Below are 121922 nucleotides of genomic sequence, written 5' to 3'. Positions count from 1 at the left end.
TAGCCCTCTCCCCCCCAGCAGCAGTGAGCTCTGGGAGAGGCCCCCCCTCGCCCCTGGCAGCACACTTGGCCCACACCACTGTCACTGCACGTGCCCTCTCAGGTCCAGAAGCCCCCTCACCTCCCCTGCGGTGGGTGCTGGGGGGGGGGGGGCGTTGCCATCACGTGTGCGCTGCCTCCCTCCGCAGGTGGCACCGCTCCCTTTTGTAGCCGGCAGCGGCCAGCGAGAGCGAAGTGGAGCGGCCGGGCAGCCGTCCGATGCCCAGGGCACAGGCAGGGACGCTCTGGGGGAGGCACGCGGGGGCACCAGGCAGGGCCGGGGAGACACCTGGCCCTGAACATTGGTGGAGCCCGGGCACCACGGGCCCATGTAACTCCCTGCGCCTGGCTGGACCTCCCTGCTGCAGGAACATTCATGTTTCTATGGTAACAATGGGACCCTACAGAGACTGATGGCAATTTCCATCCGAGTTTCTCTCCCAGCAGGTCACTAAAATAACAGCATCTCTGCTTCCCGGGCAATGTGGGGGCGACCGTGCTGGGCCAGCGGCTGCGCCCGAGCCCGACAGCAGGGGGCGGTGCAGGACCGGCGTCAGAGTGGGAACTGCAAAGTGAGGGCGAGGGCCAGCCGGGCCTGGGGGAGGGGAACCACGAGCTGCAGGGTGGGGCTGGGAACCTCCCCAGAGCTATGCGGGGAGGGAGGCGCCAGGGCTGGGGGGAGCAGGGGGAGCGGGGGTCAGGACTGGAGGCTCTGACAGAGATGGGAAGGAGCCAGGACCGGCAGCGCAGTTTGGGGGTGGCAGGGCAGGGCGCTGGCAGAGCGGAGGAAGACGGGCAGCACCTTTTGGCCTCTTTGCCTGACTTTAGGAGGAGGCAGCGGTGCCAGTGCTAACCCATGGGGCAGGCACCACCTGTCCCTCTGCTCTGCCAGCATCTGCCTTCATGGAGGTGTCACCTTTTCCAGCCAACACCCCGGGTCCCCTCCCCATAACCACCCGCAGCGCTTCCTCACTGTGGCCCTTCGGCCCCAGCCTTCAGCTCCTCTCTGCCACGGTGCCCTCGGGGGGAGTAGTGCAGGCCAGCAGGGCTGCCCCAGCTGTACAAAGACCTGTGGCCATGACTGATGACCGAAGGGGTATGGAAACGAGACAGGCAGACTGAATTAGGTCTACTGCTCACATCCAGGACCCAGGGTGACTGGTAAACAAAGGAAAATGGATCAGAAATTAATTAAGCAAAATTGGTGTGTCAGAAATTAGGCCTAATTGGTGGACCAAATAATGAGGGGGATGGGCTATTCCACTATCACTTCCTTCTGGGATCCTTAACGCCTCGTGGGGGTGTGAACATGCCAGGCTGGGAGACAGGCGGGCTGAAGAAGCACCGTCCATCCTGGCTGCCAGCCCTACTGGCTCCTGGACCCGGGATCCAGGCTGACATTGTTCGACCTTCACCATCCTGATCCTGAGCGATGTGCTGAGTGGACCAGGCTGGAAAGCAGGGCCCAGCTGTATCCTGAACAGCACCTGGGATGTGAGACCTGACTTCCTGCTTGCCCCCCCTTCCTTCTTCTCTTATCTCTCACTCACCTTCTGCCTGCTGGTTAATCAGCGCCTGGCTGAGGCAGCTCTGACTGTCTCTTTTACAGCACTGCTTGGTGACCAGAGAGGCGGCTAAACACCAGTGTTTTAAACAGCCGCCGCTGGACCACGTCTGCAGGTCTTGGGGGGGTCGGTCTACACAATGTTTTGGAACCGGGGTGGACAGACCTGGGCTCGCCCTAGTGCTCTAGAAACAGCTGTGTAGACAGCCTGGCGAAGTGGCGGCTCAGGCTGCAGCTTGGGCCCCGAAGCCTAGCGGGCCTGAGCCGTAACTTCTGAGCACTATCAGGCCCGAGTCTGCGGCTTCAGGCTGGGAGGCTTACTCCTGCAACTCCAAAACGCTGTGCAGACATGCCCAAGTGTCTGCCAACGCGGGGCTGGGCCTGTCTTTCTCCAGCAGAGACTGCAGCTGAGAGGCAGCACCAGAGACAGAAGCTGCATTTTTTCTCTCTGCTCTTCTTTCCTCTCCTCTTTTCTGTGTGTTTCGTCTTAAAGGAAGCAGGACTGGCCTTTTCGCAGCCACCACAGCATCTCCCAGCATCCCGTCCCTGGGGAGTGCTGCTCCGCTTCCCACTGCTGCCGGGGGGGGGGGGGGGGGAGGGAGATCCCTTCCCCCAAGCCCCCTCCCCAGAGTGACACGGCTGGGGCCGGGGTGAGGGAAGCGGGGTGGGCTGCTCCCAGCCCCCCGCTAATCCCCCGGGCCACTCTGGGCCTGTGGGGCCCCCACAAGTGGCCCCCCACAGCTCCTGTCTCCCAGATCCTGGGGGGAGGAGGCCTGGGGGCCCCAGACAGCCCCCCATGGGGGGGCTGTGTAGGGCACCCAAATGGCTAGGGACGGCCCTGGTTACTGTCCCCCCCGAAGGAGAACCAGTATTACCATCGTTAATACCAGCTAAGACTGCCAGCTGCCGGGAAAGGAAATCAGGGAGAGTGGCAATGTCAAAGCCTTACTTCCAGTTCAACTCCGTCACCAGTGTGTCGGCTGTTCTGTGTCTGATCAATGGTTCTAAAGCTGCCCAGTGCTGGGGTTACCACGGGGCTAAGGGCGCTGTCCTTGGCAAGGCCGGCTCCAGGCACCAGCGAAGGAAGCAGGTGCTTGGGGCAGCCAATACAAAGGGGCGGCACTCCGTCCGCTATTGGGGTGGCGGGTCCCTCAGTCCCTCTCTTCCTCTTTGAGCTGCCACCAAAGTGCCGCCGAAGAGGAAGACGGGGAGTGAAGGACCCGCCGCCGAATTGCCGCGGAAGAATGACGCGGCGTGATCGAGCTGCTACCGAAGTGCTGCCGATCGGCTTTTTTGTTGTTGCTTTGTTTTTTTTGCCGCTTGGGATGGCAGAAAAGCTGGAGCCAGCCCTGGTCCTTGGACCCTCGGCCCAAGTTTAACTGGCTAGTGCCCTACCGGACAGGGTCCACTTAACACCTGGTGTCCTGGCCCATTTCGTCTATTGACATTACCACAAACCCCCTTCAGCGGACAAGGAGCTGAGAGTACTACTGAGCAGTATCGTGTCATGTTGCCTGGTGCCACTCATCTCTGTCATTGCCACCTGTTGTCCCTCACCCTGTGGCTGGTGAGTTCTTTGGGGCTGAGACTGTCTCTGGTTGGGCTGGACAGTACCCAGCAGAGTGGTGCTCTGTTGCTGGACTCAGACTCCAGGAGAGCAAGCAGTCAAGGCAACTGCTTTGCAAAGGCTGTGTGCCCTATGTGGGCGGGGAGCAGCTGAGCGCAGGAGCAGAGCGCAGGCTGTTTGCTCGAACTCTGCAGCATTTTGCAGCAGGTTAGTGATACCGTTAACCCTCCAACAGGGAAGCCCGGCAGAGTTAATTACAGAAAGGGGAAATTGGGGGGGAAACCTGATTTCTTTTCTTTTAGGGCTGTCAAGCGATTAAAAAAATTAATCGTGCGATTAATCACACTGTTAAACAATAATGGAATACCATTTATTTAAATATTTTTGGATGTTTTCTACATTTTCAAATATATTGATTTCAATTACAACACAGAATACGAAGTGTACAGTGCTTAGTTTATATTGATTTTTTATTACAAGTATTTGCTCGGTAAAAAAACAAAAAAATAGTATTTTTCAATTCACCTAATACAAGTACTGTAGAGCAATCTCTTTATCATGAAAGTTGAACTTACAAATGTAGAATTATGTACAGAAAATAACTGCATTCAAAAATAAAAGTGTAAAATTTTAGCGCCTGCAAGTCCACTCAGTCCTACTTCTTGTTCAGCCAAGCGCCCAGACACACAAGTTTGTTTACATTTGCAGGAGATAATGCTGCCCGCTTCTTGTTCACAATGTCACCTGAAAGTGAGAACAGGCGTTTGCATGGCACTGTTAGATATTTAAGTGCCAGATGTGCTAAAGCTTCATATGTCCCTTCATTCTTCAACCACCATTCCAGAGGACATGCGTCCATGCTTCTGGTGGGTTCTGCTTGATAACAATCCAAAGCAGTGCGGACCGACACATGTTCATTTTCATTATTTGAGTCAGATGCCACCAGCAGAAGGTTGATTTTCTTTTTTTGTGGTTCGGGTTCTGTAGTTTCCGCATCGGAGTGTTGCTCTTTTAAGACTTCTGAAAGCATGCTCCACACCTCGTCCCTCTCAGATTTTGGAAGGCACTTCAGATTCTTAAACCTTGGGTCAAGTGCTGTAGCTATTTTTAGTATTTTAGTATCTCCATACTGATTTATACCTGCCTCTGGAGATTTCCATTACTTGCATCTGAAGAAGTGAGGTTCTTACCCACGAAAGCTTATGCTCCCAATACTTCTGTTAGTCTTAAAGGTGCCACAGGACCCTCTGTTGCTTTTTACAGATTCAGACTAACAGGGCTACCCCTCTGATACGTAGCTATTTTTAGAAATCTCACATTGGTACCTTTGCGTTTTGTCAAATCCGCAGTGAAAGTGCTCTTAAAACGAACATGTGCTGGGTCATCATCTGAGACTGCTATAACATGAAATATATGCAGAATGCGGGTAAAACAGCAGGGGACATACAATTCTCCCCAAGGACTTCAGTCACAAATGTAATTAACAAATTATTTTTTGAATGAGCGTCATCAGCATGGAAGAATGTCTTCTGCACTGGTGGCCAAAGCATGAAGAGGCATATTAATGTTTAGCATATCTGGCACGGAAATACCTTGCAATGCCGGCTACAAAAGTGCCATGCAAATGCCCGTTCTCACTTTCTGGTGACATTGTAAACAAGAAGCAGGCAGCATTATCTCTTGTAAATGTAAAAAACTTGTTTGTCTGAGCAATTGGCTGAACAAGAAGTAGGATTGAGTAGACTTTGTTTTGTTTTTGACTGCAGTTATGTAATAAAAAAAATCTACATTTGTAAGTTGCACTTTCACAACAAAGATTGCACTACAGTACTTGTATTCTGTTATAAATGAAATCAAAGTGTATATTTTTGATTGCAAATATTTGCACTGTAAAAATTATAAAAGAAATAGTATTTTTCAATTCACCTCATGCAATATATATATGAAAATGTAGACAAACATCCAAAATATTTAATAAATTTCAATTGGTATTCTATTGTTTAACAGTGCGATTAAAACTGCAATTAATCATGATTAATTTTTTTTAGTTAATTGCATGAGTTAACTGCAATTAATCGACAGCCCTATTTTATTTTAATTGAATACTTTGAATGTTTGATTGTAGCCAAACTGTTTTAGTTAAATTGTCTCAATGAGTGTGATTCACCAACTATTTCGGCACCGGAGAAGGGCAGTGAAGTGAACTCCAGCCCATCCAAAGGTTACACAATGACTAACAGTTCCAATGCAGACAGCACCAGTCGTTCTGAACTCAGCCCCGATTGGCACAGCAGTAGAGCTGTGTCAGGGTAACCACCGTGTCCCATTGGGGCCCATCCACCCCATCCTCCCACCACCCCCCATCCTGCTTGCTGGCTGCTGACCGGCATCCTCCTGCTGCTGCTACAGAGCCCCCAGCCACCGAGAGGCAACGTGTTGCTTCCAAGCCTGGCTCTCGGCTGCCTGCTGCGTGGCCTTCCTTCCACCGCCAGCGTCCAGGCTAGTCCAGCCTGCTGCTCCTGCTCGCAGGCAGCCGCCGGCTCCCTCCTGCGCCTGGTGCCCGCAGGGTTCTACTGCCCTTCCCTAGCCCCTCTCAGGCCGGAGTCGGCACTGGCTAGCTGCTGAGCTGGCTAACCCGGTGCTGGGCCCTGGCCCAATCCTGCCCCTCCCCGCCAACCTCCCCAACCAGGGCCGTGGGAAAGCACCAGCAATCTCAGGCTGTGCTGTGGGAACAGACAGACCTGGGTCGACCAAGCCCAATCTGCTGCCACAAGTACAGGTATAGACAATGTAGCCTGAGTGGGGCATGGTAAAGAGAACAGCACCCAGCCCTGACCCCTCACCACTCCAGTCTCCCCAGCCCCAAACCCATAGCCCAGCATATCAAACCAGCCTTCCTGGTGCCCCGGCATGCGCCCCCCCACCCCCGACCCTCCAGCCCATTGTGTATCTGCCACAATGGGGAAACACTGAGCCAGCCCTGTACACAGGATAATCTGCCAGGCAGGACGTCCAGCCCCCACGGGGGCCAGTGCTAAGATTCAGGGCACAGGAGGCTCCCTGGTGAGCAGTGAAATCTGGTGCGTCAGGGCTCAGTGTTCAAACCCAGGCTGCCTGGCACCTAGGGCACCCCACCCCCCGTACACGGGCTCAGCAGGCCTCACGCACAAGTGCCAGCGTCCTACTCAGGGGACGTGCCCTCATTTCCTTACACACCCAATTAGCCAGGCAGCCCTGGGCTCCAGGGCAGGGCTACGTTTGCATTAGGCCGTGGGGGGGGGGGGGGGCCTGATCCCACTCCCAGGGCAGAGGGAGGCACCAACTTCCCCAACTAAAGGAAAGGGAGCAATTGTGATGATTGCTGCTGTGGTGAACCAGGGGGATCTCAGCCTGTCCCCGGGGCGCCCCTCAGCCATGGCAAACCTGACCTGCGCCCCCTCACTGGGACTCTGCAGCCAGCCCCTGGGGCTCCACTCAGCTAACACCCCGATGCTGTGATACACCCCATACCCTTTCCCCGGGGCGCTGTTCCCCCTGACCCCCCAGCAGCGAGCGGTGCAGTGGCGTCTGCCTGGCCCTTGCTCCCTGTGGCCGCACAGTGCCCGCACTGGCGGTTGGTCAGCTCAGGGCCCAGCATCATACACCTGCGGCCCCAGGCCTGGAGACTCTGGGTGGCATCAAGCCTAACCCTGCCATATGGCTGGTGTGGGGCAAGGCACCCTGGCCAGGGCAGGCTCTGCTCCAGCAATCCCTGGCTGGTGAGCTAGTGCCACATGTAGAGCAACACTTAGGCTGCGCTAACTGAAGTCACGGAAACCAGCAGGTGTGGCCTAGCCAGGGCTAACAAAGCCAGCTGTGCACCGCCTGAGCGCGGCTGGTAGACGCGCAGCTCAGGGACTGGTTTGTCAGCGGCACATTTCTAAGCCGTTCGGGATAGGTTCATAGAGGCTACCGGGCAGGGGGTGCGGTTGGCTCAGGTAGTCCAGGACCAGCGGGGGTGGGGGTGGGTCCAGCCGTGTCCTATTGGCACCGATGCTGGGCTCCCACCTGGCCTAGACATGCGCGCCCTAGCCTGGCACAGCTGCGTACAGGGAGGCGTTTCTAGCGCTGCCTTTGGTAGTGACGCCTCTGGTCCCACCGCCCTGCTCACTGTGTGCAGCCTGGCTGCCTTGCGCCACGAGCCAGCGGTTACTCAGCGACGCGTCGTCAGGCCCGCCAGCCCCGGAGCATCTGCTCTCATTGGCTGGCATCACGTCTTGTGCAATGCAGCCTGGCCGGGCCTGGGGCAGGCCTGGACATTCGTCGCACTGCCCCGCACAGCGCTGGGGCTAGCTACAGCAGGCGAGCACATGACAAGTAATGATGAATTGCTCTTGTCCACACGCACGATAAGCTGTCTCTAGCCCCCTGGTGCTACGGGACCAGGGGGGGCTAAGTCAGGGACCCATGGGCCACAGCGGCATGGCATGCCGGGCCTCGCCCAACTGGTACTTTGGTGGGTCTTTTTCCCTTGGTGCATTGGCTGCATAAGCACATGCCTATGAACTTCAGTGCGACTATCGGCCAAGCAACGCCCCGGAGAAGGCCACAGCCCCTCCCAGCCCTGTCATTGGTGCCATGGTAAATCAGGACAAGACCTGGGCAGCCTAGTGAGCAGTAGGCCAATGCGACCTGGGTGCAGCGGGCAGCCGTTGTCAGGGGCGCCCCGGAGCTCATGGGCCAGTAGCAGGAGCATATTCTTGTGCCAGTGGCTAATTCAGCCAGTGCCCCTCAGCAGGGAGCCACCTGGCAGGCCAAGGTGTTCCCGCGCTAAGCTGGTACCGTGGTGGGGGGTTTGGGGGGGCGGTATGGGGCTAGCCACTGCCTGGGCCTCTGGGCCGCACCATGGCACTGACCCCAGGCTCACGAGGCCTTCGGCATGGCCCTGCCCCCGCTGCCCTAGGGGTGCAAAGCAGCTGCCAGGCTCCTCTGGGACTGCCCCAGCACCGGTGTCTCAAGGCGGGGGGGCTCCCCACCTGTAAAACTCATTGCTTGGCTCAGGGCCCCAGCGCTGGCTCACCAGGCCTGTACGCTCACTGGAGGCGACGCAGGCCCCATGACTGGTTTCCATGGAAACCCTGTTCGAAATTACATTAAAAAGAAATGAAATCAGCAGCTTTGCTGCTTGGCAAGAAAGGAGGGGCGGGGGGGGGCAGTGGAATGAGGCAAAGGGGGATGAGGGGGGCAGGGGTGTGATTTACTATGGGGCTAGAGGGCAGTTCCCCCCCCACACACCTTGGTTCCCCCCCCCCATACATCTATTATCTTCCACCTTCCCCCCCTCCCCCCCCAGCTCTTGCAGGCGCTAACGTAGCAAATCTAATGCTGTATATGCTGGCACAATCCCCCCCCCCCCCCGAGGCCTGGGGGTGGCGAGGAAGAGATGGGGTGACTGGGATAATAAATGGGGGGGCAGTGAGCTGGGCGGGGCTCCTTGCGAGAGATGGGGCACAGACACCAGGGCCCATTTGGGACACGGGAAAGTCCGTGTGGGCCCAGCCTGCAGCAGGGAGATCTCAGGGCGCTGGGACTCTGGTGGCTCATGCCACCCACAGGAGCCTGGGGCTTTGCTGCCCTGCCCCAATCCCAGAGAGGCGCCAGGTCCCCAGCCAGCACCGTGCCTGCAGGTCCCTTTGCCGAGGGGTCCCCAGAGCCGCTGGCCCTGGCTGCTCCGTGAGCAGGGAGCCCCAGCCCAGAGGGGAAAGCCACTGAGCAGCTTCAGCGGGGCCTGGGGCACTGCCAGCAGGGCCCTGCCCGGTTTCCCTCGGGGCAGCTGCGCTGCAGGGCTTTGGGGCTGGGCTGTCAGAGGAAGGATGGGCCAGTGGGCTGGGCACAAGCCTTGAACTGACTCCCCGGGTGCTCTTGGGCCTCTGGGGCTCAGGCCCAGGCTGTAAAGTAGGGGGGCTCCCTGCCCTGAAGGGTGCCGGGGATGGGCTCAGCGGAGTATGGGAGTCGCCTGGGTACTGCCAGTGATGTGCCAGAGACAGACACTGCCGCTGTCGGGCAAAGCCTGGGCTGACGCTGACTACGGGGTGTAGCCAAGGCTAGGGACCCACCCTACTCTGAGCTGCCAGTGGTCGCTTGCCTGATGCCCACTTGCCCAGCACCTGTGATTGCTGGCAGTGTTGGGGGGGCAGATGCCAGGGTCGGGGAACTGGGGGAAGCAGTGGAAATATTGGGGCATGTTGCTGGATGGCTCCATCCCTGCCTGTCATGCCGCTGCACTGTCTAGTAAACGGCTCACCCATGCGGGGGCAGCGAGACGGGACCTGGAGGGGCTGGAGCAGCTGCTGTGGTGCCGGGTGTGGGCTGGGGAGCGCATGAGAAGTAACACACTGGAACCCCTGTCCCAGCCTGCAGCCAGCTGCCCACCCGTGGCTCAGTAGCCTCCAGCCCGCTCCCATGCTTAGCCCCCCCATGCAAAGCGAGCATCTGCTGCCAATGGCGCTGCATGAGGGCTGCTCCCCAAGGCCCCAGTGGCAAACCCAGGCACAGGGCCCATGTCGCTGGCGCTGGTCAATGCCAACGAACGCCCACGCTGGGCTGTGGTTCCCCAGTCCCTGCCCTGGCTTTGGGAATCCTGCCTCGCCCCCCGCTAGGCTCTGGTGGCCTCCTCCCCCCGCAGCTGTCCTTTGAGACTCCTCCCCTGCCCCCCCATACAGCTCACAGGACGCCACACTATTCAAAATAGCATTTGTTTTATTTGGAGGTTGTTACTCTGCGCAGGTGATGGTATAAATACATTCTGCACTCAGCACTACCTATAATTTTTGGTTGTACCCCTCCCCAACCCCAACAACCTGCTGAGGTGAATCAGGGGGTGGAGGTGGCACTCCCTTCCCCAGGCCCTGCTGTGCGGAGCTGGCCCAAGCCCTCCCCCGGGTCCTACCCCCCTCAAAAAAGAAGTCAAACAACACCTATGCCTGAGGGCCTTGCCCAGCAGCCGGAGCCCCGAGTCCACCCTCCCTTCCCCGCTCTCCCCTTCACTGGGCCCTGGAGTTTTTATAGCATGTTGGCGGCGGGAGGGTGGCGGTGGGCTCAGAAGGAAAAAGTTCAGGCCCTGGGGGGGAGGGGGCGGGATCAGGTGGCAAAGCGCTGGCCTGGGAGTCAGGCCCTGACAGGGATTCAGGGGCAGAGCCCGGGCTGGGGGGAGGGAATTAGGTGGCAGAGACCCGGGGGGAGGAGGGTCATATAGCAGAGCCCTGGGGGAGGGGGGGTGGTAGAGCCCGGGGGGAGAGGGGAGAGGGTGGCAGAGCCCTGGAGTGGGGGTAATTAGGTGGCAGAGCCCCTAGGGGGGGAATAGGGTAGCAGAGCCCCCGGGGGAGGGTCGGATAGCAGAGCCCTGGGGGAGGGGGCTCGGGTGGCAGAGCCCTGGGGCGGGGGGGGGGGGGGGTGGGTTGGGAGGGTGGTAGAGCCTGGGGGCGGGGGGGGGGTGGCAGAGGCCGGGGGGGGTTGGGTTGGGTGGGGTGGCAGAGCCTGGGGGCAGGGGTAGGGTGGCGGGGGTGGCAGAGCCCGGGTGTGGGGCGGGGGGGGTGGCAGAGCCTGGGGGGGGGGAGGCGTATGGCCGCAGCTGTGGCTTGGCCCCCGGGGCGAGCGAAGTGTGGCCCTGTCAGCCAGCAGCCATGCGGGGGGAGGCAGGAGCAGACTAGCCATTGGCGCAGCCCCCCCAGTTGCCTCCCCATCCTAGGTCTGAGCTGCTCTGTGGGGCAGCCAGGGGGCTGGCTGGGGACGGGGTTAGCCCCTGGCCTCACACTGGCTGGAGCCCAACTCTTGCACCCCCTCCCCACCCACTTGTGTCTGGACACTGGTGCCTGGAATCAGGCAGCACCAGCTCAGGGTGCCTCTGCCAGGGCCCCTTGGCATGCTGGGGGCAGCCTCGGGCATCGCCATGGCGCACAGCCCGGTGCTCCCGCGCCTGCAGGGAATGGCCAAGCGCAGCTTGTGTCCAACAGCCCAGGCCCAACGCAGCCATGGGCCTCTCCCCTCCCGGGCGAAAGCTGCTCCCCTGGGGCTGCCCCATGCAGAGTCCTCCAGTGCCGAGACTGGAAGAAACTCATCACCCCAACTTTACCCAGCTGTGCTGCATGTTCCTGCCAGCCCCGCCAGTGCCCCTCCATCCTGCCCACAGCCCTGCCAGTGCCTCTCCATCCCGCCCCACAGCCCCGCCAGTGCCTCTCCATCCCGCCCCACAGCCCCGCCAGTGCCCCTCCATCCCGCCCCCAGCCCCGCCAGTGCCCCCTCCATCCCGCCCCCAGCCCCGCCAGTGCCCCTCCATCCTGCCCCACAGCCCTGCCAGTGCCTCTCCATCCCGCCCCTAGCCCCGCCAGTGCCTCTCCATCCCGCCCCCAGCCCTACCAGTGCCCCTCCATCCCGCCCCCAGCCCTGGGCTCCCCCCCAGCCCTGCCAGTGCCTCTCCATCCTGCCCCCAGCCCTGCCAGTGCCCCTCCATCCCGCCCCCAGCCCTACCAGTGCCTCTCCATCCCACCCCCAGCCCCGCCAGTGCCCCTCCATCCTGTGCCCCTCCATCCTGCCCCACAGCCCTGCCAGTGCCTCTCCATCCCGCCCCCAGCCCCGCCAGTGCCCTCCATCCTGCCCCCCAGCCCTGCCAGTGCCCCCTCCATCCTGACCCACAGCCCTGGGCTCTCCCCCAGCCCTGCCAGTGCCTCTCCATCCTGCCCCCAGCCCTGCCAGTGCCCCTCCATCCTGCCCCCCAGCCCTGGGTTCCCCCCAGCCCCGCCAGTGCCCCTCTATCCTGCCCCCCAGCCCTGGGCTCCTGAGTGGTGACTGCTAGAATATTGGGGTCTTTCTGGGAGGTGGAGAAATGTCCCAGCAAGGACTGATCTGAGACGTCAACAAAACATACCCTGAGCCCCACATACTGTGTGACACCCCCCCCCCCCCCGCACCATTCACTGCGCTACCCAGTAGGGTCCCCCTCACCTCTACATGAGCCGAGCCCTCCCCACACCAGGCTGTTTGAGCCAGGGCTTTGCTGTGCAGCTGGGTGCCCCCGTGTCCCCTGCACTGTCCCCCAGCAGCTCAAAAAGGTGCAGAGCGGAGCCAGGGGCACGAGGCAGGAGCAGAGGCAGAACGTGGCAGGGCCTGCAGCAGGGCTGGCGAAGGATGGGAGTAGCAATGGGACTGGCAGAGGGCAGTAAGATATGGCAATGGCAATGGTGAAAAAACATCAAGAATGGCAGAGGAGGGTGTGGGGGTGAGCTGACAGAGGATGGGGGAGCTGGCAGAGGAGAGCAGGGAGGGGGAGCTGCCAGAGAAGGGGGGGCGTAGCCAGCAGAGGAGGGTGGGGAGGGGGGCTGGCAGGGGGACGGGGGAGCTGTCAGAGGAGGGCAGGGAGGGGGAGCCGGCAGAGGAGGGCGGGGAGGAGGAGCTGGCAGAGGAGGGGCGGGGAGGAGGAGCTGGCAGAGGAGGGCAGGGAGGGGGGAGTTGGCAGAGGAGGGGCGGGGAGGGGGGCTGGCAGGGGATGGGGGAGCTGGCAGAGGATGGCAGGGGACAGGAGAGCCAGCAGAGGAGGGCAGGGGGGGAGCTGCCAGAGGGAGGGCGGGGAGGGGGGCTGGCAGGAGACGGGGGAGGCTGGCAGAGGATGGCAGGGGACAGGAGAGCCAGCAGAGGAGGGCGGGGGGGAGCTGCCAGAGGAGGGCCGGGAGGGGGCTGGCAGGAGACGGGGGAGCTGGCAGAGGAGGGCAGGGGACAGGAGAGCCAGCAGAGGAGGGCGGGGGGGGAGCTGCCAGAGGAGGGCCGGGAGGGGGGCTGGCAGGAGACGGGGGAGCTGGCAGAGGAGGGCAGGGGGACAGGAGAGCCAGCAGAGGAGGGGCGGGGGGGGAGCTGCCAGAGGAGGGCCGGGAGGGGCTGGCAGGGGGACGGGGGAGCCAGCGGGATGACTGGGATGGAGGGGGCGTGAGCAGGTTTTAGTAGGGAGGGTGGCGGCGTAGCAGGGTATTAGTGAAGGGGTGGGGTCCTAGGCCATGCGGTGGGACGAGGTGTGCGACAGGTGGCAGTGACTGTTGGCAGAGGAGTGCTCGCAGCGCAGAGCGACGCTCAGACTTGGGCCATAGCACACACGTTATTTGGCTGAAATACACAGACATGAACAACAGGGGAGGGGAAATATCAAAAATAGAAAAGAGGGCTGCGTGTCAGCCCACGGGACGTGCCCTGCGGCCCAGGCTGCTGGTTTGGTGGCATGGCACAGATGGTCTCTCTTGGGAAGGCAGCGGGCGGGGGCCTGGCTGGTGGGAGCAGCGGCACACACTGAGATTCTAACTGGCTTTTTTACTTCATATCAAGAACACCTGGTTTAAAATCTTTACAAAGGACAAAACGCAGCGACTCCGTTAGTGTGTAAAGAACTAAAGATCTGCTTAAAAAAACATCTCTGCAAAGAGACACGACCGACACAAAGAGATTCTCTGCAGCAAGAGGAGCAGAGGTGCTGGGCCCACGCATAGGGTTGGCCTGCCAGACCGGGCACCGACCCCCCCCCGCCCAGCGCCAGACCGGGCACCGAGCCCTCACCTCCTCCAGTGCCAGACCGGGCACCGAGCCCCCCCCTGCCCAGCGCCAGACCGGGCACCAAGCCCTTGTCCCCCCCTAGTGCCAGGCCGGGCACCGAGCCCTGCCTGCCCAGCACCAGACCGGGCACCAAGCCCTTGCCCCCCCCCCCAGTGCCAGACCGGGCACCGAGCCCTCACCTCCTCCAGTGCCAGACCGGGCACCGAGCCCTCACCCCCCCCCCAGTGCCAGATCGGGCACCGAGCCCCGCCTGCCCAGCACCAGACCGGGCACCAAGCCCTTGTCCCCCCCCTAGTGCCAGGCCGGGCACCGAGCCCTGCCTGCCCAGCACCAGACCGGGCACCAAGCCCTTGCCCCCCCCCCCAGTGCCAGACTGGGCACCGAACCCCTCCCACCCAGCGACAACCTGGGCACTGAGCCCCTCCTGCCCAGCGCCAGACCGGGCACCGAGCCCTCACCCCCCCGCAGTGCCAGACCGGGCACCGAGCCCCCTCTGCCCAGCGCCAGACCGAGCACTGAGCCCTTAGCCCCCCAGGTCCAGACCAGGCACCGAGCCCCCCCGCCCAGCGCCAGACTGGGCACCAAGCCCCTCACCCCCCCAGTGCCAGACCGGGCACCGAGTCCCCCCTGCCCAGCGCCAGACTGGGCACCGAGACCCCCTGCCCAGCGCCAGACCAGGCACTGAGCCCCCCCCGCCCAGCGTCAACCCGGGCACTGAGCATTCCCACCCGGCGCCAGACTGGGCACTGAGCCCCTCCTGCCCAGCGCCAGTGGCCCAAGGCAGCTGCTTCACACCACAATTTGACAGAGTGCTGGAGCCTTTTCCATGGCACTTTGAATGGCAAATTTCAATCAACCCAACAGGTCCAATGGAAAGAGAATGCCAAGGACTGCTCCTAGCCAGTCCCCAATGTACTTGGGGGGTAGGAAAGAGGGCTCCAGGAGGCACCACCTCCCCAGTGGCGCAGAGTCCTCTAGTGCCATGTCCAGGCCAGGGGGCAGGCACGCCATCACCTCCTCCCCAGGCAGGTCCTTCTCATTGTCCTGCACGGGGGTTTCCAGCGAGATGCAGTGTGCAGGGCTGGGTGACACTCTCTGCACCTGCTCTGCTGTCCATTCTCCTGCACCGCTCTGGCTGGGCCCTGCTGCCCCGGTGTCAGCCCTCTCAGCACACGGAGAGTCAAAGCACTTTACAAAATAAAATCAGAAGAGCGAGCCAGAGGGGCGAGCAGCCCACCTGTCCCGCACCAGGGGTCCTGCTGGCCCTGGGGCTCGGCTCCACCCTGCCAGGTGGATCCATCTGTGTGTGCTGCCCAATCTGCATCCGTCAGCTCCCGCTGCCCCAGCCAGTGTCCCCTGTGTGCGGGCATGGGTGGGCACAGCCCCTGGAGCTATACCCTGGTGGTGGAGTGTGAGTGCGGGAGCCCCGTACTGTTGAACCCTGCTGCAAAGGTGTTGTAGGGGTGCAGGGTCTGTAGGCCCACCAGGGAGTTGGGGATCATGGTGATGGTATTGGGGGTCATCAGAGGGATGTCGTCTGGGGAGCGGCGCAGGGTCAGCGTGTAGTCGGGCAGGGAGGTGAGCCGCAGGGCGTCGTGTGCCTGCCCTGACTCGCATTCGTGGTGGGCCTGGTTCATCTGCAGGGAGGGGATCTCCTCCTCAGGCGTGTGGCCGATGTCATTGGGGGCACTGCGCTGGGGGCTGGGCTGGCGGTGTGTGTCCTGCCGGCGCTTGTCCTTGCGGTAGTAGAGCGCAGCGAAGGCCAGCACGTTGAGGAACAGCAGGGAGGCCCCCACAGCGATGGTGACGCTCAGCTCGGTGGAGTAGTCCCGGGGGTTCTCGATCAGCAGCGTGCCGGCCTCCTGCTCCGGGCTCCACTTCTCCCTGGGGTTCTCGCTGTTGTAAGCCGGGGAGATGGCCGGGCGCTTGGTAGTCCAGATTTTGCCGTTGGGCCGGCGGGTGATGTGGGAGTTCTGGGTGGCGTCTGGCGGTGGCACTTTGGTGGTGGTCGAGGTATAGTGGAACATGTCGTGCAGGTTGTACAGGTGGGGCACCAGGTGCTTCCAGAAGGCCACCTTGGTGGCTCGGTAGTGGTCCCGTACTCTTGGCTTCAGGCCGATGTGCAGGTACAGCTGGTCGCGAGGGTTGTACTTGGACCACGCCACTTCCTCAAAGCGGTTGGCCTTGGTGTGAATGAACTTGGTGTCCTGGGGGACAGGCTTGTTGGGGTCCCTGGGAAACACAACAGAAACCGTCCATGTGGCACTGGAGAAACACGCAGAGACAGGGTGCTGCACAGAGCTCTGCGGGAGCCACACGCAGACAGGGCCCAGCCCATCGGGAGAGGCTCTACCAGCACCTTAGAGCCCCGCAGAGTGCAGAATGGCCCCTGCTGGAGCTCATCAACCCCGACCCACAGCCCCCGGCTGGCCCAGCTCTGCCAATGCTCCTTGATTCTCACCTTGGGTCTCATGCTTCCCCCATTGTCAGAGCCGGGCACCTGGCTGCAGTGAGGGGCTCCTGCACAGAGACTGTAACGCAGGCTTAAGCTAAACTCACCCCCACCCCCTCTTGTGAAATCTCCATTGGACTCGGCCCACCAGGCTGCTCCAGCCAGCGCTGAGCCGGCCAACAGAGCCAAGCAGGGAAGCAGCTACGCTAACCCAACACAGTGTAGCAACCCCGTCCGAATGGCACCCACGTCTCTGCTTGTGGGATTTCCCAGCATCCTCCCAGTGCCTCAAGAAATTCCGCCCCTCCACAGCCCTGCCTGTGTAGGCGGCTCCGCAGTGATGCCCTGACCCCAGGGCAGGATCCTCCCCTGATTGCCAGACTCCCGACCCCAGAGTGTGCCCCAGAGAGAGGGTGCGCACACGTAGGGAGGGCACGCGCACACACACACACATGTGCGGGGAGGGAGGGCATGTGCGCATGCACACACACACGTGTGGGGAGGGAGGGCGCATGCACACACACACATGCGGGGAGGGAGGGCGCGCGCACACACACACACGTGTTAGGAGGGAGGGCATGCGTGCGCACACACACACATGTGGGGAGCGAGGGCACACACACACACACACAGAGGGAGTGCACACATGCACACAGGGAGGGAGCACATACCCCCTTCCTCTGGAAAGGTGTGCACACACACACAGGGAGGTGTGAGACCGGACACCCCTGCAGTCACACCCTACACCACTGTAATAATCTTCATACAAAATATGTCTTACGAGGTATCACTTGAGAACTAGTAACTCACTGGTGAGTAATACCATGGTGATGTGTGTGCAGCAACTTTCTGTGTACAGTTAGGAACATACGATGAAATTACGACTGAAATGTGTTTACCAGACAAGTCTGGGGAGGGGGTAAGTCTGTTTCTCAAAGACAAAGGACAAGCTGACACCTCTTGCCAGGTGTCAAAGTTGATTGGCCATCACCAGTCACGTGGCCATTCTTTGGCAACGAGGGGGGACAGGAACAGATGGATCTGTGATTTAGCAAACAGCATGGAACCTCTTTCACCACCAGACTCCAGGTCTCCATCCTCACGGTGGGAAGGAACTTTCCCAGGGGAACACCTCAGGAAAACACATTTTAAGGGGAACTGGACGATAAAAGTGAGGGGCTAAAACACCCCAGGGAGTTGCTCTCTCACCTAAGATGGTGGTTTTCAACCTGTGGGCTGCAGATCTTTGGGGGTCCCCACACTATGGCTAAGTTTCCAGAGGGGCCCGCACCTCCATTTGAAAACGGGCCTGCCCTAGGAGGGCACAGGAACCAGGCTTTGGACTCTGGCAAGGACTGAGATGAACATTTAGTCAGCCCTGTTGCTGGGAGCATGTGGTAGGGATTTGACCGTGAACCACGTCTAGCTCATTAAGTCTTAGTTACTGGGAAGTGTTTTAGCTTTATTTCTCTCGTAACCATTTCTCATGGTATTGCCTTACACCTCTCTTCTTTCTTCAGATCTAGCTCTCGGTAGTTAAACAAACAGGTTTGTGTTTTTAAGCAGACCTAATCCAGTGCTGTGTTGACACTGAACGCCAATGGAAGTAGCAAACCGTTGTGCACTGACCCCTTACAGGGGCAATGGATCTCTAATATCTAAGCTGCCCGGGAAAGAACTGGACGGCGCCGAAGACACGTTTTGGGGGAAAATTCAGGCCTGGCCATGTGTCAGGGTCACCCCGCAGGTAGCAGCCAAGGCTGTGACAGGCAGAGTGTGGCTGGTGGGATGAGTGCTCCAGCTACACACAACCACTCAGGGTGTGCCCTGCATGCTGGTGACTGGTCGTGAGAGGGAGTTGTGACAGCAAAGCATAGTGAGATCCGCAGGTTATGGGGCAGATGGTGACACAACCCTTATTAGTCTGGATTGTACCCCAGAGTGTGACTGTGCAAACACACACACACACACAGAGGGAAGGTGTGCAGACACACTCTCCTGCCACACTAATACAAACTCCAGTAAGGCACATGCACACACACACGGGAGGTGCACGTGGACACACACACAGGGAGGCGCATGCACACAAACACACACAGAGGGAGGCATTCACACACACGTGTGCAGACACATACAGGGAGGCGTATGTGCACACACACAGGGAGGCTGGCACACACACACACACACACACACACACACACACAGGGAGGTGTGCACCCACAGAGGGAGGAGCATGCACACACACATGCATGCAAACACACACAGCGAGGCACATGCACACACGCACACACAAAGGGAAGCGTGCACACACGTGTGCAGACACACAGCAAGGCGCATGCACACACACAGGGAGGCGGGTGCACACACACACAGGGAGGCTGGCACACACATACACACAGGGAGGTGTGCACACAGAGGGAGGAGCATGCACACACACATGCATGCAGACACACACAGGGAGGTGGACAGACACACACACACAGGGAAGTGTGCACACACACAGGGAGGCGCATGCACACACACACATAGGGAGGCTGGCACACACACACACAGGGAGGTGTGCACACAGAGGGAGGAGCATGCACACGCACATGCGTGCACACATACACAGGGAGGCGGGTGAACACACACACAGAGGGAAGCGTGCACATACGTGTGCAGACACACACAGCGAGGCGCATGCACACACACACACAGGGAGGCTGGCAGACACACACACACACAGGGAAGTATGCACACAGAGGGAGGAGCATGCACACACACATACAGTGGGTCGGGTGCACACACAGAGGGAGGCGCATGCACACACACATGCGTGCAGACACACACAGGGAGGTGGACAGACCCACACACACACCACACACAGGCCCAGGGAGGGCAGAGCATCCCTCACCCAGTCTTGGCAAAGTTGGTCCAATAGGTCATCACCACGGCGCTGAGCATGACGTCGTTCTTGGAGAAATTGCAAGGGAAGAGGTCAGTGGGGCCAATCATGGGGATCCCGAAGACGTAAGGCACCTCATCTCCATGGGCCGCGTCAGACCATGCGGGTTTCATGAGGCTCTGGCAGTGGTGGTAGAAGGCGTAGAAGTAGGTTGGGGAGCCGTAGCGAGCATGCAGGTCAGCCGTCACCACTGACGGCTCCACCCACTGGTGGTCAGTGAACAGGGCCACCAGGGTTTTGCGACGTGTCTCGGGGTTGTCCCTGTCCGCCCAGTCTGTGTACATGAACTTGATGGTCTCCCGCAAGGTGTCCTTCCCCTCTGGGTAGCCATATAGGTTATCCACAAAGTTGGAGACAGAGTAGTCAAAGTCACTGCCGGAGACACCATCCTCGGGATCCACCACACCCTCCACAAACTTCAGCCCCTCACCCTGGTTCACCCCCAGCATGATGTCGTAGTTCAGGAACTCGCCCTGCTCCATCAGGATCTCAGGGTCGTCCGGGATGACATCTCCATCGATGACGGGCCCAAAGGCCACGTGGTAGCGGGCTGGCTGGATATCTTGCTCTACCAGCTCCTTGGCACTCTTCTGTCGCAGACAATCCACCATGTCCACAGTGTCCAGCACGTTGCAGCCTACCTTGTCGGCCAGCAGGCTGGTATACTTCACAGGCTGGTAGTTGACTGCCCAGCTGGAGAGAGCAGAGCCACTCTGGATGATGGCTCTTTGGAAGAGACCTGCAGGCAAAGAGGAGCATGAATGGCAGGTCATGGCAGGAGCACTCTAGGCACAGCACAGAAGGGGCTAACCAGCTCCTCTGTCTAGGAGCCCCCAAATACACACTCATCCCACATGGGGGGATAGAAGCAGGGGCTCTGACTTCAGGAGAGGCCCTTGATGATGCAGGACTGGACCCTGGCGGGCATGGGACATTGCCTGCAGGCCTCCTCTTAAGGCAGGCAAGAGTGAGATGCAAGTCTAACTTAGGGGCACCTGAAGGCTCTCTAATGCAGAGCCCCATGGGCAGCTTGCCTAAGGGCTGCATCTAATGCAGTGTCCCCCAGGTCCCAACAATCACAGGAACTTCTCAAAAGTCTAAATCATGGGATTGGTCTGTCCGCCCCCTGTGCCTGAGATACTTACAGCGCTGCCAGTGATTTTGGTCCAGGCCCACTGCGCTAGGTGCTGTAAAAGACAGGCAGCATCTCCTCTGCAACAGGCTGAGTTTGTACAAGCAGCTAAGAAAGTAACTCACTGCAGAGGGGAAATGTGCACCTAGATTCATAGGTTTCATAGATTCATAGATTCCAGGACTGGAAGGGACCTCAAGAGACCATCGAGTCCAGTCCCCTGCCCTCATGGCAGGACCAAATACTGTCTAGACCATCCCTGATAGACATTTATCTAACCTACTCTTAAATATCTCCAGAGATGGAGATTCCACAACCTCCCTAGGCAATTTATTCCAGCGTTTAACTACCCTGACAGTTAGGAACTTTTTCCTAATGTCCAACCTAGACCTCCCTTGCTGCAGTTTAAGCCCGTTGCTTCTTGTTCTATCCTTAGAGGCTAAGGTGAACAAGTTTTCTCCCTCCTCCTTGTGACACCCTTTTAGATACCTGAAAACTGCTATCATGTCCCCTCTCAGTCTTCTCTTTTCCAAACTAAACAAACCCAATTCTTTCAGCCTTCCTTCATAGGTCATGTTCTCAAGACCTTTAATCATTCTTGTTGCTCTTCTCTGGACCCTCTCCAATTTCTCCACATCTTTCTTGAAATGCGGTGCCCAGAACTGGACACAATACTCCAGTTGAGGCCTAACCAGTGCAGAGTAGAGCGGAAGAATGACTTCTCGTGTCTTGCTCACAACACACCTGTTAATACATCCCAGAATCATGTTTGCTTTTTTTGCAACAGCATCACACTGTTGACTCATATTTAGCTTGTGGTCCACTATAACCCCTAGATCCCTTTCTGCAGTACTCCTTCCTAGACAGTCTCTTCCCATTCTGTATGTGTGAAACTGATTTTTCCTTCCTAAGTGGAGCACTTTGCATTTGTCTTTGTTAAACTTCATCCTGTTTACCTCAGACCATTTCTCCAATTTGTCCAGATCACCTGACTAATTCCCCTGTAGCACAGCCAGACAAGCCGCAGCAGGGGACAGCTCCCTAGGGGCTGGGCACAGACACACGTCTACACTGTCTCAGCCTGCGTTCGTTAGCATTTCCTTCAAAGCAGCCGGAGTACGGAGTTGCAGGTACGCTGGGTAGAGTGGGACCATGCCTGCAACCTGCAGCAGCAGCATACTCAGTGCTACACAACTGGGGCCTGGCCCCATGGAGCCTACAGGCAAAGCAGAAAACAGAGCAGCTATGCCCCGGAAGTGGGTGATGCTCCCGCCCTGCTGAAGTCCAGCAGCCTTGAAGAGAGCTGGTGATGGCACCAAAGAATCCCTCCAGCTGCAGCTGTCCCAGCTCTTCTGCCCTGGCACCACCCTCCCGAGTGCTGGTAGCTGGCAGAGCTAAGCCTGTGCGAGGGCAGCTTAACCCTGCGTGTCCCATTCAGCTGCTCCCTCTGGGTACCACCACTCTCCCCCGCCCCCCGAGCCATACTTCCTGCCCAGCTGGGCCCAGCTCTCTGCCAACGCAGGCCTCGCAGGGCACAAAGGAGGCCTTTCTGCTGGAGGGAACACAGGGGGGAGTGGACTCTTGCCCTGGAAAGCAGGGCCACAAAGGCCCTGGCCCAGGCAGAGGAATGCATGGCCAGACTCCAGCTCCGCATCAATGGAACTTGTGCTCAGAATACAAAGGGCTCCCAGGAAATGGAGCCTGCGGGGGCTGAGATGGGGCGAGACAGGGCTTGGCGTGCACACCCTGGGGCTCTCTGCTCCCCAGCCTGCTCGGGCCACAAGAGCCCTGGGGGGCCTGGCCAAAGGAGATCTCGCTGGTCCCAGGTGCAGAGGCCTGTACAAGTGTAGCCAGTGCTGCCAACCCAGCTTTCTCTTGGCACCTGCCAGCAGCACAAGGGCTACAGGATTAAGGTAACATGGCAGCTTCCTGACACCCATCCTGCCAAACACCATTCATGTCCCTGGGCCAGCATACCTTCTGTGTGGCACCAGGGAACCAGCCCAGCCCGCTTCTCTGCCAGGGGTTCCTACTGGGAGCAGCAGCAGGGAGCGGGGCTGGTTGGACTACGGGGGAGGGGGAGTGCTTTGGACACCGGGATTCCCACATGGGATTTGCCCGGGGGCCCCGCTTGCCCAGGCTCCCGACTCTGACACTACCAGCAGCTGCTGGTCTTGACCTTTTCCATAGCAGGCCCGCCCCCGCCTAGCTAGGACCTAGCCAGCACGCCCTCCATTGGCACAAAGGGAAGAGGGCAAGGGGTTGTGATCCCCTGACACTTGTTCCCTAGCTGCAGTGCAGAAGCCCTGCTGTAGCCAGTTCTGGAGGAAGCTGCTTCCCAGCCCAGCCAGGCTGAGCTCTGGGGGAGGCTGGACGCTGGAGGGTACCAGGTCCATGACACCCATCCAGAAGCAGGGGTATGTGTAAAGTGACAGTGACCGTCCTCACCCACGCAGCCCCCAAATTTCATCTTGTTCTCTGCTGCTCCAGCAGCCCCACTGAGTCTCTTGCAGGCTCCTGATTGTGAAGAGCTCAGAGAATAGATTTGTTTTTCTCTTTGTGCTTCACAACCCCCTACCGCCTACACACAGATTTTTGTGCTAATATAATGGTGGTGGGGAGTGACTTTTTAACAACATACTTCTACCAGCACGCTCTCAGGGTGGATCAGTTAGCCAGATAGCGAACGTGCCTTAGGCAGCTCATCCCCTGCCCACCCAGGAACAGCGACCCCAGGACACGGCGAGTGGCTGAACGGCTTACTCTGGACAGATGCCACATAGGCACTTTTGTGTGCAGACAAGCCCTTAGCCTCCTAATTTCCACCATTCCTCTGCCATCGTTTATGTTCCTTCCTCTTGGCCCTGTCGGGGCTGGATTTCCTGGTTTGCCTTTCAGCCAGACCAGGTTCTCTCTTGCCTTCCTGCGCAGAGATTCACCTGTTGCTGTAACTCTCTCCTGGCTGTGGAAACACTTTCCTTGCTAACGCTGAGGATTTTAATGTGTTTTCTGACATGCTCCCTCCTGGTTTGAAATGCCCCACTATTCGACCAGTGCACAGGGCAACTCCGCCCCAAGGATACTGAGCTGCCTTATATGGAAAGTGACCAATGTCTCCGTTCCTGCTATGCCCCCCCCCTGCACTGAGCAGGGTGCAGTCTCCAACCCCGGGGGGTGGCTACACTGCAATCCCAGCTGCCATTGCAGCAGAGGTAACAAGAACTGTGAGGAGGCAATCCCAGGTCTGTAGCACCTGCGCCCTCGCTGCTCTGTTTAGCCGTGTTAGCACGCTGCCTGGGCTGCAGTCACACTTGGGCTGCAGCCCCCCCACACAAGGAGACCAAATTTACAAGAAAAATAGTCTAAATGTCCCTTGGGCAAACAGAGGTGGGTCTGAGACCAGAGATGGCTCCCCTCCCCTACGCACCAAGCCCCTCCCCACCCTCAGCCACGTTAATGAACCACAATCGCTGTGGCCTACCATTAGCTGAATGGGAACTCAGACAGTGCGCAGCCCAGCGTATTTTGCCGTCCTCCCCAAGGCTCACAAGCACACGCAGCGTTCTGGCACAGCAATTTACATTGTGGGAGCAGATCTCAACGGGTCCCAAGAGCCTGGGTGGTGAGAACTCACTCAGCAGGGCAGGCTGGGCTAGTGCCCAGCTCAGCAGACACTGCCGATGGCGGGAGCTTCCCGGTGGCAAACAGGAATAGGTTTTGTTGGAATTATTTTGGGTATTTTAAATTACAGAAAGAAAAGTCTGAATAAATGGAGACGAGGGTGTCCAGAGCCTCAGAGCAAGGGACTGTTTCCCAGGACTCCTAACCACATCCCAGTGGAATAGGGCTGGGCTTTCCCCCACTCGTGCTATGTGGCCAGGGCACAAGAGCCAGGGAAAGTGAGCAGCTGGCTTTCAGGGTCCACGCACAGAGTTAGGAGGGGCCTAGTGTGCAATTGCACTGGGCAGGGGGGCCGGAACCATCACTTCTGGGATTTGCTTTGCGTGACAAACACATGTACTGGCGTGTGGGGAGCAATGACACATGTGGGCACGGGGATTGATCTGGTTGAGCTTCTGACCCTCTAGTGCTTTGCAAGGCAGGGACTGTTTACTGCTTCAGATGAATTGGCATCAGACATTGAATCCTGTTTTCTGTTCATCAATGGGCAGGGAAACCACCCTGGTGCTCAGTGGCTGTTGGTGCTGGAGCCCCTGGGCACACAGGAGTTTGGTTCGTGGGTTGCCAGGGGACTGTGCCAGTCAGCATTACTGGCTGTTCACTCCCATAAAGCTGAAGCAGTGGGCTTGTGCTGTTGAATGTTTTCAGCCATACTTCTCTGGAGGGCTGGCTCAAACTCATGGTTTCTTTATAGCTTAGAGGTCCACAGAGCTTCCCCTTGTAAAGCCAGCTTGAGGCCCCCAGGGGATTGTATTTGGAGGGCCAGGGATGTCTGATTTAGGATATGTTCAATTACTGCCTTGGTAAGAACAAGGGGGTTGGGGTTTCTCGAGATGTGCGGATGGTCACTGTCACTACATCTCGGCAGTAACTGTGCCTTTCCTTGGCAGAAGGGCATCAGGGGCTGGAGCTGGAGAGGGGGTGGAGCCCAGGGAGCGGTAGGAGAGGAGAATTTACATTGTTGAAGACAAAATGAAACCATCCCAACAGCATGTGGGCAGTGCCCGCTAGCCCCTCCCCATGACCATCCATCTTGGGAGCCATAGTGCATTGGCCGGGCCTTGGCGAGCTGCTGCACTCTAAACACTAAGGCTTGGGCTGTACTTTGAAAACGATACCAACCTAGCTTTGGTGCTGAGCGCCGTGGTTAGGGCGACCTAGCCCCCTGTGGAGACGCGGCTAGGTTGATGGAAGGGGTTTTCCATCACTTGGAGGTGGGTTACCTACACTGACCCACACACACACACACACACACACCCCGGCGCTGTAGGAAGCATCTACACTTCAGTGGCACGCTTGCAGTACCGTGGTTGTGCCCCTGTAGTATGGGCAGACCCTAGTTCTGAACTCTCAGGCTGTGTCCAGGGGCCGTGCTCAGCCCATGTGTCACAGGGAGTTTCCAGGAGGTGTAACCCTCGGGTGGGTGATGGCATCACCACATCAGCAGACTGCAGGCTCTTTATCTTAGAGCGGGGGGGAGGGGCCGGCTCCCAGGCTGGGGCGTCATTCCAGGGGGACTCTCAGGTCCCTGACTGATGTGTACAGCGCAGAGGACAGGGTGTTTTACTCCTCTGCGTGCATGGGTGCCTGGGATAGCCGCTGTCTATTTTCTCAGCCACTCTTGTTTGCGGCAGCTTTAAGGTTCTGGCTGCCAGACGGGGTTGGGAGCGGTTTTAAAATCTATGCAGCAGCAATTACCCTCCTGCTTGTTAATGAGTGTCTGCTGGGTAAAGACAGTGCTGGTGGTTTGTTTCCTGGCAAGGAATCCACTTTGATTTGAATGTATTACATTGGGGGGTGCTTTCCCCAGGGCAGCCTGGTGCAGCGCATGTCCCTCCGCCTCTGCCTTTCACAGTGCTGGGAGGGATGCACTAATTAGTGATTCATTAACAGCTCTTGATCACTTATCTGATTAAAGTAAAACCTAGGAAGCCTACACCCACCTGATCTTTGCAGCTCTGAAGCCCATCCCCATGTGGCCTGTCCTCTGCCCCCACCCTCCTGTCATGTCTTGCCCCAGTGTCTCTGGGGCAGGGTTATTGTTAGTGCAGTGCCCAGCCCACTGGGGCCCTGATCACAAATACAAACAACGGCAGCAGGAGCGCCAGAGCTCCAGGGCCAGCACGGTTCCTCGGGACACCTCTTACACGGTACTGGGCACTACACCCACATACCCCGGCCCCACAACGGCTAGCTAAGAACAGAGGCCTTGGGTCCCCGTCAGAGGGAGGTACGGGACACCCTCCAGTGTGGGTGATGGCCTGACCACATGACCACGAGGGGGGAGGGTCCCAGAGCCCAGGCTCCAGCCCGAGCCCAATCGTCTACACTGCAATGTTTAGCCCCAGGATCCTGGGTCACAGCTGTGGCCAAGCCGCCTGTCTTTTACTCCAGTGTAGACTGTCCCCTCAAAGCCCGGGGCTGCCTGCTCCAAGCCCAGGATTCCTGGGGCAGGCAGAGCTCCTGCAGGAGGAGAGGAAAGGCAGGGCTAGGAGCGGGGCCCTGCTCTGTGGCCTCTCAGGCAGTCGCTTCCCCTTCGGGGCTCTCTCCCCTCTTCCATGCTGGGCTTTCAGTCTGATTACCAAGCAAAGCAAACGACCTTCAGTAACCCCAGTCGCTGCTGCGGTTTCCATCCCTCCTGGGGCCCCCGACCCACTGCTCCGATGGATTGCCGTGTGGCGCAGGCAGAACGCCATGTCCGGGGCAGAGAGCTGGCAGCTGCAGTCCAGGGCCCCACAGCCAATGAACGAGGCAGCCCCCTGCCATCTTTCTCCAGGTAAACAACTCCCCTCCCCCAGCACTGCGGCCGCTGCTGGCACACTGGGCATGTGCAGGCTCTGGGAAGCCCAGGGGAATGAATGGGGAGGAGCTGGCTGGGCACCATCTGGGCAGACGAGCAGAGAATCAGCATCCCAAGCAGGTGTAACTGTTTGGCTAGGGAAAAAACCAGAGGCTCTGCAGCGGTGGGTCTGCCCAGCCAGAAATGATCTCTGCAAAGAGCACGACCCCCGCCCGTCACCAGCCTGCCTCTGCAGCATTCCTGCAACGGAGAGAGCCAGCCTGCACGCTGCTGAGTGTGAGCGCGCACACATGCACGTGCACTCACGCGCAGGCTCCTCGCCCTCCTGAGGTGCAGAGAAAACCATCCCCCTCCCACTGGCATTCACCAGCTCCAAAGAGATCCATATCCTCCACACACATCACACACACCTGCTCCTGCAGGCGTGTGCACATGCACTAGGAACACACACCTGCTCCTGTAGGCGTGTGCACATGCACTAGGAACACACACCTGCTCCTACAAGAAGATTTTCACCAATATATACACACTGGCACCCGACTATATGTCCAATAGCATGCACACAGACTCCTGCAGGGAGGCACATACCCACTCTCTACACCAGTGGCTCTCAACCTTCCCAGACTGCTGGGCCCCTTTCAGGAGTCAGAGCTGTCTTGCGTACCCCAAGTTTCACCTCACTTAAAAACGACTTGCTTATAAATCAGACCTAAGAATCCAAAGGTGTCACAGCACAGTATTACCGAAAGATTGCTGAATTTCTCACTTTTACCATATAATTATAAAATACATCCATTGGGATATAAATCTTACTGATGTTTCAGTGTACAGTAGACAGAGCAGTACAGACTAGTTACTGTCTGTGTGACATTTTAGTTTGTACGACTTCCCTAGTGCTTTTTATGTTGCCTGTTGTACAAATAGGCAAATCTCTAGATGAGCTGATGCACCCCTGGCAGAGCTCTGCATACCCCAGGGGTACATGTACCCCTGGCTGAGAACCCCTGCTCTCCACAAACCTGCACCTCCACAGATGTTGCACACATGCAGAGCCAGTTGTGTGCACGCACACACTTCTGGGCATACACGACCCCCAGGATGGAAACCCCGCCCCCACTCAAACACACCCTGCTGGCATCCAGAGGAGGGAGAAGCAGCTTGTCCAGGGGAGCCTAGGCTTTTCCCCAACCAACTCACACATAGGGACTCTGCAGCTACCTTGCCCACGCTAGGAGTCACGGTGCCTGAGCGAAGGCGCTAACCCCACCGTCCGGCCTGGTGCAGACAAGGCTTCAGGTGCCATAAGAAATAACGTCCATCTGCAGCCTCGTGGAGCAGGGCTGAGCAGAGCCAGGCCGCTGGCTGCCATCATCTTTCCAGAGGTACGTGCCCAGTTAGAGCCCGTTCTTGAGGACGGCTGCACAAGGAAAGAACTGGCCCAGCAGAGGGAGAAAGCCGGGTCCAGCCCTAGGGACAGAGGCCAGGAGGCAGCGCTCACCTGTACGGTGAGGGGCACAGCGCACACACCTCTCGAGAAGAGAGGTTATCAGAGGACACCAAGGCGCGTCCCAAAGAGGAGCGCTTCCCAGACATGACAGCCATAGCAGGAAGTGCCCTGGGAGGTGCCATGTCCCATGTGGGCAGGGCCGGCTTTAGGCCAATTCCACCAATTCCCCCGAATCGGGCCCCGCGCCTAAGAGGGCCCCGTGCCCAGTGGCAGGGCCGCCAGGGGGGAGGGGGAAGAAGTGGCCAAGAATCCCTTCCCTGGCTAGAGGCTCCTTTTTAATTTTTACTCACCTGGAGGCACTCCGGGTCTTCGGCGGCACTTCGGTGGCAGATCCTTCAGGCGTCAAAGACCCGGAGCGAGTGAAGGACCCACCGCCGAAGACTAGGAGCGCCGTCCGGTGGGTACAAGCCCCACGTGTTTTTTTACGTGTTTTTTTTTTTTTAAGTCATCCCTGCCGGGGCCCCGTCAAAACTATTCAAATCGGGCTCCGCACTTCCTAAAGCCGGCCCTGCACGTGGGGACTGTGCCGGGGCAGCAGGACACATGCAGGCTCTGGCCTTCACCTCATTTTGAACCCAGGCCCCTTTGGACAAGCTCACAGCAGGAGTGCAGGGCTGCTCCAGCAGCAGAGCTTTGAGAAAGTCTGCAGAGAACTTCGCTTGGTAGACCTGCAAACTTCCGGAACAACAATGGACCTGAGGCCAGCAAACATGGCAGCCATGCCCTAGGCACACCTGCCTCCAGGTGACCTAACAGCTCATGTCTCTAAGGAGGGGAGTGAGACACACAGCCAGGCAGCTGCTGGACAGGGCACAGTTCAGCCACAGTACCAGCATTGCATGCAGGCTGGACGGGAAAAGGGCCTTCATGGTCTGAGATAAACCTCTTCCACCCCAGCTTGTGCAGAACGGTGCGCGGCTGGGAGGGGCAGAGTCCACAGCACCACCATGTGCATCCTTTGGGAAGCCACCTCGTTTCACCAGGGCCACAACCATATCCCACCAAATGGAGCCCTTTCAACAGGGGGCTTCAAAGCCTGGTCACTAGGCCCTGGGCAGAGGCTGGGTCCCCTGCCCTGAATGCACGGAGAGCTCACAGAGCTGCCAACACATGATGAAGGAAGATGCCTGAGCCAGCAGCCTCTCACCACCCCATCTGAGCTGCACAACTGAACACCCTCCACATCCATCCTTGTCCCCTTCCACCCACTGGGTAGGAACCCACCTTCCCAACCTACTCAGCCAGACCCTCCCTCCTCAAAGAGGTCTGTCACCCCACAGAAAACTCAGACCCAAGCAGCTCTGTGCGCAGCCAATTTCTGAAAGGCAAAGGAGCGTCTGGTAACATGCTCAGAGAGTGGCACAAGCTCTGTCTCGGTGCAAGGGTCTCAGGGACGGGGGAGGAGTTCCTGGGGCACCGCTGCATAGGCAGCAGGTGACAAAGCCCAGAAGACAATTGTGTGCTTCAAAGAGTCACACTAGGCTCAACCCAGCCCTGGGGACCCCCAGAGGGCTAAGCCTAGGGAGGAGCGTGGTGGCTCCCCCTGCCCTGAAGTGCTGGCTGCAAGGCTGTACATGTCCGGTGTGCACAGAAGTGAGGTTGGAAAGGCCTACTGGAGAGCAGCTGGGGAGTGGGATGGGGTGGGTGGGGGGAAGCTGGGCACTTGGCTGAACAGGGATTGGGCCCTCCTTTTCACCCTGCTCCAGGATACAAAAGGAAACACCTCTCTGGAGACACAAGCCCGGCTCCCAGCTGCAGAGACAGTGACACTCTCCCTTGCCTCTGAGCTGGAGATTACCTAGGGCCTGTGCAGTGCATGGCCATCAGCAAGAGCCCAGCTGGGCACTTGGGCCCACTGCACCCAAGTGGCATCTCCTCCCAGGCATGAAGGAATCTGACCCTGCTAACGCATGGTGAAACTGACTGGGTGAGCCAGGGGCTTTCCTGCCTTGGCTGCAGCTGGGCTGACAAACCTCCCGCACATCCAGTGCTAAAGGGCCACCCTTTGGCAGTGCTGGTTCTAGGGGCCAGCCTGGCTCTCCGAATCCCCACACTGCATGCTCACGAACCTCTCTCCTGTAGATCCCAGGGGGCTGCGTAGAGCAAGGGCAAGCACCGCTCCCACTGGGAGGAGAGGGCACAACGTGGCAAGATGTCCCCGATGGCTTTGTGCCCTGCCTCTCTGATCCTTTCTTTCCTTATGCTAAACGGATCCCGTGGCCCATTATTCTAGAAGGACCCATCTGTCTAGGGTCCATCAGGGGCAGACAGCTGCTGAGCTTCCTCCACCATCAGAACCTCATGGCGGGACCCCAATGCCTGGGGAGCCAAATCCACTGGGTGGCACTGAGCACCCGCGACTGGAGCCCAACCATTAAAAGAGTTCAGCACCCAGTTCTTTGAGAATCTACCCTTCACCTGTACCCATGTGTGCAGGCCTGTTCCTGCCCTTCCCGAGGGCTGGCTGGCACTGCCCTCTCATCCACCTTCACCCCCATCTCACACACCCTTGCTTCTGCTGCAGGACTCAATGGAGCCCAGCAAGGCACATCTGAGCACCCGCCCAGAGGGAGCTGCACGAGCCCCAGGGCACTAGATGGTGGCACCTGCCATTTGGGGCTCACTTAGGCTAAAGCTGGGGTGATAGGAGGCCTGGGAAGAGCAGCCAGGAGGACGTTGCCGAGGAAGCGAGCGCAACTTTGGAGACAGCACTGAGTCTCAAACAAGCAGCGCACAAACACGCACAGGGCACCTCATCGGCAGCACGGCGGCTTCACACCCTCATCAGAACACGCACCCCCACACCGGGGCCGTAGTCCCTCTGGAGAGAGCCAGCGACGCACCTCAGAGAGCCACTGGCACATGCCCACACACAGCCCTGTACCCCACTCCAAGATGTCCCTGCCCCACACAGATAGCCACCCCACCCCACCCCATCCCCGCCCTCACCCGGATACCCGCATGCACTCCTATACCCGATCCCACCACATCCCCGCCCCCACACTCACCCCTGGACCCCACCCCCGGACCGCACTCCCACACAGATACCTGCATGCACCCCTGTACCCCTCCCCACCATATCCCCACCCCCACACTCACCCCTGGAGCCCACCCCCACACAGATACTCACACACACCCCTGTACCTCTCCCCACCATATCTCTGCCCCACACAGATACCCACACTCACTCCTGTACCCCACATATGGATACCTGCATGCACCCCTGTAATCCAACACCACACAGATACCCCTTGTACCCCTGCACTCCACCCCCATATCCCTGCCCCCATACAGATACCCACACACACCCCTCTACCCCCCCTCAGACATGTCCCTGCTCCACACGGATACCTGCATGTACCCCTGTACCTCACCCCAGCTCCCACACAGATACCTGCATGCAACCCTATAGCCCACTTCCACCATATCCCAGCTCAGATACCCCCATGCATCTTGTACCCCTCCCCCACCATATGCCCACCCCTTCAGATACCTACACACACCCCTATATCCTACTCCTACATATACATACCCAAACACTGGTACTCCCACGCACTCGTTCCCCATCCTCACACCCAGATACTGAACATCCCCATATATACGTCTAACCCTCCCCAGGTACCTACACCCCCTATGCCTCAGCCCCCCCCCATTTCTCAGGTACATGCACACACTCCTATGTCTCTCCTGCCTGCCCCCCCTATATACACACACCCTATGCCCCATACCCCAGGTACCTGCATAGAGCCCCATGCCTCACCTGTTACGTTCCTCAGCATATGCACGCTCCCCTAGAGCTGCTCCTTGTAAGGTCTCCCTGGCCATGGGAAATGCTCTGCAGCATTAGGAAGTGGCCTGGGCCAGTGTGATTTAGGCTGTATTCAATGTCCATGTTTCTGTAATGGAATGTGACCGTTTGGGGTTCTTCTGAAAATCACCTGATTTCTGTTGTTTCCAGGGGGCCTGCAGAGCCTGAGTGCTGCAGGGGCTTTCTAGGCAGTATACTGTCCTCTGTAGACACCCTTGTGTGGGTGACAGTCTGACCAGATCATCAGCAAGCAGCTGATTAGTGGGAGTCCCTGGTGTAATGCAGCCAGCCATGCCCTGGCAGGTAGATCACACCCCTCTATTCGACCAACTTCAGAATAGCTCTCCAAGGGAGCTGTGTGCTCTCTGCCCAAAGCTAAGAACTCACTGATTGGCCTGGTTATTGCGAGGTGTATGTACAGGAACAATTTCAGCGCTGTGCAATGTGTAGGAGATTGTGTTCCCAGGGTGCTGGGACTGAAAGCTCTCACCTGAGGAAGGGGAGGCAGAGAGCTGACCCATTCAGCATCTGTGAAGAAAGCCTGCGTTTACTGGCTAGACTGGATGCAGGCTGCAGATTTACAAAGACAAACGATTCTCCCGGGGATAAGGAAGAGTAGCTAGAGACTGTCTGAGAGGAGAAGAAATGGCCCAAATGGTGCACCGTTACAAAGGAGTCACTCTGCCAGCTGGAGAAGCGCTGCAAGAACTAACCAGTGGGTGAGAAATCTCCTATTAGGCAGGAAAGGCACTTGTTACTAAGTACAGGCTCTGGATTGCATTTTGTGTTTTTCTCCTAACTATAACCTTATGGTTCCACATTCTTTTACTTGACTCTTTATCTCAAGCTCTGTCCAATAAACTTCAGTTTGGTTTGACTATGAACCTGTCCAAGTGCCTTGGGCTGAGGAGACTGTGGAACTGAGGTGAAACCAGTGAACAGGGCTGCACTGGCTCCACTGAAGCAGCAGATTGGCGTGCATTGGGGGTGTTCAGAAGATAAGGGACCGGGCATTCGAGTGTCACAAAGTGGGGTGTGCAAATTGCCAGCCGGCAGAGGCCACGGAGCTCGAGCACAACACCTGTGTTGGCAGCAGCTGGTGGCGGGTGAGTAAGCAGGTGGGAGTAATTCACCCCAGACAGCTCAGGTACCCCCCAAAAAGGGTCACACCAGGTTGGGGTAGATCACTGGTGTCGATTTTGCAGAGGTTTGGGCTGAGGTTTTACCCCCATTCTGGCTTGGAGGCCTTCCTGCATTTGCATGTTAGTTTTTATTTGCACCTAATGGATTGGTATGCGGATTTAATGAATTCATGTTTTCCTAACTGTTCTATTTTGCAGCAAGTTGAAGGTTCCGTTCTAGGTGCCAGCTGAGTCTAAGGCGGTTCTGTGATCTATGAAGCAGGCAAATCGCTTACCATTTGTTGTTTCTGTCGGTTTGTTAACGAGGGTGTCAACCCTCCAACTGGGAGCGAGCTTCCCAGTCTGGCTCCATAGACTCGCGGTAGCAGGGATCATGCTAGCGCCTTGGGCTGGAGCTCTCAAGCTCCCTCACTCCCCTTCGGCTCCAGCCCAAGCTGGAACATCAAAGCATCATCTACACAGCTCTCTGTAGAGCCCTCTTGTGAGCCCCATTGGCACAAGTCTGTGGACCTGGCCTGGGAGGCTCTCCCAGATGCAGTGTGGACCCATCAGGAGTGTCTGCAGGGTGGGGTTCGGAAAGTCTGTGACAGGGCAGAGTTAAGGTGACTTGGGGGCCTAGTTCTGCATTTCAAGCCCTTACCATGTCTGGAGTGCTGTTAAACTTCCCCTGACCTGTGAATTTCCTGGGCTCATGCTGCAGGGCTTGGGGATAATGACATCTCGACAATGTATTTTACCCTCAGGTGCTGACACGTCCTCTCAGGGGTAACCCATTTACCACAGCTCCTGTCTGGGGAATGGGAGGAAGCGACAAAACATCTGCAGCTGCTGCTCCCACAGCCAGTTCTGACTCATTTCTGCTTTGGAACCATAGAGTAATTAGTCACCAGAGCCCATCGCAGGGAGGGGCTGGATTGGCAGGTCAGGTTCAGTGTCATTTAATACTGCCTGGGCCAGGGATTCTTAGGGCTGATCCACTGAAGGCGCCCTTCAGCCCTGGCATATTATCAGGGGCCCGGGGAGCTGTAGTGATATTTTCAAGGGTAATTCTGTTTCCAGTTATATTTCCATGGCCTTGCATCAGGGGGCCAGGATGGAGCCTCTTGTAGAGGTCCCAGAAGTGTCTGTCCACATCCCACTAGTCTGGATTGGCATCTCTGTTCCTGATCCCACACCCCAAACAGCTACAGACCTACAGCCCCAGGCCAACCCCACACGTGCTCTGGGACATTCCTCTACCTTTGTTCTCCTGGGGACAGCCCACACTTGGCCCATCTAGCACCAGCCACCCAGGCAGTGCAAGCCTGTTAACCGCTTTCCCCTTCCCTGCCCCTGGGCGGGGGGCCAGGGTTACACTCTTCATTTACAATGGGGAAATGCAGGCCTGGAGAAGGCGGACAGAAGGGGGACAGAACCAGGAACAGAACCCTAGTGCCTTGCCTACATCTCTATTGCTCTAAGCACTAGACTCTCATTCCCTTTGCTAGGGAGTGCTTGGCAGCAGCGCTGGCTGGGGGCTGGCTCACAGCCAGGCTGGGAGTGCCCACACTTACCTTCTGAGTGGTGGGAGAGAGTGAGCAGACTGACGCAGGAGGCGCCGATGCCGGAGCCAAAGACAGTGATTCGCAGGGGGTCCCCCCCGAAGAAGGCAATATTTTCACTGATCCAGCGCAGCGCCTGGATCTGATCCAGCAGCCCATAGTTCCCCTTGGCTGCCTGGTCCCCGGTGCTCAGGAATCCTGCAGCCAAACGGAACCCACTTAGGACACAGCAAGTAGCCGGTCTCGTGACCTCCCACAATCCCCTCCAGTCCCAGCCAGCGTGGGAGCCCCTCTCAAACCTCCGGCTGCAAACACCTGTGGCCAAGGCCGTGCAGCAAGCCTCTGGGATCTTCTTTGACTGTGAGCCTCAGAGCTGAGGCCAGGGACCCCCACTGTGAGCCCCCGGGGCCCCCATCCCACTGCCAGCCCCGGCACCCTCCCCACTCTGAGCCCCCGGGGCCCCCATTTCCCTGCCAGTCCCTGGCACCTCCCCACTGAGAGCCCCCAGGAACAGGCTCTGAATCTTCTGGGGCCTCCATCCCTGCTGTGAAATGGGGACAAAGAGCCTGCCTTTCCCAGCTGGACTCTCCCACTGCTCCTTCCCACTCCTCTCCTGGGCACAATGTAGCAGCCCAGCCCACACCCCTTGGGTGGCCAGCAGGGCTCAGTGCAGAGGAATGGGCCTACATGGGCACTCGGCTGAGCCATCTGCTTTCTGAGAGATGACCTCCCACTCGATTGACCACCATCAATAGAGTGACTCAGGCCCTGAGCCCTGTTCCAGCACAGGCTGCAAGGAGCCGTCCTGCTGGGCTGACGAACCCAGGAGTCCCCCAGCCACCTCCCCATCGCCTCTCTCTGCCTGCAGACACTCTCCAGGTCCCTGGGGCTCTCACTGCTCCAGCAGGGGTGGGGGGCTCACTTCCCCAGAGCGGTGGAGCTCCTCACGGCCCAGGGAAGCCATCAGCTTCTGCCCTCAGCAATTTCTTCAGGCCAAACCATTGGCTTGGGGCATTAGCTAAAGAAACGACGAGGCCCCCCACAGTCCCTGACTCCAGCCCCAGCCCAGAGAGCAGTATGTCCACTGCTCATGGCAGGGCTCACCAGCCCAGCCCCCAGCCTTCGCCAGGCCTGCGGCAGCTGGCAGAACCAACGTTCCTCCATTCTGCAGAGCACCCAGGCCAAGCATCCTGTCATCAGCCTTCTAACGCAGCTGGGGGAGGGGAGTGGAAAGCCCCCAGAAAGCCCCTGTTCACAGACAAGTTGGGCTGGGGCAGAGGGAGGGTTTGGGGTGCCAGGCATAAACAAGGGGGCTCGGAATGAACCTGGCCACAGGAGAGGATCCCCAACAAGGCAGCTCCTCTGTCCACTCTGGGAGCTGGGGCTGGGAAGAGGTGCCTGGTGCCTGATTTTGAGAAGCCTGTGTGTCCCTAGCCCCAACGGATGTCAGTGTGAATCATGCCTCAGGAATCTCAGGTCAGCACACTTGGCCTAAGTGAATTGGTCCAACATCTGCAGCTGGCCTGCCTGAGCCCACCCTCCCTCCACAGGACACTCTCCCAAGGGAAAGGTGGAAGAATACACACACTGCAGGGACCAAGCCCTCCGGCTGCCCTGGGAGAGAGGGGCTAGATATGGCCTTGCCCATCTGGAGCGGCTCAGCTCTGCATGGCTTCAGTGCCAGCAGGCCCACTGGCCATTGCCAGGAGCAAAGCTGTGCCCTGCAAGCGCTGACACAGCCTGGCTCTGGGGTCTGCTGTGGTGCGCCAGCAGGGTAAGCCATCTGCCCTTCGAGAAAGCTCCCATCGATCTGTTTCCAGAGGCAGAATGGATGGGACATGTCCCAGGGGGCGGCTCATTAGCGCTGGCTGGGCAGCTGCTGCTCCCAGCCTCCAGGGAGGAGGAGCTGGATAAACACATGTATTAATTATTTAACCGTGGATCAATATTTGCTTTCAGCTGAGCCAGGCTGTGTAAATGAAACTAAACTCCCCAGTCCAGGGAGCCTCAGCGCTGCCCCAGAGCCCAGCCACAGGCATGTACAGCGCTGGCAGAGAGGTCGGGGACAGGCAGCAGGAAGCACAAAGGGCCAGCTAGAGGCCCCAAGCCCACTCCCACCTTTCTCAGGTGATGCTGGCAGGACTGAACAATCTCAATGACACCCTCATCCCCCTGCCCCAACCCTTCTGGCCATAACTTGACCCCCCCGGGCCCCTTCCCTGAGCCACGGGGAGACACGACCCCCCCTTGGGGAGACATGAGGGCAGGGCTACAGGGCCCTGGGCTGAGGTTCTCCCTCATCCCTGTGAGCAGAACAGATCTGCAGCTAGAGGAACTGCAGGGGAAGGGCAGAGCACAGCCTTCAGCAGGGATACCAAACTGGCCTCCCTGGAGCTCCTGATGCCGCCGGGGGGACCTCCTTCCAGCCCGTCAGCTCCTCTCCGAGCAGGCCACTTCCCTTCCTAGGCCGTCCTGAGCAGAGTCCCCCTGGAGTTCTGCCCCCCACCACGCCCCTGCCCCCCACCCTCGGAGCTCTGCCTCCCACACCCCTGCCCCCCGCCCTCGAGGCTCTGTCCCCCACACCCTTTCTCCCCTGGCCTCAGGGCTCTGCCTCCCACACCCCTTCTCCCCTGGTGTCACGTTATTGATTTGAACTGGGACCGTATAGAACATGGTTGCAACCAAAGTCCTGTAGTGGCACCAAATCTTGTATAAAGGGTGTCAAATGGGGTTTCTAAGACAAGGTTAGCGTTTGCTGGTTATGATTATGCTGTCTATATGTGTGTATCAATTTTGTAGTTGAAGTTATGAATATTGGCTCTATACTGTCTGTATTTCAAACTTATGCTATGCTTCTGGGTGACATCCCAGATAAGTTGGTATTAGCTCTGCCTAGCCTGCTTGATGTCCCATTAAGGACCATCAGCTATGGAACTGACCCATTGAGAGAAGGCAGATACGCCTTGTAACTCAGCAAAGTATGCAGGGACCTGCCCATGTGACTCCAGACTCCATTTTGCTGTAATTTTCCACAGTAAGAACAAAGAGGTGTTCTTACACCTGGAAAAGACTATAAAAGGCTGATGCCTCATCTCCATCTTGTCTTCAATCCTGCTTCATACCTCTGGAGGGACTTTGCTACAAACTGAAGCTCTGAACAAAGGACTGATGACCCATCCCAGCTGGGGATGTATTCCAGAGACTTGAGCTAGACCTGCAGTTTATTCTATCACTGCTACAGGCCTGAACCAAGAACTTTGCCATTACTGTATGTAATTGATTCCATTTAACCAATTCTAGCTCTCATCTCTATCTTTTTCCTTTTATAAATAAACCCTTAGATTTTAGATTCTAAAGGATTGGCAACAGCGTGATTTGTGGATTAAAACTGATTTGTATATTGACCTGGGTCTGGGGCTTGATCCTTTGGGATCAAGAAAACCTTTTTTCTTTTACTGGGGTATTGGTTTTCATAACCATTTGTCCCCATAATGAGTGGCACTGGTGGTCCCCATAACGAGTGGCACTCTCAGTTGGGTCCCGCCAGAACCAGCATCGTTACACCTGGCCTTGGGGCTCTGTCCCCCAGACCCTTTCTCCCCTGGCCTCGGGGCTCTGCCCCACAGCTCGGGGCTCTGCACCCCCTTCTCCCCTGGCCTCGGGGCTCTGCACCCCACACTCCCATCCTAGGGGCTCTGTCCCCCACACCCCTTCTCCCCTGGCTTTGGGCTCTGCCCCCCCCCCGCCCTTGGGGCTCTGCCCCCCAAACCCCTGTCCTAGGGGCTCTGCCCCACATACCCCTTCTACCCTGGCCTTGGGGCTCTGCCCCACATACCCCTGCTCCCCCCACCTAACAAGAGCTGAGTCCCTCAGGGCTCTGCCCCACATATCCTTGCCCCCCACCCAACAACAGCTGAGGCCCTCAGGGGCCCCTCTTCCTCCCCCCCGCCCTGGGAGTTGGGCCCTGCTGCGCCCGTACCTAGCACGCCCACGCGGTAGTTGAGGGTGATGACGATGACGTTGCCGTAGCTGGCCAGGATGCTGCCATCAATCATGTTCCCTGTGCCCTCCATGTAGGAGCCGCCATGGATATAAACCATCACGGGCTTGGCCCCACTGTCACGAATGTCTGAAAAAAGAGGAGGTTAAACACAGGACTCTGCCAGGAGGGTGGACCGCAGGGGAGAGGAACAACACCAGCTGCCAGGACCTGCGGAGGGGTAGTGCTGCAACCATGCCCAGGCCAGCTAGGGCCTGGGCATCTCACCCAGGACAAATGGAGCCCAGCCCACCACAGGCCACGCCGTCACCTGCCCTCCAGGATTCCCAGAGACCTTATGGGCCCAACCCCGGCGGTGCCAGATCCCGGCACTGCTTCTCCCACCAGGCCAGCTGCCCCAGGTGGGTCAGGGCTCTGCAGGCCACAGGCCATGAGAGGGCACTGAAAGGGATTCCTGGGCTTTCCCTGGAGAGGGATCTTGCTGTATGTCACTCAGCACTGGGCCCATCCTGGGGCTCCTTCCCCAGCAGCCTGATAGGGAGTGTCCTGCATGCACAGGGGCTGCAGGAGCCTGCAAACAGCCCAGCTGCAGCAGGCCGGTGGCTAGCTGAGTCCTGGAAGCTGGCATTGCTTTGGGAAGGGGGGAGATGTGCAGGACCTGGGGCAGGTGGAGGGAGATCACTGCTCGCATTTCTGACCTCGCCATGGAAAGGCAGGAACCCCTCTGTCTCTTGCCATGACCCCCTTGCTCTACCCCCAGTGCCCAGACAGACCATGGCAATGAGGGGCAGACAGACTGACCAGATGGGCACAGGGAACGGGGGAGATGGAGGAGTAGGGAATGAGGGGAATACAGGAGAGTGGGGACTGGACTAGGTCATGAGGAATGGAGTGTCAATGGAGGGGGTGCTGGACAGTGAGGGGTCATGGGGTGGGGCACTAGATGCTGAGGGCCTATGGGGGAGGGGAGGCATCAGGTGCCCTCTCTTCTGTCTGTGAACATCTCAATGGAAGGTCCTGCTGCACCCTCGGCCCTGCCCCTGGTGTTCTGCCAAAGAAGCAGGCACTGGAGCCCCTCCACCTCTGGCTGCAGACCCCACACTCCTTATGCTTGGCCTCAGCATCTCTCTCGCTCCCCTCAGCGGGCGCTGGGGGTCTGGCACAGGTAGGGCAGCCCTTTGCTGACTCCTGCCCTGTTTTCTGACTCCCGAGGCAACGCCTGAAGGGGCCAGTGCCAGCCATTGGCAATGCTTGTGCGTTGGCTGAGCAGAGGGCACACAGCCAGTGTCACAGGCCTACCTCCGCCGCCAGGCCTAGCCCTCTGACCACAGCATCCCGAGGCTGGGACCCGCTTCTCTATAACTGCTAATTCGACTAGCTCCCCTGGCTCTCCCTCCTGAGTGCCAGCAGCCCAGAGCCCCTGCAGACGCACACTGATCCCAGGCCAGGCAGGCTCAATTCTGAGCAAGCCAAACCTTCCAACACCTTCAGCAGGACAGGGGCCCCACAGGGTCAGTGAGACATGGACCCCACTGGGCTATCATCCATGTATTGGGCCTGGGTCTCTCCTTTGGATGGCTGCCCTGGTGAAAGAGATGACGTTTCCTACCCCAGGCTGGCAGCACACAGACAGGGCAGCATCACCCCAGGCCAGAGGGCTGATGGGGCTCAGATGGGTCTGCTAACCTCGGCTCATTAAGCCTCTGGTTCTGGGTTCTCTGGGGAGCCAAGCTGGCTGCTGCCCCAGGCACCTACAAGCAAGTCCTTCCCAGCACTCCTGACAGACGCAGGGGCACCTGGCACTGTGCAGGCAAGGCCAGCGCACTCAGAGGCTAACCAACCTCCCTCATCTAGTCCATCCCCACCCCCATCTTCCCGGAGGAATCTGGGTGAGTCATGGCTCTTTTCCCTAGAAGGGGCCTACAGGTCAGTATGCCTATGAGAAGAGCATTTCCTGAGGTTACAAACAGAGCCCACCTATTAGCCCTCTACAGGTGGCCATAAGTGTCCCCTCTCTCCAGGCCCAGGGACTCCTTGGTTGGCTGGGGCTGATTCCCCTTTGAGCAGACGGCGCCTAGGCAGGTCTAAAGGCCCCCGGAGGGAAGTTCTCAGGCTTCCAGCCTTGACTTGGGAATGCATTTGGTATCTAGCTTAGATCTCTTGCCAAGGAATTTACCGTCCCCCTTGACCACACTCCCACACACTGTGCTGGGCAGGGCCAGGACATCCCCCGCATCACACATCTGGAGGCGAAGGCCTGGAGCAGCCCAGGGTCATGCAGGGAGACTGTGGCACGGCCAGCCTTGAACCAGGTCTCCTGAGTCCCAAGGTGGCTCCTTAAACACTAGACAAAGCAGCCCTCCTCTGATACTGCGATTTGCTTTGTCAGCCACTCAAAGCACACAAACCTCTCAAGCCCTGACCGAAGGCTGGGAAGACAGCAGCATACAGGAAATGGCCAAAGAGGCTCCCAGCCCGAGCTCCAGTTGTTGGAATGGCCTTTTGGTGGCTGCAGCTGGAGTCAGAACTCTGAGGGTGAAAGCCCAGAACTACCACCAAAGCAGCGTGTCCACAGCCTGTCAGGTTCATTGGGGTGGTTTAATTATGTCGCGGGGAGAGCGCTCTCTCGCTGGCATAGAGCGGCTACACAGGAGACCTTACAGCAGTGCAACTGTAAGATCCATAGTACAGACGTAGCCTAAGGGGACTGTCTGACTTCATGGTAAGACTATTATAATGATCCAGGGGTTCACACTTGTTACTGGCTTGGTGAAATCTAATGATAGAACATAGCGCCAGCTTGGGGTGCCTGCCCTGTTTCTGACAGTGTGCCCGGAGGTGGGCACTTGTGGCCATGAGCCACTCCAGACAGCGTGACAAGCGTGACTTCCAGAAAAGAGATCAGGAGATGGAGAATCCCGTTCCCCCTGGGAGTTTGTTTCAGTGGTTAATCACCCTCGCTGTTACAAATCTCCAGGGCCGGATTAACTCTCCTGTGGACCTGGGACTATTCGATTTTGTGGGGCCCCTGTGTACAAGTCTTTTTCCTGGGAGGGAGTTTGGTGCAGGAGGGGGCTGGGACAGAGGATTGGGGTGCAGGAGAGGGTGTGAGGTCTGTGAGGGAGTTTGGTGCAGGAGGGGGCTGGGACAGAGGATTGGGGTGCAGGAGAGGGTGGGAGGTCTGTGAGGGAGTTTGGTGCAGGAGGGGGCTGGGACAGAGGATTGGGGTGCAGGAGAGGGTGTGAGGTCTGTGAGGGAGTTTGGTGCAGGAGGGGGATTCTGATATGGGGCGGGGGATTGGGGTGGAGGCGGGGGTGCGAGGTGCGAGCTCCAGCCAGGAGGTGCTTACCACAGGCTGGCAGTTCAGTAGGGCTCAGGCAAGCTGCCTGCCGTAAGGAAGCAGCTGGCTCCTAGCACGTCTCTGCAGCCCCTGGGAGGAAGGGGACAGCATGTCTCCGTGCGCTGCCTGCACCCGCAAGCGCCGCCCCCGTTGCTCTCATTGGACGGTTTCCAGCCAATGGGAGCTGTGAGGACAGTGCTGGTGGCGGAGGCAGCCTGCGGAGCCACCTCCCCCCTTGCCAGGGGCCGTAGAAATGCGTTAGCAGCCAGCCGCTTCTGGGAGCGGCATGGGGCCATGGCATGCAGGCAGCCTGCCTGAGCGTCTCGCTGCGCCGCAGGACTTTTAGCGGCCCAGAGTTGGAGATGGTTGCCTATGATTTATTTTTGTGGGGCCCCCCCTTGAACCAGGGCCCTGGGCTGCAGCCCCTAAAGCCCCTGCCTTAATCCGGCTCTGCAAATCTCTGCCTAATTTCTATTTGAATTTATCTAGCTTCAGGTTCCAGGCGTTGGGAAGGATTAGATTCTTTGTCAGTAAATGCTGATAAGTATCGATTTCACCATGCACACACAAACCAACTAAAAGATATTTCCATTGATTATTAACAACATTTACTGAGAGGCAAAGTAAGAAAAATATTGCTTCAGAAATTACTAATTTGATTGAAGAGTATTTACTTTGCATAATTTGACACGTGATGTTGACAATGTGTTTTAACAATTATAAACCTTTAACTTTTGAAATCTCAGTGTTTACTGTCATTTAATTATTGTCTGATACCCCCCATAATTTTCTATGACTATGAAAATTTAAATTGATAAAAATCTTAAAAAATACTTAAAACCTGTAATTTTGTGCACTGTGAAAATGTTAAAATCAATAAAAATCTAACAAATACTTAGAAATAAACATTGATATTCTCCATTAAAAATGATCAAAAACTTTAATTAGGCTTGGCAGAATTCGATTTTACGAGCCCTTTAGAACCCACTATTTCTCCCTGAGAAGGAATGTACATGCTGTAATCAAATCACCTCTCAATCCCCCTTTTGATGGGCTAAACAGATGGTGCTCTTTATTCTCTCACTGTCAGGCATTTTCTCCAGACCTCAAATAATTTTTGTGGCTCTTTTCTACACCCTCTCCAATTCTGGACTACTACAGGGCCAGAACAGCCCCATGTGTGCAACTTAGAGTAACCCTGGGGCTGCTCTAAATTACTGCAGCCTGCTCAGTCACTACCTGTCACTTATGGCCACAGCAGCATGGGCTACACCTCCCAGCCCAGACCACTCCTTAGGCTGAAGCTTGCCAAATGCAGCGGGGGTACCAAGGGGATTCTCCCTTGGCTTTTACAAGCAGCTTACAGTACCTATTCACTGCCAGAACCCTCTCCTGCTGTGTCACCAGGTGGCGGCAAGCCCCGTAACTGCACCTGGGGTGGAGAATTCTTTGAGGCGTCCACAGGGAGGAGTTGCTACACAGAGCATCTGGACATTGTCCTGTGGGCAGGCTGCACAAGCTGGAAAGGCTACGCATTCTGGACCTTTTCTCATTTAAATCCCTCAGACTTGCTCCCTCTCCGGACCTTTCGCATCTCAGCCCTGGCGGAGCTAATGTCTCTGGCAACAGCATTCTCAGCACTGCGTTTTTTCAGTCCTGCACACGGGACTGCCATCACCAAGCCACTCACCCCCTGGTGCCTCAGTGGAGCTAATCCGGTGCAGCATGGGAGACGTTGTGACACAAGGGGGAAGCTGCTTTCTGGGCCCCCACACATTTACCTCCCCCCAATCTAAGCACCCGTGTGTACATACATAGACACCCCCGCCCCCAAATGCCACAGCTGCAGTGGGGAGGCTGAGGGCCATGCAGCACCAGGGAATGTGCAATCCCCAACATTGTCAATGTGTCCGCCAAGGATATCGCTAATGAGGTGAATTTATCACAGTGACGTGCATTGAAGACCAACACCAATTTAGGTCACAGTACAAGGGGTTCTGGGATGGGGGCAAAAGGCTGCAGATGGAAAGACAGGCTGGTTTTGCCAGGTTAAATTCCATCTGCCAGGAGGGTGCCCTGAATGCCACAGGACTCTCACAATTCACCAGGTTCCACTGACATCAGTTTACAGCTGTGTCCTCAGCAAACTTCCCCACAAACTCTCCCTTCCTGCCAACACGATAGGTCAGTTGCCTTTTATACTGAGCACCAGCCAGCTTTGCAGCTCCCTTAGGCCTGGTCTACATTCAAAGTTGCGCCAGATTAAAAATCACACTTTCAGTTAAAGTGATACAAGACCGTACCTGGATGCTGGGAATTCACTTTAAACCTGGCTTGTATCCATTTAATTTCACTCGATTCTCTATTGATACAAGCCAGGCTTAAACTGAATTCCCAGCATCCAGACAGGGTATTGGACCAGTGTGACTCAGTCATCTTAAAAGCCCATCTTCAGTTATGCTGCTGCAACTGTGTAGGGCAGGGCCTTGGCCTCTGTACACAGCAGGGTCCTTGCTGATCTGCAGATTTTGGGGCCTGTCTTTTACTCTCACTTGCTCCACCCCCGTTTTTGTTTTCACTGCCAGCAATCTGGGCTCTTTGTTATTAAAGGGAGACACCCCCTTGCACTACCTCCTCCAGGCAGGAAAGGACCACAACCCCTCCTCTCTGCACCTTCCAGGCACTGAGGGGCCCAGCCCAGTCATTTCCCCCTCCAGCTCCACACCTAGCCTGCTGTGCTGGTCTCCAGCCCCACTCTGACCTTGCAACTCTTGAACCTGTCCAGACACTCCTCCCGCCACAGCAAACTCCAGCTGCTCCTCCACTGAGGCTCTGAACAGCTCTGCCCAAACAGCGTCGCCTCCTGCTGCCAGAACTGAGAAAGGGTCTCTTAGGCGGAGCAGCTGGAAACCACTGCCTTAGCACCACCGCGCCCCCCCCCCCCGGAAGAGCCCCGCACTCCTTGCCTGGGGGACAGCGCTGGCTGGGAATCGTCCCCGGCGGGGCAGGCTGGGAGCCCCTTGGCCAGCACATGGAACATGAGTGTAGTGCAGGGAACCCTGCACTGCACTGGCTGAGAGGAGAAAGATGCGATGAGATCTAACTGGGCTTCTCCGCCTCTACATTCTGAGCCTCCCTGATGCCTTAGTTCGGACCTGCTCCACTTGAGACATCAGAGGCTCACGTTCCAGGGACTTGATACCAGGGGACTGGCACAATAAAAGGCATCTGGTGCGCACCCATCCCTCTGGCCTCTGGCAAATCATCACATGCACTGCCTCAGCGGCAAGGCACCCCTGGCCCTGACTAAGGAGCTGCTGCCCATGGCTCCACCTCCAGCCGGGGGCTCAACTCGGGAAATTCTTGTTTATTCCTTTGTGGTGGATCTAATGTTTAGCCACCCACATGCCAAGGTCACTAACTCACAGTTAATCAGGCTGCCACCACAACGACCATCACCTGCCACGGGGCAGCACCACTTCTCCCAGTGCCCCCTGGCGATTCAAATCAGAGCTGCGCAGAAGGGACTGCACCCTCCCATACTGTCCAGGCCCCAGTTCTGCATTGGACATGGCAGGCAAAATCAGATACTCCTGTCCACTCTGCTGAGAAAAGCCACCTGCCAAGGCTGATCTGTCCCTGGCCGCACAGAGCCCAGCAACCCGAGAGGGGTGGCCAAGCCACTGAAGTAATGCTTGCCTTTCCTCCCCTTCCCGCAGTCAGGCTCTTTGAGACTAGCTGCCAAATTCACCAGCTCATTGTGACAGTGTGCAGTGCCCCGGTTCGCTCCCGCCAGGCAGCCCCATCCAACCCTGGCGTGTTCACTCGTTCACCCACAGGCTCTGCCATACTCTCAGCAAACAATACAGCATGCCTGTCCTCTCCCTCACACCTGGGCGGTACCAGAGCTGCTGCCCTCCTCAAATCCACTCAGATGGGGCTTGGGCCAAGAGCTGGCAAGTCACAGACTCACAAGCAGTGCGTTGTGGAATGCATGGTCGCCCTTAACAGCAACTGTGCAGCAAGCACAGCCAGATATTTAAAGCAGATCAAACACCCAAATGGGGGACTTCTGTGCCCCTCAAATCCAACCCGCTGAGCTAGCCTGGGTGATGCTAACCAGATACTATGGCACAGCCTGCAACAGAACGCTCAGGGCTACTCTCTGCAGGGCCTGCTGCCCTTCACTGGACAGGTGAGGGGTATCCCTGCTCCTAAATGAAGATGCTAATCCTGGAGAGAAACCAGAGGCCAGTAAAGTGACAGTGCTCTCTTCTGCAGGTCTCCAGAGCTCCCGACAGCTCTGTGCTCAGCCTATTGCCTTCATCCATATTTCCAGTTTCCTCTGCATCTGTAGTGGGGAGCGGCAGTAGCAGAGAGCGCACGAGCGGCCGCATGAGAGAGAGAGAGCGAGAGAGAGAGAGAGCCCGACTAGACTCTAGATAGCAAATCCGGACATGGGTTAAAGCAGGCCTGGACTGCATTCTGCCATGTGCATGCTCCCTGCAAGCCAGTGGGGCCTCAGAGGGAGCTGCACGGGACACAAGGGGATGAGGACAGGTGCTGCCGGCTCTGACACTGTGCACCGTGGGGAGAAGGGAGGTTGGGATGGCAGCATGGGGGGTGGAGCCAAAAAGGAAAGTCTCTTAATTGACACAGTAAGTCTGAGGTCCAGCGAGAGCTGAGGCTGGAGGTGAAATGTGACTGGGCTTGGGGTGAAATCGAGCCAGGCACCCTTTGGCTCCTCTCTTGTTCATGTTGCCATGCTTCCTTAGAGCCTTTTGCTCATACAGAGGCAGGTTGGGCAGCCAGCAAACTCCTTGTAAAGCAAACCCCCCGAGCTTCCCCCAAAGGAAAGGTATGAGCGCCCCCTGCACAGCCGGTCACCCCACCTGCCCGCCCCGTGCAACTGATCAGGAAACAAAGACACAGACAGACAGGGCTCCCTGGAAATGGCAGAGAATGGAAAGCAAACGGATTTGCTTTGCGTGTCATGCAGCAGCAGCAGCCTCGAGCACAGAAATACCTTCGTCTTCATCCCCGTCATTATCCGCTAAGTCCTCGCCCTGTTTCTTAGCGCTGGCTCCTAGGGACCAAACACGAGGAGACAGAACAAAAAAGAAAAACAAAAAACAAAAACAAAAGAGAATTCAAAAATAGCATGATAGCAGAGAAGGGGGCCAGGCCTGCAGCACTGCCTGGCTACTCACACTGCATCTCTCCATGGGCTCGACCAGGGCTGCTGGCCAAACACAGCCACAGTTCAGAGCAGACAGGGGATTGCCTCTCCAGGCTGCCTGGGCCCCCCTTCCACTGGAGTCTGCCCTGGGAACATGTGCTCCTTGGTCTGGGGGCCAGGAGAGGGAGAGAACAGGCCTCTTTAAGCAGGATAGCAGATGAGCTTGTGTGCCCTCCTGCCTGCCCCTCCCCTGCAACATCCTCCACCTCCCCTGTGGCCCACACTTTGCAACTGATTCTTGGACTGATTTGGGGTAAGCTCTGTGCCCTGCCCATCGGCAGAAAGCCACATGAGGAGAGATTAAAGAGGCTAGGACTTTTCAGCTTGGAAAAGAGGAGACTAAGGGGGGGATATGATAGAAGTATATAAAATCAAGAGTGGTGTGGAGAAAGTGAATAAGGAAAAGTTATTTACTTGTTCCCATAATATAAGAACTAGGGGTTGCCAAATGAAATTAATGGGCAGCAGGTTTAAAACAAATACAAGGAAATTCTTCTTCACACAGCGCACAGTCAACCTGTGGAACTCCTTGCCTGAGGAGGTTGTGAAGGCTAGGACTATAACAGCATTTAAAAGAGAACTGGATAAATTCATGGTGGTTAAGTCCATTAATGGCTAGTAGCCAGGATGGGTAAGGAAGGGTGTCCCTAGCCTCTGTTTGTCAGAGGGTGGAGATGGATGGCAGGAGAGAGATCACTTGATCATTGCCTGTTGGGTTCACTCCCTCTGGGGCACCTGGCATTGGCCACTGTTGGTAGACAGGATGCTGGGCTAGATGGACCTTTGGTCTGACCGAGTCTGGCTGTTCTTATGTTCACTAACACTAATCCACCATCCTGGTTCCACTAAACTGGTGCCAGTTAGTTTGTAGCCCAGGCCTGATTCTCAAACACCTCTGCCTCCCTTTTCTCTCCACATCAACCCCCCACCATCCCAGAGATGTGCGTGCTGCTCGGTGGAAGGGGCTGCTCTCCTGCTGGCACTGGGTGGCACCCCCTTACTTTCACTGTACTGCAAGCAGGGTTTGAAGCTAAAGCTCTGTCCTTCCACCTCAAACCAATTACAGGCACAGTCAGCCACAAACGCCCAAAGCTGCCAAGTAGTCTGTGTGCCATCAGACCCCAGAGCCACTGAGACCCCAAGACAGTGTGTGCCTCGAGCCTTGCTTCTCTGGGCTGAAAGAATGCAAATGGGCATAGATCTGAAACTTGCAAGGGCTGAGTAACTGGCTGAAGGATGTAAACAGAGGGCAGCGGATGGCAGGGGGGGAACAGCTGCCAGGACTACAGTTAGACTGGCCTGAGTTAGCATGTTAGTGATCACAGACACAGTGGTGAGCAACATGTGAGTGACATTCCCACGTGATACTAAATTGGGAGAAGGCCAGAACCTCCAGGAGACCAGAGGCATGATCCAAAGGGGCCAGAGAGGCTGGAAAACCTGAGCAGGAAATAACAGAATGGGATTCCGCTGAGAAACATGCGGTTAGTGGGTCTGGGAGAAAATAACCTAAAACTCAAACACCCAGTGGGAAGGGCAACCTGTGGAGAGAGCAGAAAGGAATGAGAGGGGTAGGGAATTAGAGTGCTATGGCAACAAAGAGCAGGGCAGTTCTGTGCGGCAAATGCAAAGCATGGCCCAGCCCATGAAGTGGGAGCCCCTCTCTATCCCATTCTGGGGAGACACCCCCCAGGATCCTGTGCTCACCTTCCAAGCCCAGAGGCCTTCCTTCCACAAGAAGGGAAGGAACAGCCCTTCTGTGCATACTTTTGGCGAGGTCACATAATTTACCAGATGCCCCAAAAGCCACAATTTCACAACTGAGGAAGAAGGTCATAGTGGTTTAAAAACCTAACCTGGTTTAGAGGAAGAGATGGCAGCTATAAAGATATAGATATAGATATATAACAAATGGAAGAAAGAGGAAGTCAATAGTAATGAATATAAATCAGAAGCTAGGTACTGTAGAAAACTGATAAGGGATGCCAAGGAACACAGGGAGAAATCTATGGCCAACAGAATTAAGGACAATAAGAAGGAATCTAAGCATATTAGGAACAAAAAGAATCCTGACAATGGCACTGGTCCACTACTAGATGGAAATGATATAATTACCAATAATAATGCAGAACAGGCAGAAGTATTTCAATAAATATTTCAAGAATAAATAAATTGGTAAATGGTAAAGGGGATGTAATGCAAGATGGGTTAACCAAAAATAAACCATGCCAGACTAACCTCATATCCTTATCTAAAAAAAATTTTTTTCAGAGGAGGGAAGTGAAAGAAATCTAATATACTTGGACTTCTGTAAAGCATTTAACATGGTACCACATGGGAAATAATTAGTGCAGTTAGGGAAGATGGGGATCAGTACAAGCATTGGATAAGGAATTGGCTAAAGGGGAGAAGGCAGTGGGTCTACAAATACCTACACGGGGAACAAATATTTGATAATGGGCTCGTCAGTCTAGAAAGGAAAGGTCTAACACACAATCTAATGGCTGGAAATTGAAGCTAGACAAATTCAGATTAGAAATAAGGTGTAAATTTCCATCAATGAGGGTAATTAACCACTGGAACAATTTAGTGGCCATGGTGGATTCTCCTTCACTGGGAATTTTAAAATCAAGATTGGATGTTTTCTAAACGAGATCTTGTAAGAATTATTATTTTGGGGCAGGTCTCTGGCCTGTGTTATTCAGGAGGTCAGACTAGATGATCCCAATGGTTCCTTCTGGCCTTGGAATCTATCAATCTATGAATACTTTGTCATTTCTGAGTGCCCCATCACCAGAAACTGGAGACAAATTCAGGTTCTTCTCTGAATTCCCACAGAAAGAATGAAGGACCCAGAGAGAGCAGCGTGACTACTGGTTACAGGAATCAGTTATGTAGGACTTGGCCGAATGAAGAGTAAGGGTGGATACAACAAGGAGCTACAAGTGTGAAGGGTGCAGGGACTGAGCAAGGCCCTCAGTGGTTACAACTAAGAGCAACAAGATTAAGTTCAGCCAAAATTTGGGCTGAGTATCAGGAAACATCCTGCAATAGTGAGGCGTTCGATTGTGGAAACAGCTTCACAGGGGTGTGGAGGCCAGAACCTGACAATGTAGCAATCCTGCCCTGACTTCCAGAATTGGGGTATCACCCAAGAGGTTTTTGTTAATTACCAGTTTATTTGCATCTAACTACACCAACCCACTTCAGATCCCAAATCCTTAAACCTGACCACAGAAGCCCTAACAGGTCCAATTGAGCCAGTTCTCAGGGCCAGGCCAGAGCTCTAACCAGCTCGTTTATTTACATCCCTGTACATGCAGCTGACAACATTGAAGGATACTTGATTCCTCCATTCCTCAGCTACCAGGAGCCTGTTCCCTCTGCAGCTACCCCCAAAGCTGCACTGGCTTCATGTTAACCAGCGCCAAAGGCCGTGTGGATACTCATTCCAGTTTAGTGTAAGTGTATTAGAAATAGGTTTAAGCTTAACCAAAATAAGCTACTCACACCAAAATATGAATATCCACATTGGGGTTGCACCAGTTGAACTAAACCGTGGATATTTGTTGTAGACAAGACCTAAGACGCGGGGAGGATGGCAGCTGTAGGGGGTTAGCAACACCAATCGCAGGAGAAGCACAGCACTGACCCAAGCCTCGGCGTGTCCCAAACCAGCCCTATTCTCCTTCAAAACACGGCAGCCGGAGAGTGGGCTCGCCCCACCTGCTGAGACCAGTTGAATGTTGTGGCAGGTGCTAGTGTCATGCAGGTTCCAAACGGACCCAGTTGAGGGATGGCTAAGATAAAGGGAAGGTGGGCAGTGGGGTAGAAAAAGAGCCAACCTGAGAGCAGTGACAGATTAACCCTTCCTCTGCCCATTTCACCTAGCTGCATAGGGTATCACAGACCCATTGAGTTAAGGATGGAAAAGGCCTGCGAGCGCTGGGACCCACTCAAGGCAGGAAACCTATCCTAGGGAACAGCCCTGCCCGGGCCCTAGCAGGGCTTTTCTGTCCATTCCCTGTGATTCCAGGGACTACCCAGTAGCCGTAGAAACCAGAGCCATGCTGGTGGAATGGGAGGAAGGGGAAGAGACGCTGCAGTTCCCAGCAAGGCAATCTCCCCGTCGGGAGGCAGACACACCCACCCTACGCTTGCTGCATTACAGCTGCCTGGGACACTGGCTCAGCTCTCACCAGTGCACCATTTCAATTAAAAATACATCAACTTTCATACAAACTATCACAAATACAAACAATGGGCCACGTGCCCTGGGCAGCAACAGGCCACCTGGCCTCCAGGATGCTATTCCACCTGTCTCAGCACCTGGGCTTCAAGCCCATCAGGGCCCCCTCCCTCCTGCACTATGGCCCCACAAAGGGCCAGCCCTGGGACACTAACAGCAACTCTCCTGAAGGCCAGAAATCCCCAAGCACCTCTTCGTTTTAATTAACAGATCTGCACTATGCAAATAAACGGAGGTGCCCGCATGCTGGTTGGCACCCCAGCATAGAGCCACTCAGAACTGCCTGAAGTATGACAACAGCTCTGGAGTTTAGCAGCTCTCTGTCCAGCGGGCTTGGGCTGCTAGGAGGGGAGGCAGCTCATGGAGGCAATTTGTGCAAAAAAGCCAAATGGCTGTGGTGTTAATAAAGGAGTACCAGCGCAAACCCCTCACCTCAGGGACCTCCTGGAGAAAGGTCCTGCTGTTTAACTCCCATTGGCCGGAGCATCTTTTGTGTTAGTAAAGAGTCAAACAGATCTACGGGGCTGTAGAAATAACTAACCCTGTGGGGCTCTGGTGCCTCCCAAGGAGAGTGAGGAGTCCGTGGCCCTTGAAGGAGATGTGTCATCCCTCCTGTGCGGGGCAGAGATCTAACTAGGCTCCACAAGGGAGCAATAAGAAACAGACCCAATTCATATCAGATCCTGTGAGTTTCTCTACCCAGAGCTCCCCTGGCCCCTCCCTCTCTGCTGGTGCAGCTATTTCAACACTGTTTCGTCAGTGGCTGCTTGGTAACACCCACTAGTTTGCAGGCCACAGAGAAGGAGGCAAGAGTTGTTCTAGAATTAAACAACTGCAATTCTCACAGAGTCAGGGTGGGAAGTCACCCATGCACTGCCCTAGCTGATGCACTTCTGTAACCACTCAGGGGCTTGTCTACACACAAGGGGTGTAGCGCTTTAGCTGTATTGGTGTGGTTAAAGCAGGACAGCCCTCCCAGGGTGGGTGCTGTAGTACATGGGACAGTCCTGTACTGGAAGGGAAATAAGCTATAGTGGTATAAGGCACCTTGATACTGGTCAGACTGTGTCCACACTAGGGGTTGTACTGGTAGAATGATATCAGAGCCCTAATTGACCCAGTTCTACCGGCATAAAGTCTGTGCGAAGGCCAGACCTTACTTCTCTCACCAGTATTGCATCCAGTTTTGGTCCCCACACTACAGAAGGGATGTGGACAAATTGGAGAGAGTCCAGCGGAGGGCAACAATTAGGGGGCTGGGGCACATGACTTACAAGAGGCTGAGGGAACTGGTGTTATTTAGTCTGCAGAAGAGAAGAATGAGGGGAGGGGGAATTTGATAGCAGCCTTCAACTACTTGAAGGGGGGTTCCAAAGAGGATGGAGCTCGGCTGTTCTCAGTGGTGACAGATGACAGAACAAGGAGCAATGGTCTCAAGTTGCAGTGGGGGAGGTCTTGGTTGGATATTAGGAAACACTATTTCACTAGGAGGGTGGTGAAGCTCTGGAATGGGTTCCTTAGGGAGGTGGTGGAATCTCCATCCTTAGAGGTTTTTAAGGCCCGGCTTGACAAAGCCCTGGCTTGGATGATTTAGTTGGTGTTGGTCCTGCTTTGAGCAGGGGATTGGACTAGATACCTCCTGAGGTCTCTTCCAACCCTAATATTCTATGATTCTCAACTATTCGCATCCTCTCAGGGATCAAGCTGGGGTTTGGCTCCCAGGGGAAATCAGAATGGGCAGAGGTGGAGACCAAGCAAAAACCAAGCCTGAATGAAGGCCAGCGTGTCCTCCACAGACCACCAGGACTTACAAAGGACAGAATGAACTTCTGGAGGTAGGCGGGATGCATAAAACTCCCCAGGTGGCCAGAACTCTCTGACATCGTAGGAGGCCATATTTGAAAGCTGGTATGTTAGGGAGAAGGATTATTGCGTGCTGCTGTTTATTAGCAGGGGCTCATGAATACCCCAAAGAACTCCCCTTTCAAAATGGCAGCTGGCTCCCATAGCTCTCCTTGAAAGCGAGAATAAGGTTGAGTGCTTTTTCGAAATAGTCACCATTTCCCATTAGTTCCAGTGAGAATGAAGCCAAGTCATCCTGAGGGAAAGAGCAGGGGCCACCTTGGGTACAGCTTGACTTCCCTTCCATTGGACACAAGAGGGTGACCATTTTGTTCTTCGGGATGCCCATCGGTCCCTGCTGAAGGAGACATTTGCAGTGAGGACTGTTACCCCAACAGTGCTCACCACATATACTGGCCAGGGAGTGTGTCTGAGGTGTGTGCACACAGGGGCATGTAAGGAACAGCCAGGCTGTGCAGGTGTACAGGAGATAATGGAGACCAGGCGCACGGGGAATTGGTCAGGGACCTCTGGCTGCTCCAGAGTGGGGTGACCAAAGTGTACAGGTTAATATGGACATAAATAAAAAGTTAAAATAAAAAAAACTGATTTGAAGTTGACCCTTCCTATCTTCAGATCATTAGAAATACCCCACGGGAACCTGCTCCTTGGGTTTCTTTTCTTGTTTACCATTCACGTATGAAATTTTAATAACTTTAAAGTACAAGGAAATTCAAAGACAAAAATCCACATTCTACTGAAGTTAAGGCTGGGTAAATAGCAATAACTTATGTAAAAACATTCCAGAATGTTGCACCTATCTCCAAACCAAGAATTACTAACCCAGGAAGTTGAGAGTCAAAGTTGAATGTAAAAGCAATCCAAACATGTTTAGAAATGGATCTTTTTCATTTTTAACCCCTCATGGCCTTCCTACAAGGCAGAAGTAAGGTTGCTTGGGCGCCTTAACTGTGCGTTTCCATTTCTTAGTGCCGTGGTCCCCAACCTTTTTCGTCTGGCGGGCACCAGACGACGAGCCACGGAGGACCGTGGCAGCGGACAACTGTCCGCTGAAATGCCGCCAACAAGCGGCAACGTCAATAGGCATCGCCGTCGAATGCCGCCGACGCCTCTGGATGACGCTGCTTGTCGGCGGCATTTTGGCGGTTGCTCGTCCGCCGGCCAGTACGCGGGTGCACTTAGACGCCCCGGCGGGCGCCATGGTGCCCACGGGCATCGCATTGGGGACCCCTGTCTTAGTGCATTTGGATTACTTTTACATGTAACCAGAAGTCTGAACGTTCCTGTTAGCAACACTTGGGTGGGGATAATCACTGCTGTGGACCATGCCTGGATAGTGCCTTATCCTCCTACAGGAAAGGCAGAGCCTCCTCTAACCAGAGCCAACCCTTCTAGGCAGCCACTAGGGTTCCTCCTCTGCAGATGGAACATACCCAGGAATCAGCGTTGGGCAGCACAGGAATCCCTACCACAGGCAGAAGTGGTGGGAGAGGAGACACCAGGCTGAATCTCTCCCCTACGATCATTCATTAATGGCATGTAATAAACATCCCCCCACACACACCCAGTGACCAGCTGAGGTGCCGGCTTCCCCTCCCAAAGCAAGGGGTCTGTGGAGCCCTGGCAGCCAATGGCAGGCTGGGAAAAGAGGGCTGGGAGCTCTCGGAGAGGAAGTGCTTTGAAGTGGCTCATGAAGGGCCAGCTGCTGGCACAGCATGAGAGGGAGCAGCCCACTCCGGAGGCAGCGTGTGGAGACTCCCTGATGTGCTGGCCCTTTCGGGCAGCCTTGGCACTCACAGAGAGATGGCGTGTGAGTAGCCAGACAGCAACAGGGAAAGCAAAGCAAAGAAACCAAACAACAGAACTCGGGGAAATCTCTGGAAGGAAAGAGAATTCTTGTCAAACCTCCAAGCTGTGCCGCACTGCGCCAGGCCCTGGACACCAAGAGGAACGCACAGAGAAGAGAACAGAAGGACACGGGACCCATGACAACCCCTCCCAGCACAAGGACTCAGTAGCCCAAAGGCCCAGCCACACGAAGGGCTCCAGAGCCTGGGCAGGCCACACAACTACTTGAGAGCCACTGGGCTGGACCCCACCATGTGTGCTTGTGTGTGGGCAGAGTGGCAGTCCATTCACATGGGGGCTTCTCTCTCCCCACATGTAGCCTTTCAGAAGAGCTTGGCTGCCCCTTTTGGGGAGAAGGGGAACCCTTGTGCTGGATATGCAAGTTCTGGGCCCTTGCCTCACCACCCCAGTGCACTGCACACACACACATGCAATGGGACAGAGGAGGTACTCAAGACCACTGGGGCAGAGCTGGGTCTATACTCCTGGTGTGCACAGAAAGCTGCTTTCTAGGGAAAACCCAAGTATGATTCTAGAGCACATTTTCCATCTCCTCCCACAATCCTGTCTGTCTCCAGCAGCTGCTCTCCTCCCTGCACACCGGGGTCTGTGACAGTGATGCAGAATCATGCTTTCTCAGGCAAACCCGTTCCCAGAGAGGACTGTGATGTCAGAGATTTTGATATCAGGTGGGGACTGCATACACAACTCCAAAGAAAAGATCCTGCTTCATCCCTGCCTCAGGGCTGGAGACTCCAAGGTGGGGCTGTGGAGCATAGGCTACAAGCAGACTGGTTTCTGAACTGGAGCTGTTTCACAGCTTTCCAGGAGGCAGCCATGTGTGCAGGGATCCTAGGGGCAGTAAAGAACTGCTTATGAAAGGGGCTACGGAGCAGGTTTCCATGTGTGGGCCAGCATGAAGGGAAAGGAGAGGCATGTGCGTGTGCATGAGCGCGCAGAGGTGGCATGCCTGACTGAGGGAGCAACATGGGGGTGGAGGAACAATTCCACAACCAGCAGGATTTACATATTTGTATAGGGAGACATAGGAAATTAATGCAGCTGGAGGGCAGAGCTTTCACACACATGGTCCCAGTTCCCACAGCAATCAGAACTCTACCAGGCCTGTTCACAATGGGGCTGTGCACACCCATTTACACAAACATGCCCACTCATGGTGTAGATTTCAGTGGGATCTTTGACTAGGTGACCCCACCTCAGAGAGACCAAGTGAAAGGTGCTTTCTCCTGCCTTTGCTGCCATAAGATGAATGAAAGGGATGTTTTCCATTGAAATGTTAAAGGTGAGAGCACTTCTTCCCTGACAGCAGCACTCCCAGGCCTTGGGAGCTGGGATCTGCTGGAGGATTTGGGTGAATGGGGCGTGCAGTCCGTATTTCCCTATCTCCCACACACCCTCAATGGGAGCCGGCTGCACTGGCTCCAGCATGCAAAAGCAGCTGTTCTGAAAGGCTTGGAAACGCACCTGGGTCCTGCCCTGATTCAAACCCAGAGCCTCCCACTGAGGAGCCCAGTCTGGCCCTGGAAAGGGAGCAGCATGTAGCAGGAGCATCCCGAAGGTTCCTCTGTGCAGAGGATGGATGGACGGACAGACAGACAGTATTGCAGGCTGCATGGAGGGCCCACCGTCTCAGTCACATGGCACGAGAGGAAGGCTGAAGAAATATGCCGCAGGCCTGGAGAGAATGGACAGGTGCCCCCTCACTCTCTCTCTCTCTCTCTCTCTCTCTCTGTCCTCTCTCTGTGCCTCTCTGTCAGGTCCGGCTTGCTACATACCTCCTTTCCTACATATTTTCTTGTTGGGCTTTCGGGCGCATTCCTTGGAAATCCGTTTTACTGTAAAATGAATAAAAGACTACAAAATAACAGGAGGCTCCACTGGCTGGAGTGGGCATGCAATTACAACCACACTGCCCACCCTCCCGCCACCCTCTCTTGGGACCGCGGGACATGGGGAGGGGAGCATCGCTGTGGGAGGAAAACTCTGGGGCCAGGTGTACTGGGATGGAAGGAAGTTACGGTGCTGTCCCCTGCAGCCTGGAACCCCCAAGGGAAGAGAAGCAGAGCTGCTGGGGCTCCAGAACAGCTGTCTTCCCAGAAAACTGCTCAGGGAGGGCATGGCAGGTTCCCCTCCAGTTCTCTTCCATCATAGGCTCTTGTGTTATCGAGAGATTCTTGCAGCTGGCACAGCCCATGGGATCCCACAGCTCCCCCTTGTGGTGAGGCTGCCATGGGCCTGAGGAAAGGGTGCTGCCTCCTTGGCACTGCTACTTACAATTCAGATGGAATCCCCTATAAAAGAAAAAGATTAGAGAAAGAAGAGGCACCCTGAGGCACCCAGCCTCACCACAAGGGGCTGGGTCCACAGTGCTCCAGCTCCCACCCAACTCCACGCACTCAGCCCCTGGCTGGTCCCGGTGAAGCACATATGCTAGCTGCATTGTGCCGTGCATGCGGACATCTCCCCTGACCCCCAGCAGAGCATGGCGCCAGGGAGAGGAGCCAGCCCAGCTCTCCTTGGTCCCTTCCCAGTCAAGAATGGCTGGTGACCCCATCCCAGCAAGAGAGAGAGTGTTCCTCCCAGCCAGCAGCAGCAACCCACACCCCAGAACTAGCGCAAGAACCTGAGGGTGGGGAGGGTGGGCGAGGGAAGACAAACCCAAACCAAACTCAAGACAGAACCTGGCACTCGGCACCTCGGGAACCCAAACCAGCTCGTCACTCTGTGGACCTGCGGTCAAAGAGTCCCTTTCAGTTTTGGCAACACAAAAGAGGAACCCGTGACAATGCCATGGAGGGGGAGGGAGAGAGCTGTGGAGGGGAGGGGAGAAGAGAGAGCCCAAGAGACAGAGAGAGAGAGGAAAAACAGCTGGAGGGCAGAGGGCAAGCTGAGTGGCCAGAAAAAGCTTTTCCACAGACAGACAGCATGCTGCGGGTTCCACAAGCACATGCTTCAAACACAACATCCAAGTGAGACCAACCAGAGCTGAGAAGGAGCAGAATAACTCTGGGACCCCCCACCCACCCAGAGAGTGCACGTCTCCTGCGGGCACCCTGGACGGACTCACCATCCTCGGTGGGAATGTAAATGTTGAGGTACAGGCAGTCCTCATTGGGATCCTGAATGTATGTGGCAACTATATCCAGATTGGACGTGAACCAGACGGGCAGCATGATCTCTGGGACTGCACTGTGGATGTTCTGAGGGCAGACTGGTGAGAAGTGGGTAGCATTCCTTATTCCAGACCAGGAGGAGGGTGGCTCAGGGGGCATGAACCTCTTCTCCCCAACAGGAGGGGCTGCATAAGGGACCCCCAGGTATTGATCCACAGGACCCAGAATCTCGCTAGGCAGCGGAACCCGGACCCCTCGTAACTTCCCATAGTGCGTGTTGACAGTCGGGGAGTAGACCTGGCCATCCATCTGTACAATGGCCAAGCTTAGAACCCAGAGCACGAGGCAAAGGTCCCGGCCTGCAGCCAACTCAGGCACTTGGAGAACAGGGGACAAGGACGGGTTTCTCTGAAGTATCAGCCACATTGTCTGTGATGAGCAGCACCACCATCCAAGCCTTAAGCACACTCCTGGGGACTCAGAGGAACCCCATCATGGCAGGCCTGCTGCTATCTGTTACGCAGAGCCAGACACCAAGGGAGGACAGAAACTGGAACACAAACCCAGAAATGAACTGCAAACGGTGAGCCAGAGGATGGGAGTGTTCCTCTTCAGAGCCCCCAGCCTGCCTGCTGCTGTTTGCCTTCAGAGAGGGCAGCCCTGATGGGATTGATGGCTCTGTGGAGAGAGGGGGAGAGGAATTAACAATTATGGAGAGAATGGCAGCTCCACTTGACAAAGAAAATCTGCAGCACAAAGGGACCTTGGAACCCACCAGCATGTCCCCAGCCCCCTGATTCCACAACCTGGCAGAGGTGTGGGAGAGATTTTAATACCTCACCAGAATGCTCCTCACCTCCAGCCTTAGAGAGAGAGAAGAGCCCCTGGATAATCCACTGCTGCTGCCTCCCAGTTACCAGTCAGCCCTATACTTGGTCATGGTAAGTGGTGCCAGCTGCAGAGGAGGACAGAAGATTCCTGGAGACCTGGGGGAAAAGGGGATCAGAGGCCTTGTAGAGGTGGGGTGTTCAGACTCCAGAGCAGGAGGTATGTGTGTGTCAACTGCAGAAACATGGGTCAAGCTCCCGGGCTTGGGACACCCAGAGCAGACAGGGGATGCCAAGGAAAAGGGGATTCAACCACAAACTGGGGAAGCAGCTTGCACACTAGCTACTGGCCTTAGGGCTGGGGCAAGGTTCACAGAGAGACAGTCCATGTTAAAGGTATCCAAGGGCTGCAGGGGAAGCGATAAGGCCTGTGTGTAGGGGAAGGACACCACCAGAGAGGAAAGACGAATGACCTCCTCTCCTCGGAGTCCAGGTCTGAGGAGCACACTAGCAAGAACATGACTGGAGCAAGAGGCTGACAGACGTCAGGAACAGTCAACAGGCCGAGACAGCACCTTGTGCTTCGATCTTGGGATGGGGAATCAGGACTCTTTGGTTCCATCCTCAACTCTGTTCCCCGTTCCCTGCACAACCTGGAGAAAGTGACTTGCTTTCCCTTCCCGGAGAGAACAATACAGAGCCAGGTGACCCTGAGAGCAGGTTGAACCCTGAGATGAAGTGCATGACCATTGACCAAACTAAGCCAAAGCCCCATGGTGCTTTGCAGCCAGGCCAAAGGCGAAATGGAAAGACTGTTTGAAAAGTTTGTTACATACATTGTTGAATGCTGCGGGGTAATTACCAGATAAGGATTGGAACTTTATAAAAGTTTGTGAAGCTTACTCGTCAACAGATATATTGGGAAACCAGCTCCCACAGACAGAATTAACCAGGAATGTAAATTGCTTTATTGCTAACTACCAGAAAACAGATGATGTCAGCTCTCACAAGCAAAATGGTATTGATCAAAGCATGGGAAAAAAATGGTTACTCACCTTCTCGTAACTGTTGTTCTTCAAGATGTATTGTTCATGTCCATTCCAATCAGGTGTGTGTGCGTGCACAGAAGATGGAACATTTTCCCCCAGCAGTATCTGTTGGGTTGGCCCGGGCGCCCCTGGAGTGGCGCCATCATGGCGCACAATATAGGGCCCTACCGACCCACCACCCCCTAAGTTCCTTCTTGCCGGCTACCCCAACAGCGGGGTGGGAGGGTGGGTATTGGAATGGACATGGACAAAACATCTCGAAGAACAACAGTTACGAGAAGGTGAGTAGCCGTTTTTCTTCTTCGAGTGCTTGTTCATGTCAATTCCAATCAGGTGACTCCCAAGCCTAAATTCAGGAGGTGGGGTTGGAGTTCAGGTATCCACTGACTGGAGCACCGCTCTACCAAACATTGCATTGTCTCTGGCCTGCTGGGTAATTGCATAATGCGCGGTGAAAGTATGTATTGAGGACCACGTCGCCACTCTGCATATTTCCCAGGTCAGGACTTGCGCCAGGAATGCTGCTGAAGAAACTTGCACCCTAGCGGAGTGCGCTGAGAGTGGAGGGGCAGGCACCTCTGCCAGGTTATATCATTCATGGATGCAGGACATGATCCACGAGGAAATTCGTTGGGAGGAGACTGGAAGACCCTTCATCCTGTCTGCCACGGCCACAAACAGTTCCTAAACCATTTCATTCTTTCAATGTAGAAGGCTAGCGCTCTGTGGACATCCAATGAGTGGAGCCTCTGCTCCCTGCCGCTCGAGTGCGGCTTAGAATAAAACACTGGGAGGAAGATGTCCTGGTTGATGTGAAACTGGGAGACAACTTTCGGGAGGAAAGCTGGATATGGCCTGAGCTGAACCTTGTCCTTATAGAACATGGTGTAAGGGGGCTCTGACATTAGGGCCTTGAGCTCAGACACCCTCCTGGCTGAGGTTATCGCTATCAGAAATTCCGCCTTGTATGACAGGTAGAGCAGGGAACGTCACCAGCGGTTCAAAGGGCAGACCCATCAATTTGGAAAGGACGAGATGGAGGTCCCAGGTTGGGGCTGGTTGTCAGACGTGTGGATATAGCCTGTCAAGACCTTTCAAGAAACGGCTGACCACAAGGTTGGCAAACACCGACAGGCCCTCTGAGCCTGAATGGAAGGCAGAGATGGCAGCCAAGTGAACCCTTATTGACGATATGGACAGTCCCCGCTGCTTGAGATGGAGAAGGTAGTCCAGTATGAGTGGTATAGAGGCGAGCATCGGGGATGAGGGATGCTGCGCCAACCAGAATGATAATCTCTTTCATGTGGCAAGATAGATAGCCCTGCTGGAGGGTTTCCTACTGCCAAGGAGGACTTATCTAACCGGGTCTGAGCAGGAGAGCTCTGTGGGGTTCAGCCATGGAGCTTCCATGCCGTGAAGTGCGGTGACTCGAGGTTTGAGTGCTGGAGACGGCTGGGATCCTGAGTTAGTAAATCCGGGAGGAGCGGCAAGGTAACTGGGGCTTCCACGGACATCTCCAGGAGGGATGTGTACCAGTGTTGGTGGGGCCAGGCTGGAGCTATCAATGTCACTGAAGCCTCTTCCCTTCATATCTCGAGGAGCACCTTGTGAACAAGAGGGATGGGCGGGAACGTGTAGAGAAGAGGGCCTCCCCCTGGGAGAAGGAACATGTCTGCGATGGAGCCCAGGCTGTGTTTCAGGAAGGAGCAAAACTGTTGGCACTTCCTGTTGCGTCGCGAACAGGTCCATCTGGGGAAACCCCCACCGTTGGAAGATGGTGTTCGCGACGTCCGGGCGTAGGGAACACTTGTGGCTGTGAAAGGACCTGCTGAGACGGTCTACAAACTCGTTCTGCACTCCAGGGAGGTACGACGCTTGCAGGTGTATCAAATGAGCTACACAGAAGTCCCACAGCATGAGGGCTTCCTGGCACAGGAGAGAGGAGCGTACACCCCCGTTTGTGGATATAGAACATTGCCGTGGTGTTGTCTGTCATGACCGATACACATCTCCCTGTCAAGTGGGCTCGGAAAGTCTGGTATGCCAGGCGCACTGCTCTCAGCTCTCTGAGACTGATGTGGAGAGCAAGTTCCACCTGAGACCAGAAGCCTCGTGTCCTGAGGTCCCCCAGATGTGCTTCCCAGCCCAGAGCTGACACATCCATCACTAGTGAGAGGGATGGCTGAAGATGGGTGAAGGGGATCCCTGCACACACTACCTGCAGGTTGAGCCACCACTGGAGGGAGTTGAGGACCAGGCGAGGCGGAGTCACAACCTTGTCCAAACTGTCTCGAGCCGGCTGACACACCGAGGCTAGGCACGATTGGAGAGGCTGACGTCTGAGCCTGGCGTGTTGCACCACACAGGTACAAGAGGCCATGTGTCCTAGAAGCTTCAGGCAATTCCTTGGTGGTGGGAAACTGCCTAAGACTTTGAATGATGCTGCTCCGGGCTAGAAACCTCACTTCCCGGAGGTATGCCCTGACCTGTGTCAAGTCCAGGACCGCCCCTATGAACTCTATCTGCTGAACAGGGGACAGAGTCGATTTCCCCCTGTTCAGGAGAAGGCCCAGTTCGTCGAACGTCGTTCTTAAGAAGTCGACTTGTGCCTCCACTTTAGCCCTGGAGCGGCCCTTGATCAGCCAGTCGTCGAGGTACCTGTACCTGGCGCCTGTGTAGGAATGCAGCCATGACTGCCATGCACTTGGTAAATACACGAGGCACCACTGACAGGCCGAACTGGAGGACTGTGAACTGGTAGTGGTTGTTGCTCACCACAAGCCTGAGGTACCTTCTGTGGGAGGGTGTAATTCCTATATGAAAGTACGCATCCTTCAAGTCAAGGGCGGCATACCAGTCCCCTGAATCCAAGGAAGGGATGATGGAGGCCAAAGAGACCATGCGGAACTTCAGTTTCCTCATGAACTTGTTGAGCTCTCGCAAGTCTAGGATGGGCCTGAGGCTGCCTTTGGCTTTCGGTATTAGGAAATATTGGGAATAGAAGCCCTTGCCCTTCAGCTCCTGAGGAACCTCTTCCACTGCCCGCAGTGAGAGGAGCGAGTGCACCTCCTGTATGAGTTGCTTGTGAGAAGGGTCTCTGAAGAGGGTCGGGGAAGGGGGATGGACGGGCAGAGAATTGGAGGAAGTATCCCTTCTCTACCATGCAGAGCACCCAGCAGTCCGATGTGATACGGGCCCACGCAGGGCAGAAAGGGGATAGTTGGGACGAGAAGATAAGGCGGGTTGGATCCCGTCCAAGTTCTGGTGCACCATCCTCGTTTGCCCCTTCAAAAGTTCTGCTTCTAGCTGGATAAAGGTTTGGACGGGCCAGAGCCCTGGCCTGAGGACGGGTGCAGCCTCTTCCTACCGCTCCTGTTTCTCTTCAGTGAGCCATCCTGCCGGTTCTGCAGTTGGTAGAACCGCAGAGGAGGTTGTGGCCTAAAATGCCTCCGCTGCACGGCGGGGGTGTGGAGGCCCAGCAATTTGAGGCTTTGTCTTTTAGGCTTATGTAGCCTTTTATCCATCTGAATAAATAAATAAATAAATAAATAAATAGTCTTTTAGGCTATGTATCCTTTTATCCATATGATCAGAAAATACAGACCCCTCAAAGGGGAAATCCAGAATAGTCTGCTGGACCTCGTAAGGCAGACCTGATACCTGGAGCCAGGAGCCCCTTCCCAAGGCAACCCCGGTAGACATCACCTGAGTGGCCGCATCAGCCCCGTCCAAAGCAGCCTGCAACAAAGTTCAGGAAACGAGCTTTCCCTCCTCCACAAGGGCTGAGAATTCAGCACGGGAGTCCTGCAGCAGCAGCTCTGAAAACTTTGCCATTGCCCTGCATGTATTGTAGCAGTACCTGCTGGCAATGGCCTACTGATTAGAAATGTGGAGCTGCAAGCCGCCAGTGGAGTAGACCTTTCTCCCCAAAAGGTCGAGTTGTTTCCCCTCCTGATTCTTTGGGGAGCGGCCTTGTTCTGGCGCTTGTGCTGGTTAGCAGCGTCCATGACCAACGAATCTGGTGGAGGATGGGTATACAAGTGCTCGTAGTGCCTGGACAGCACAAAATAGCGTCTTTCATTGCGCTTAGCTATAGGGGACAATGAAGCCAGGGTCTGCCACAAGGTTTTTGTGGTGTCAGCAAGGATCTTTATGAGGAGTAGGGCAATACGTGCCGGTCCGGAGTGGCTGAGGATATCCACCATTGGATCTGTGTCCTCCATTACCTCCTCCGCCTGAATGCTCAGGTCCTGGGCAACCCTCCTCAGCAATTGCTGTAGGACCCTGTTGTCCTCCAGGGCTGGGGCTACCGAAGTGCTTACCAGCGCTTCATCTGGAGAGGAGGAAGAGACCCCCGCAAGGAGTGGATGCTCTCTTCCCTCCACGCCCAAGGGGTCCTGCAGTGCTTGGGGATCGTGGGCTGGAGCTGACGTGAATGGTGTCATGGTCCTTGGTGCCAGAGCTGTATACATCGGTGCTAAGGCTGCTGGTGCTGAAGCCGGAACCGATGGTGTTGGGGCTGTCGGTGCCAAGGACGATGGCACTGATACTGCTGGGTTGGCATAGCCAACGCCGGTACGGCAGGGGTTGGGATGGTGGCAACAGGGAGCGATGGAACTATCCCTGATCCTGCTGATGCCGGAGGCAGTACGTAAGTGGCTGAGGCCGCCACCGCCGCTGCCCTGGAATTCGACCCTTCACTCCACCCTTGGCAAAAGGCCCAGTGAGTCCTAAAGGGTCACTGTGCAGGGGGCTGCCACCGCACGGGCCACGGTGCCAGGTAAGGGTTCTGGTCTCATGATGATCTGGACCGTCTACTTCTACTCCTATGAGATCAATAGGAGTCTGACTCTGAGGTCTCTGAAAAGGAGGACCATGGAGGAGCAGTACTTCGAGGCGCCGAGGGTCCGCACCTAGGGCTCGAGGCCCAACGAGGCTGCTGACCCTGTTCTGGAGCTGGGAAACGGTGCACCGGGGATGGAGATCGCCAGGCCATCATTGCGGGCTTTCCTCTGGACGGTGCTGGGAGAGCAACCAGTGCCGGCGACCTCTCCCATCTAGGTGGGGAGAATGGTGCTGTGAGCTGGAGCAGATCCCGTGCTGCCTCAAATGCCTCCGGGGTCAACGGAAGGTGAAGTTGTCAGCTCGGCCTCGGTGAGTGAGAAGGGTCCGGACTCGACCGCCCTTCAACTGGGGCAGGAGTTGACGTGACCGGCTCGGGTCTCACAATGGCCAGCTCCTTGGGTCTAGCTGGGGGGGGAATGACCCCTCTCCAGCCTCCTCTTCTGCCGATAGTCCTTGTCTTTACTCAGCACTCATCCCCATGCTGACGGTGCTGGGGCACTGCATACCGAAGAGGTAGTACTCGGCGCCAGATCCACCAACCCAGAATCGGACTGGGAAGGAGTGCCGCTTCCATTAGGAGGATCTTCAGGCGCTGATCTCTATCTTTCAGTGTCCTGGGGAGAAACCCCCTGCAGATCCTACAACGATCTTTTTTGATGGCTCTCCCCCAAACACTTCAAACACAAAGTGTGAGGATCACTTCTGGGCATACACTTGCTGCAGATCTCACAGGCTTTGAAGCCAGGAGACTGCACTCGAGGGGAAACCCCTCCAAAGGAAACTTAAGAACTAAGTAAAGTACCTAATAACTACTTAACACTAACTACAGAACTAATTAGAACTATATACAGACTACCATATGCGCTTGTCAGGACAAGAGCAAGGGGAAGTTCCAGTTGTCACTGGCAGTAAGAAGGAACTGAGGGGGTGTGGTGGGTCAGTAGGGCCCTATATTGAGCGCCATGATGGTGCCACTCCAGGGGAAGCCCAGACCGACCCAACAGATATTACTAGGGGAAAAATCTTCCAGTGCACGCACACACCTGACTGGAATTGACATGCACAAGCACTCGAAGAAGAATTGTTTGCTGTTGTTACTGCAAGTGTGATTGAAAAGGAGGTATTATGTCACCAGAATAAGAAAGTAGCTAATAGTAAATAAGTAAAGTACATTATGTTTAGAACGCTTTATATTCATGCTGAATTGCATAACTCTAAAACTGTACTATAATTAGATGCTGTAACCTTTGTATAACTCTTACTCTGTATTCTATAAGAAAGTACAACAAGGCTTGGAAAATACATAAGCCCTCGTGTATTCATGCTATGGCTGGCAACTACAGATCCTCGGTGTTACAAAATATGTATGGAGACAGATAAGAGAAAGCTTGTAAGGTTTATGGTTTTAGCCAATATCAGATACAATATTAATACACACAATATCAATATGATATATAATATCATGCATGTTTTGTACAACTATGATTTTATTCATGTTAAGTTCTTCCCAAAATGCTTTTCACATATGTTAAGCTGTTTAATCAAGGGTAGATGTGTAGTGTTATAATTTCAGAGCTAGGTACAGAGCCATTCCAGAGGGACAGGACAAGACAAACTGTTTTATTGATGCTTAGCTAACATGCCCTGTGTACCAAACTATAGCTGGTGCAGAATGCCTCTAACGTTTTGCTAACTTCCGAAATGCTGTGCTCAAAACAAGATAAGAAACTAGTTGCAATCTGTGTTTACATGCAGGGTCTATACAGGCCTAGCAAAATGTCTTCAAAAACATGTCAAAGGAGATGGATAAGAATAATATGTTAGGTTCAAAGTCCTGCAAAGAAACACTCATCTGTTGCAAACAACCCTAATATATACAGAAGTAAAGTGAAGCTCAGATTTTGAGGCAGTAGACCAGAGGTCAGCAACGTTTGGCACGTGGCTCGCCAGGGTAAGCACCCTGGCGGGCCGGGCCAGTTTATTTACCTGTTGACGCAGCAGGTTCGGCCGATCACGGCCCCCATTGGCCGCGGTTCGCTGTCCCGGGCCAATGGGGGTAGCAAGAAGCGGTGCGAGCGAGGCATGTGCTGGCCATGGCTTCCCGCCGCCCACATTGGCCCGGGACGGCGAACTGCGGACAGTGGGGGCCGCGATCCGCTGAACCTGCTGCATCAGCAGGTAAATAAACTGGCCTGGCTTGCCAGGGTGCTTACCCTGGCGAGCCGCGTGCCAAACATTGCCGACCCCTGCAATAGACCGACCAACTGCACTGCTGCCTCCCAGACAGGCTGGTAACATATTGACCTTCCCTTTTGTATTATGTTGTATTAAACTTTGACTAACGAAGCTGATTAAGCCTAACTATTTGACATCTCTCGTTACTGAGCTAATCGAACCTGTAACATGACAGAAGAGCCAAGTATTGCCAACTGACATGGAGAGCATCTGCCTGCACAGGCAGCACAAACACAAAGGAATGCCTCATGGGGCTGGACAGAGACAGCCTCCATTGGACAAGAAGTGGAAAAAAGGAAGGAAAGCCCAACGGTCAGGGCACCAGTCTAGGACTTGGGAGACCTGGGGTTCAAACCCCTGCTCCATCACAAACTCCCTCTGTAACTTTGGGCAAGTCCCTTAGTCTCTCTGCGCCCCAACCCATGCACTGAGGGGTGTGTGAGGATAAATGCATTAAAGATCATGAGACATGCAGATACTACTGTGAGGGGATGCCCTCAGCCCCCCTTCTCCCACAGAACCCACCCAGGAGCTCTGCCCAATGACCTCTCCTCACTCCATTTCACATAGCAGCCATGAATCGCAAAAGCCCTCTGCCTTAGTGAGAGGCATTCATGTGTTGGGCGAGGGCTGCTCCCGCCACTCGTGTCTCCTCCCCTCCCCTCCAGGTACTGTCCGTGGGGCATGCAGGGAGTGGGAAATGGAAGGAGCCCCCAGGGAAGCAATGGTACCCACAGCTGTCCTCTGCTCTGTGGCAGAGCATAAACGCAGTCACTGTGCATCCACTCTCCCCTGCCAGGGTGTCTCACTGTCAGCCCTGGGGCTTTGTTTTAGTACTGGGTCTCCCAGAACACAGTCACCTAGCCCAGTTGTCTTCCCCTCACCTCACTATTTGTCCCCTTCATTACTATCCCCACCCCCCACTCCAAGCAACACCGGACCCCCTTCCCTCCCCACTGCTGGATGGGTCCTAGCCCAGCTCCCAGTCCCCTAGGCTGGAGGGTCTCACCGGGGTCCCTCCCCGCCCCCAGTGACAGCGCTATGGATCAGGCAGTAAAGCGGAGAAGCAGCTGAGCGGTCTCAGTGCAACCAGGTCAGTGTGACAGGCTCACACTTTTTTGTTGCCAGTCAAGCAAGGAGAAACTACAAGGGCCCTTGTGCAGGGAACCCCGGCATCATGTGCCTGCCTGCCAACCCCAGCAGGGGATAGTCCCTGCCAGTGAAGGGAAGCTGGCAGGAAGCTGCTTCAGATGGGGACCTGCAGATGTGTCAGCAAGCAGAGCTCCTGCGCCAGGAAGCCCTTCCTGGAGGCTGTTTGGATTTGCAATGCTCTGCCGTTCCCCTCCCCCAGTCTGGGAGCTACTCTGCCTGCTGCATTTGTTTCTTATGTAACTGGCGGTCCCCTCCCTCCCTCTCCTTCAATGCTGCTGCCTCCTGCAGGGACGTGCCAGAGGAAGGCAGTGGAGGCTGCCGACTCATTGCGAAGACCCCATCAGACAGTGCCAGGGAAGGAGAATAAAAGCAGCGTGGCCTGCAGCCCAGCCCAGCCCATCTCCCCCTCCTCTGATGGCAATTTCACAGACGAGTCCCCTGCCCACAGGGGACCACTGGCCTGGCAGGGCTCGCACTGGGAGCCAGGTGCAGTAGGGACCTGGCTGAGCAGTACTGCCCTTACCCAGGAACAGAGGCTGGGTAGCGGCAGGGCCCTTTCCTGTGTGCCTCTGTAGCACCCTGGCAAATCTCCCCAGAGAGCATGGAGGGCTGGCACAGAGGTGTCTTGGAGTTATTGGAGCATAAAATAAGAGCCTTTTGCAGGCTGGCTGGAAATGGTTCTCTTCTGGACTCCACAGGCCAGAGAACACCTCTGTAGAGAAGGAAAATCCAGAGAGAAAAATACATACAGGGTATCCGAAAGTTGCACTACACATGTGCAGCTAATTCACTGCTGGTCATTAAGGAATGGGCTCCCGCTGTGTCTGGCCTTTCCAAGACAGCCAGGTGGCACAGCATGTGCTGAGAAATCAGCACGGAACCTCCATAAAAGGAGACGTTTGGCCTAGAAAAAAGGGGTTACTCACCTGTAACTGGGGGTTCTTCAAGATGTGTGGTCCCTATTTGTATTCCATACGTGGATGCGCATGCGCGCCATGCGCTTGAGTCCAGAAGCTGTACCTACACTTGTGCTCCCCACCTCACTTGCTCCAAGCCCACACCCAGCACTCCTGATTCCCCACTGCACCCAAGGGACCACAGAACCCTCCCCATCCACCCGCCAACAGAGCGCAATACATACAAACAGATTCCCTGGCACAAGCTACATTAAGATGAAGTTAAGGCTGACTATGTATCAGAAAGGGAAGGTAAAATAAATTACTAGGAAATTGCTGATATCTTAAAACCAAGTTTTATAAATCTAGGAAATTCGCAGTTAATTTAAAAACAATCTAAACGCATGAAAGGCTGGAAACGCAGAGTTGGGGAACCCAAACAAACTTAACTCTGCCCAGTCACAGACCCTAATTTTCCCTATAGCTAAAACTCTCCAAAATCTGGTACCTGGGCTACATTTTTGTTGTTAAGGGTTAATGGTACACTTCCCCCCCCCAGTTATTCTTCAAAACAAAGTTTCTCCTTCAGCAAAAACCTTAACTCTGACCTGCAGTGACACTATTCAGGGCAGGGGAGATGCAAAATATCTGCAGTCACTTTAACAATCAATTTAGTCTGATTTGGGACCTCAAACACTAACACATCTTAATCCGAATTGTTTTTTGTGGTGTCAGTGCAGGGCAAAATTATACACACATGCCAAACTTTCTATATAGTTACAAGTAGTTTAAGTTTTGTGTACAGATTGTATTTCAGTAAAACAGAGTGTAATTAAGGCAAGTTATTAATGATTATTGTATCTAGCTTTTATGATTATATAGACTACAGCAATGGTTAATACCTGGTGACTTCAGAGATAAAAGCCAACCACCACGCTTCCTCTACAGCTAATTTTCATGCAACAGTCCCATTGGTTGTAATGACTAAGTCTGCGATTTTGTCACGGAGATTGCGGAAGTCACGGTATCCGTGACTTCCAAAGACCTCTGTGACTTCAGCCCTGGTGACCGGCAGCTGCAGGGTCCCACTGCCTCCTGCAGCGGCAGGGGGCTGTGAGGTATGCCCGCCGCCCGAGGCAGCGGGTCCCCAAACTCCCAGCTGCTATGGGCAGCGGGGATACCCCGCAGCTCCTGGCTGCCATGGCAGGGGGGATAACTGGCAGCTCCTGGCCGCTGTGCAGGCAGGGGGATCCCTGCAGCTCCCTGCCAGCTGCGGGGGAGCAGAGGGACCCCGGCAGCTTCCCAGCCGCCGCCTGCAGCAGGGGCAGGGGGATCCCAACAGCTCCACACTGCCACTAGTGCGGGGGGAGCAGGGGGACCCCAATAGCCCCCCTGCCACCACGGGAGGAAGGAGGATCCCAACAGCCTCCCCCTGCTGCCGTGGGGGGGGGGGCTGATGGGGGGCCAGGGGACCCTGGAGCTCCAAGCTCCTCCGGGTGGTGGGGGCCCAGAGCTCCCAGCCACCCCACAGCTGCCCAGTCCCTTCCCATTTTATCATGGATATTTTTAGTAAAAGTCAAGGACAGGTCAGGGGGCTTCTGTGAATTCTTTATTGCCCATGACCTGTCTGTGACTTTTACTACAAATATCCAAGACAAAATCTTAACCTTAGTGACGACTCAATGGCATGAGAGAGACTCAATCCATGTCAAGAGTTCTCACTGTGGATTACCGGGTCCAAATGTCAGTTCTCTTTAACGGTTTCTTGGCCATATGCTGGCTTGGGAATCACGCTCCGAAGGCTATTCCAAGCACCACCGCCTCAGCTCCACCACACAGCACTGCCAGGGGAACCCATAAGCACAGAGAAATCTGAATTGAGGACTGGGCTCCCCACACGCCCCTCATGTAGTCTCACTAACACAGTCCTCTAAACCAATGACCCAATTTCAGGTTCATGGCCACATCTACCAGTGCACTTTGCATCATCAGAGCAGCACAGATAAGTGAAACCCTGTAAATGCAGCGTAACTCTCCAATGCATTCTGGGGGCTGCTTACTGCTGAGTTACCAAGGAATCTGCCCTTAGAAGTTAAAATTTAAAGCAAAGCCAAAGTAAGTTTGCTACTACATACATTTAAATCATTAGTAATATCACATTGTAGGATTCCATTTGGGTTTCTTGTTTCGCACTCATATACGACATTAACTTAATCTTAACAGGACATTAGCTTCATATTAACATGGTTCTTGTGTCTTGGAATTTCCTTGGTTTTTTAAAATTGTTAAAGTTGAGAGCACGTATCAGTAATTTATGGGTTAAAAAAAAAAAGTTACAGGGACATTGTAATTTTCCCAAAACCAATCACTACAAAACCCAGGAAATTCTGAGTTAGGGTTAAACTTAAAAGACATCCAAACATATTAATACAGAAATGCACATTCAAGGCATCCAAACAACCCTAATGCTGTCTTGTAGGGACACCATGCAATAACAATGCAATTATTATGAAGGCATTTTTGGGTTTGTGGTCCCAGCTTATATTAAATTGATTTTTAAAGACATATTCATGTCTCTTACAGGGCAGAGTTGAGGTTGCTTGAGTGCCTAAGCTGTGCTTTCCCATACCTCAACATGTTTGGATTGCTTTTAAATGTAACCCTCACTCTGGATTTCCTGTGCTTGTAACATTTCGTTGGGGACCATTAAACTCAGGTACAGACTTTAAGGCCAGAAGGGACAATCATGATCATCTAGTCTGACCTCCTGCACATTGAAGGCCCCAGAATCTCACCCACCCACCTCTGTAATAGACCCATAACCTCTGGCTGAGTTACTGACGTCCTCACCTCATTATTTAAAGATTTTAAGTTACAGAGAATCCATCATTTACTCTAATTTAAACCTGCAAGTGACCTATGCTGCAGAAGGCGGCCTAAATTCCCCAGGGTCTCTGCCAATCTGACCTGAGGGAAAATTCCTTCCAGACCCCAAATACAGCAAAGAGTTGGACCCTGAGCATGTGACCAAGACCCAACAGCCAGACATCTGGGAAAGAATTCTCTGTATTAACTCAGAGGCATCTGTGACACTGTGCCCCAGAGCAACACCCTGGTACCCCCATCTTTACCATGGTGATATAATTATGATGTGTTTTGTACAAAGTATTCCTTGTAAGGTATCATTTTAAAAGTCTTCATCTGTTGAATATTAATATCCTGTTGGATTGTATGTGCTATCATTGTATGGGAAGATATGAAGTTTTGCTATGTATGTGTTACTGAAAAGTTGTAAAGTTGGAAACACCCACAACAAGCCTTTCAGATACAAAATGGAGACACCAGACAGCGTTGATGGCCCACTAAAGGGAATACACACTCACAAGGATTGCCCGAGGAACTGTATACAATGGAAACCTCTCAGAGATAGCACATACACAGTGGAGCAGGGTGGATAAAAATCAAGGTTTTTCTTTATGTAAATCGGATTTTTTTGATCAAATGCTTTTTGAGGAAAAAAAACCTACCTAAAGATAGTTTTAATTAAGATACATTGTAGCTCAAAGATATCTCATCATGGAATATGGATTATAAATACTAATTCTATAGTATGAGACAATATATTCATGTAATGTTTAAGAAAAGTTTTGTAAATGAGTTCTAATTATGGAATGGTTCCAATCTTATGAGGTTCCACAGGCTGCTGTATAGATTATTTAGGTTAATCTTTCTATCTATCCACTGGGACTCAGTGCTCAGTCTAGAATATACCATCAGAGATGCTTAGTTTTGCAATTCTCAAACTGTGGATTTGTGTCTCCAGAGGTAACATGCTTGTTAACAGCAAAAATGTTTTTAAATAAATAAATACATAAATATGAGGTGAGAAATAACAGAGCTCAACTCTATTGTCCCTCTGCAAATTTGTATACACAGAGTCAATCCCTTACCTCTCTCTAAAAGTGCAAAGTTTCAAAAAGTTCAATGAATAGGAGATTGTTCGGGGTGGAATAGATCTGAAGAAGAAGAAGTCTGGAGATAAATGTGAGAAGCGAGGGAAATATGCTTGTTTTGTTAAAATATTGTAAGTTTGCTGTTGAAGCAAAATATCCAGAATACTTAACGTTGTTGTTTTAGTTAAATAAAACAATTTACATGTCTGTCTGGTGATGTTCTCCTCCTAATACAGCCTGGCAAGAAAATCCTCCAAATATTAATGATTAACCTGTTGAATTGGAGATAGTTCACCTGCCAATGACTTCATAAATATCTGATTCAATTACCTTTGGTAAATGAAATAACCAAACAATCCTTCATTTTCTGATATAGCTGTAAAACTCATCTGAAAAGTTTTCAAAATAAATCACTGTTTATAAATGTATAGTGATGATAACCAACAAGAATGCACTTTTATGTAGAAAACCAGGATTAAATAGAGTCTTTCTGACTAGTGATTTACATCAAATCCACCCTGCAACGGAGACTTTTTGGCTCACAGCAAAAGATCTTTCCACCAAGCTGGAAAAAAGCTATGAAAGGGGGAAGTGATATCATCACTCCGCCTCACTCTCCCTACAACTCAACACCTGGAAACACGTCTAAAGGACAAATACTGAAGTGGGGAGGTGCTCCCATGCCGGGAAGGAGAATCCCAGCCTGTGTATGAAGGAACAATACCATCAGGATGAGATACTGCTTGATTCAAATCCTGTCTAGTTTACAGAACTCAGATTGTGATTTTACTTTTTATTTCTTCGGTAACCAACTTTGATCTCTATGTTTACTACTTATAATCACTGAAAATCTATCCTTCTGTAGTTAATAAATTTGTTTTATAGTTTACCTAAAACAGTGGGTTTTGCTTGAAGTGCTTGGGGAAATCTGATCAGGAACAGAGCTGGTGCATGTCCTCTCCACACTGAAGGAGGGGCGAACTGTGTAATAAATTCAGGGCTTCTCTACACTGGCAAGTTTCTGCGTGCAGGAAAGCAGCTTTTTGCGCTCAAACTGCAGACGTGCACACACTGCCAAGCCACTTCGTGCGCACAACCTCCTCAGTGCCAGTGCTGCAAACAAACCACCTCGACGAGAGTCATGAGGCTATTTGCGCAGAGGCTCCAGCGCTCTATTGTCAGTGTAGACTGGGGTGTGCAAACTACAGCCCAGGGGCCGCATCTGGCCCCCCAGACATTTTAATCCAGCCCTCGAATTCCCGCCAGGGAGCGGGATCCAGGGCTTGCCCCACTCTGGTGCTCCAGTCGGGAAGCAGGGTCCGGGGTTTGCCTCACTCCATGTGGCTCCCAGAAGCAGCAGCATGTTCCCCCTCCGGCTCCTATGTGTAGGGGCAGACAGGGGGCTCCGCACGCTGCCCCCGCCCCAAGCGCTGCCCCTGCAGCTCCCATTGGCCGCGCAGGCAGTGCGCAGAGCTGCCTGGCCGCACCTCCACGTAGGAGCCAGAGGGGAGACATACCACTGCTTCTGGGAGCTGCTTGAAGTAAGCGCTGCCCGGACCCTGCACCCCTGACCCTCTCCCCCAGCCCTGATCCCGCTCCCGCCCTCCGAACCCCTCGGTCCCAGACTGAGGCACCCTCCTGCACCCCCAACCCCACATCCCCAGTCCCACCCCAGAGCCCGTACCCCCACAGCTGGAGCCCCCCCCGGCACCCTAACCCCCAATTTTGTGAGCATTCTCAGTCTGCCATACAATTTCCATATCCCTTGGGCCAAAAAGTTTGCTCACCCCAGTGTAGACAATTGATTGCTTTCTGGGCTGTAATTTGCCTCTGGAGCTATCCCAGAATGCCTCAACTGACCACTCTGCTCGTTATTTTGAACTCGGCTGCCCTGGAAACATGCGACCCTCCCCTTTCAAAGCACCGTTTCAATGCTCGTGCTGTTGAACACAGAGGGAGAGAGGGGTGTGTGTGTGTGTGTGTGTGTGCGTGTGTGTGCGTGCGCACACGCCCAGGCAGGGGCTGATGTTGGGGTTTCCCCCTCCCCCAGGACTGGCTGCTTCCTGCCACAGTCTGAACTTACAAGCCAGCATGCTGACACACATTCTGTCCCCCAAACACACCGTCTCTCCCCCACACACACACACACTCCCCCCACCCTTCAGTTGAAAAGCAGCTGGCAATGTAGTAGGATGGGATTGGGAAACCTGCATCATGTGACTCTGTGCCTGCCCCATGAGGCATTGCAAGCCCTTCCCAAAGCACCCTGCAGTCAGTTGCACAGTGGGATAGCTACCCACAATGCACTGCTCTCTTTGCCGTTGCAAGAGCTGCTAATATGGATGTGCTCCAGCAGCACAAGGAGCCCAGTGTGGACATGCAACAGTGGTTTAATTCCAGCATGTTTTAAAAAGTGGTATAACTTGTGGTGCAGAAACTTGCTAGTGTAGACATACCCTTATCCAGGTCAGGCTTCTGACCAGGGCAAGACGGTACAGCTCTGGGGTCCTAGGCTGAGGAGCTGTGGGGAACTGGCTGGAGCTTCTCTATTGCTGGTTCATGAGTGGCTGGCAAAAGCATTCATGGAACGCAGCTGGGTGTGTCCCTGCCGGTGGATGTCTGCGTTAAGTGCAGTAGCTGGAGAGGTTTGTAGCTTGTCACAGCATCACAGTGTGAGAGGGAGCCCAGGTTGGCAAGACAGAGGGCTCAGTGGTACTCCAGTTCCAGGTTGCACCCTGGGGAACCTGTCTCACCATCCCCATCTAGTGTCCCATCAACGGTCATTGGAGATATTTGCTACTGGCAGTCGCAGATCAGCTACATGCCACTGTAGGCCGTCTCATCATACCATCCCCTCTATAAACTTATGCCACTATTTTTTTGCCCCCACTGCTTCCCTTGGAGGGCTGTTCCAGAATTTCACTCCTCTGATGCTATGAAACCTTTGTGTAATTTCAAGCCTAAACTTGATGGCCAGTTTATATCAATTTGTTCGTGTGTCAACATTGGCACTTAACTTAAATAACTCTTCTCCCTTCCCTCCCTATATTTATCCCTCTGATGTATTTATAGAGAGCAATCATGTCTCTCCTTAGCCTTTGTTTGGTTAGGCTACACAAGCCAAGCTCTTTGAGTCTCCTATCATAAGGTGAGTTTTCCATTCCTCTGATCATCTTTGTTACCCAGGTTCTGTGCACTGGTGTACCAACATCTTAGTTGTTTCTGTTTGGATTGGCCCAGATTCCTCACTCAATTAGCAACAGTCATTCTACTGCCAGTATCACCTACCTGCTAGCTTCATTGGCACTGGCACTATCTTTCCTCTTAATGTCCATTCTCCTACCCACTGCTGCTCCTTTCTCCATTGCTGTATTTTCTCTTCCTTGATTTTCCTCCCACTCAATATTAGTATCAAGTGTGGCAATTACACGAGCATCTCCCAAGTGTCTCCCCTGAATTCCTAGTTTAAAGTTCTTTTGATCAGTTGTGCTAACTCCATACCAGAAGTCTATTTCCCTCCCTGCTCAGGTGGAGTCCAGCCTTTAGCAAGAGGGAACTTTGCCCATGGTAGCTGTAAATCAGGGCCCTGACACCACCAGCTTTCTGGCCACTCTAGCACTGTCATGCCAGTCCTGTCTTGACCTTGTACATTAACTCCATCCCCGAGTCCCTTTCAATCATTCCCATGACGTCCTCTGCCCCCAAAGGAGCAGTGTACCCCAGTTTACCTTCAATCCCCCATCCATATAACACACAGCACTTGTAATAAAACAAGAGAACGTTTATTTAAGAAAGAATAGATTAAACTAAAAACAAGAGTGAGTGCTAGAAGCAAATGGTTACAGTACAAAACAAAATCATAAAACACAAAGTAGGGCCTACACTTACTAATAGTTATCTTTCCTAGCTAATAACTATTCAAAGAGAGCTATCAGTGGTTCACTGCCAAACTGGGAGGACATATCTAGAGTGGTCCTGCAGGGGTCAGTCCTGGGTCTGGTACTATTCAATATTTTCCTTTATGACTTGGTTAATGGAGTGAAGAATATGCTTTGGAGGACAGCATCAATACTCAAAATGACTATGGCAAATTAGAGAATTGGTCTGAATTCAACAAGATGAAATTCAATAAAGAAAAGTACAAAGTACTACACTTAGGGAGGGAAAATCAGATGTGCAAATGCAAAATGGGGTCTAACACTGGGTAAGTGGTAGTACTACTGAAAAGGATCTGGGGGTCATAGCTGAGCACAAATTGAATGTAGGTCTACAATATTAAGCAGTTGCGAAAAAGGCTAATATCACGCTGGGGCTTATTAATAGGAGTGTTGCACATAAGACCCAGGAGGTGATTGTCCTGCTCTACTCAGCACTGGTGAGGCCTCAGCTGGAGTACTTGTCCAATTCTGGGTGCCACATTTTAAGAAACATGTGGATAAAGTGGAAAGAGTCCAGAGGAAAGGAACAACAAGATAAAAGTTTAGAAAACCTGACCTATGAGGAAAGGTTAATCAAACTGGGCATGTTTAGTCTTGAGAAAAGATGACTGAGTGGGGACCTGATCATGGTCTTCAAATATGTTAAGGGCTGTCAAAGAAAATGGTGATCAATTGTTCGCCATGTTCACTGAAGGCGGGACAAGAAGTATTGGGCTTAACCTTTAGCAAGGGAGATTGAGGTTAGATATTAGGAAAATCTTTCTAACTCTCGGGGTAGTTAAGCTCTGGAACAGGCTTCCAAGGGAGGCTGTGGAATCCCTGTCACTGGAGTTTTTAAGGACAGGTTAGACAAACAGGCATGCTCTGGGTTACATGGCTATGAGTCAGAGGACTTTTCAAGTTTCTTTCTAGCCCTACATTTCTATAATTCTGTGACAAATCAGTCTCCTCCCCAAGTTTGGTCTGTTGCAGACGTGGCTAGCTTCACAGGAACCAGGACCCAAACTTCCACACCCAAAACATCCCTCACTCTACAAGATGTTTCTTCAGTAAATGCATACAGAGCGCCTCTCCCCATTCTGTGTTATACTGAAACAGTCTTTTGTCTCTATTCTGAGACAGGGTAAACCTCTGTTGTCATGTTTCTTTTTCATCTCCAGGTTGTTTTGATTCCTTGCGGTTATCTCGGATGGTTTTCCATTGATAGTCTTGGGACAGAGAAAGGCTAGGCAAGTAAGCCAGACACCCCATAAATGGCTAGCCAGGGTGGGGTGGTAATTCCCCCCTGCTTGAATGGGCCATCATCACTGAAGCACAGGTTATGTCTACAGTGCACTTTCCTCGGTAAAACTCGTTGGTCACGGGTGTGGAAAAAAACCCCACACGCAAAAAGTGCCAATGTGGACAGCGCTTTGTCGGTGGGACAAAGCTCCCGCCCTTCATTGGGGATGGTTTTAGTTTGTCAGCAGAAAAGTGCTCTCTTGCTGACAAAGAGCGGCTGCACTGCGTACCTAACAGTGGCACTGCTGTAGTGGCACACCTCAGCCAATATAAGGTGTGCAGTGTAGATGTAGCCATATTGTCTTCTGGTGACTAACTTTTACTCAAAGTCCATAAAGCACACTTCCAATGTAAATACGCTATTCCTTAAGTATTACCCCTGCATACAACTCCCAGTGATAATGAAGAGTCAGGATCTTTCTGTAGATATTCTATGTTTCTCTTTATGGATAAATATCCTGTAAGACATGTCTTTGGTGTAGTGCGTATGTGAGGTCTGAGGGGAGAGATGTTTGCAAAGAACAGGGGACCCTTTGCCAAGGAGCCTGTGTCAGACTGCATCCTACTCTGCGCATCAGTTCACTTCAAAGCAAGCTGGGCCGGTGCCCCTTAGGCTGGGTTACAGCACAGATGAACCATTCCTCACAGCAAACCTTGCAACACTTCCTGACAGCATCTAGAACTCTGTCCTTGTCTCCAAGCTGAGAAACGAGCATTTGATGCTGGCACATACCTAACAGCTGCCACTGCATCACAGCGAGAGGTGGTGCCAAGAGCAAACCCCACTCCCGCCCCCAGCACGGCAGCAGCTACACTGCAGGGAAGTCTGTCTCCAGGCTGGGATTCGGAATGCCTGACAGGCAGTTACTTAGAAATAGACCATTTAATGCCACGTTCTGGATTATCTCACACTCTGCAGCTTCCTGCCTCCCCCGACTTCCTCGTGAAGAGGCAGCAGCCCCTCCCTCGCCTCACTGCCTGTTTGAGTTTGATTTGTAAATGACTCTCAGCAGGGGCAGAGGTTAATGAGAATCACCATCTAAACTGCAAGTGAATCCCTGGAGATGAACAGCCACTCTGCATGGACATTCATCCATCAGCCCCAGGCCAGCCAATCGGCTCTGCTGGCGGAAGGCAACTCCTGAGGCAGAGCACCCAGACCCGGCTGTTAAATACAAAGAATTGCCTGTTTGATCCCAACACACCTTGGGGTGGGCACTAAAAATATTCGAGGATAAGGAGACCTCACCTAACCTCCTTGCCACAGGAGCTGTGCTCACAGCTCCACGCCACTCATGCTGCCTGGTAGTCCAGGCTCCTCACCAGCTGTGGCTGGAAGAAAGTCTGCTGTGTTCACTCCTGAATGAGATGGTCCTGGCCCACTGCACACTCAGACCCTGGGGCTGATACCTCAGAGTGCTTCTCATTCTGCCCTGTGTCTGCAAAACCCCTGACAGACCAACCAGCACTGCCAAGAAGCAAACTCTCCCCCCACAACTCTGCCACTGAGCCAGCCCCTCCAGCCCCTCACTACTCCTGCGCACAGGAAGAACAGTCCTGGAGCAGGAGACTTGATTAACCCAATCACAGCACCTACCTGAAAACATTAATGGACATAAAATGAACCAGCCCCTTTTAACTCAGCTGCAGCACCCGATTCAAGGGCACCCAGCAGCCGGGAGTTCCATGGGTTAGGTACATGTCACGGATAGGGGCTTCTGGTTGTTTGAAATTACTTAGAGACTGAACAGCTTTCCCCAGACTCTTCCTCATGCAGCTTCCTGGGAAGCGTGTCCCTGAGCAGGAGAGTCCAAGCTGCAGGACACCAGTCCCTCTTCCCCCCGATGCTGCCAGTCAGTCCATACAGGTTGGGGTTTGTTAGCCAGTTTATCCTTCCCCGGAGTCCCAAACCAGTGCAGGGCTAACCATCCTGAGTGACTGGACGGGCTCTCTCATAGTCTGTGGTATCTGCACAGCAAATAGGATGCATCAGCTCAGGTGGGAGCTGTCCCTTCAGCACCAGCCAGGCGTGTCCAGTGAGCACGGAGCAGCCCCCTTGTTTGTCTCTGGGGAAGTAGAGATACACCTCCCAAGCACAGTAAGGGCAGAGGGAAAGGCATGCTCTGGAGCAAACTGCCAGATATCTGGGAGCAAAGGAGAGATGCGGGAGAAACTGTTGCTCTTAGCAGAGAGATCCAGGCCTCCCGATGCAGGGAAGCCACCCAGGCAAACAAGTATTTGGTAGTCAGGTAGAGGCAGTCAGCCGGCCCCCTTGATATCAGAGCAGCCATCTTCTCCCTCTAAAGAGCATTCATGGTCTGCAAAGCGACTGAAGCTGCCCGGTGGGGGAGGTGCGAGGGCTGGAGATGTCCCATGAGTGAGGCAAACACTTGGATGCACGGGATGGATGTGCTGAGTACGAAGGTCACTTTTCTGACCATTACTGCATTTTACAGGTGACCCTAAAAATAAATCATGTCACAGTCATGTGCACATATAGGCCAAGAGGCCCTCCAGGAGCTGGAAGCATCGACCCCGATCTTACAGATGGGGAAGCCAAGGCACTGACCTTACCTGCCCCGTTTAAGGACAGAGGGAGCAGTGCAACATCTGGGAGCAGAACCCAGTCTCCTGCCTCCTGGAGCCCTGCTCTAACCCCTAGGCATGCTGCCTTGCTAAAACCCCAGACAGCCAGAGGAGCTTTCAGCACAGACTTGACAATTCACCCTTTTAAGATTAGCTCCCCCAAATCATATATCAACAGCTCCGCCAAGCTGACAGCACATTCTATTCCTCACCAGAGAGGTACTTACCCTGCCATGTCACCACAGTGTCCAAGAACCTTCCACCAGTATATTAGGATTCAGAGATTATTTTTAAAGGCCAGCAGGGACCCCCTAGCTGAGCTCCTGCATATCAGGGAGACCAGAGAATTTCAGCCAGTCCCTCCTGCACTGAGCCAATAACGTGTGTTTGGCTAAAGCATAACTTCCAAAAAGGCATCTGGTCTGATCTGAAACACCAAGATAAGCAGAATCAATCATTTCCCTTGGGAGTTTGTTCCAGAGGATAATCACCTCACAGATCAACATCTGTATCCTATTTCTAATTTGAATTTGTCTGGCTTCAGTGTCCAGCTATCAGTTCTTGCTATGTCTTTCTCTGCTTGTTTAAAGAGCCTTCTAGTACCTGGTATTTTGTCCCTGAGAAGGTCCTTGATCACAGCATATAAGTCACCACTTGATCTTTGTTTTGATTGACTTCTTTAAGTCTCTCAAAGTCAGACATTTTCTGCAGCCTTCAAATCATTGTTGTGGCTCTTCAAAGTGACATGACTAACTCCTGTCACATGTGGTTCATTCTCTCTCACCCAGTGGTCCAATGGTGGAAATGCAGTTTCCCATCACTTCTTGCTGGGGAAGCAGTGATGGGAAACTGAGGAATATAGAAAGGAGCATTGACACTTGACTTGACAGAGTTATAATTAGGCAGGCCAAAAAAGAATTTGAAGAGCAACTAGCAAAAGAAAAAAAATGCTGTTACTTTTTGTAAGTACATCAGAAGCAAGAAGCCTGCCAAACGATCAGTGAGGCCACTGGACAATCGAGGTGCTAAAGGAGTACTCAAGAAAGACAAGGCCATTGCAGAGAGGCTAAATGAATTCTTTAAATAATAAAAATATATGGTGATATACCTATATCTCATAGAACTGGAAGGGACCCTGAAAGTCCAGCCCCCTGCCTTCACTAGCAGGACCAAGTACTGCTTTTTGCCCCAGATCCCTAAGTGGCCCCCTCAAGGATTGAACTCACAACCCTGGGTTTAGCAGGCCAATGCTCAAACCACTGAGCTACGCCCCCCCCCCCCGCATCAATCTTCACTGCAGAGGATGAGAGGGAAATTCCCACACTTGAGCCATTCTTTTTTCAGTGATAAATCTGAGGAACTGACCCAGATTGAGGTGTCAATAAAGGGGATTTTGGAACAACTTGATAAATTAAACAGTCATAAGTCACCAGAACTAGACAGTATTCACTCAAGAATTCTGAAGGGACTCAAATATGAAATTGCAGAACTACTAACTGTGGTATGCAACCTATCATTTAAATCAGCTTCTGTACCAGATGATTGGAGGATAGCAAATGTGAAGCCAATTTTTAAAAAAGGCTCCAGAGGCGATCCTGGCAATTACAGGCCGATAAGCCTGACTTCAGTACCAGGCAAAGTGGTTGAAACTATAGCAAGGAACAGAATTATCAGACACGTAGATGAACACGATATGTTGGGGAAGAGTCAACTCAGCTTTTATAAAGGGAAATTATACTTCACCAATCTATTACCATTCTTTGAGGGGGTCAATAAGCATGTAGACAAGGGTGATGCAGTGCGTATAGTGTACTTGGATTTTCAGAAAGCCATTGACAAGGTCCCGCTCTTAAGCTAAGTAAGCTGTCATGGGATAAGAGGGAAGATCCTCCCATGAATCAGTAACTGGTTAAAAGACAGGAAACTAAGAGTAGAACTAAATGGTCAGTTTTCAGAATGGAGAGAGGTAAATAACGGTCTCCCCAGGGGTCTGTACTGGGACCAGTGCTATTCAACATATTCATCAACGATCTAGAAAAAGGGGTAAACAGTGAGGTGGCAAAGTTTGCAGATGATATAAAATTACTCAAGATAGTTAAGTACAAAGCTGACTGTGAAGAGTTACAAAAGCAACAAAATGGCAGGTGAAATTCAACGTTCATAAATGCAAAGTAATGCACATTGGAAAATGTAATCCCAACTATACATACAAAATGATGGTGTCTAAATTAGCTAGACAACAAAAAGAACTTGGAGTCATTGTGGATAATTCTCTGAAAACGTCCACTCAATGTGCGGCGACAGCCAAAAAAGCTAACAGGATGTTAGGAATCATTAGGAAAGGGATAGATATAAAGACAGCTTCCATTTGAGGGCAGATTAAAAGACTAGGACTGTTCAGCTTGGAAAGGAGACGATCAAGGGGGGATATGATAGAGGACAATAAAATCATGACTGGTGTGGAGAAAGTGAATAAAAGTGTTATTTACCCCTTTACATAACCCAAGAACCAGGGGGTCACTGAACGAAATTAATAGGCAGCAGGTTTAAAACAAACAAAGGAAGTACTTCTTCACACAGCGCACAGTCAACGTATGGAATTTGTTGCTGGGGATGTTGTGAAGGCCAAAACTATAACTGGGTTAAAAAATAATTAGATAAGCTCATGGAGGACAGGTTGATCATTAGATATTAGCCAAGATAGTCAGGGATGCAACCCCATGATCTGGGTGTCTCTAAGCCTCTGACTGCCAGAAGCTGGCTTTGGACAACGTGATAACTGCCCTGTTCTGTTCATTCCCTCTGAAGTATCTGGCACTGGCCACTGTCAGAGACAGGATACTGGGCTAGATCGACCATTGGTCTGACCCAGTCTGGCTGTTATGTTTTTGTGTGTATCCCTCCAGAAAGGATTTAAACAATTTTAGTGAATTGTGGAACCCTGCCACCTCTCTCAAGTGAGACAGAAGAACCTCACTGTCAACAGTGTCCAACACTGTGGAGAAGTCCAGGAGGATGAGACTGAATGTCTGCCCTGTATCCAGTGACAGGGGGAGATCATCTATTAGTGCCACTATAGCAGTTTCAGTTCCTAGTCCTGGCCTGAATCCTGATAGTATCCTAGACATGGCATTGGCTTCAATTAGATAAGCATATAGTTGGCCTTTGGTTAGCATCAAAATTAGCTTGCTCAGGAATTGGAGATACGTCACTGAGTGGTAGTTGGCTAGGGTGGAAGTATCCAGGGTGGGTTTCTTTAGGATTGGTCAGACTGCTGCATGTTTGAGGGAGGAAGGAAGAGTTCTTCTCTGAATAAGGCGTTGGCTGTTCTTATCAGGAATGGCCAGGAGGAGTGGGGTTGGATTCATAGGTCTTGGGCTGAGACTCCTCTAGGGTGCCCAGAACTACTTGGAGAGTGATTTACTAACCTGTGGGAACATGAGCAGGCGGTCAGTTGGCTGCTATCATGAGAGTTGATCTGTGGTGCGTCCACTAGTGCGTGTAGCCCATTGGATGAGTGTGGGAGAGAGCTGACCAAGTATCTTTTCCCCGTATATTTAGTGCACTGCAATGATGTTTAGTGTACTTGCTCTACAACATCTGGAGTGTGAAACGCAAGGCTTTGTAAACCCCAGAGCTATTCAAACACACAGTGTGAAAGTCAGTTAAGGTTGCTAAGGGACAAGAATGGGAAACTCAAAGCCACAGACCTAGCACGTGCCATACACATACACAGTACACACTCGCACAAAACACACTGTGGAAAACCAATCCTTCCCAAGCAGTCACCACGCTCAAACGCAGACAACCTCAATTCTGCCCACCACAAAGCCAATCAAAGCACCACATGCTGGATCCAAACAATACAAACCCATGCCTAACTGTCAGAGTGGTTAAGCACTGGAATAAATTGCCTAGGGAGGTTGTGGAATCTCATTCACATCATCATTTGAGATTTTTAAGAGCAGTTAGAAAACACCTGTCAGGAATGATCTGCCATGAGTGCAGGGGACTCTCAAGGTCCCTTCCAGTCCTATAATTCTATACACACCAGAGATCAGTGTGGCCCCCCATCACCCTCACCGCTAGTGACAGCCTCTGCCACAGCCAACACACATGCCTCCCATGCCACTGCTGACCAGCACCATCCCCCACACAGCTAGTAATAGGCTGACCTTATTTCCCAAAGGGAAAACAAGAGAGTGCCCGGGGCTGACCCAAGCCCCTCCCTCCAACCTCCTCTCTCCCCACCCCCCCCGCAGGGCTGGCCCCAGTCGCTTGCCTGTACCCTGCCGGCTCTCCACTCTAGGCTGTCGCTGATTGCTCAAACCATGCCGCTGCTCCCAGTCCACACCGTTCCTCTACACTGCACCCCGTCTTTTTGACAAAAGTGGGCATTTGCCCAGTTGGCAAGAGCAAATGGGACAAATGCCCTCTTCTGCCAAAAAAGTTGGGATGGCCAGGACAGGGCTTAAGAAAGGGACTGTCCCGGCCAAAACGGGACATATGTGCATCCTAGCTAGTAACCAACACCTCCCCCACCCCACAATGTATGCATGCACTCCTCCGCCCCCCCTGCACTGCTAGTGACCGCCTGCCCCCCCGCAGGGCCAACCACATCCCCCCATGTCACAACTGACAGACCTACCCGCATGCAAAGGTGCCCCAATCAGAGGCGTGTACCACTGTTCCTGCAAGGTAGATGGAGGTCACAGAGGGGAGCATATGCTACTGATCGTCACTTACAAACAATACCACTGAGCGCAAACCTGACCATATGGGCAGTTAGTTACATGAATGCAGAACTCATCAAAAAAGCCAAAACAAACTCTTCACATCAATAACATGACACTTGCACAGCATTTCTCCATGTCATTCTGCAAGGGGTAGAGTTAAGATTGTAACTTGTCTGTCATCACTTTACAAGGTTAATCAGTTTGTTCAGGTATATTAAACTTCTGCCATTGCCACAGAGATAAGTGTGTTGTTGTTTTTTAAAACTCACTGGATAAGATGAACTTCTTGTGGCGGGCAGGCTCAGAGGCGGCCACATGCCGTGGTTTTTAACGGAAAGGGCTCCAAACAAAGGGAAGACAACCCCTCTGAAATGTGGCATATTGCAACACTCATTTAACAACTACAGAACTTCTCAACCCAAAGAACTTAGCGATATTCAACCAGGCTCAAAGTGATCGTTCCAAAACAGAAGACTGCAAAGGACCCATTGAAAGGAAACTCCTGGTGCAATCCCAGCTGTGCAGTCATCATTGGCACCTCCCTAACTGCACAAAGAAAGGAGACCTTAGCACCACATCCAGGCCAGCTCCACACCACCACGAGTGAGGGACAGTGCTGCATCTGCGTGGCTAAGGATGTACAAGGATTGCAGCAGGTTCACACTGCAGACCCACAGCTAACTGGCTGGGGTGAAGACAGACTGATGGCGACTCTGTACTGCCGACACATTATCCCCCTGGCTCTCAGGCCTGTCACACACCATGCTCTCGTCATCCCAACACTGAATGGCAGCTCTGCTCCATTTTCCTGTGCCGAGCACCCTGCCGCACTGGCTCACAGTATATGAAACAGCCTGTCTTTTTCAGAGTCAAACAGGAAGCATGGCCTGTCCTCGTGTCCTATGGCTGGGCTGCTGCATCGCTGTCAGGGTTCCAGTTGGGGCTGTCGGTGGCATCCCTTCGGCACGTTTCTAAGCTCCCCGCACAGGACTGCTTTATCTAATGCTGCCCCTATGCATCCCCTGCCAGTGATCTACCAGACAGAAGGCAGCTCAGAGGCCAGCTTCCCCATGCCCATCACAACGGAGCTGACACAAAGAGGGCAATGCTCAGTACCTCCTCTGGGCTGCCACAGGAAAAGCCAAGACCTAGAGAAGGATAAACATGAGCTTCCATGTGCCAGGCCAAAACCATCAGGTCCCCTGCACTGCTCAGTGTTCTGGCTTTCTGCCCCCTTGTGGCGACAGCAGCTCCATGTCTAGACAATGCCCCATTGGCAGAGTGCCTCAGCCACATTTCACACATTTCACGAGGACAGAAAGACCACCTCATCTGAGCCCTACGTAACACTGTCCAGAGACCCTCACGCAAGAATTCCTGCAGCTAGCCCAGAACTATAGCCAGGGGATATTTTCCAGCAAATCATTTATTTGCTGAAAAATGCAGTTTTTGCTGACCCAGAACTATTCACAAATCCATGCCGAGTCACTGAATAGTTTCAATTGAACTGAAAAAAAGCAAAACATTGTGGAAATGTCAAAACAAAATGTTTCAACCCAAAATTTTTAGTTTCAATTTCAGACATTTTCAGAAAAGCAAAGAACTACACTCACAAAATGTCGGGAGACAGGGAGGGGAGGAGGCGGCGCTATTTGGGGCAGCTCCATGGCCTGTGGTGTGCAGGAGGTCACATGAGATGATCACAATGGTTCCTTCTGGCTTGGAATCTGTGAGGAGGTGGCCTCCTTTATGACTGCTAGCCACATAGCTAGAACTCTCATCGGGGATTCTGGAGACCCCAGTTCAATTCCCCTCTGCCTGAGGCGTGGGTATCAAAGCCAGGGCAGGCTAAACCTCCCCTAACCCAGACTATGGCCCCGCCCATGATCTGCCCTGAGACCTCACCTCCCTCCCCCTCTCCCCTGAAGCCAGTGGAGACTCAGCTCCATCCAGTGACAGCTTGGGGCAGATGGGCCAGAGCTCCACTGGCCACGCCTCCTGCCAATGGAGGGAGGGGCTAACTTGGGGGGGGTTCCTTATTGCAGGAGCGTGTTCTAGCCTCTGGTTTTGAACTATTCTGGTGTAGGGCTCTCAATCTCTCCTGTTGAAACGCGTCCATTTTGTATAAAATAATTAATCAAAGGAACAGTGACTGGAACTTGATCTTGCACATCACAGCTGAGTGGCCTGCCCACCTGGCCACAGAATCAGTCACTCTGTCCTTGACCCCTTGAGCATTTGTTACCGTCCACAGCGGCATCATTCATTGGGCCAGCCTCTGCATCACACAACCTTTGCTGTCGACTCTCAGAAATCTCCCCCTACATAGGGATTAGAGTCCAAGTTTAAGGCCAGTGGGGCCACCAGCACTACTTGCACACTAAACCCACAGCCATGGGGCGGACCAAGATCAAATAACCCCTTAACCTTCTCTGGGGTGAACTAAATAGATTGAGCTTCCCTAGTCTCTTGCTATAAGGAAGGTTTTCCAGACCCAGACACGATAGCTAGCAGTGATCTCACTAATATTGTATACAGAGGGAATTTCACATTCCTACTCCTGCTTAAAGCTCTTCTCTTATTCATCCCAGCATGGTGTTCACCCGCTACACCCTGGCAGGAGCTCATATTTCACTGGTTATCTACCACAACCTTTATCCTTTGCAGAGCTGCTGCGTTCCAAGACACAGACCACATCCCAAAAGCATGACCTACATTCTTTGCTGCTAGTTGTACAGCCTTTCGTTTGGCTGCATTAAAACACATTTCCCAACACTCAAATCCAGGAGAGACAGAGCCAGTCCATCAGCTCCTGCCCAGAGAGCACCAAATTGCTTGCAAGGGAGCCATAAGACCTGTCCTAGCCCAGTCTCTTCCCAGCCTCCCTCCTGCACTCAGACAGGCACCTGTTGACAACAGAGGATGCTCAGTGCCCTGATGGACTCCACCTGAGCTCAGACAAGCAACTGCTCTCTTTGGGATGTGTCAAACTGAGGCTGCTGTACTCATCTACGAGCCTCTCTTGGCACTGGGAGGTGTCAGCCTCAGCAGCAGGGCAGGGCGCAAGACACCAGGGCATTAGAGAAAGCACTTCCTGCCTGCCCCACAATATCCTCACCCCCAAACAGTGGGTTCCTGATGCAGGCAAAGCCCACTCCGTGCATTGTGGGGAGGCAGAAGCAGAAATGCTGCAACCTGCAGCTGAGGCCTGTGGGAGAACCTCAACCAGGGACATCTCCCACTCCCAACCCCCCAGAGCACCAGGGTGTGAGCACTCAACCCGCTCTGCCTAGCTGGGGCCTGCCACAAAAGCCCCCAGCAGGAGCATGAACCTGCCCTCCACCTGGGGAGTTCTTACCTTTGAGACACCACCCAAGTCTCCTCCAGCTGACAAACCTGCCCTGAAATGCACAGGGATGGGAGAGGAACAGAACCCGCCCAGTGGAAGGAAGAGAGACCAGCTGCCCACCCAGCTTCCCTACAGGTCCTTGGCACGCACAGTGCAGGCTTCACGCCCAGCACCCCTCACACCTCAGCACAAGCTGGGCACAATCTCGGCCCTCTTACCACAATCTTGGCCCTGGGCCCAGCAGGCCGTGGGAAGGAGACACGATGGAGCATCTACCAGGTGCTTTCAGTAGGCGCCAGTGTAGCGTGAGCTCAGCTCCTGGGGAGGGGAGCTCCCGGATGGAGACAGAAGGCTCCACACCAGGGGAGAACCTGACAAGACTTCAAGCAGACATGTCCTGCAGCAGCCACTGCTCCGCTGAGGTGACGTCAGCCTCCCTGGGAGCTGGCAGGCAGGACACACTGTGCATACAGGCTGCAGTGCTCCCAGACTGCCAGGCTCCAGCAGACACAGCGGCCCATGTTCCTCACCAGCCACAGCTTGCGTCTACAAATTGAATTTCACACTCATGTGCCCTTGAACAAGACACAGGTGGCTGAAGAACTCTCCGTCGCTCGCTCCCCCGCTGCATCTGTCTCCTCTTCTCCCTGCCCCCCACCTCTCCTTCTGCACTGGGTGGGGGGAGGGGAAGCGGGGCTCACAGCCACCTGCCTCAGTCTCTTGCAGGATACACAGCAAAGGCTGCATTTGGACAGTGCTTGCTCTCTGCTGAGCGGTGACCCCAAGACCCAGACCTGAGCAGCTCGCCTGAAATGGAGGGGAGAGCAGCCCAGAGGGCTGACCCCAAGGACTCAGCACTTCATTGCCAGTTCACAGCCCCACGGCACAGCATTATTTTAGTAAATATCTTCAATAAATAACAGCCATTTCTGCAGTTGGATAAAAATGAAAGGTGCTCTCTGGAGGTTTCCAAAACTCGCAGAAACCACCCCAACTCTCAGCCAAAGCCTCCCTGGGATCAGATAGCAGTTCACCCCGAGCCTCCTTGTGTCCCGTCATGGAGACCAAGAGAGAGGAAGGAAGAGGGGAAAGGGAAGAGACAGACAAAAGGGTCCTGGCCCCCCCACTATCCTCACACGTAGGCACAGAAAACCCAGGGTAGCTGCACCATGGACATGCACGGATGCTGCCTGCATCTGCCTGGCCCTAGGAAGAGGGAGCCAAGCTGCTGGCAGGGGCATTCCCTCCCCACAAAAAAAAAAGAAAGAATGGGTCGATCTTCTACTTTTCCACACCTGTGAAGAAGGCTGGTTATCCAAACAGTTCTAAAACACGAGCACAGGAATTGCCAGACCAGACCAACACAAGAATGCAGCCCCCAGCACCAGCTGCAAGAACCCCCAGAAGAGAATATCCTTCTACCTAACCCCCATCAACTGGCATTTGCCCCATGCCCGAGAGCCCACATCTCTCTCATTCTGACCTAATGGAATTCTGGCTGTCACTGACTGCAGCTTGGCAAGGGGTTAGACTACATGACCCTTGCGGTCCCTTCTAATCCTATGATTCTATGTCCCCATCTAATTGTCTCGTTGCTACGTGCGTGGCCTCAATGACACCTTGTGGCAGTGAGATCCACAGGTCAATTGTGGGGTGTGAAAAAGTATTTCCTTCTCAAGTGTGCTGCCTTTCAGTGTCCCTGCACTGGCCCTTGGTCTTGTGCAGTGAGCAAAAGAGAATGGTCGCACCTGATCTCCCTTCTCTAGATAGTTCATCACTGTGGATCCCTCTACCTCACCCTCTTATTTGTCCCTTCTTTAGACAGACACAATGGTTTCTCTCTCCATGTGGTCTCTCCCAACCCTTAATTCTTCTCATTGCCTGTCCCATAACGCCTCCAAGCCCTGCCCCCACCCTGGAGATGGGCTAGCCCAGGGGAGCTGTGTCCGGGGAGGGTGCTCATTGATTTGGACAATGGCACTAGAATATTCTCGTTACTTTCTTGCAGCCCAATAGCTCAGTGGATTCCCTGACAGTGGCTGCACACTGAGCTCAGATATCATTGGCCTATTGCTCACCAGGCTGCTCAGGTCTTTTCCTGATTTAACATAGAACCAGTGACAAGTCGGAGGCGTTCATTCTTTCCATAACACGTAAGTAAAAGGATATGGGTGAGGAGGACAGACAAGAGCAGATCAAACTGAGATCAAGACCCTGTTCTTATGCTGAAAGGTCCCACAATGCCTGCCATACGGGGTAACCCCCAGAGACAAGGCACATAGATCATCTGATCCTGCTGCCAGCACACTCTGCAGAAGCTCTGGTGCCCGAGGAAGCCTGGAAAGGCAGTGCTAAGAGGCAGATGCCAGGGGACACCAATGCTTCCATGGCACCAAAGCAGCTTCAAGTAATTTGTCTGTTACCAAAACACACTCAAATCAGCAGCAGGTTTGGAGACAACTGAATACAGGCCTACTAGAGATATGAGCTATAGCCTCCATGTAATTAGAAACCCAGGTGAGAGAGCCAAGCGGTGACAAGAAGGGGAAGGGACCTGTGAACTTGCCAAGCCAGGAAGAATGCAGCCCCAGGATGGAAAGGGGAGGGCCTAACCCTACACCACCACAGCACCACCTGCAGACGAGGCAGAAGCTCCTGTGCTCCAGGGCAGGAGGGATGGATTGCTTGTGATTCCTGCAGCCCAAGCAAGGAGTTTCTTGGGCCTGGGAGGGTGCAGGAAATGGTTTCTCTTGCTGCAGTCCCAAGGGGACAGAGCTGGCTGAACCACGGGTGTGAGCATTCATGGGGTCAGTGGAGGCCAAGGCCGGAACCTGCAAAGGGGCTGACCCACCTTCCCACAGTCCCCAGCAACTCTCTACCATTCACTGTGTCCCTGCTCAGATCCATGAGTCGGGTCTGCCCGTCCCCCGACCCAGTCAGACCCTGGGTTCAGATTGTGCAGCTCCGGACATGCCCCCTACCCCCAGTCTGTGCAGAGAAGACCAGCAACCCCTACTCATCACTCAGTGTGGGGAGGCCTCCTCCAGGAGAACAAATCCAATTTGTGGGACTGGAAGCAGCGGGCGATCCCACCTAGCAATGCTTGCACAGCTCCAGTCATTCCACACTGCAAGCCAGGGGTTGACTGAATGCAAAGCAGAGACAGGGAATGTGGATGGAGTAGGACTGATCATAGAATATCAGGGTTGGAAGGGACCTCAGGAGGTCATCTAGTCCAACCCCCTGCTCAAAGCAGGACCAATTGCCAACTAAATCATCCCAGCCAGGGCTTCATCAAGCCTGATCTTAAATCCTGATCCCTCTCCACAGCGCTTCCTGTGTCACCAGCTGGCGTAGCTTCCCGAAACTCCCAATTCCACTCTTTGAACGCACCTGCCTCTTGCTGGAGATTCTTCTGGGGCATGACAGTGAATTCATGTGAGGGCAAGGAACAGGGGAACTGGCAGGTCAGAGCAAGATGAGCAAAGGCTAAGGGAAATGGCTGCTCTCTCCTTCTCCCCACAGAGCATGGCTATAACACACCCTCCACCCAGCCGGTAGCACTGCTTGGCACAGAATGGCTGGATGGCCTAATTTCTGAGGCAAGAGCATGAAATGCGCAGAAGGAAGATGATGCACAGAATTACCCCCCGCCATGCTCCCCCAGGGAGAAAAGCAGCTCTGAGCCAAAACATGGATGCAGCCATATCCCCAGATGCCAGCATCCTGGCACATACAGAACCCCCTTCTCTTTTGGCTGCCCAACAGAACTTGCCCATTGCACTAGCGTTGTGGCAGGATTTGGCTGCTAAAGCAGTTAGGTGGTTCCTGCCTGCCACCAGTACACAAACAAAGGGCACTCCTCTCTGATCAGTCAGCCTGCATTTGGGAAGGATGCTTCCACTGTTCTGTCAGCATACAGGACCAGCCTCTTCAAATATTATCTTGTGTGCATAAATACCCTTCCCTGAGTGCAGAATGCCATCCATGCTGATCACCCGTGAAACAACCTGAACACTAGGGTTTGCCAAGGCCACACCACACCCTACGCACAGTCTCCAGGCCAAGGTTCTGCCCCAAACTCTCTGCCACATGTCTTGCTGCTTAGACTGACAGATCTGCATGTGAAGTCAAGTGTCTCCTGTGGGCAACTGGGCTGTGAGGTGCTCGGAGGGGACACCCTTACCCAGGATGCGGCTGGATTGCAGACTTTACATTGTAATTTAGGGCAGAGAAACATTCATACACACATTGAATTTACATCAGCAGCGTCTGATACCACCTGGAACAAGGCCTCTTCACACTGGGGGAGACAGGAGAGAAAACGCACAGAACTCCGAGTAAAATCGGCCCCTCCTTATGCCAGAGAACAGTCAACTGCCTTGAGGGCTGCACCCTCTAGTCTGCCCACAGGACCGACTGCCTGGGACAAGCACTGCAGGTCACACCCCCATCTCCAGTGGTATCAGTGAGTCACCCAGACAACCTGGGCCATGCAGTGAGCAGAGCCCATCCATCCAAGGCCCAGTAAGGAGTGGCTCTTCAGCTAAGGGCTGGACAAAGTGCTCTGTAGCCCATGAGTAATTTACAGTGGAAACCTGAATGGAGGCAGGGCCTGTTGTGCACGTTCTACGACATCTCTACAGGACCCGACAATCCCAGCCCAATAACCTGCTCCAGACAAATATCACACACCTCTTGTTGCTGTGGATTCCCCCAGAGTTCCAGACACTGTTAAAAGGAGCCATTACTCCCCATTCCATAGCTGTTGCTTCACTGCAGTTTCTCCCAAGCAAGGCAGAGATTGCCCCAACTGGCTTGGATACACAGTTTCAGCCGTGGTGAGAAATACAGGCACATTTATTTATGCATTCACGTTACATACACACGGCAGCATCCTTCTGAGGAGGCGGAAGGAGAGCACTACGCAGATGGCAATGGAGCTGAACAGACAATCTGCTCCCAGTTAACAATTCTGGCACTCACCAAGTATAGAACCAGTCAGACCAGTTAGTGCAATGTCATTTTGCCCTCTCCCCACACACAGCTCTGCAGGTGCCCCTCAGTACCAATCCACAGCCCTCCCCCTGTTCCACCTGAGCTCCCCACACACTCTGCCACTGCTCCTCAGTCCTGCTCTGCAGCCCCACAGGCTAGTCCAGCCTGGACCCCTCCTGAGCAGAGACTTCTAAGCAGACACAGCCTGTGCCAGATACCACGGCTTTGATGTCAATCTCATTTTCACCTGACCTAAGGCAGATCGGAACCCAGGATTCGGAACAAAGAAAGGCCTCAGAGGTGCAGGCTTGTTCCAAATGCCATCAGCGACGAGCACAGGCAGGAGCCACATCTACCACAGCAACAGTCTCTTCCAATTCCCACCCCTGCCATGCAGCATTCCCATTAAAGTGAATTTCCAGCCTTTCTGGTTGGCAGAAGCCTGATTCTCTAAGGTATTTATCTGGCCTCCATGGTCATAGTATCCAGGTGCCTCCCTATAGCTAATGTATTTACCCTCACATGCCCCTGAGCAGCCAGGCAAGGCTGTTCTCCCAGTTCTACAGATGGGGATGGAGGTCCAAGAAAGCTAAGGGACTTGCCCAAGGTCACACAGAGCATCTTCTGGTATCTTCTGAGTTCCAGGGAGCTCCAAAACCACTTGGCTATCCTTCCCCTCTGACTACAAATGGACACACATACAAATTCGATGAACAATGCACACCTATGTGCATGTGCACTGACCATGGCTATTTGACACACATTGGGTAACTGCACACACTATTTGCTAATTATGGTCATTTGAACTCAATTTCCCAACGAGACCACCTAAAGTATTTAAAAATAAGAGCCAACAGCACAGAGATACAAAGTGGCCCATGCACCTCAATGGTGTTAACTCTGAAACCCAGTGCTGGATGTCAGGAACTGCAAACATGCAGGCATCCAGCTAATCTCAGCATCCTAACTGCACATGTCATCATGGTAACAGTACATGCACATGGCCAACTGTATAACTGTGCTAACTGCAAATGCAAATTAAGAAAATACATGCACAATGCTAAAAATGCGACCTCTAAATGTCAGCACTTAACTATTTCCCTGCAGATCATTTTAGAAGTATGCAGCTAATGAGTGGATTTTACACAGTGGTTGGATTCAGTAGCTGATATCAGGGGGCTGAAGAAAGGTGAGGTGGCTGCATGGGACAAGGTAGGCTAAACTGGAGAACTAAGAGTTCAAATCTCGCTCCTCCAAAAATGTTATCACCTCTGCTCCTGCCTAGAATGGGGACAAGCTTCTATCACAGACGATGCCTTCCTAGTCTGGGCACAATCCTTTCCCCTGGTACAGCCCTTGTTCCAGCTCAGGTGGTAGCGAGGAGATTTCTCATGACTGCAGCCCCCTTTGTTCTGTTCCACCCCCTTATATAGCTTTGGCAGAAGGCGGGAATCTTTTGTCTCTCTGGGTCCCCACCCGCCTTTCTAAATGGAAAAGCACCAGATTTAAAATGGATTCCAGTACCAGGTGACATGGTCACATGTCCTGTGAGACCCCAAGCCTCCATTCCTCCCAGCCTGACTCACAGGACGGCCTGCAAGCAACAGAGCCATCCAGAGTCCATTGTCCTGGTTGATGGGAGCCATCACGATTCCAAGCCACCATTAATGGCCCACACTTTGCATAATTACAATAGGCCTCAGAGTTACAGTTCATATTTCTAGTATCAGATACAAGAATGATACATACATACAAATCGGATGAACACACTCAGGAGATTATAAGCTTTGTAATGATACCATACAAGAGACCTGTTGCATGAAACATATTCCAGTTACATTATATTCACACTCATTAGCATATTTTTTGTAAAATCAGACGTGCAACGTCACAGTTACCACCTCTGCTCCTGCCGAGAATAGGGATGTATATGTTCCCCAATGCCAAAAGCACCCCCATCTGGGTGACAGGAACCCAAGGCATTTCCCATCTCTTCCTGGGAACCCACCTGCCCCTTACCCCAGTGGGCAAAAAAACCGCTAGCTTCTCACCAGCTGCCTCCTACACTGCAGTTACAGGGACAATAGAAACTAGAGCAGCACATGGAACATAGAGAACCATGCAACACGATCAGGGTCAACAACAGGCAGGGAACTGAGCACAGGGCTCCATCAAAAGAGAGCAGCTTTTCATAACAGAGCTAAGGGCCTGGGAATGGCTCCCAAGCCCTGAAGGCCTTTAAACATCTAGAGAGAAGAAAGAAGCAAGAACTTTATCTGAAGAGTGTTGCAGCCTCAGGAGGGAAAGCTGCCCCAAACAGATATCTCATGCTAGTTGCAGGTTCCAACAGGGACATGCCAGGGGCTGGGGCTATGCCAGTGGGAGGCGGGGGCTGGGCTACAGAGCAGGCAGTGTTCTGGAACCTGGGGGACTGTGAGCTGGAATCAGACTGAGGCTAGCCTTTTGATCATCAGGTCCTCTGCACCTCTTCTGCTTCTAACACCTTCCACTTCTCAGCAGAAAAAGGCTACCTCATCTTTTCCAGTAACATTCTACACATCTTTTCTCCTTTAGGGGTCTGCACTGACCAACACCTGGAAACTGCTCCTTCTCCTTCGTGCTGCTGATGGCTCCTTTCTAGCTCCAGATGCTGGTTAACCTCAGTGCAGCCTTCAGTACTAAGGACTGCACATCTGTAGGGCTTCAGAGCACCTGTGCCCGCTCTCAGGCTAAGGTGACCAACAGCGAGGTAATCTGCAAACACTGCAAGTGCACATTACAGATCTGGTAAATCACACTTCCTCCCAGTAACCAGCCCGGGGCCAGGGAAACTAATGGTCCAACCAGCAGACCAAATTCAGTGATGGATCCTGGTCACATGCTCACCTGAGGTGCACTTGTGCAAATCTTTGGTGCGCAACTACCCAAACTACACAACCTGAATAAGTGTACGTACAAGTTGGATTGCAACATTGCCCAGTTGTTTTTGCACACCCATACATTCTACATTCTGGCCCACAGAACTACACATACACATAGATGCATTCTGAAGAAGTGGGCGTGTAGCCCACGAAAGCTTATGGCTCAAATAAATTGTGTTAGTCCTCTAAGGTGCCACAAGGACTCCTGTTCTTTTGGCAGATACCTGACTAACACGTCTGTCTAACTCTGAAACCTGTCAAAAGTGAGCAATGGCATTTGGGACAGTATGGGTTGTGAAGACAGGAGAGGGGGCAGATGGGGAGATCACCAGGGCTTAGACTAAAAGTGAAGCAGTGTAAACAGAGAGCAAAGGTGAAAGGAGGCATCAACAGGGCGATGTGGATTACGGCTCTGCTGAACACCCAAGGGCTACAGAGGATGGGGATGGAGGAAAGCATCAGCACAGAGGCGGGAGCTGAAGCCCTGGGAGCAGCCAAGGTGGGCCAAGTGAGAAGACACGACAGAACCCCAAGGAGTGAAAAATCACTACGCTCTCAAATGAGCTCACACAGGAAAATGATAAAAGACAAAAACAAAACAAGACAAACACTTTTCACAAAGTGATCACTCTTTATCTGACCTATCAGTCTTCGTCCTCAAAGGACACCTGCACAGCACTTTGAAAAGTGGGAGCTTAAACTCATAACTTTGTTAAGACACTAAAAATCATGGTCTTAAATATAGACATTGGATTTATAGCTTATATAACAACAATCTGTAACCCACTAACCCCACCTTTTTGTTCTATGACTACACTGTTAATGGGCCACTTCACCTTGAATGGTTCCTTACAGAATTAAAATGTGTATTAAAGCTAATGTTAAAAAATTATGTAATACACATGTTAAGAAAAGAGTGTCTGTACTACTACTTATACTAAGCTATCTGTTTGATCTTGTGTTTAACTGTGACACTGAGTACCAGACCTGAAGACCTCTGTGTAGCTCAAAAGCTTGTCCCTCTCACCAACAGAAGTTGGTCCCATAAAAAATATTACCTCATCCACCTTGTCTGGTTTACACTGGCAGGAGTCAAGACTACCTCAAACCCAGACTTACATCACCATTCCCAGCACTACACAATCCTGCCCGGACACCAAGACCTGGGCAGAGAAAGAGTTGATCATTAGAATTATTTGAACAAAGCATTTTTCATAAGCAGCAAGCATCCCTAGGCAGGGGCCTGGCAACCATACGGAAGTGCACAGCAAGGATACCCACATTTTAGGACAGGAAGTGAAGAAGAATCCCACCCTCTGTTATAGGAGGAATTGAGAGAGACAAAATGCAATTGCTTAGACTGGCACATACCCCAGGCTGGGGGCTGCCTCCCTGCCTCAGCCTGCCAGCGCAGAGGCACCATGCCGGCAAGGGGCTGCAGCGGGGACCCCCCAGGAAGATTACATGGGTTTGGCGGGGTCGGAACAATTTGGTACATTTTATCCTCAAGATGTGTTATCTGATTAACCCACAATATTATCCCTCCCCGACCCGCTCCTCTGCCCCCCGGCCAGCCTACCCAACTCCCCTGTGCACCTTCTCCAGCAAAGCCAGAAGCCGGGGCGGGGCGCGTTCGCGGGCCCAGGCAAAGCTCGGAAAGGCGAGCCCAGCCCCTCCGCCTGCTGGGAGAAGGCGGCCGGGCGGAGCCGAGTGAGGGGTACCCCGCGCCAGGCCGATGAATGAGGGCGGGGCGACTCGTTCCAGGCTCGGGCCGCAGCCCTGCCGACCGGGGCCGCCAGCTGAGCAGCACAATCCCCCATTCACACCATCGCCATGGCAACGCTGGCTGCACGGAGCGCCGCTTCCCGCCCCCGGCCACCCAGCCCAGCCCCCATCTCCTCATAGCCCCCCCCACAACCCTCCCCAGCCACCCCGCCCAGCCCCCCTCTCCTCATAGCCCACCCCCACAACCCTCCCCAGCCACCCAGCCCAGGCCCCCTCTCCTCGCAACCCCCCCCCACAACCCTCCCCAGCCACCCAGCCCAGCCCCCTTCTCCTCATAGCCCACCCCCACAACCCTCCCCAGCCACCCAGCCCAGCCCCCCTCTCCTCGCAGCCCCCCCCACAACCCTCCCCGGCCACCCAGCCCAGCCCCCCTCCCCTCACAGCCCCCCCCACAACCCTCCCCAGCCACCCTGCCCAGCACCCCTCTCCTCGCAACCCCCCCCCACAACCCTCCCTGGGCGCCCACCCCCTCCGCATAACCCTCCCCAGCCACCTCGCCCCCCACAACCCTCCCCAGCCACCCCGCCCAGTCCCCCTCCCCTCACAGCACCCCCCACAACCCTCCCCGGCCACCCACCCCCTCCACATAACCCTCCCCAGCCACCCCGCCCAGTCCCCCTCCCCTCACAGCGCCCCCCACAACCCTCCCCGGCCACCCAGCCCCTCCACATAACCCTCCCCAGCCACCTCGCCCCCCACAACCCTCCCCAGCAACCCAGCCCCCCTCTCTTCACAGCCCCCCCCACAACCCTCCCTGGCCAGCCCCCCTCCCCAGCAACCCAGAACAGCCCCCCACAACCCTCCCTGGCCACCCTGCCCAGTCCCCCCACAACCCAGCCCCCCTCATAGCCCCCCCCGGCCTCACAGCCCCCCCCCCGACAGCTCTCTCCAGCCCCCCCAGGCCCTCCCCGTCCAGCCCAGCCGAGTCCTCCCCCCGCAGCGTCCCCGCGCCCCGGCCGGCCGCAGCTGTCAGCAGCGGGCGCGGGGGCCGCACTCACCCGGGGGGGCGGCCGCGTGGCTCCGCCATGTCGGGTCCGGGCGGCTGCAGGTGGCCGGTTCCGGAGGCTGCTCCGCTCAGCCCAGCCCGACCCGCGCGCCGGAGAGCGCGCAGCGCGTGCACGGGGGGGCGAGAGCGCGCGCAGTAACCCCTTCGCCGCCGCGCCGCGCCCGCCCGTCCGTCCGTCCGGCCCCCCGCAGTCAGCGGCCCGGCCCGGCCCCTGCGCACGGCACCTGCCTGCGCCCCCCCCCGACTTCACCCCCCCACCTCCCTGTGCCTTCCCTACCAGCCCCCCCTCGCCCCCCACCTGCCTGCGCCCCCCCGCCCCCTCCGACTTCACCCCCCCACCTGCCTGCGCTCCCCCGCCCCCGCCGACTTCACCCCCCCCACCTGCCTGCGCCCCCCCGCCCCCACCGGCTTCACCCCCCCCGCCTGTGCCATCCCTACCAGCCCCCCCACTCCCCCACCTGCCTGCGCCCCCCCATCCCCACCGACTTCGCCCCCCCACCTGCCTGCGCCCCCCCGCCCCCACCGGCTTCACCCCCCCCGCCTGTGCCATCCCTACCAGCCCCCCCTCGCCCCCCACCTGCCTGCGCCCCTCCGCCCCCCCCGACTTCACCCCCCACCTGCCTGCGCCCCCCCGCCCCCCCGACTTCACCCCCCCACCTGACTGCGCCCCCCCGCCCCCACCGACTTCACCCCACCCACCTACCTGTGCCTTCCCTACCAGCCCCCCCTCGCCCCCCACCTGCCTGCGCCCCCCCGCCCCCCCGACTTCACCCCCCCACCTGCCTGCGCCCCCCCGCCCCCACCGACTTCACCCCCCCACCTGCCTGTGCCCCCCCGCCCCCACCTGCCTGTGCCATCCCTACCAGCCCCCCCCACTCCCCCACCTGCCTACGCCCCCCCACCCCCACCGACTTCACCCCCCCACCTGCCTGCGCCCTACCAGCATCCCTCACCCCCCACCTGCCTGCGCCCCCCCGCCTCCCCGACTTCACCCCCCACCTGCCTGCGCCCCCCCGCCCCCCCCGACTTCACCCCCCACCTGCCTGCGCCCCCCCACCCCCTCCGACTTCACCCCCCCACCTGCCTGCGCTCCCCCGCCCCCCCCGACTTCACCCCCCCCACCTACCTGTGCCTTCCCTACCAGCCCCCCCTCACCCCCCCCGACTTCACCCCCCCACCTACCTGTGCCTTCCCTACCAGCCCCCCTCACCCCCCCACCTGCCTGCGCGCTCCCCCGCCCCCCCCGACTTCACCCCCCCACCTGCCTGCGCGCTTCCCCACCCCCCCCGACTTCACCCCCCCACCTGCCTGCGCCCCCCCCGCCCCCACCTGCCTGTGCCATCCCTACCAGCCCCCCCACTCCCCCACCTGCCTGCGCCCCCCCACCCCCACCGACTTCGCCCCCCCACCTGCCTGCGCTCCCCCCGCCCCCCCGACTTCACCCCCCCACCTGCCTGCGCCCTCCCTACGAGCCCCCCTCACCCCCCCACCTGCCTGCGCCCCCCGCCCTCACCAACTTCACCCCCCCACCTGCCTGCGCCCCCCCCGCCCTCACCAACTTCACCCCCCCACCTGCCTGCGGGCCCCCCGCCCCCCCGACTTCACCCCCCACCTGACTGCGGGCCCCCCGCCCCCCCGACTTCACCCCCCCACCTGCCTGCGTCCTCCCTACCAGCCCCCCTCACCACCCCACCTGCCTGCGCTCCCCCCGCCCCCACCGACTTCACCCCCCCCACCTGCCTGCGCCCTCCCGCCCCCCCGACTTCACCCCCCCACCTGCCTGCGCCCCCCCGCCCACACCAGTCTGCCCCCCCCACACCACCACACAGCCCTCATCCCCCCACCTGTCTGTGCCCCCCCTACCAGCCCCCCTCGCCCCCCCCACCTGCCTGCTCCCCCCACCACACAGCCCCCACCAGCCCTCCACCTGCCTGCGCCCCCCTACCAGCCCCTCCACCTGCCTGCGCCGCCCCGCCCCACACCGGTCTGCCCCCACCACCAGCCTGCACTCCTCACCCCCACTGGCCTGACCCCCCAACACCAACCCCCTCACCTGCCTGCACCTCCCCGCCCTCACCCCTTGTCCCCCTACCACTGACCCCCCACCGCCCTCATCCCCCGCCTCCCCGCCAGCCTGCACCCCAACACCGACCCTCCCACCAGCCTGCCGCCCACAGCCCTCTGCCCCCCACCACCAACCCCCCACCAGCCTGCCCCACACAGCCCTCAGCCCCCCCCACTGGTCTGCCCCCCACCACCAACCCCCCCACCAGCCTGCCCCACACAGCCCTCACTCCCTGCCCCACACTGGTCTGCCCCCCCACACCAGCCCTCACCCACCCGCACGGGCCAGCCTGCCCCCCCCGACCCCCCCACCAGCCTCATCCCCTGCCCCGCCCACACCAGCCTGCCCATCAACACTGCCCCCCCACGACTCCCCCACCAGCCTGCCCTCTCAACACCGACCCCGCCACGGCCCCCACACCAGCCAGACCCCCACAGCCCTCAGTGCCCACCCCCCACACGGGCCAGCCTGCCCCTAACACCGACCCCACCAGCCTGCCCCCCAACACCTCCCCACCCCTAGCCCCCACACCAGCCAGACCCCCACAGGCCTCAGCCCCCACCCCCTGCATGGGCCGGCCCCACAGCCCTCACCGCCCCCCCACCAGCCTGCCCCCCCCACCAGCGACCCCCCCCCACAGCCCGCACACCAGCCTGCCCCTCCAGCCCTCACCCCCAGCCATAGCCACACCGGCCAGCCTGCCCCCTCAGCCCTCACCCACTGCCCCCTGCACCAGCCTGCCCCCTCAGCCCCCACCAGCCTGCCCCCTGCACCAGCTGGGCCCCCTGGCCCTCACCCCCCAAACAGGCCAGGCTCCCAACACTGACCCACCCCAGCCCACACACCAGCCTGCCCTGCACCATCCCCACGCACCGCCCAGGCCCCCCAGCCCTCACCCATCGCCCCCCTGCACCAGCCAACCCCCCCACAGCCCTCACCCACAGACCCCCCCCCCCATACCACCCCTCTATACTACCCATCCTCTGTACTGCCTCCCCTGCACCAGTCAGCCTGCCCTCTATACAGGCCTCACCCAGCTGCCCATCGATCCCCGCAACAGCCAGACCCCTACGCAGCCACTAACCTGCCCGCACCCCCTGCACCATGTCCCCTCTGCCCTTCGCTGCAGCGCTGGGAAGCAGGGCCCACAGAGGTCACCTGCCCAAGGCGGGTGGGTGCAGCACACATTTTAATTTCCCTTGGGCTGGGTTTGGCCTACCTTTGGCCTTGCAAGCTGAGATCTCTCTCCCCACCCCTCCACACCCCAGCCTTGCAGCCCCTTATCTGCATCCTCCATCCTCAGGTCACATGAGGTTTGAACAGCCCCGTCAGTAAAAGCTTAGGGGTCACCACATCATATCGCTGGGCCCAACCCTGCACTGGGGAGGGACAGTCCTACCACTCTGCTCACTGTCAGGGGGCTGGATACTTCAAGGACCTCTAGTTCACCTGCCGCTGGCACCAGCCAGTGCCCCAACCTGCCGACCTTGGAGATGAGGTGGCTGCTGCAGGGCCTCATAGTCCATACAGCAGTGGTCCCCAAACTTTTTACCTCACACCCCCCTTACCCCTGCCCATGCCCCCACCCTGTAGCCAGGGCCAGGAGCAGGTCTGGGTGGCGCTCCCTCCCTGCCTCACATGGGGCTAGCCCGGGCCCCACCCGTGCCTCCCGAATGTTCCTCTGTGCCCCCCTAGGGGGTGCGCCCCACAGTTTGGGGACCTCTGCCTTATAGACAGGCAGCATATGCTGCACAGGCCAACAGTGCCACCCAGCCTGGCCTGTGGGCTATCGGTGACCTGTGTCTGATGGAGGGACTCGCAGCCTCACACCGCAGGGAGCTCAGCGCTGGGCTTTTTATAGAACCACATCGTTCATGTTAGTGGGGGTCTGAGTGGGAGGGCTGCGAGCCCCAGTAATGACAGCATAGAAGTTAGGTTTGGGGAAGTTATCCAAAAACCCAACTAGCCAATAGGAGGGCAAACCAGGAGCAGGAACGGCTCTGAGACCTTGGGCATGGGGACAGTGCATTAGCTATGAGCTTGCAGTGTGATGGTGGCAACAAGGAAGAGCCAGTCTGATGTGGGGCTGTTTAGCGAGAGGCATCATGTCAGCCCAGAGATCCAGTCCCCCTCCGTCCAGCTGCAATGGGGCTGCCCCCAGAATCATGCAAGGAACTAAACTGATACTTGCCTGAGTTCTGGAACTTGCTCTGTTCAGCCCTGGAAGTGTAGCAAAAAGTCCCATGAGACTGAGGAGCCCAGCGGGGAGGGGGGAACAAGCCAGGCCTAGAAGGGAAGCATTCCTGATCCCCGGCCTGCCTTTTGCCACGTCCGGGCTGCACGGAGCCTTAAGCCGCTGCTCACAAACTGCTGGAGCTAGAGCGGAAACCTCAGAAAGCAGCTTGCAGCTGTCTCCCATGGCACAAAGGCACTAGCCCTTCCTGGCACGCTGCAGAAGGGGGTGCTTGGCAAGGAAGGTGCTCGGCCATGAGGGAGGGAGTCTCTCTCGTACCCCGGCCCCCCCACTCTGTAGCGGCTACCTCAGGCCAATGCATGTGGCTGCTGTCACCAACAGTCCCTGTTTTTCTGACATTCTCAGGTCGTTCCACCTACCACTTTTCTTCTTCCTGGGTGAGGAGGATGGAGCTGGGACATTCTTTCATGAGCCCTGTTGGGCTGTAGCAGATGTCCAGCGCATACCTGATGATTCACATGACTCAGAAGGGCAGGGATCTACTGTTTAGAGATCCCTGCGAGTTAGTGCAAACATGATTCGGGGTCACATGGCCCCTTTTGCCTGGTCTACGACAGAGACCGGAGCATTGCAGTGCTGCCTTCTCTCTTAGTATATTGTTACCCTGGCTTTGTATGCCTGCCTAGCATAGAGCCAGGGCCCCTGGCCATCCTTATTCCCTGTACGGGGTGTAACCGCAGACACGAACATTCCTGCACTGAGAATCCTTGTGGCAGTTCCAGTGATGGCACGAGCTCCACTCTCTGCTGGAATCATTGCACTGCTTCTTGCACTACTCTTCCCTGCCACTGGCGTCTGCAAGGCCAGAATCCCTCATTACTAAACAGGTCTATACCTGCTCCCTCTTTCTCCTCCACATCTACCCCCCCCACCCAATCTCTCCCAAACAAACCTCCATTCGCTGCCTCCTGCTTCCTAAAGTCCAGCACCCCCTGGCCCATTTTACTTTCACTCCATCTCCAGATTCCTGGACATCTTGTTTCAATTCAGCTGTAACCTAGAAAATGTCACACTGTTCACTAGTGTTACAAGAGCAAGGGGGTTGTGTGCAGCCCCTGTATGGAACAGAAACAGGCTGATGGGAGTTTATGGGAAAGGATCCACTTATTCCTGCCGAGCGCAGACTCAGGAAAACTCTATGCCCAGCTGTCCATATGACAGGAGGCCCAACAGCAGTCCAAGGGTTGATGTGTGAACAGCACGGAGTGGTACCTAACAGCAGATGCACCACTGATCACTAGCGATTCCTCCTCCACACTTCTTGACTCTGCTGATGTCCCCAAGAACATATGGGATGTGGGAGCAGAAAGTAATTAAAAGTATTTATGTGAATAGTGGAGCATTCTGGTGAGATGCTGACTTTGAGGCTGTTTTGTTAAGATACTTGGACACTTACACCTCGATAAGGTCCTGTTTCGCCTGATAAAAAGGCTTCTTAGAACAGAGTTCCTACCTCCTGGCTGACTGCTTTTTGCCTCTTCCCATGTGGATTTCTTCTTTCCTGCACGCAGATGTTGGCATTGGCACAACCTCCAGCCATTAGCCAAGAGACTGGAGCAAATGGGACTCTTGAAGGCCACCATGGATCTGTATCCTGAAAGCCCCAGCCCAGCTCGGAGAATTGGGCAGGAGCTGAGAGCATGAAGCCAGTTCTGCCAGCACAAGAATTCACCCTGGGTTCAAATTTACTTCTTGCAAGACAAACACCCTCCTCCTTTGTGTTCACCAGCCCCCCCCATCCAGCCACGTCACACATCTCTCAACCCACCACCTGCCTTCTTGGATCCAGACTCACTTGCCACCCATTTGCCTTATGTTGTCTTGCCACCAAGGGTGGGGACTGGCACCTCTCCAAGAGCAGCTGGTGAACAGGCAGGTTTCATACGTCTCACCACATGGAGCCCTTGGGCCATGGCTCTAGCAGGAACAGCGGTGTCTGCAGAAGGGGCTGGTTTTCCACTGACCTCTTGTCTCCAGCTTTTATTAAAGGTCACCCTGAAGAGCCACCCACTGCTCTGCCTCGCTGCCCTGCTGGGCACTGTCACTGAGTGCGGCTGCTCTCCGGTACCCTGCATACACATCTGCAGGGACAAGTGCTTCTGCTCCTCTCGCGCATCAGCCTTCGGAGCCTGAGCAGCAAGGAAATCCCATCCTAGACTCTGGCTCCAGCGGCCCCCAGGAGGGATATCAGAGGGAAGTTGTGCAAGTGTCATGCACCTGAAGTAACTACAGCTCTCTCACTTCCTAGGACAGAGAACGGCTAATGGAGCATGTGAGGATCTGTCCACAAGAACCAGCATCCCAGCCACCGTTTAGCTAACACTGGAGTCCTAATTCTGCTGCCTCTATTTCCCCTTGCCCCGTAGCACAACATACCCAGATGGACAGTTTTCAGACAGGGCTGGTACCCCCTCCAGTGGTAAGAAAGAGGATGAGCGCCTGCTGTCCCCTACATAGGGGAATGAGAAATGCCCCGTTAGTTCTGGAAGGAACCTTTGGATCACTGAGTTCAACCATCAGTGAAGCAAACAGTCTACCCTGACCCATCCCTACACCAGCCCCTTATTTCCTCTCAGCAGGACCCAGCCTTTCCTAGCCTGTGCTCATGATCATTTTGGTTACCTTGCTACTTCATTTGTGCCTGACTGGATTATAAAAATCTTTTAAAACAGTTTATGGATTTGGGCCCTGCTGGTGCTGAATCCGATCAGATCTGTCTGTGTGTTTTGTATGTTTCCGCCATCTCTACAACAGCACCAGCTGCAACACCTGATCAACAAGAAAGACTTGCAATCTCTGAAAAATACGTCCATGTTTTCCATCCTGGACTCCTGGTATTCTATGCAGCCCACTGGATTTGGCCTGAAAGCTGCAGTCCAGACTTTTACATGGGCCCGGCTGTGACGTTATTGACATAAACTGGGACCATATAGATCATTGTTGCAACCAAGGTCCTGTAGTGGCACCCAAATCTTGTATAAAGGGGGTCAAATGGGGTGTCTAGGACAAGGTTATGGTTTACTGGTTATGATTATGCTGTCTATATGTATGTATCAGTTTTGTAGTCGAAGTTATGAATATTGGCTCTATACTGTCTGTATGGCAAACTTATGCTATGCTTCTGGGTGACATCCCAGACAAGCTGAGATTAGCTCTGCCTAGCCTGCTTGATGGCCCATTAAGGACCATCAGCTATACAATGGACCCATTGAGAGAAGGCAGATACGCCTTGTACCTCAGCAAAGTTTTGCTGTAATTTTCCACAGTAAGAACAAAGAGGTGATCTTACACCTGGAAAAGACTATATAAGGCTGATGCCTGATCTCCATCTTGTCTTCACTCCTGCTTCTTACCTCTGGAGGGACTTTGCTACAAACTGAAGCTCTGAACAAAGGACTGAATGACCCATCCCAGCTGGGGATGTATTCCAGAGACTTGATTTGAACCTGCAGCTTATTCCATCGCTGCTGCAAGCCTGAACCAAGAACTTTGCCATTACTGTATGTAATTGATTCCATTTAACCAATTCTAACTCTCATCTCTATCTTTTTCCTTTTATGAATAAACCTTTAGATTTTAGATTCTAAAGGATTGGCAGTAGCGTGATTTGTGGGTAAGGTCTGACTTATATATTGACCTGGGTCTGGGGCTTGGTCCTTTGGGATCAGGAGAACCTTTTTCTTTTACTGGGATATTGGTTTTTATAACCATTTGTCCCCATAACGTGTGGCACTGGTGGTAATACTGGGAAACTGGAGTGTCTTAGGAGATTGCTTGCGAGACTTGCGGTTAGCCAGTGGGGTGAGACCGAAGTCTTAGTCTGGCTGGTTTGGTTTGCCTTAGAGGTGGAAAAACCCCGGCCTTGGGCTGTAGCTGCCCTATTTGAGCAATTTGTCCTGAGTTGGCACTCTCAGTTGGGTTCCGCCAGAACCGCATTGTCACAGTGGCGTAGTCGGCAGGATCCACAGAACCAGGTCAATTAAGCTTTGGGTCAGAACCCCACGCTATCCAAATTTGAATTTTGGGATTGAGAGTTTTGTTGGTTAAAGAGCTGCTGCAATGGCTGAGCAAAGAGCATATGAGGGACTTGGCAAAAAAGCCCTGGAAAATTTGTGTTCAGAAAAGAGGATAAGCTTTAGAAAGAAAGCTACAAAGGAAGAACTGAGAAATCTGTTAATAGCCAGTGATCAGGGGGCAAGAGCACAGCCCTTACCTGAGGCTGCAGAAGATGCAGAAAAAATTAGGATGCAAAGGGTGACAAGTAAACTGCAATTTGAGCATGAACAGAAGCTAGCAGATCTTCGATTGCTGGAGAAGCACAAAATAGCAGAGTTAGAAAGAGAGAGAGAGAAAGAAGCTGATCAAAGAAAGAAGGAGGCTGATGAGAGAGAAGAGAGAGCTCGCAAGGGGCGTCTAGAGCTGCTCGCTGCTGAGCAAGAGACTCACAGGATGGAACAGGAGACTCACAAGATGGAACAGGAGACGGCCAGACTTCAGCTCCAAGTAATGGAAGAGCGGAGAAGGTCATCCCCACCTGGTACTCCACTTCCCCCCCGCCATGAGAAAAACTGGGAAAGGATGTGTCCTATTTACAACGATACTGAGGATATAGAGGAGTTTTTGTCTACCTTTGAACGCCTCTGCAATCTGTACCAGATCCCTGAGGGTCAGCGAATGCCTGTCCTGCTAACCAGACTGACTGGAAAAGCCAGGGAGGTGTTTAATGACTTGGGGGAACAAGAAGCCTTAAATTATGAGCGGTTTAAGGATTCTGTGTTAAGGCGGTTCAAGGTCACTCCTGAATCTTACAGAGTTAAGTTTAGAGAGTTTAAAATGTCTAAGGATTGTACTTTTGTAGAATGTGCTCATAAGCTGATGGGTTTTGTTAAAAAGTGGGTTGTGGGAGCCAAGGCGCATGGGAGTTTTGAAAAACTGCTGGATTTAATAACTTTGGAACAGTTCTTAGACATTGTGCCGGACAGTGTGAGAGCAGCTGTGTGTGACAGGGACCCTGAGTCAGTCCTACGGGCAGCAGAGATTGCGGATGCCCATACCCAAACAGGGCTCGAGAAGGGTGTAAAACCCCGGGGAAAACTGATCACCATTCTCCCCAGTTCAAGAGGAGGGAAGGATTTAAAAATAAACCTGACTCTTCTAAAGGAGTTCAAGGGGGTCCGGGGGGTAGGAACTCACATCCCAGGACGGAACAGGTTACATGCTATCACTGTGGTATGCTGGGCCACATGAGACCAGACTGCCCGACACTGAAGGGCGGCCCAAAACCAACAACCCCAAATGCCACGGCCAGTGCTAACCCTGTTGTTGTAAACTCACAGGCAAGCCACACAGAGCCCAGCATTGGTGCCCTGTGTGCAAATGCTGTTTCTGTGGTCTCGGAAGAATTTGACCTTAAAACTCACATTAGAGCTAAATATGGGGGAAATAATGCAGAGTTTATTAGCAGTGCAGAAGTTAATGGAGTGAGGTGTATGGCATGGAGGGACACCGCAGCAGATATTACTCTGGTTAAAGCAAGTCTTGTCAGGAAGGAAGATTATTTGCCAGGTGAAGATGTAACTGTTGTAGCCTTATCTAAGTATTTTGTCAGGGTGCCTTTGGCTAAAATCCACCTGAAATGGAAGGGATTGGAGGGCACCATGGTTGTGGGAGTAAAAGACATAATCCCTAAGGATATTATGATTGGAAATGATATTAAAGCTATGGTCAGTCAAGTTAATACAAACCAGGCACAAGAGAGGATTGATCCTAAGGTTGTGCCTATGGAGGGTTTCTCCAAAAGTTTGTCTTTGGAAAGTAGCTGTTTGGCTGTGAATGAAGTTTCTGAATATCTATCTAATGTCTCAGAAGTAAATCTGGAATTAGATCAAGCGAAGGGAGAGGAGAACAAGGAGATTTTGGATGAGCCTAGGCAGTCTTGTGAGCTGATGGCTTTATCTAGTCAGCAGTTTGGGAAGGCAAGGAGAGTGGAAGATGAGTGTCCCTATACCTTGTCTGTTTCCTGTGCGAAGAATAGTGACAGTGAAGGAAATGTGCCTGTGTCTGTCAGGGGTATTGACTTGCCTATGGAGGAAGCTACCCCAGTCTCCAAGCAGTTGTCTGTGAACAGCCCGGTGTGCTGGGACAAGGGAAATGAAATCCCAAACTATATGTCCAGTAAAGAAAAATGCGTCTCCAACTCTTTTTTGTCTGTGGAGCAGACAGAAGGTGCCTTTCGGCCTGTGATGGTTGAGAGTAATTTAGTTGTCTCAGAGTTGGTTCTGGATTCAACTAAAGCCCAGGAAGGGAATGGTCCTAAGTTTGCATCTGCTGGGGAGAATGACACCGTAACTAGGTTGCATCCAGTTAGTGTCTTAGCAAAATCCCAGAGACCGGACAATTCTGATGCTTGTATTGGGCCTGTTGCTCATGTGTGGTTGGAGAAGGGTGTAACAACTCTGTCTGATCAGGGTGAGACTCTAGCCAGGGCACAAGGAGAGCAGAAAGGTAATTTGGTTGTGTTACCTACGGACAGTTTAACAACTTGTAGCAAAAAGGAAAAAATTCCTAAGCTGGTGTGTGGCAAAGAGAAGGGAAGTATTTCTAACCTTTTAACTAGGAAGCCTATGGGTTCGCCTGAAAGGGGATTGTGTAGAGATCTGCCTGATGGGCCAGAGGTGATCCTGAATGTAAGTAAGACCCAGACAGAGTCTGTTGTTGCTCAGGAGAGTGTGCCTTTAGAGCAAGCCCTAGGTGAAGAGGGTAAAAGCAGAATTTCTGTGAGGGGTGAATTGCTGCTTAGAAAAGCTCCTGGAGAAAGGAATCCTCAGGGTACTTGGTGCAAGCAGTTCCCTGCAACTGAAGGGTGTGAGAGTGATTTAATCAAGGAAGTTTCAGTTCCTAGCAGCCAAAAATTGTCTGTTGTGAATGGATCCTCTGACTTTCCTTTTAAAAGATCCAGTGTGGGTAGCTTTGAGAAGGTCTCAGAGGAAGTAAAAGTTGTTAAGGAATTGAGGCATCCCTATAACCGAGTGGCTGTGTGGGGCCAACTTGTTGGGGAGACAATGGTGTTGGAACAGGAATGTCTCCTTTCTGATTCTTTAAATGAGCAGTTTGTGCTTCAGGGTTTGAGGACAGATTTGGTTACTGATGCGTCAGAGCAGAGCAGTTTTATGGCTAAATGCTTGAGGATGCGGGCGAGAGCAAGCAGACTCTCACCCGCAGACTCTTCGGATTTGTGTGGTATCTCTTTAAGACAGAGTCCAGCCTTGGAGATGATAGCAGTTACGAATATGAAAACTGGTGGACTGGCTCTGGTCTGGGGTAGTGCAAATTACTTGCCTGGCTGGGAAAGGAAGGACTTGCTAATAGCTGTTAGCACAGAGGGCCCACCCCATCAGCCAGTGAATTCTGTTAAGCAAGAGAAATCGGGGTTTGATCCTGCAGGACAAGGAGGAAAGAGAACGCTGAATTTTGCAAAGGGAAGCCACAGGTTAACCCTAAAATGCCCAAACTCCAATGGTATTGAGCCAAAGGTGTGGCATGACAAACATGACTGTAGATGGACACTTGCAATGAACTTGTTGTTATTGCTAAATTTTGTAATTAACAATGTGCCTAATCTTTTGGAGAATCCCTTGAACGTGTTAAAAGGAATACATGAAAACACACGTTATGTTAAAAGGCCTTGTTACACTGGGGTTTCACAGGTAATGCCTATAAACAATATGGGAACTTTTCACAGGGGAAAAGACATTCCAGACCTAATGTGCTGTATGAAAAGGAAGACTGAGGCACACTACCATATTGCTTTCATGGCTAAATGCCAAGATTCCTGGACTATGAAGAACATTAATATCTGCATTTATTCGATGTTAATTGGGTTCCAAACATTTGCCCGAGCTTGTATGGATAAAGTAGCAGTCTTCTTTAGCCCTTGGCAAGATCACATGGCACATACAGGAACCATGCTGCCAGAGCAGATCCAATCCACTATTGTTCTAACTAAGTGTTACCTTGAGTTTGTAAAGAGGTTCAATCATGTGGTTGAACATGATTTTGATAAACCATTTCTGTTATACACTGGTACGGCTTCTAACCCAATACTAGCTGTAGTGAGACAGAACCCAGGATGGGGAGCTCTTGGGATGCAGTCAGTGATGTTTGTGTCATCCCTTCCTGCATCAATTTTGCGTTGGGGGTGTGACGTTATTGACATAAACTGGGACCATATAGATCATTGTTGCAACCAAGGTCCTGTAGTGGCACCCAAATCTTGTATAAAGGGGGTCAAATGGGGTGTCTAGGACAAGGTTATGGTTTACTGGTTATGATTATGCTGTCTATATGTATGTATCAGTTTTGTAGTCGAAGTTATGAATATTGGCTCTATACTGTCTGTATGGCAAACTTATGCTATGCTTCTGGGTGACATCCCAGACAAGCTGAGATTAGCTCTGCCTAGCCTGCTTGATGGCCCATTAAGGACCATCAGCTATACAATGGACCCATTGAGAGAAGGCAGATACGCCTTGTACCTCAGCAAAGTTTTGCTGTAATTTTCCACAGTAAGAACAAAGAGGTGATCTTACACCTGGAAAAGACTATATAAGGCTGATGCCTGATCTCCATCTTGTCTTCACTCCTGCTTCTTACCTCTGGAGGGACTTTGCTACAAACTGAAGCTCTGAACAAAGGACTGAATGACCCATCCCAGCTGGGGATGTATTCCAGAGACTTGATTTGAACCTGCAGCTTATTCCATCGCTGCTGCAAGCCTGAACCAAGAACTTTGCCATTACTGTATGTAATTGATTCCATTTAACCAATTCTAACTCTCATCTCTATCTTTTTCCTTTTATGAATAAACCTTTAGATTTTAGATTCTAAAGGATTGGCAGTAGCGTGATTTGTGGGTAAGGTCTGACTTATATATTGACCTGGGTCTGGGGCTTGGTCCTTTGGGATCAGGAGAACCTTTTTCTTTTACTGGGATATTGGTTTTTATAACCATTTGTCCCCATAACGTGTGGCACTGGTGGTAATACTGGGAAACTGGAGTGTCTTAGGAGATTGCTTGCGAGACTTGCGGTTAGCCAGTGGGGTGAGACCGAAGTCTTAGTCTGGCTGGTTTGGTTTGCCTTAGAGGTGGAAAAACCCCGGCCTTGGGCTGTAGCTGCCCTATTTGAGCAATTTGTCCTGAGTTGGCACTCTCAGTTGGGTTCCGCCAGAACCGCATTGTCACACCGGCTAACTGAGTGTTTCACCCCGCATTAAGATCCCTGCCTTGCAGAATTTGAAGGGCACCATTAATTTAAGAGTTTTCTTATTTACTTCGAAGGCACATAATGGTGAACTTTGGGGAGGGGGGCGAACGGTGAACTTTAGATTCTTTGGTGAACTTTAGATCCATGAATTCCAGGCCAGTTCTGTCCAAGTTTCGCCTTGAGACCTTTGGGGAGGGGGGGCGAATGCTTACTTACTGGTACTGTAACAGTGTGTGGGTGCAGACATATATTCCATTCAGGTGCAAGCACATGCCCAGTGTGCCGAAGCCAGAGAATTTTGCTTAGCAGTACTTGTCAGGGTGGCATACCTGCTCTCTGGCCCTCATAGCATGTCCCAAGGCTATTTAAGGTCGGAGCCACCCTGACCCTCCTCCACCAGTTCCTTTGTAGCAAAATCCAAAACTAGAAACTCCAATGCAGAGGGGAGTGTGTGTGTGGGGGGGGGGGGGGGAGGGGGAATAAACATCTTTGCCTACATGAGGAAGAACAACAGTTATAGTACAGGTAAGAAGCTGTTTTTTCCCAGGACGAGGTAGGGCTCAGAGTCTGCTTATACAATGAGTGCAGAACCTCCTTTGCAAAGTTGGCATCTGACCTAGACAAGTCATTCCAGTCAAGGATAGGGGCCCAGGCAGACACAGATCCATCCTGGAGGTGAATGCCTGGCTGCGAGGATGGTGTCACCAGGAGGGCTTCGGCTTCCTTGACCACGGGATGCTGTTCCAGGAAGAAGGACTGATAAACAGAGATGGGGTCCACCTACTGGGGAAGGGAAAGAGCATATTTGGCTACAGACTGGCTAATCTAGTGAGGAGGGCTTTAAACTAGGTTCAACGGGGGCAGGTGACCAAAGCCCACAGGTAAGTCAAAAACATGGAGACTGGGGAGAAGGGTTGGAATCTTGGGGGGAGCCTGGGCTGTTAGAGCAAAAATAAGGGAGAGATAAGACAGAATGGGGGGGGGGAATCAAATCAGTATCTTAGATGTCTGTATACTAATGTGACAAGTATGGGGAATAAGCAGGAAGAACTTGAAATGCTAGTTAATAAATACAACTATGACATAGCTGGCATCACAGAGACTTGGCGGGATAATATGCATGATTGGAATATTTGGTATAGACGGGTACAGCTTACTCAGGAAGGATAGGCAGGAAAAAAGGGGAGGAGGTGTTAAAAATGTATACACTTGGACTGAGGTTGAGATAGAAATAAGAGATAGACTTGTTGCAAGTCTCTCAGTAAGGATAAAAGGAGTAAAAAATGAGGGTGACGTCATGGTAGGGGTCTACTACAGACCACCAAACCAGGAAGAAGAGGTGGATGAGGCTTTTTTTAAGCAGCTAACAAAACCATCCAAAGCTCAGGACTTGGTGGTGATGAGGGACTTCAACTACTCAGACATCTGTTGGGAAAATAACACAGCAGGGCACAGATTATCCAGCAAGTTCTTGGAATATATTGGAGACAATTTTTTATTTCAGAAGGTGAAGAAAGCTACTTGGGGGAGGCTGTTCTAGATTTGATTTTGACAAATAGGGAGGAACTGGTTGAGAATTTGAAAGTGGAAGGCAACTTGGGTGAAAGTGATCATGAAATGGTGGAGTTCATGATTCTAAGGCAGGCCTGCACAACTCGTAAAGCGGCGAGGGCCATATTACGCCAAAGAAAACAGCTGAGTGCCGGAAAAAAAACCCATCCCCCCCCGAAACCTCCCCCATCCCCCCCGAAACACAACACCCCACCCAGCGCCGCCCGCCCCGCAGAAACAAACCCTCCTTCCCCAGTGCCGCCCCGCCGAAACAGGTATGGCCGAAAAGGAAGGGTTGGGGGTGTGTGTGTGATACTTTATTAAGAATTTTTCAATTAAAGCAAACAATTTTTAATTTTTTTGTTATAAATCATGGAAAAATGAAAAACACCTGTTCCGTTGAAAGAAAACATTTGTACTTTTTGTAATTACCAGAAACCCCCATGCCCGCCCCTAGAACCCCTGCTGGTTCACTGCTCACCTCTTTGCTCATTTGCCGCTTGCCCACCCGCTCGCCTCTGACTTGCCACTCGCCCCCTCACACCTCCCCCAAGCATAAAGCCTCATTCAAAGACCCAGGGGTCACTATATTACTGCACACAGCAGTCAATCAATGCAGTTGTAGATAAATCTCTTCATTATGCATTTTTGTATAACTTTTATATGACTTTGTATTGAACCTTGGTAATATGTTATAGCAGGCCCTTGAGGTAGTATAATGATGGTAAAAGAAAAATGTCTTTTTGCTAGAAGTAGAATAAGATCTTCCCCCCACTTTGTAATCGATTGCCCTGTTGAATGTATGAGGTGTGAATGAGGAAGGCGTGGAAGGCAGGTAGGTAAGATCCCAGGGAAGCAAGTCTAAGGGGAAAAACAACTGAAGACAGTTGTTAGTTTTTCAAAGAGACTTTATTAAGGGCACAAGAGCAAACGATCCCACTGCGTAGGAAAAATAGGAAGTATGGCAAAAGACTGCCCTCATTTAACCAGGTTTTCACCAAGAAGGTTGGTGGCGATTGCACGTCTAACATAGTGAATGCCAGTGAAAATGAAGTAGGATCAGAGTCTAAAATAGGGAGCAGCTGCCCTGTAGCTCTGGGCCCTTTCAATCAACACGGGAGCCCCGGGCAGTGTGGGCCAACGGCTGGCTGGGGGATGATGACCCCCAGCCCTGCCCCTTCTGCCCAAGGCCCCGCCCCTTCCGGGGGCCAGAGCCACTCCCCGTACTGATAAGTGTCCTCAGTTACTTTCACCCCTGGGTATATCTTGACTTTAGCAAGGCTTTTGATATGTCTCGCATGACCTTTTCATAAACAAACTAGGGAAATGCAACCTAGATGGAGCTACTAGAACAGGGGTCAGCAACCTTTCAGAAGTGGTGTGCCGAGTCTTCATTTATTCACTCTAATTTAAGGTTACGCGTGCCAGTCAGACATTTTAACGTTTTTAGAAGGTCTCTTTCTATAAGTCTATAATATATAACTAAACTATCGTTGTATGTAAAGTAAATAAGGTTTTTAAAATGTTTAAGAAGCTTCATTTAAAATTAAATTAAAATGCAGAGCCCCCAGACCGGTGGCCAGAACCCGGGCAGTGTGAGCGCCACTGAAAATCAGCTCTCGTGCCGCCTTTGGCATGCATGCCATAGGTTGCCTACCTCTGTACTAGAAGGTGAGTGCATAACTGGTTGGAAAATCGTTCCCAGACAGTAGTTATCAGTGGTTCACAGTCATGCTGGAAGGACATAATGAGTGGGGTCCCGCAGGGATCAGTTCTGGGTCTGGTTCTATTCAATATCTTCATCAGTGATTTAGATAATGGTATAGAGAGTACACTTATAAAGTTTGCCGATTATACCAAACTGGGAGGGGTTGCAAGTGCTTTGGAGGATAGGATTAAAATTCAAAATGATCTGGACAAACTGGAGAAATGGTCTGAAGTAAATAGGATGAAATTCAATAAGGACAAATGCAAAGTACTCCATTTAGGAAGGAACAGTCAGTTGCACACATACAAAATGGGAAATGACTGCCTAGGAAGGAGTACTGCGGAAAGGGATCTGGGGGGTCATCGTGGATCACAAGCTGAATATGAGTCAACAATGTAACGCTGTTGCAAAAAAAAAGCAAACATCATTCTGGGATGTCTTAGCAGGAGTGTTGTAAGCAAGACAAGAGAAGTAATTCTTCTGTTCTACTCTGCACTGATTCGGCCTCAACTGGAGTATTGTGTCCAGTTCTGGGCGCTACATTTAAGGAAAGATGTGGACTCACTTGGGCCACTCTGTGCCTCAGTTTCCCCATCTATAAAGTGGGGATAGTAATTCTGAGCCTGCTTTGTGAGTTGCTGAGCTCCAGGGTAAGAAGCACTCAAGATATTTTTCTGATCAGCCTGCAGATGCCACTGAGAGTCTCTCAGGGAAAATGTATATGAAGCTTAAAGAAATAAAATGTTTGTCCTAATTTCCAAGCTGAATTTGCTCCCTTGAGTGATGATTCTCCGCAGCCCCCAGGCCACGGGCTACAGCCCCTCACCCTGGGCACAGGATGCCTGTGGCTCATCCTTTCTCTGCCCTAGCTCTCACCTGGCTCCCTTGGCCCAGCATACACTGGCCAGCAGCGGCCACCAATAGGGGCAACTTGTCCAGGCTTGGCACCTATTTGGGGAAATAAAAATGATGGAGATTCACTAGCTGTTGTGCAAACGTTACACAAAATGATAACGTTGCATATTGCAAATAATTTGCATATAAACTTTAGTTTTCAATACACAGTGTGTGGATTTAGTTGTATCTAGGAAATGTCCAAACAAACAATACAATGCGTTACATGAACTCATCCTGTTTTTCTCATCATTCATGTCCTTCTGATCCAGGCACAGCAAAACTCTGTACCAATTATCCTCTATGGGGATCAGGCACATTTTGCTAATGGATTACACATCTATATGCCAGATACTGAGTATTAGGGCCTGGGTTCGGGTCACGCTCTGGGAGGAGTGCTATCTAGTCGTTAGTGTAGTAATTACAGACAGTCTAGCTCTGCTCATGGACTGGGCAACCTTTTAGAAAGGTAGCACGGCTGAAGCTAGGCTCTGGATATCCAAATCCTAGGTTCTATTCCCACTGCAGCCAAAAGAGTATCTGTAAAATGGGAGATGCCACTTTTCTGACTTCATAACCCTTGCCTAATAATAAGGGTTATGAAGTGCATAGAAATATTAACAACCACAGTCAGTCCAAGAGCTGGATTCCAGCTCGGTGCCCCTTCCCTTAGGCCAGAGGGTGTTTAGTAGGTTTGTTTCCCCACTCCCCAGACTGCTGAAATAGCAGGACTTGGACTCCTCCAGACATTCCCCTGAATGTAGGGGCATTTCTTTTCCCTGTGCAGAGCAAGGCTATACGCTAGTGCCACCTGTCTCCTCACTATGCTAGCACCAGTCACCAACTCACGATACTCAGATCTCATGATCTTTTGCAACTATGTTGTCAATTTTAGCCTGTATTCACAATAGCTGCCATTGCCCATCACCTCTGATGGAACTAATGCCAGAGCCTTCCCTCAGTCAATATGGCCACCTTTCCCTGTAGTTTTTGCAGGCAGAGGGGAGGCTGGCTGCCCTTAATAAAAATGGCCACCAACTTCCATTGTTTTCATTGAGGCTGAAGTAACATTACGCTTGGAGAAGACGGCCTCTCCCCACTGCTCTATGATGAGAAACTGGATGAGAAAGCGTGAGGGGACTGGCGCATATGTGGAGCGGGGGAACAGACACAGAGACTATGAGAGGAGAGCACTTAAATCAGCTTCCACTTGAACATGCTGCCACTGATGAGAGTCACAGCAACTGGCTTTTCTTTGGTCACACTCAGCTCATGGTTGAAGAAATGGGTGCGGGCATGAGTCAAGATTACACTGCGTTAACGCTGCTTCTTACTAGATTCTTTCATCTTCCCGCTAGTTAATTAATGCTATTTATTAATGTTATTCGACAGAGGCTGCAAACAGCAGGCCTCTCTGCAACACAGCACTGTGCACGAAAAGGAGGGGGCTGGCCAGGAACCGTCCCCGCTGAAGGCAGCTGTCTCCTGGCCAGGTGGGAGGACAGAGGCAGCACTCACAGGGAAGCCAGTGGCATTTCCTGGCGGGCGTTTGCTCTTTCAGCTTCTCCAGGGATGTGCTATAATGACATGAGGTGATGAGTGCTGGGGGCAGGACAGTGACACCCCAGGGTGCTGCGGGGAGATAGCCCAGCCCCAAGCAAAGGGACGGGGGCTGTAGCCAGAAGCTAAAATGAAATCACTGTACTGTTTGCAGCAGCCTCCTCCCTCTCAACTCCCTTCTCTGCCCTCTGCATTATCTCCGCTGCCTCCCCCAGCTCTGCAAAGTGCCTGTCCTCCCCCTGCCCCAACTCTGTCTTCTCCCACCTCCCAGTCACCCCTCACAGCAGCACCATCTGGGTTTCACGCTGGCCCCGGCATGCGAACCAACCTCGCACCTCGCTCCATAGATGCTGTTGCTGGCTCCTCTCCTGCCCACTGCCCCAGGCCTAGGGCTGCCTGGCACACCTCCCTAGGATGCCTCTGTTGCTATATTGGCATCCATCGAGGAAGATCCTTCTTTGAGCCAAGAATCCTGCTGTTGTAAGTCCTTCAGGAGTCCCCACATTCCACTGTATCTGAGCTGTGCCTATGGCCAGCGGGCAGCAGCAACCACAGAAACCGCAACCATGACTGTCCTGGGCAGCAGTGCTCACCTAGGCCTCCCTCTCATCGCTATTGCTTTCTGGTCTCTTTAAGCCCCAAAATCAGGCTTTGACACAGGCTGCTCCCCTGTACAAAACAGTGCAACCCCCTCTCCACAGCTGCACCCACCTCCCCAGGCACCTACAGTTCCTGCTCTGATTAGTAAACCCTGCCTGGGAGGCTGTAGCCAGCCTTGTGCATCTGCTCTCTCCACCCCGACACAGCTTGTCTGCGAGTGGCGGAAAAGCCGTCTCCTCTGCAGCTCCTGCAGGCTGGAAAACCTCCCCAGGATCTCGCTGTTTCACTGACTTGATTTACTGTCAATTCTCAGCTGAATACCTCTCTCCCCCTCCTCCTCGTCAGGTCTGTCTGTCAGGATGGATGTCTCCCCTGTGCCAGCCAGGCCAGCCAAGGCACCGGCACCCCTTGTTCTCCTAGCTGCTGGTATTTGAATTGCTACGTAATTAAACCATTTGCATTTGCAGGCCCCATGGACAGGCTCTCCCAGCACAGCGGCAGCATGAGAGGAGAGGGACTGAGGATGCAGCGATCAGGGCAGCTCATCACACATGGCAACACAGGAGAGGAAGTCACACAGACAGATACACTGCAGGGAGAATGTGGCTGCGTGGCTCAGTTCAGCCCTGGCCCTTGGCAGCAGGAAGGGGAAGCTGTTGCTATCAGTGGCCATAAGAAATGATGGTGGGTCTGAGACCAGCTCCCATCGGGCAGGCAGGGGTTCGCATAGCAGAGTGCCACAGCACAGCTGGCCTGCATGGGCCCTGCCTGACCAGCCCCAGCAGGGCGAACAGGTTATGGGAACAAGTTCCCTCTCCCCCTGGAGGAGGGCCCCTTCAGGGCGGGGCAGGGGCAATGACGTGGGGAGAAGCTTGCACCAGAGTCACTGCAAAGGCTGTACCAGGCCTGGAACACGGCGGGAGCCGGGGAAGACCATCAGCACAGGGGCCAGGTGGCTCACCACTTGCATACACTCGCCGCCTGCCAATCCCGCCTCCCATCTGCTGGTCTCGCTCTCACTTTGTCCAACAAGTTAGAGCTCAAGCTGCACTTCTCCTTTGCCAGCTCCAGCCGCCTGAATGGGCAGAAATTGATTTTCTTGCAGTAACACCGAATTCTTACATCTCCTGACAAGTCTCCTTTGCCCAGAGCAGCATCTGCGAGGACTGACCTGGGTGGAACTGGCAGCCCAGCCAGCGAATGGAAGACGTTCAACTGGGGGACGCTGGCTTGACGTGGTCACTTCCTGGGGGTTGCCCAGGCCTGGCTCAGTAAGGAGATTGTGCCATTGCTTCCCACCTAGTTTGCCTCTTTGCCTAAGTCGGCTCCTCTCCCTGCAGGTGTTTCCCAGTGTGGCCCCAGCCCTGCCCTGGCATGGCACCTGTCTCTCTCTCTGCCCCGCCCATGGCAGAGACCGGCTCTCTAGAGCATGGGACACGCTGGAGCCCCTCCCTGTACAACTTACAAATGCTTCTATGCACAAACCGGATCCATCCCTCCGCCATTGCACAGTACCTGTCAGCCCCTCCCCAAGCCCCAACACAGGGCCTGGTGGTCACACAGCCACTGGGCAGCGCACAAACCCCCAACGCAGGGCCCAGTGGTCACAGATCCATTGGGCAGCCCCCCCCGGCAAACCCCCAACATGGGGCCAGGTAGTCACACAGTCATTGGGCAGGCAACACCCCCCCCCAAGCCCCAAGCATAGGGCCTGGTGGTCACACAGTCATTGGGCAGGCAACACCCCCCAACTCCCCGAAGCCCCCAACATAGGGCCAGGTGGTCACGCAGACTCTGAAGAGTGCACGCACACACACACACCCCTCCCGCCAATGCAGGGCTGCTGGCCAACTAGCCAGATGCTGGGATTAATGGAGACAGCAAGGTTGTGGGGGTGAGTCAAAGGGCACTGTGTAATAAAATCCCCAGGTCCCCTCTGGCTCTGACAGAAGCAGCATTTAAGTGTGACCTGGAGCAGTCTGGAGGAAAGAGAGTCAAGACTGGAAACTGCAGCCGTTCCGTGCTCCTGAGTAGCACACGAACTGGCATGTA

At 53.9% G+C, this 121922-nt stretch overlaps 1 protein-coding gene across 6 annotated transcripts; it reads right to left on the bottom strand.

Moving 5' to 3' along the window:
* Positions 1–14567: 14567 nt before the first annotated feature.
* Positions 14568–100124, bottom strand: NLGN3 (neuroligin 3). Of its 6 annotated transcripts, XM_065556840.1 has the most exons (8): positions 99968–100124; positions 58373–59096; positions 57081–57140; positions 47112–47171; positions 38725–38874; positions 34758–34943; positions 19084–19873; positions 14568–15970 (listed from the first exon to the last, which is right to left on the bottom strand). In XM_065556840.1, exons 2-8 carry the CDS (start codon positions 58842–58844, stop codon positions 15130–15132), a joined length of 2559 nt encoding a protein of 852 aa, XP_065412912.1. In that variant the 5' UTR covers positions 58845–59096; positions 99968–100124; the 3' UTR covers positions 14568–15129. The 6 variants fall into 6 exon arrangements, with proteins under 6 accessions (XP_065412912.1, XP_065412914.1, XP_065412913.1 ...); XM_065556842.1 differs by lacking the exon at positions 47112–47171; XM_065556841.1 differs by lacking the exon at positions 57081–57140.
* Between the last annotated feature and the right edge of the window lie 21798 nt (positions 100125–121922).

The sequence above is a fragment of the Chrysemys picta genome, chromosome 9 (genome assembly GCF_011386835.1).
Source record: "Chrysemys picta bellii isolate R12L10 chromosome 9, ASM1138683v2, whole genome shotgun sequence".
In the NCBI taxonomy this organism is placed as follows: domain Eukaryota; kingdom Metazoa; phylum Chordata; order Testudines; family Emydidae; genus Chrysemys; species Chrysemys picta.
This window is presented reverse-complemented; position numbering and strand designations above follow the sequence as displayed.

Excerpts from the sequence above, each read along its gene's own strand:
- NLGN3 (XM_065556840.1), bottom strand. The coding sequence starts at position 58,844 with ATGTGGCTGATACTTCAGAGAAACCCGTCCTTGTCCCCTGTTCTCCAA. Across the intron at positions 34,944-38,724 it reads CTACCGCGTGGGCGTGCTAG|GATTCCTGAGCACCGGGGAC; the intron begins GTACGGGCGCAG and ends GTTTGGCTGCAG. Across the intron at positions 19,874-34,757 it reads TCTCTCCCACCACTCAGAAG|GTCTCTTCCAAAGAGCCATC; the intron begins GTAAGTGTGGGC and ends CTTTGCCTGCAG.